This window comes from Salvelinus sp. IW2-2015, linkage group LG4q.1:29, assembly GCF_002910315.2.
Source record: "Salvelinus sp. IW2-2015 linkage group LG4q.1:29, ASM291031v2, whole genome shotgun sequence".
NCBI lineage: Eukaryota > Metazoa > Chordata > Actinopteri > Salmoniformes > Salmonidae > Salvelinus > Salvelinus sp. IW2-2015.
The window spans coordinates 7,271,772-7,415,950 of NC_036842.1; the positions used below are offsets into that span (position 1 = coordinate 7,271,772).

The window sequence follows — 144,179 nt, forward strand, 5'->3', positions numbered from 1 at the left end:
TCCTCAAAGTGGAGAGGCTGAATATCTTATTTGAATGTGTCTGGGTTGGACGTTGAGGTAGAGACAGTGTCCATCCACGTTTGTTAGTTTACCCCCACTGCCTCCACCCCACATGATCCATATTCCTTATATCTAAGCAGAGCCTTTTAATTCTATTAAGATATTTCTACAGGCGATGTGCCTAAGAAGAGCTCTTTTCTATACCGGTCTCAAGACAGCAAAAATAATATATATATATATATTTTTTTAATGTTGTGGCAGAGCATCGGGGACTACTTTTGAGATAGAAAATTCATCAGGGACCGACCGGTCATAATATCAGAACACAACTCCTACTTTACAGTGCGATACAAAAAGCTGACACGCAGTTTTACTATGACTTCTGTGGTGCATGGCCGAACTAATCAAGTTCGGTGCACTGGGAAACATTTTAAAGGCCTCCCTCTTGTCATCAAAGTGAACATTTTGCAGTTTTATTAGCCAATTTCCTGCAACTCTACACATTTTGCCTTTGGGCAGAGAGAAGATTCTGTAGTTTTAAATCTTAAAATTACAGTGCATTATGTTCAAAAGAAACATTTTGAGGAGTACAAGAAGAATTGAGTTGAAAAAAATGTATCATTGATGTTGTACAGTCCCTGTGAAATGCATTTGGCACATCCAAGGGCTAAGAACACACTGTGAATGATTAACATTACATTGTATTGCACTCCCTAAACTTTTCCCACAGATCCCTTGTCCAAAATTCATTTCATCTGTTGTAGCTAGCAATACTCATTACACTACAGAATTCAAACTCCTATATGAGCATAACAAGCCCAGTTAAATAGCACTCCAAGTCTGTGAAATGAACAAAAACAATTAAGGTCTGAAATGAAGGTGGATTTAATTTGATGGTGATTTGATTTAGATGATGATTAGGAGTGGGCCTTGTCATTTTAACTACCTTGTAGTTTTTCCATTTTCTTTTTGTGTTGTAACGCTTAATGTGAAATGGATAAGGAATACATCTGGTGATCGTTACTGTCCATTCTAGACAAGTAATGGACTAGAAATGAAGTTAGATTAGATATGACTTTGATTGCGACACTCTGTGTGCTTGACAAGCTTGTGTAAAAATGTATTTTTTTTTCRTCCATCATTAAAATAGTTTCACTTACTTTGATCTGATAACAATCTTAGATGCTTCTCTGGGTCCTAGGTCCTTATAGACGTGATGTGATCTGATAACTCACTATCTCTTTCTCTATAGGTATGGTTCCAGAACCGTCGGTCTAAGGAGAGGAGGATGAAGCAGCTGAGTGCTTTGGGGGCCCGGCGGCACGCCTTCTTCAGAGGGCCCCGGAGGATGAGGCCCCTGGGAGGACGACTGGAGGACCCAGACATACTGGGGCCTGGGGCCTATGGATACTACACAGGTAAGATACACTCACTGTTTGATTATATAGTGGTAAAATACACTCGCCGTCAATTGCCTTACGTCAGATAGCACGAGGACTCGGTTGAGGACTGTGCAATGCGTAGTAACGCCGTCACCTGTCGCTACGCACCGCTGACTGTTAAAGCTCACAAGTGATCTCTGGTGAAGATTTTAGTGACATGGTTTTCGTCAGGTCATTGCTCGCCTCTGTGCTGCCCAGCTCTGTCTAAACTGCAGGGAGACAAGGGTGTTGACTGCTCGTCAAGTGGCCTACTGGAACAACATAGACGATTCTGAAATATAGAAAAGTCAAATGTTGAAATCAAGACATAGAGCATTCCGGAATGGGCTGAAGTGAACAACCACAGAATTCTAAAAACAAAAAGCATTTGTCAGYTGATTATCCCAGTAGTACAAAGCTGAAGAGAGATGTTGCTGAGGAATCAGTCATACACTGGACCATAGCAGCCTCCATCCACAGTAATAAAAGGGAGCCTTGAAGGATAGAACGGGGAGGGAGGGAACGAGGGGAGAGGAGGACAAAACCTTAATCTCTTGCTTCTGGCTCCCTCCGTTCTCAGCATGCCTCTTCACACCCTTTTGTGCCTTGGTGGAGCCGGGGAGCCTGCTCTACTGTATTAGCAGGACTACTCCTTCCATCCTTCTGTTCCTCTACCACTGCTGCTGCTTAGAGAGGAGGCTGTGTGTGTGTGTGTGTGTGTGTGTGTGTGTGTGTGTGTGTGTGTGTGTGTGTGTGTGTGTGTGTGTGTGTGTGTCTATGCGTGTGCATGTGTACACATGTGTGTCTCTCTCTGCCCCTCCCCGTTCCTTCCCCCGGCCGCCCCAGGAGCAGGTTGATTCTCAAGGTCTGTCGTAGCTAGCAGGGTTCTGTTTGTGCGACTCAATAATTAGCTTGTTTATTGTTTTGGTTTTTTTTAGTTGAATTTTTTTTGGATTTCATTGCATTGAAAGTGGATTTATCCTTCCCCTCATTAGCACAATTTGTAACATAAGGTTGGCGCACTGCTGATTTAGTTATGTAGAGGGGAAACGTTTCTTTGTCAAGTTAGGAACAAAGCATGATGAAATGTTGATTGTCTGTCTGACTACATTTAGCTGATCTTGAAACAACGTGTGTGCTTCCCAGATTGTTGATTTGGGTTGGATTAGTAAGAATGGTTGTTTAACATCAAACCGTACACTAAACAAGACATTATTGAATTTGTGTTTGCTTAGTTATTTTTGCTCTTTCCCTCTGTAGTACTGAAATAAGAACCCGCTCACACTTAAAGCTAAAGTGTGTGGCGTATAACTGAAATGTAGACTCGAAAGTGTGATTTTCATTTCCTTTTTAAAAGTTTAGGCGCKTTGAACAATAAAATAAGAAAAACTCTTCAAATTAACGGATGAGTGTCAGGACTCAAAATTGTATAAATGTGGGACAAAAAAGGAGTTCCCGGGTGAATGTTAGAAATTTAGCTGTGTTTTGCTCTTTCACTTTTCAGCTATAACAGGGAACTAAACCATTCTCCTCCCCTCCTTGAAATGTTACTTAAGCTACTCAATACTGCAATTCTATWAAAAATCTTGAGTCTTTATGCAGGTCCGTTTTTTAAAAGTGTGTGAAATTCCATTTCAGTGATTTTGAATGTAGCTGTATAGATTGTTTTGTCTGTGTGCTGCACAATGAATTAGATGATTTGTTTTCTATTTGAATAATCGTATCTCCCCCCCACCCCCCCACAGAGTACCAGGGCGACTACTACGGAGGAGGGGGAAACTATGACTTCTTCCCCCACGGCCCTCCCTCCTCTCAGGCTCAGTCTCCAGCAGAATCCCCCTACATCCATGGAGGTGCCATGGAGGGCTCTGTGTCAGCCCACCACCCCTCTGATGACCAGAGGTTCACAGACATGATCTCCCATGCAGACACCCCCAGCCCCGAGCCCGGCCTGCCCAGCTCCCTGCAGCCCGTCCCTGGGGAGGTGTATGGAGGAGGGCCCAGCCCACCCTTCTCCCTGGCTAGTAACTCTAGCTACAGCGCCCCCATGTCCCACCCCGGACAGGAGATGGGAGAGACCACCGTCTGGTAGACTAGAGGGGGGGCGTCTGGATCTGGGATCAGGGTTTGGGGGGTGGGGTGGGTGTGAACTTCCCAGTCAATTCAGGAGATGAATTTGAAGACGTTATGAATGAGTTATTATGAATTGAAAAGTGCCGTTTATGTATTTGTTCATTGGGATTTTGAATCGACTCTGATCCTGAAGGACTGAGGATCCGGGAAGGTCGGCTTTGCTGGAAAAATATGAACTTTGTGGTACTATTCGCCGCCCCATTCAGCCCTGGATTGTAGTAGAAATACACCCCCACCCACCTCTGGGAACCATGAACTGGGATTGAAAAGAAAAAAAAACATGCTTAGGCGGTTCCTCTCGCCCCCGTATCTTCCCCTCTCACTCCGAGAAGCAGTGGAGGTATCCATTGCTGGAGACTAAGGACACTTGATATTGAAGAGAGAGATCCAGAAAGAATACAAGCCAAAAGGGACGTTTGATGTATTTTATTTTTTGGTTTCAGAACTGTCTTGGTTTTTCATTCTACTGTTTCTTAAAAGGCACAATGTTGTAGGCCTAACTGGTCAGTTCCTCTTCTGCGTAATGTTTGACTCGTTCTCCTATTGTAATATTGCTTCCAATACAATGCTCAAATACAGACAAATACAATTTTCTGTGTTTTAACTGTTGCTATGTACAACCTCCTTTGCTTTTAGCTTCACTGCCACTAAAATAGAGCAAAGCCGATATCGTCAGGGGATTCATTTGTGGCAGCCATGAAACATTCTGTTATTAGATAAAGAAATGCTCATTGACAACATTTATGGTGACCCTCCGGTAGACTCTGAGCCACTGTACTGCAGATCTAAAAGCCTCATAGTGATATACATTACTCCTTCTGGAATTCTACCCAATACACACGGCACATTTTCACCCACACATTCGTCATCATTTTGACCGTCAGTTCTAGTGATGTGTTCTCGATAGATGCTCTTGCTGTTCTCGTACATGGTTATTCAGAACACACACATACACAAGCCACTCATACATATACACACACAAACCTCTCTAAATCAAGGCCCCCTTTATATCCCTCACTCCCATCCAGGCACCCCTTGTCAGTCCCTCTCTCCTCCTCTACTTTTCCTGGCCTTCCCTTTGTTACTGTCCCTTTAAAAAAAAAAAGAAGCATGTTTTAATGGAAATTATTTTCAAAAGAACATTGATGCCATAATGGAGAATGTCCTTCAGCAGCTGAGGTCTCCTTCTTCAATAGGCAGAAAACAAAAGGAGGGGCCAGACAACATCTGTGACTTGCTACCGTGTCTGTCTGCTTGGCAGCCTGGCAACCATCGCCACCTAGTGGCCAGATAGGAACACAGTGTCTCCGCCAGCCGTCTGTGTGTGTGTGTATGTGTTTGTGTGTGTGGTAGAGAGAGAGAAGAGAAGAGAGAGGAGAGAGAGAGAGAGAGAGAGAGAAGAGAAGAGAGAGGAGAGAGAGAGAGAGAGAGAGAGAGAGGAGAGAGAGAGAGAGAGAGAGGAGAGAGAGAGAGAGAGAGAGAGAGAGAGAGAGAGAGAGAGAGAGAGAGAGAGAGAGAGAGAGAGAGAGAGAGAGAGAGAGAGAGAGAGAGAGAGAGAGAGAGAGAGTGAGAGAGATCCTTAGCACTTGGTTTCAGGACACATGCAGCCAAATGAAGGACAACAACTTTGCCAAAAATGACAAGTACACTATCTGGGCAAATACACACACCACACACACACACACCACACACACACACACACCACAAACACACACACAACACCCACACCACACACACACACACACACACACACACACCACACACACACACACACACACACACACACAGAGTAGAGATATCAACAAATGAAGTTATTTTCTAACTGTTTCTATACAGTAGGTGAGCCTAGTTGGCAATGCAAGGCTAAGTATGAGGAGGATAGATAATAATACAATGCCGTTATATTTCAGGAATACCTTTCACAACCTGTGTTTTAAAGATGAAATGCTAAAGGTTTGTATGCAGGGCCATGATGTTTACCACTTCAGCATCTACCTGAATACTGTGTTTCTGTCTAGGTCTCTCACTGAAGAACATGCCCTTGTAGGAGTAGGAGTTTTACCGCTGTAAAGACTTCACGGTCATACCACGCTATTCCAACATGGCCTTTGGTACAATCAGAGAAACACAGTCAAGGTCAGTTCATTCCATTCAGGCATGACAGTCAGATGTATTCGCCTGTTATTATTTCCTGAATTCAGCTCTGTACCCATCCAGCTATCTCTTGGCTTTGCAGAGGTACAGACCGCACCGTTACGGACTTCCAACAACGTAACGCATACCATCTGTTCCCTACGAGCTATMACTCCTATCCTGTTACTGAAGTCATATTTTAGTCGCCCTCTCCCTTTGGACTTTGTATGGGACGAAAACCAAGGAGGGAGTGTCTTGTTTCTGTGAGAGAGAGCGAGAGTGACAGCGTTGGGTTGGGGGGGTTTTGTGCCAATGTAAATACTACTGATAATAAAACACATCTTCTCTTGCACTATGTTCTCTCTTGCTTTATCAAACCTCTGTTTGATACAAGGAATGGAGTCGCCCAAGTATTACTCACTGACCCGAGGGGATTTGATTCTGTTTGGCCCATGGATTCTACCATTCCCATTGAAAGAATAGTAGCCCCACCTTTGCCCTATTACTAACACCTATCCAATCCTTTCGGATCCACACAACTGCATAGGGGGTAGGGGGTAGTTTGTGGACGGGGCCTGAGTCTTACCAGATTTATCATCAACCGAATTCTCTTCCACCTGCTCAGGGTACAATTTGTTCCTAAAGGTACAGGTCTAGTAGGATCGGTGTACCCTCCCCAAATCGTCACCTGATCTATTAGGGGGAAAACCACAAACCTGGCCTAAGTCAGCATCTAGAGGGTATTCCATCCCACTCTTAATGGGCTCCGATCTTATCCTCCTCCCCCTCCTTCCTCTCTTCCACATCTTTATCCCTTCCTCCGGCTTCATCCCTCTCTCCATGGGCCCAGGTGGACAGGGTGGCCCAGGTCTGCAGTAATTTTCCCCCTGACTGGTTTTAATGTAAGGGGTAATGTGAGAGGAGACAGGCTCCGCACACACACATATACACACACATATACACACACACACAACTCCCCCCTGTGGGAGTCTGGAGCAAGCCGCGATCTACACACACACACACGCCACAGCAGTGAACGTGGTCCTCACCCTCCGCTGGTACATTACCAGCATCCCTCCGTTCTCTTTATTTATTCCTCCTTCACTCCTGTTTACTCCCCTGAGCTTCTCCTCTCCTCCGCCCAGAACAGAGGCCTGTATCACTCCATCTCTCAGAAAGGGAGGGGGAGAGAGAGAGCTGAGGGGGGAGTGTGGGAGAGAGCAGAGGGGTGGGGTCGTGTGAGAGAACTAGAGAGGAGAGAGGGGGGATGGAGAGAAAAGAGATGGATAGAGGGCTGCATAGGAGCTAATAGGAAGCAGCTGATTATATAGGAGCACAAACACAAACAGTGCTGTATACACACACACACACACACACCACACACACACACACACACACACACACACACACACACACACACACACACACACAACACACACACACACACAGGGCGTAGAGGCTGACCGCTGCACAGAAACAAAACACCTCGATAACCTCACCTTTCTTTCACCCAAACATCAATTGTTTACATGAACAGACCACACACACACACACCCAAAGGCCCAATAACACAGTACTTCATTTGTAATGGATTTCCTTGCTCTGCTGTTTTGGGAGAGAGCAGAGGAGGTGGCCTGGTGGAACTGCTATAAATCACCTGCTTGTTCCCTTCCTCCACCCAACTTTCCCTCCCACCCCTCCCCCTCTTCAGCCCCCATCAACACGGCTACACTGGGGTTCCCTGTCCCTAACCCCTCTCTCCCATCATCATACACACACGCCGGTGGATGTACCCTTCTCTTACTCCCCTCTCTCATCTCTGCCGCCTGGAATGGGGAAATCCAATTACCCTATGAAGAGAGACACATCATTAATTACACACACAACTTATACACACACACACACACACACACACACACACACACACACACATACAATAAAAATGTGTCTCACTGAAACACAAATATGTGTAAACAAACAAACCAACACTACTTCCTCATACACAGACAACAAAATGTAGATTCAAAGTAACGGTCAGTGTAAAGTCTGATGGTGTATCTAGCACCATCGTTCTGAGACCTGTCCAACCCTTTCAGGAGACTGATCATGAAGTCACAAAGGTACAGAATGTTCAGATAGAAATATATTGTGTGGAATGATTGTCATGTAAAATAGGCAAATGTGTTGGCTACCGCATCTGCAATGTTCTGAACGTTTTATCTCATTGAATACTCCCTAGATCTACATAATATGCTTAGGGGGATAGGGGCTAGCTAGCGGTGCATTTGGGATGGGGTGTAAGCAGGGATGGACCGCAGCTGGTACTTTTCAGAATGGGCTAGTAGAAAATGTGTTTAGCTAAAGTTTGGCTTTGACAAAATCGCATGACACAGAATACCAGCCGGGCTAGTAGATATTGCGGTCTATGAGCCCGGCTGGCCACTGCCCAAAATCTTTACATTCCATCCCTGGGTGTAAGTGGGCTGGATGATTGGGCAGTGGCACGCCCCATGATTGTAGTGTGCCTTCAGTTCCCCCTGGAGGCCACAGAAAAAACAACAACTTAGAGACATCAGTAAATGCTTGAATCTCTCCCCGAGAGAGAGAAGGTAACACACTGGCTTCCATTGTCACACCACGCCAGCCRTCAAGGACAATAAGGTCATAAGGTCACCACGTATCTTACAGTCTTAACTCAATAACAGGCTGTGTTCTGCGGCATTGAACAGACACATGAAACAGACAATGTCGAACTGGCAAAGTCCTTTTTACAGTCAAATAGTCGATGAACAGTTTGCATACTGCCCCATTGAAAGGCTGGTTATGGCACACAACTCCATCACCTCAGACACCCTAGACCCATTACAATTTGCATACCGCCCCAACAGATCCATCTTAATTGCACTCCATACTGCCCTGACCCATTTAGATAAGAGGAAAACCAGCTCAGTCGTTCAACACCATTGTCCCCTCTGAGSTCATCACCGAGCTAGGGACCCTGGGACCGAACTCCTCCCTCTGCAACTGGATCCTGGACTTCCTGACGGGCCGATCCCAGGTGGTGAGGTTAGGCAACATCACCTCCGCCACGCTGACCTTGAACACGGGGGCCTCACAGAGGTGTGTACTTAGTCCACTCCTGTACTCCCTGTTCACCCGCGACTGCGTCGCCAACCACGACTCCAACACCRTCATCAAGTTTGCTGACGACACGACGGGGGTAGGCCTGATCACCGGCGACGATGAGCCAGCCTACAGGGAGGAGGTCAGTGACTTGGCAGTATGGTGCCAGGACAACAACCTCTCACTCAATGTCAGTAAGACCATGGAGCTGATCGTGGACTACAGGAAATGGTGGGGAGGGGGGCGAGCACGTCCCCCATTGACATCGACGAGGCAGAAGTGGAGCAGGTAGTAGATAGCTTCAAGTTCCTCTGTGTCCAAATCACCAAGGACTTCAAATGGTCCACACGCGYGACAGCGCCTCTTGGCCCTCCGGAGGTTGAAATGATTTGGCATGAGCCCTCAAATCATCAAAAAGTTTTACAGCTGCACCATTGAGAGCATCTTGACTGGCTGCATCACTGCTTGGTATGGCAACTGCACCGCCCTCGATCCCATGGTGCTACAGAGGGTGGTGCGGACAGTCCAGCACATCACTGGGGCCGAGCTCCTTGCCATCCAGGACCTCTATATCAGGCGGTGTGAAAGGAAAGCCTGGAAAATTGTAAAAGACTCCAGCCACCCAAGCCATTGACTGCGACCTCTGCGACCTCTGCTTTCCGCACTGTACCAGAGCTACAAGTCTGACACCTACAAGCTCCTGAACAGCATCTGTCCCCAAGCCATAAGAGCGCTAAATAGCTACACAAACTATCTGCATTATCACACACACACACACTCATACTGACTATACAAACATACCATATACGCTGCTGCTACTCTGTTTATCATATATCCTGATGCCTAGCCACCTGACCCCTGTACAGATCTACCCCCATCCCTCCAGTAAGCCTACACATTGTATATATGGTATTGGAACTGACCCTGTATATAGCTTACTTACTTACTTTCTCGTGTTCTTCTCATTTCTACTTCTCGTTTGTTTTTGTTAGACTTGACTTAAAGAATATAATTATAATTATAGTACTAGTGATATTGATTACTGTATTGCTGGGAAAGAGTAAGCAAGAAAGGCATTTCACTGTACTTGTGCACGTGACAAAAACTGTAGGGTGCTCTGCTCTGTCTCTTCACAGCTGAAGCATCACYGTAGACAGGACAAGGAATGAACTCACTCAAAGCCCACCACTCCAATGTACTTTACTCACGATCTCCTAGGAACACACATACTGTAATGAAACAGTATTATGTTCACACCRTATTGTGTTGATTTCAATATGGCGGACAGAGAAAATAACCCGCAACAGCTTGTAGAGCTCTCAAGTGTTACTGTGACAATATTTTGGAACAAGAGACTGCAGCCTAGGCTCCTTCACTCACTTTTTTCCTCTTTGGCATCAGGCAGAATAAACAGCAGACTACACTGAGTGTACAAAACATTTCGAACATCTTCCTAATATTTAGTTGCACCGCCTTTTTCTCTCAGAACAGCCTCAGTTCTTCAGGGGGATGGGACTCTACAAGGTGTCGAAAGCGTTCCACAGGGATGCAGGCCCATGTTGACTCCAATGCTTCCCACAGTTGTGTCAAGTTGGCTGGGTGTCCTTTGGGTGGTGGCCCATTCTTGATACACAGCGYGAAGCTGTTGAATGTGGAAAAMCCCTGCAGCGTTGCAGTTCATCCCRCACTCAAACCGGTGCGCCTGGCACCGACTACCCCTCCCCGTTCAAAGGCACTTCGCTCAAAGGCACATCTTGTCTTACCCATTCACCCTCTGAATGGCACACATACACAATCCATGTCTTAATTGTTACTTAAAAATCACTCTTTAACTGTTCTCCCAACCCTTCATCTACACTGATTGAAGTGGATTTAACAGGTGACATCAATAAGGGATCATAGCTTTCACCTGGATTCACCCGGTCAGTCTATGTCACGGAAAGAGCAGGTGTTCCTAATGTTTTGAACTCATAGTGTATATTGTGTTGGATTTCAACATGATGGACAAGAGAGAAAACCGAATTGGCTGTACTCTAGTAACTCTCTCCAAGCCAAAAGAATAGGAAACACACAAAGGACACAGTATTGTGTTGGATTTCAGCATGGTGGACATAAACAACCAACACACACACACAGCTTTTATGGACGTCCCAAAAGAGAGTGCAAACATTTCTGGTTTCACAAGTGCTGTGATGGTGAGCACTTCAGACCACTCCTTGTTGCTGTGTTCATGGTATAAAACAACTATTTCAATACTGTTAGTTGAAAATTATCTGTATTAAATTGGGTTATGTACCTGGAGAACATAATTCTATCAAATACATATCAATATTATACATTAATATTAGCAGATGACAGCCCTGGTTTATACCCTGTCTAAAGTACGAGCGCATGGTACTGTTCTAGGATCAGTTTCTGGTGACCCAAAACCTAAACTCAACCTTTATACTCTAACATATCCCAACTGACTCTGGACCAGTTCTAACAGGCAATTCTCCCAGCCTTTTGGCAGGTCGAAAATCAGCACTGGTGACCAAGAGGTAAGCATTAGTGGTCAAACGGATAGGAATCAGAATCTCAATACTGTGGTTTAAACAAGGTACCTCCTCTCCTCATTTGCACTGATGTGGAAGCATAGTAGAGGTGAAAGCCACATGGCGGACTAGGTACATACTTTCACTCTTATATTCATTCACCTTTATTCAACTGAGTAGGAGAGGAGATGAATTAGCCATCAATGCAGATGAAGGAAAGAAGACGAGTTGAGGAAGCATCTTAAGACTTGCCAGGTGGCCCCTCAGTCCTTAGTCTTGTATGGGTCTAGTTAGTGGTAGTTGGGGTGATCTGTGAGAAGGAACTGCTGCTTTCTGCCCCCTGGTGGCGCTGGGCTGGCGTGGCACCCTCTGGCTGGAACCCTCTCTGCTCTTCTCTCTGCCCGCTTTTCTACACACTGCACATACAGAGAAGGGTGAGAGGGATGGCAGGCAGTGTGTGTGTGTGTGTGTGTGTGTGTGTGTGTGTGTGTGTGTGTGTGTGTGTGTGTGTGTGTGTGTAGCTGTCATGCAAGACAAAAAGGCAGTGTTTGGGGCAGGATAAGAACATGCAGATGAGGGACCAATGAGACACTTATGAGAGCATGACTGACAGCAATGAAGATGGAACACAGTATTCAGTTCCCCTACAGGGTAAATCCCTTCCCCTCAACTAGGGCTGGGCGATATGACCTAAAACTCACATTTACATTTTTTATGGTGTAATTCACAATATACATCTCGATTTTTTGCCGTTTTCTTGAAATAAGCTTTGTTGCGCAATTAAAAGGTCTATACACTGCATTTCAAAAAGTCAGGAATAATCTAATGAATTCAGGGCTTATAAAATTATACCTAAGCTAAATATAAGCCTTCCACAACCTGAAGACCCACTAATAATTKACAAAAATATAAACGCAACATGCGACAATTTCAACGATTTTACTGAGTTACAGTTCATATAAAGAAATAAGTCAATTGAAATAAATTCATTAGGCCCTAATCTATGGATTTCACTTAACTGGGCAGGGGCGGAGCCATGGGTGGGCCTGGGAGGGCATAGTCCCACCCACTGGGGAGCCAGGCCCAGCCAATCAGAATTACTCCTCAGCATCTTGTCTTGTTGAATCAACTAGTAGAACTTTAGGTTGGGATTTTGCGTTGCAATGAGGACGCTGGCATTCAACGTTTGAATTTGACTGGCTTTGAGTAGAAATTACATTCCCCTCAGTTGTCTGTCTCTCCCTTTTCCTACCCTATCAGACAACGTTTTTGTAGCCTATACATCTTATGCATGCAGGCTTGTTGCAAGTTGGAACATTTTTCTGAAACACAACCTCTGTTTGGAGCTCCACCCATGCTAAATATTTCATATGGTGTCAATATAATCCATACTCGGCCCTTTTTCATTGTCTTCCTGAGAGGAACTTCCCCAGATTTCTTTTTAGAAGATCGTGAGAAGCCTAGGCTTCCGAGGCTGTAAAAACATTAACCCTCTTCTCTGTCTGTCCCTACCCGAGAGACATGTACTGTTATGGTAGAGGAAACAATAACCTATATACTCTGGCTGGACTACCAGTGAGAAAGCAGTATTGTTGAGGAAAGGGAAACCACAAACTCTCTTCTCTAGCTCCCTCAGCCCCTGATATTGGACATTGACAGACCTCTGGGTTCTGTGGAGGCTGAGGAGGCTGTGGTGGTGGTGTCGGGGTAGGAGGCTGTGGAGGAGTCTCCCATGGAGGTGTCAGCTGTCCTCTGGCCAGCACACACGGCCTTCAGGTTCTGGAACACAGCCAGTGGAGCCACGTTCATCTACAACAGGCCCACAATGATCCTATAGGAGAAGACAGGACAGGGATTAAACTAAGAGTACAGTGTACACTCAGGCAGAAAGACAGGGGATTGTGTTATCAGAGAAGAAGGAGAGGAGGGAGTGTCTGTGTGTCTCGGAGGGGTTTGGATAAAGCAACAACAAAAAAACGAATCACTGTCTTCATGGAGAATGACCTTCTAATTGCCAGTTCATCTTCTACTAAAAACGGGACCAACTGCAATATAACATCACAAACATATACTTCATAGCAAAAAGAAGACCAGCATGCACTTTAAGAAGGTATAATTATACCCTGAACAAAACATCAACACATAACACAACACATGTGAGCAGGCAGGACAATGGAGGAGATCGCTTCCACAAAACGTGTCTATTTCAAACYGCCCATACRTCCACTCGAGGAATGCCTTCTGGAATGTGTCGCCACATATCTTTCTACTCTAATAACATGCWAAACATACAGGGGTAGGGTACAATTTTTATATTAGGGACAAATATTAACCACTAATTAATTGAAATTATCATGTGATTAGTATATACACACTTACCCTGCCAAAGTGCTTTGTTCTTCCATCAAGCATTCCCACAAAGGCTTGAGGGCAGCTTCCTGGGGCCAACACCTTCATGTCTTCAAAGGACCTGAAGAGGTCCACTGTGAAGATGGTCTGGTGAGTCACGGTGGCTGGCCAGTAGCCACTCTTTACAAGTTCCTCCAGCCCAACTCTCCAATGTCTCAGACACCCGGAGCAGTTCAGAACAGGAACGGACAGGTTTTAGCACCCTGAGTCAGGAGTAATTACTAGRAAGTAATTCATTACTTTCCTTAAAAACATGTGAATAGAAGTAAAGTCCTTAAAAACCACATATTTACTTTTTATTCCAATCAGGATAGCACCACACATCTGCATCCTCCATGTTGCAATACTGACAATGGCCCATCACAGTACCTTCAGCAGAGCGCATGCTGTCCATCATCACCATTGCCACTTTTGTGCACACAAGGCCTGCCTCTCTGCCCAAGTCACTATTGTAGGTCCTGTAGGTCCTGCATCAGGTAGTCTTGTGGAGGTAAAAAAATTGAAATTAAATGACAGAATTCATGAAAGGAAATGTTATACAGCCAAGCTATTTTTAAGTTTGGCATGGAATTTGTTTCGCATTCTGTACCTGTATCTTGTGGGGATAGGTGCAGGAGCATGGCTACTGCAGRAGGATGGGTACAGGTAATGGAAACTATTAAATCAAATTGTGTGTTCTATATATAATGTAACCTAAAGGCATTAGTATAACTGTGTTTTTTGGGAGTAGAAACGAGAATCCACTATGACAGATATACATTGCATTCGGAAACAATTCAGACCCATTCCCTTTTTTCACATTTTTGATATGTTACCGCCTAATTTTAAAATGGATTAAATGCATTTTTCCCCTCAACAACCGACACACAATATCCCATAATGACAAAGCGAAAACAGGTTTTTCAACATTTTTGCAAATATATTAAAAATAAAAAACAGAAATACCTTATTTACATAAGTATTGCTATGAGACTCGAAATTGAGATCAGGTGCATCCTGTTTCCATTGATTATCGTTGAGATGTTTCTACAACTTGATTGGAGTCCACCTGTGGTAAATTCCATTCATTGGATCTATAAGTCTCTATAAGGCCCCACAGTTGACAGTGCATGTCAGACCAAAAACCAAGCCATGAGGTCGAAGGAATTGTCCGTGGAGCTCCGACACAGGATTGTGTCGGGGCATAGATCTGGGTAAGGATACAAAACATTTCTGCAGCATTGAAGGTCCCCAAGAACACAGTGGCCTCGTTCTTAAACTGAAGAAGTTTGGAACCACCAAGACTCTTCCTAAAGCTGGCCGCCCAGCCAAACTGAGCAATCGGGGGAGAAGGTCTTTGGTCAGGGAGGTGACCAAGAACCCGATGGTCATTCTGACAGAGCTCCAGAGTGGAAATGGGAGAACCTTCCAGAAGGACAACCATCTCTCCAGCACTCCTAATCAGGCCTTTATGGTAGAGTGGCCAGAAGGAAGCCACTCCTCAGCCCGCTTGGAGATTGCCAAAAGACACCTAAATGACTCAGACCATGAGAAACAAGATTCTCTGGTCTGATGAAACCAAGATTGAAGTCTTTGGCCTGAATGCCAAGCGTCATGGCTGAAAGAAACCTGGCACCATCTCTACAGTGAAGCATGGTGGTGGCAGCATCATGCTGTGGGGATGTTTTTCAGTGGCAGGGACTGGGAGACTAGTCAGGATCGAGGGAAACACGAGGGAAACATGAACGGAGAAAAGTACAGAAAGATCCTTGATGAAAACCTGCTCCAGAGCTCTCAGGACTTCAGACTGGGGTGAAGGTTCACCTTTCAACAGGATAATGACCATAAGCACAGAGCCAAGACAACGCAGGAGTGGATTTGGGACAAGTCTCTGAATGTCCTTGAGTGCCCCAGCCAGAGCCCCGGACTTGAACCCGATCTAATATTTCTGGAGAGACCTAACAATAGCTGTGCAGCGACGCTACCCATCCAACCTGACAGAGCTTGAGAGGATCTACAGAGAAGAACTGTAGAAACTCCCCAAATACAGGTGTGCCAAGCTTGTAGCATCATACCCAAGAAGACTCATAGCTGTAATTGCTGCCAATTGTGCTTCAACAAAGTACTTGAGTAAAGGGTCTGAATACTTATGTAAATGTGATATTTTTAATTTTCATAAATTTGTCATTATGGTATATTGTGTGTAGATTGATGAGGGGAAAAAACTATTGAATCAATTTTAGAAAACGGCTGTAATGTAACGTGGAAAAAGTCAAGGGGTTTGAATACATTCCGAATGCACTGTATGTCATAAAATGATGATCTACTGTAGGTCATTATATTAGATATGTCATTCAATTACATGTACATAACTATGTGGTTTTAATGTACATTCGCAGTGTTTTTTCTTAATTTCGGAGTAATATAACACTTTGAATCTATTGTCAATACATGCAGCCTAAGAGTTCATGCCTGCAAGACAGAGGCTTAGGTTACAGTCAATCGGTCTGAGGATTTGAACGTTTCATAGCACCACTTTGTATTTAATCCAACATTGAAATGAAAGCCAGTGAGACAGCTAAAACTGCATTTAGTACTAGTTAGACATGTCCTAACAAGGTAGTCATGCTGCCTGACAAGTTGAACGATGCTAGCCTTGATGAGACCCTTACTCTCTTGGGGTTGTWGTTTGTAGCGTGATTTCCGTAGGGCGACTTGGCTTCAAGCCTACCTCTGGTCAATACCCCCTCCTACCATTTGCTACTCTGATGTGCAGAAGTAGGATAGTGCATGGTGGTCAAAAGCATGTCCTGTTAAGGCGTGAGGGATTTGTGATAGAGAAGCACAGGTTGTGTTTTCTGAACCGAGGGAGTAGTGTAACGATCCTATCATTGATAAGTCTGTTAAGAAATCCCCCAAGGGAGATCTCACTCTGGACATCTCCCTTGGGGTACATTGTGGATGACTGATTTTCATTACTGTGGGGACTGCGTTATATTGTGCAAAAGCAAAAAGCAAAGCCTCCACAGTTAACACTCAAACGTTTTTGAGCCGCTTTAATTCATTAATCACAGGTGAGTAATGCTGATATTACTATTTATGAAGTGTACTTGAATATTCACATGTACACAATTGGTATACAAACAGCAAAAAGAGAATTACAGTTTAACATGTGCAGACACCAGCGTAGCTAGTTTATTTATGGCCTGTATGTGTCCCATAGAAATATGATTCATATTTCTATGGATCACATACAGGCAATAAATGAACTAACTACACCATCGAAGATCTAATTAAAATGCTAAATAGTTTCTTCTGTTTATTATATGTTATGTATTATATGCAGAGTAATTGCTTATTTTAAGTTGTGTGAGGTATCAACAGAACCACTGAGGTATACTAAGAACAAACACAACACGGTCAGTTACCGTACCCTGCAAATCATTATCTGAAGAAACTCAAAAAATACAATAACATTAACTGTAGTTTTTCCATTGAGCAAACAGAAACAGTTTTACATTTATTTTGGCATTGTCTACATGGAAAGAAATTGTGGCAAGATATTTATAGTTTTATAATTGTWAATATTCTAGATKACTTTTGTTTATTATGTGAGAATGTGCTGCTTGGTTTCCTTAACTATGATAAGCACAAGGAAAACATTTTACCTCTTAAATCTAATTATGCTAATGAAAATGTAATATTCATAAATGTAAATTCACTAACAAAAAAAACACTCCATGTTTTCTATAAGGAGTTTGAGCAGTACATTAAGACCATACTGCATTCTTCCAATAAGAAACATGTTAAAACAAGGCCTTTGTATAATCTGTCATTTGTTGTACCCCCTAGCATATGTTATGATTGTCTGTTTGTGTCAATTCCGGTACTACGGAATCATGGGAGATTAAGTTTCACAGTCCGTCACTCATGAAATGAAGTCATGAAATGAATAGCTCAATAATTCACAGAAAAAAAACATTTTCATGTGCTTCCACGACTGATATTGTGTTTTTACATAATAACAGCGAGCAGCTAGCTAAAAAGGYCCAWKGTYCACTGGCTCATGGCGGGAACCAAAAAGCATACATCCTCCACATCCTCCTGTGCGCGCGCACATCCCTGGGTCGCTCTTCTTTTCAGTTCGCTGCAGCTAGCGACTGGAACTAGCTGCAAAAAAAAAAAGCACTTAAACTGGACAGTTTTATCTCCATCTCTTCATTCAAAGACTCAATCATGGACACTCTTACTGACAGTTGTGGCTGCTTCACGTGATGTATTGCTGTCTCTAACTTCTTGCCTTTGTGCTGTTGTCTGTGCCCAATACTGTTTGTAACATGTTTTGTGATGCTGCCATATTGTTGTCATGTGGTGTTGCTACCATGCTGTGTTGTTGTCTTAGGTCTCTATGTAGTGTTGTGGTGTCTCTCTTGTCATGGTGTGTGTTTTGTCCTATATATATATACACACACAGTGGCGACTTCAGCATGTAAATCTTGGTGGGGCAAAATAAAAATAAAAAGGTGGGATGCATACCAGCAAAGCCACAACACAACACTAAACAATACATTAATTGTACTATAACACTGCTACACCTGGCTATCAGCAGAGCCTTGTCTGGCAGCAAAACAGTTAATTTACTGCCTTTTTAAAAAACATAGCTGATATGGCTGACTTGCTTAAACAAATGTGGTTTATACTGACAAGTGAGATGTACAAACTATGGCACAAGGGGACGACAAGAGGATAAGAGGCAATCCATCATTTCGATTAAGATATTAATGAGCGAGCTAGGATGGACGTAGTCAATATCATTATTTGTTCAGCACCTTTGAAATGTACAGCGACAGAATTCAAATCATGGGCTGTTCTTACAGTGTTATCCCTGTACACCAAGTCAGAACCATAGGATAAATAAAGGGGGCATATAAGCAGACAATGAAAGCTCTTACAATATTCAATGATTACATTTCTCAAAAACAGGTTAGAGCCTACATGTGCACCACCAAGTCAGAACAGTATGTGAAATTAAGAGGTGAATATAGACAAAATTATTAGGGTGCGGCACATGGGCTACTACATAACATGCATTTAGTATTACTTTCTTAGCTACAGTATACATATCTCCCTTGCATATTACATAATTTATATAGCAGCATACAAGACATGTTTGGACTCATAAACAATGTTGAATGTTTATAATTTTGAACTAGGAAAAGAGACCCTTAATCTTAGACTTGGGACCACACAGCCACTCCACTTAATCACATGCTAATGATTGACTTGCAATGCTTGCAGTTAGCCACTGATTCCTTCCAAACCACTCGTTGTTGAATTTGCGATTTCCAACTTGTTGTGTAATGTTTGTCTAATGGCCGATGTGCACCGATACGTTTTATCTATAATTTCTCTTTATTATTTCTCTTCATATGACAAGGATTAAAACATATTTGCCAGTAGATTATCGACTTGATTCATGATGATGACTGCTAGCTAAGATTTTGAAAGTATGATGTTGGTTGACATGATCAGTCCAATCAAAGCTACTGTAGACATAACATGATTTGACGTCATTTTATCTGTGGCCAATGACCTTGAGCCTTCTTTGATGGGCACTTCTAATGTAACTCTATGGCAGCACCCAAGGGGCTAGAATTTTAAAGCTCTACCTTTAGACTTGGCAGTGACGTAGTGTCCCCATGAGTGACAGAACACTGAGCCAATCACTGCACAATGCTCCGTATTTTCTGCTGGCTTGCCCCAACACCACAGAAAGAGCTAGGTTGAAACACCTGCATTTTGGAGCTGCCTTACTCAAGAAAACAAAAAGGAGACCATGTTTGGCTTTATTAACTCAATGATATGTCTTTTTTCTTCTTCATTGTTTGCAAACTGATATGTGACACATATTAATGGAAAAATAACATGCAAAACAGGCAAGCCCCCCCCTCACAATTTTTTTTAAAACGTTTTTTTATTTTTTAACCCCATCCCGCAGGAGGCCTTTTGGTAGGCGGTCATTGTAAATTAGAATTTGTTCTTAATTGACTTGCCTAGTTAAACTTAAAATTAAATAAAATACAAGATACTGTTGTCCAGAGCAAATAAATATCATGTCCTGTCTACAAGATAAACCAATATACATAACTGACTGAAATAAAATAAGAGTTTAGCGTTATGCGGCTGAAATACAGAAAATTCGCGATTATTTCTCATTTCCTAAAAATTACTTACCTCGCGTTCTCACCATACAATAGCTAGCTACATCCAAATAAACAGTTATGTTTATTTGTACTAATAACGCAAACTCAGGGCGCATCAAGTTTAAAGATATTAAGAAGTGGCGTGGCATCTGATGTTATGGTTGTGATTGCAATGCATCATGAGTTTGTGCTATTAGTACATAAAAACATAGTGCTTATTTGTACATATAGTACATAGTTAATGAGATACTTACCATTGTGCTTATTTGTACATATAGTACATAGTTAATGAGAGACTGGGTTGCGACAGTACAGGCAAAGACAGTAACAGCATGAAATTGTTGTACAGGCTTAAACTGTGAATTTAGTGTTGCAGAAAGAACGCAAGAGGGCGCTAAGTCCACAAACCGTGGAACTGACGGAAAAAGCTGACGGACTCTTCCATATCCATATTAGGGGTGATAGATCATCTCCAGTTTCATTATTGATTTTTAAAATGTAAATAACCAAACCTATTAGTTTTTTCTTATCGATACAAAACACCAAAGTTACATTTCATAATTACAACTTCTCAAATTCAGTTGGCGGTCTACAGATATTCCACACAGACATTTTCGGATTCACACTGACACCCTGGGAATGGTTTAGTCCTCGGATGGCGGTTGCTATGGGTGTGAACAAACCGGACAGCAGCAACRATGGACGTCTGTGTTCGGCACGGCAGAAGGGCCACAGGCAACACGGTGAAGGTTGGTTGAATACTTACACRTCTGAAGAAGAATATGAACAATGTTTGTGGGCGATAATACCGGTCGAATCCGGCGGTTTATTCAAACGGCCAGCAAGGGCGCTCAATTCTGCCTTGGCTTCGTATGCTTCTGCGGCCGGGGCGTCACTGCAGTGTCAAACGATCGGCCTGCAGTTTTTTGTGTCTGCGTAGACATGAAATCCACAAAACCCAGATGGTGATTCTGTCTGCAATTAAGAGCCCCGACCACAGCTTTTTGTAAACCATGCAATTGCATCCGTTACCTTCACCTGTCACTTGGATGCATATATTAGCATAGCTTTATGTTAAAATTAACTGTAACTGGCTTGATACTGCATAATTGATTCAGTTCTCGAACCAAAAACAAACTTTATTTGCCACATGCGCCGAATACAACAAGTGTAGACTTTACCGTTAATTGCTTACTTACAAGCCCTTAACCAACAGTGCAGTTCAAGAAGAAGAAGAAGGTAAAATGTGTTTTATATTGGATATTCGGTTCACGCTCCTCAATAACTATTAAACCAAGCCTGCCATGACTATGAAGATGGTATTTTCTGAATCGGGTGGATGGAGAAAAATCCAAACCTTTTTGTGTATTTCATAAGATTTCAATCTTCAATAGCTATTACCATTGATGTACAATGAACACAAATAAATGCAACATGCAACAATTTCTATGATTTTACTGAGTTACTTCATATAAGGAAATCAAATTCATTAGCGCCTAATCTATTGAYTTCACATGACCGGGACTACAGATGCAAAAAAATGTTTTGGAAAGTAGGGGTGTGGATCAGAAAAACAGTCAGTATCTGGTGTGACCACCATTTGTCTCATGTAGCTTGAGACATCTCCTTCGCATAGATATTGTAAATAAGAATTAGTTCTTAACTGACTTGCCTAGTTAAATAAATAAAAATAAGTGTTGATCAGGCTGATTGTGGCCTGTGGAACGTTATCCCACTCYTCTTCAATAGCTGTGCAAAGTTGCTGGATATTGGCGCGAACTGGAATACGCTGTCATACACGTCGATCCAGAGCATCCCAAACATGCTCAATGGGTGACATGTCTGGTGAGTCTGCAGGCCATGGAAGAACTGGGACATTTTCAGCTTCCAGGAATTGTTTACAGATCCTTGCGACATGGGCCATGCATTATCATGCTGAAACATGAGGGGATGGTTGATGAATGGCACAACAATGGGCCTCAGGATCTCGTCACGGTATCTGTGCATTCAAATTGCCATTGATAAATACATTTGTGTTCGTTGTCTGTAGCTTATGCCTGCCCATACCATAACCCCCCAAAGTTGACATCAGCAAACTGTTCGCCCACACGACGCCATACACGCTGTCTGCCATTTGCCCAGTACAGGTGAAACCAGGATTCATCCGTGAAGAGCACACTTCTCCAGCATGCCAGTGGCCATCGAAGGTGAGCATATGCCCACTGAAGTCGGTTACAACGCCGTACTGCAGTCAGGTCAATAGCCTGGTGAGGATGACGAGCACGCAGATGAGCTTCCGAGACAGTTTGTGCAGAAATTCTTCGGTTGTGCAAACCCACAGTTTCATCTGTCTGGGTGGCTGGTCGCAGACCATCCTGTAGGTGAAGAAGCTGAATGTGGAGATCCTGGGCTGGCGTGGTTACACGTGGTCTGCGGTTGTTAGGATGGTTGGGCATACTGCCAAATTCTCTAAAATGACATTGGAGGTGGCTTATGGTAGAGAAATTAACATTAAATTATCTGGCAACAGCTCTGGTGGACATTCCTGCAGTCATCATGCCAATTGCACACTCCCTAAAAACTTGAGACATCTGTGGCGTTGTTCAAGACAACACCACAGATGGCCTTTTATTGTCCCCAGCACAAGGTGCACCTGTCTAATGATCAATTTGTTTAATCAGCTTCTTGATATGCCACACCTTACAGGGGGATGGATTATCTTGGCAAAGGAGAAATGCTCACTAACAAATTTGTGCACAAAGTTTCAGAGAAATAAGCTTTTTGTGCGTATGACATTTCTGGGATCTTTTATTTCAGCACGGGACCAACCCTTTACATGTTGCGTTTTATATTTTTGTTCAGTGTCTATAAACCCTGGATTGCTGATGCTATGTCTTGGCATTTGAAAGGCTTTGAAGCCACTGGTCTACCATATTGGCACTCCCCAGTAGGAGCATGAATGTGTATAAATGCATTTCTAGAGCTTCCAAAATATTTTTTACAATGGTGGGGAAGTGCCAAGATGGAGTAATGGTGGCAGTGCCCCTTATCAGTCATCCAGTGTATATACAGTACCAGTCAAAAGTTTGGACACACCTACTCATTCAAGGGTTTTTCTTTATGTTTTACTATTTTCTACATTGTGGAATAATAGTGAAGACATCAAAACTATGAAATAACACATATGGATTAATGTAGTAACCAAAGAAATGTTAAACAAATCAAAATATATTTAATATTTTTGATTCTTCAAAATAGCCACCCTTTGCCTTAATGACAGCTTTGCACACTCTTGGCATTCTCTCAGCCAGTTTCATGTGGAATGCTTTTCAAACTGTCTTAGAGTTCCCACATATGCTGAGCACTTATTGGCTGCTTTTCCTTAACTCTGCGGTCCAACTCATCCAAAACTATCTCAATTGAGGTTGGGTGATTGTGGAGGCCGACCTCCCTGCATCATCTAATGCAGCACTCCACCACCCTCCTTGGTCAAATAGGCCTTACACAACCTGGAGCTGTGTGTTGGGTCATTGTCCTGTTGAAAAACAAGTCTCACTAAGCGCAAACCAGATGGGATGGCGTGTTTCTACAGAATGCTGTGGTAGCCATGCTGGTTAAGTGTGCCTTGAATTCTAAATATATCACTGACAGTGTCACCAGCAAAGCATCCCCACACCATCACACCAYCACCTCCATGCTTCATCCATTCACCTGCTCTGTGTCTCACATAGACAGCGGTTGAAACCAAAAATCTCAGATTTGGACTCATCAAACCAAAGGAAAGATTTCCACCGGTCTAATGTCCATTGCTCGTGTTTCTTGGCCCAAGCAAGTCTCTTCTTAATATTGGTGTCCTTTAGTAGTGGTTTCTTTCAAAATAAAAAAATACTTTTAACAAAGCACACCTGTTAATTGAAATGCATTCCAGGTGACTACCTCATGAAGCTGGTTGAGAGAATGCCAAGAGTGTGCAAAGCTGTCATCAAGGCAAAGGGTGGCTACTTTTGAAGAATCTCAAACAGAAAATATATTTTGATTTGTTCAACACTTTTTTTTGGTTACTACATGATTCCATATGTGTAATTTCATAGTTTTGATATCTTTACTATTTATAAAGAAAACCCCTTGAATTAGTAGCTGTCCAAACTTTTGACTGGTACTGTATAAATCATTGGCTCTCACACAAATTGTAACATGACTATGAAAATGACATTCTGAATCGGTGGAAGATGGTCAAAAATCCACTGGTTAAAAAACATAGGTTTTATTATTCTATTTTATTGCTTTCAATCTTCAATAGCTCTTACACAAAGCATGCCATGACAATTATAGAGGCAGGAGGTGGACATTAATGTTGTAACCTTTAACTGTAAACATTAACTCTGTAACCCATTAAGTCATTGAGCTGTATCTAAAGATATTTTCTTCACAGTTATTTACATATTTAATTGTATTAGAGATTGAGAGAACTACATACAGTTGAAGTCGGAAGTTTACATACACCTTAGCCAAATACATTTAAACTCAGTTTTTCACAATTCCTGACATTTAATCCTAATGTAAATTTCCTGTTTTAGGTCAGTTAGGATCACCACTTTATTTTAAGAATGTGAAATGGCCATTTGTGATGGCCACTCCAATACCTTGACTTTGTTATCCTTAAGCCATTTTGCCACAACTTTGGAAGTATGCTTGGGGTCATTGTCCATTTGGAAGACCCATTTGCGACTAAGCTTTAACTTCCTGACTGATGTCTTGAAATGTTGCTTCAATATATCCACATAATTTTCCTGCCTCATGGTGCCATCTATTTTGTGAAGTGCACCAGTCCATCCTGCAGCAAAGCACCCCCACAACATGATGCTGCCACCCCCATGCTTCACGGTTGGGATGGTGTTCTTCGGCTTGCAAGCCTCCCCCTTTTTCCTCCAAACATAACGATGGTCATCATGGCCAAAAGGTTATATTTTCGTTTCATCAGACCAGAGGACATTTCTCCAAAAAGTACAATCTTTGTCCCCATGTGCAGTTGCAAACCGTAGTCTGGCTTTTTTTCATAGTTGTTTTGGAGCAGTGGCGTCTTCCTTGCTGAGCGGCCTTTCAGGTTATTGTCGATATAGGATTCGTTTTACTGTGGATATAGATACTTTTGTACCTGTTTCCACCTGAATCTTCACAAGGCCCTTTGCTGTTGTTCTGGGATTGATTTGCACTTTTCGCACCAAAGTACGTTCATCTCCAGGAGACAGAACGCGTCTCCCTTCCTGAGCGGTATGACGGCTGTGTGGTCCCATGGTGTTTATACTTGCGTACTATTGTTTGTACAGATGAACGTGGTACCTTCAGGCATTTGGACATTTCTCCCAAGGATGAACCAGACTTGTGGAGGTCTACCATTTTTTTTCTGAGGTCTTGGCTGATTTCTTTTGATTTTCCCATGATATCAAGCAAAGCACAAAGTAGATGTCCTAACCGACTTGCCAAAACTATAGTTTGTTAACAAGAAATTTGTGGAGTGGTTGAAAAACGAGTTTTAAAGACTTCAACCTAAGTGTATGTAAACTTCCGACTTCAACTGTACATAGTTCTGTTGTATTGGATTGCGCTATTGACTGCAAGTTCTAGAATGCCTTTACAACAGGTAGTAGGAAGAGGGGAGAACGCACCAGTTATGTACAAGTGACAAGTGATTATCCTGACTTTCGTTAGCAACTTTCTTTTATTGTTTTTGTTGAATCTAAAGTTGTTAAATGTAACATGAACAAGTAGTATTACTAAAAGAAGCTTTCATTTCAAACCCGACGTCCCGAGTCATTACTTTGAAGATAGTTATTCTATAATTAAGGCATATTCCTAATCTCAGTCCATGGAGAAATAAATACATTTTGAGATGATATGCAATGAAAAGTGATCCATCGAAGTTTACTCAACCTGTGTGTGGGTGTCTGACTAAACCTGTCTTTGTGTTGTTGTTGTGGTTCCCAGGTGTTGGAGTGTGGGGTGTGTGAGGATGTCTTCTCTCTCCAAGGGGACAAGGTCCCCCGGCTGCTGCTCTGCGGTCACACAGTCTGCCATGACTGTCTGACCCGGCTGCCCCTGCATGGTAGAGCCGTCCGCTGCCCCTTTGACAGACAGGTCACTGAACTGGGTGAGTTCTGTAGGGTTTAGTTTCTATACAGGCCAAACATTCAACCTCCAGCTGCGTACCCCCTCTAGCACCAGGGTCAGTGCACTCTCAAATATTGTTTTTTTGCAATTGTAAGCCTGCCACACACACACTATACGATACATTTATTAAACATAAGAATGAGTGTGAGTTTTTGTCACAACCCGGCTCGTGGGAAGTGACAAAGAGCTCTTATAAGACCAGGGCAAAAATAATAATATAATAATAATCAATAATTTTGCTCTTTATTTAGCCATCTTACATATAAAACCTTATTTGTTCATTGAAAATTGTGAATAACTCACCACAGGTTAATGAGAAGGGTGTGCTAGAAAGGATGCACATAACTCTGCAATGGTGGGTTGTATTGGAGAGAGTCTGTCTTTAATCATTTTCCACACACAGTCTGTGCCTGTATTTAGTTTTCATGCTAGTGAGGGCAGAGAATCCACTCTCACATAGGTACGTGGTTGCAAAGGGCATCAGTGTCTTAACAGAGCGATTTGCCAAGGCAGGATACTCTGAGCGCAGCCCAATCCCGAAATCTGGCAGTAGCTTCTGATTTTAAATTACATTTTCACAGAATCGCTTGTTGCAATTTCGATGAGGCTCTCTTGTTCAGATATCGGTAAGTGGATTGGAGGCAGGGCATGAAAGGGATAACAAATCCAGTTGTTTGTGTTTTTCGTTTCTGGAAAGTACCTGCGTAATTGCGCAGCCAACTCACTCAGGTGCTTCGCTATATCACATTTGACATTGTCCGTAAGCTTGAGTTCAATTGCACACAAAAAAGTCATACAATGATGTAAAGATCTCTGTCAGCATTAACAAGGACAACACACAGAAGAGCTACAGCTTCTTAGTCATAGCCTAAATTTTGTCCCCCACATTGAATATAGTTACAGGGTCCCTGTAATCCTAGATTCAGATCATTCAGGCGAGAAAAAACATCACCCAGATAGGCCAATCMTGTGAGAAACTCGTCATCATGCAAGCGGTCAGACAAGTGAAAATTATGGTCAGTAAAGAACTTTAAGCTTGTCTCAATTTTTTTTWWATCTGTCAATACTTTGCCCATTGATAACCAGCGCACTTCTGTATGTTGTAAAAGCGTTACGTGGTCGCTGCCAATATCATTGCATAGTGCAGAAAATACAYGAGAGTTCAGGGGCCTTGCTTTAACAAAGTTAACCATTTTCACTGACGTGTCCAAAACGTCTTTCAAGCTGTCTGGCATTCCCTTGGCAGCAAGAGCCTCTCGGTGGATGCTGCAGTGTACCCAAGTGTCATCGGGAGAAACTGCTTGCACGCGAGTTACCACTTCACTATGTCTCCCTGTCATGGCTTTTGCGCCATCAGTACAGATACCACCATGAGCAGCAGCTACATTTGGCTACATACGGACCGTTAGTGGAATTCCCGTGTGAGAGATTTATGTTTAATGTGATTGGATGTTAATTATTTGACTAGGCTACATGTATTTGACATTGTTGTTATTTCACTGAACACTAGATTGTTTAATTTTATTTTTGGCAGTGAAACGAGGCTACTCAGGCGAGAGAAAAAACCTCACCCGAATGTATAGCCCCTTTGGAAAATATAAATGGACTGTTTGAAAATGTGAAGGGGGAAGAAAAAAAATATATATATACATACATACACACATACAGTTGAAGTCGGAAGTTTACATACATATAGGTTGGAGTCTTTAAACTTGTTTTTCAACCACTCCACAGATGTCTTGTTAACAAACTATAGTTTTGGCAAGTCTGTTAGGACATCAACTTTGTGCATGACACAAGTAATTTTTCCAACAATTGTTTACAGACAGATTATTTCACTTATAATTCACTGTATAAATCAGTGGGTTTGGCGTTTACATACACTAACTAATTCCAGAAAATTATGCATGGCTTTAGAAGCTTCTGATAGGTAAATTCGATCATTGAGGTATACCTGTGGATGTATTTCAAGGCTTACTTCAAACTCAGTGCCTCTTTGCTGAATCATGGGAAATCAAAAGGAATCAGCCAATGACTCAGAAAAACTATTGTAGCTCACAAGTCTGGTTCATCCTTGGGAGATTTCCAAACGCTGAAGGTACCAGTTCATCTGTACAAACAATAGTATGCAAGTATACAACACCATGGGACACAAGTCCGTCATATGCTCAGGAAGGGAGACGCGTTCTGTCTCCTAGAGATGAACTTACTTTGGTGTGAAAAGTGCAAATCAATCCCAGAACAAGCAAGGACTTGTAAAGATGCTGGAGGAAACAGGTACAAAAAGTATTATACCCACAGTAAACGAGTCCTATATCGACATAACCTGAAAGGCCGCTCAGCAAGGAAGAGGGACTTGTTCCAAAGCGCATAAAAAGCCAGACTACGGTTTACAACTGCACATGGGGAACAAAGATTGTACTTTTTGGAGAAATGTTTTGTTCTGATGAAAACAAAAATAGAACTGTTTGACCGTAATGACCATCATTATGTTTGGAGGACAAGGGGGAGGCTTGCAAGCCGGAAGAGCACCATCCCAAACCGGGAAGCATGGGGGTGGCAGCATCATGTTGTGGGGGTGTTTGCTGCAGGAGGGACTGGTGCACTTCACAAAATAGATGCATCATGAGGCAGGGAAATTATGTGGTATATTGAGAGCAACATCTCAAGACATCAGTCAGGAAGTTAAAGCTTAGTCGCAAATGGGTCTTCAAAGGACATTGACCTTCCAAAGTTGTGGCAAATGGCTTAAGGACAACAAAGTCAAGGTATTGGAGTGGCCATCACAAAGCCCTGACCTCAGTCCTATAGACAATATTTGTGGCGAACTGAAAAAGTGTGTTGTAGCAAGGAGGTTCCTACAAACCTGACTCAGTTACACCAGCTCTGTCAGGAGGAATGGGCCAACATTCACCCAACTTATTGTGTGAAGCTTGTGGAGCTACCGAAACGTTTGAACAAGTTAAACAATTTAAAGGCAATGCTACCAAATACTAATTGAGTGTATGTAAACTTCTGACCCACTGGGAATGTGATGAAAGAGTAAAAGCTTAAATAGATCATTCTCTCTACTATTTTCTGAATTTCCACATCTTAAAATAAAGTGGTGATCCTAACTGACCTAAGACAGGGAATTTTTACTAGGATGAAATGTCAGGAATTGTGAAAAGCTGAGTTTAAATGTATTTGGCTAAGGTGTATGTAAACTTCCGACTTCAACTGTATATATTTTTTAAAGTGAATCACATTTTTAACCCCCGACGGCGTTGCGCGTACCCCAGTTTGGGAATACCTGTGTTGGAGGATGTGAGCGAAGTGGAGCGTGTGTAATTTGGCTGTAATGGATCSATTCGGCCTTCTCTCCTGCTCCAATTTCACTCCGGTTCTGCTCAGCCACAAGCTCTGTCCAGCATTTTTCATTTCACCACTGTTCTTTTAATAAGGCCTATTCTGTTGTATTTATTTAGCCTCCCCCACCACTAATGCGCAGAGATGTTATGAGTCAACAAAGAAATAGGTCACACAGCCTGTGTAATTGATAGCAAGACAACTAATGAGCCCATGCAGCACATTTTGATTTCTATATAGGCTATTGTTAAACAAAAAGGGGAGTCTAAGCTACATTTTTTATTTTATGTGAGCGCTGATCAAAAAAAAAATTTGCAGAGCAGGGAAATGGACGTTGAACCACAGAGCGGTGCGCAAAGACCGCTCCAAGAGCGATGAGTGGGATTTCCAATGGCTCACATACTCTGGTCTGTGTGAAGGTGATGTGACATCCATCTCTCTCTCTCTCAGGGGACTCTGGCGTGTGGGGTCTGAAGAAGAACTTTGCCCTGCTGGAACTTCTGGAGAGGCTGCAGAATGGAGCGTCCAACCAGTTGGGCATGGCAGAGGAGTCCCTCAAAGGCATGGGAGAGGTAGGCAGTAGTTACCCCTGCCCTGGGTTCCCATCTTTCGTCTGCAATTATCTGAAAACACAGAGGATAGGTGAATGCAATATGGGACTTTGCTTTGATCTGCCTCGTTTTTTCATCATCCAGCCAAACATACATTTCATGTGTTGTCATTAAGTAAGTAACACTATCCTATGTTCTTCCCTTTCCTTCCAGAGTATAATCCGCTGTGACGAGGACGAGAGCCACACGGCATCTATGTACTGCACGGTGTGTGCCACCCACCTGTGTGCCAACTGCTCCCAGCTCACCCACTCCACCCGCACCCTGGCCAAGCACCGGCGGGTACCCCTGGCAGACAAGCCCCACGAGAAGACACTGTGCCCGCAGCACCAGGTCCACGCTATCGAGTTTGTCTGTCAGGAGGAGATCTGCCAGCCTGGGCCGCTCATGTGCTGCGTGTGCAAAGAGTACGGCAAGCACCAGGGACACAAGGTACTGGAAGGAGGATGAGTCAGCTTGGAGAATATCAGTATTGACTACTTACGTCAATCTCTCAAGCAACATTCCTAGCAACGAGACCCACTAGAGACATCAATATGTTTTTATTAGAACCCGACCGATATGGAATTTTTTGATCCGATACATTCCGATTTTAGTGGCAATATTCACAGATAACCAATAAAACCTTTTCTGTATTGATTGTGCTAAAAACAGCCCTACAAAGAACATTAATGTAAGCACCACATACAGTTTAAGAGCACCAGAAAGACTATATTTTTTAATAGAAGAACTGTGTTACTCTAGCGAATGGGAGGATAAACTGCAATGATTCCAGCAAACAAAATGCCTAGACTCTGAAGACTGAGCTTCCTCATGCTAGCCAGCTGGAACACAGCATTGGACACATTTAGAATGTATTGGTATTTTGTTGTCACTTGAAAGGAAAAACATCAATCACAAAATGTGGTGCTGGCACTCACCCTACATGTTGCCTCAGTAAACGGTCCTTGCAATCCGGGATCCTTGGGACATCCCTATGCCATTGAAGTTGACATTTTAAAATGGTTAAGGTTCAGGGTTACGGGATGGGTTAAGGTTAGTGTTTAGCCTAGGGATGTACCAAGGTTCCCAGATAGCACTAACCCTCAGTGAACTACATCAAGTACTCTCACACAGCTAGTTAGATGGGGGTGGCAAGTTGTTTGATCGGATTCAAGTCCGGGCTCTGGCTGGGCCACTGAAGGACATTCAGAGACTTGTTCCGAAGCCACTCCTGCGTTGCCTTGGCTGTGTGCTTATGGTCGTTGTCCTGTTGGAAGGTGAACCTTCGCTCCAGTCTGTGGTACTGAGCGTTCTGGAGCAGGTTCTCATCAAGGATCTCTCTGTACTTTGCTCCGTTCATCTTTCCCTCGATCCTGACTAGTGTCCCTGCCGCTGAACAACATCCCAACAGCATGATGCTGCCACCACCATTCTTCACCGTAGGGATGGTGTCAGGTTTCCTCCAGATGTGATGCTTGGCATTTTGGCCAAATAGTTCAATCCTGGTTTCATCAGACCAGAGAATCATCTTGTTTCTCATGGTCTGAGAGTCCTTTAGGTGCCTTTTGGCAAACTCCAAACAGGCTGTCATGTGCCTTTTACTGAGGAGTGGCTTCCGTCTGGCCACTCTACCATAAAGGCGTGATTGGTAGACTGCTGCAGAGATGTTTGTCCTTCTGGAAGGTTCTTCCATCTCCACAGAGGAACTCTGGAGCGCTGTCAGAGTGACCATCGGGTTCTTTGTCACCTCCCTGACCAAGGCCCTTCTCCCCCGATTGCTCAGTTTGGCCGGACGGCCAGCTCTAGGAAGAGTCTTGGTGGTTCCAAACTTCTTCCATTTAAGAATGATGAAGGCCATTGTGTCTCGGAACTCTACGGACAATTCCTTCAACCTCATTGCTTGGTTTCTGCTCTTACATGCACTGTCATCTTGTGGAACCTTATATAGACAGGYGTGTGCCTTTTCTAAATCATGTCCAATCAATTGAATTTACCACAGGTGGACTCCAAGTTGTAGAAACAGCTCAAGGATGAGAGGGAGACTCAACTCTGTAGCGGAGTAGTGTCGTTTCTTCTCCGGGCAGTTTTATTTATCGCCGGCATTTACCAGCTAACGGAAACACTGGTGCGTAGCCATGGGTGAACAGGGAGTAAAAGAGGGGGCTGAGCACTTACCCCTGTGGGGCTCCCGTGTTGAGGATCAGCGTGGCGGAGGTGTTGTTGCCTACCTTCACCAGATGGGGTCGGCCCGTCAGGAAGTCTAGGACCCAGTTGCACAGGAAGGGATTCAGACCCAGGGCCCTGAGCTTAGTGAAGAGCTTGGCGGGTACTATGGTGTTGAGGCTGTTCAACTGCTATGATTTGATTAATTTCTCCTTGCTGATTGCTTCCTTCCTGTAGCATGCGGTTCTGGAGGCAGAAGCCAATCAGATCCGTGCATCCATCCTGGACATGGCCCACTGTATCCGGACGTTCACAGAGGAGGTGTCGGAGTATTCCAGGAAGCTGGTTGGGATCGTACAGCAGATCGAGGGAGGAGAACAGACAGTGGAGGACGGCATCAGCATGGCACACACTGAACATGTAAGAACAGCTGGCAGTGGATGAGTTTTTGCATACTATACAACAGAAGAACTTTAGTTGTCAAAGAGGATAGCTAGGCATTTGAGCTATGATCAATGTAAAGCTGTTACTGTGTTTACCAATTAACAATGGCTACATTTAAAAGTCCTCGGAAACGTTGTTTCCTTCCAAAAAGTCATAAAATAGCTTATGGTTTATCCTAGTGTATATTTCCTCATTCTGTGTGTGTTCCTGATGGACTCAGTCGTCTGTGGGTGTTCCCCAGGTCCCAGGCACGGCAGAGAGCGCCCGGTCCTGCGTACGGGCCTACTTCGCCGACCTCCACGAGACGCTGTGCAGACAGGAGGAGATGGCGCTCAGCGTAGTGGACGCCCACGTCAGAGAGAGACTCATCTGGCTCCGGCAGCAGCAGGAGGACATGGCCATCCTGCTTTCCCAGGTCTCCACTGCCTGCCTGCACTGTGAGAAAACACTGCAGCAGGTAGGAGTCAAAATGGGGCCACCAATGGGGATAGCATCTAGAGCACACCGTAGGAACGCAATCTCTGCTTGCACCGGAAGGTGCCCGCCGTTTTCAATAAGCAGCTTTGCACCGCTATGTTCTTCCTGGGGTCTTCTGTATGCGTGTTCAATTGGACAGTCCCTCCTGGATTCTACGATAGCAAATGTTTTTTTCAAAATCAACAATGCCCTGCCCTGCATATTATCCGAGAGCTTGCAAATTTGGCTAATCACTGCACTATTTCAGTATAAAACAGTTAATTAATCTCAATATTATTGGACAAAACTAACTCATCCCCGCAGCACAAAAAGAGGGCTCGCATACTCAACCATTTACCGCATAATATGGTTCAATCAAGCCACATGTCAACCCACTTTCCCTCGTCAGTGCATTTGTGAAAAATTTGACAAAATCATTGCATATTGCCATATAAAATGTCTGAATTGTCGCAGCAAGATCAAGCATTTTTGCCCACAAGTATCACAAAACATCCCAGTAATCATGACTGATCTCTTTCCCGTCTCTCTCGGTAGGATGACTGCAGGGTGGTTCTGGCAAAGCAGGAGATCAACAGACTGTTGGAGACTCTGCAGAAACAGCAGCAGCAGTTCACTGAGCTGGCCGACCACATCCAGCTAGACGCTGGTATCCCCGTCACRTTCACTAAGGTACAGCACTCTGCTCTACTCTGTAGGATTTCAAGACTTGGCACACTCTCCATTGAAAGATAATTAGTTACCTCATTTAGACGACATGGTTTTCTCTGTTCCAGGACAACCGGGTCCACATCGGTCCAAAGATGGAGATCAGGGTGGTGACCCTGGGACTGGATAGTGCAGGGAAAACCACCATCCTCTTCAAGCTGAAACAGGACGAGTTTATGCAGCCCATCCCTACCATAGGTAAACCCACAACAGTCTTTGTCATGTAGGCACGTGTCAAATTATACATTTTTACATTACATTTACCTGAATTGTATTGACACTAGCCATTCCTTCTTGTCATCTCTAGGTTTTAATGTGGAGACAGTAGAGTATAAGAATCTCAAGTTCACCATCTGGGATGTTGGTGGGAAACATAAGCTACGACCTCTCTGGAAGCACTATTACCTGAACACACAAGGTACACTACAATCTCAAAAGTATGTGGACACCTGCTCGTTGAGCATTAATATGGAGTTGGTCCCCCCCTTTGCTGCTATAACAGCCTCCACTCTTCTGGATGTTGGAACATTGCTGCGGGGACTTGCTTCCATTCAGCCACAAGAGCATTTAGTGAGGTCGGGCTCTGATGTTGGGCGATTAGGCCTGGCTCGCAGTCGGCGTTCTAATTCATCCCAAAGGTGTTCGATGGGGTTTAGGTGCAGGCCAGTCAAGTTCTTCCACACCGACCTCGACAAACCATTTATGTATGGACCTTGCTTTGTGCATGGGGGCATTGTCATGCTGAAACAGGAAAGGGCCTTCCCCAAACTGTTGCACGAAAGTTGGAAGCACAGAATCGTCTAGAATGACATTGTATGCTGTAGCATTAAGATTTCCCTTCACTGGAACTAAGGGGCTTAGCCTGAACCATGAAAAACAGCCCCAGACCATTATTCCTCCTCCAAACTTTACAGTTGGCACTATGCATTGGGGCAGATGGCGTTCTCCTGGCATCCGCCGAAATCAGATTCGTCCGTCGGACTGCCAGATGGTGAAGCGTGAATGATCACTCTAGAGAACGCATTTCCACTGCTCCAGACTTCAATGGCGGCAAGCTTGGCATTGCGGATGGTGATCTTAGGCTTGTGTGCGGCTGCTCGGCCATGGAAACCCATTTCATGAAGCTACCGACGAACAGTTCTTGTCTGACGTTGACTGACTTGTTGGAAAGGTGGCATCCTATGACGGTGCCACGTTGAAAGTCACTGAGCTTATCAGTACGGGCCATTCTACTGCCATTGTTTTCCTATGGAGATTGCATGGCCGTGTGCTCGATTTTATACACGTCAGCAACTGGTGTGGCTGAAATAGCCGAATCCACTCATTTGAAAGTTTCCACATACTTTTGTATAAATAGTGTATCTGTCTATCCTCTTTCTTTCATAATACCTGCTTCCCTTACTGTATCAATAAATATGACAAATGTAAGATTTTGAAGAGAGAGAATTTGAAAATACAGTATGTTATACAACAACAAAAAATCTGTAAATTAGTTTTTTACTCATCCAGGAAACCTGCAAACAGGTTATGAATGAATAGGGCCCTGACTTTCTCAGTTTCTCTCTCCAGCGGTGGTGTTTGTGATTGACAGCTGTCACAGAGACAGGCTGATGGAGGCCCACAGTGAGCTGGCGAAACTGCTGACTGAGAAAGAGCTGAGAGACGCCCTGCTGCTCATCTTCGCCAACAAACAGGTACACACGCAGCCCCCTGGTCCAAGAAACAAGTATATACACACACACACACACAAAGATGATTTAAGTCATTGATTCCTCTATCCTCACCTGCAGGATGTCCCCGGGGCTGTGTCAGTGGAGGAGATGACGGAGCTTCTGAGCCTTCACAAACTGTGCTGTGGGAGGAGCTGGCACATCCAAGGCTGTGACGCCCGCAGCGGCACAGGGCTCCACGAGGGCCTGGACTGGCTGTCCCGACAGCTGGTGGCTGCAGGCGTACTGGACGTGGCCTAAACCTCCCCTGATGACTGACTTCTGTTACCCAGTCTCACCCATTATCCTCTTACCCTAAAACTACCCCATAAACCATTGATACCCGAGAGACCAGTTTCACCAAATACCTACCTAAACTTCTTACCTGATGCTTGACTTAAAGGAGAAACAATTTGTTTGAGATTAAGATATATATATATATATCTCAAACTTATTTCAAATGGACCCAGTCCTACCACAGTATCATCCCATAACCTGCACCCAGTTCCACTTCAGTCCTACCTCAAAATCCCATACCCTTCACCCTCATACTCAGGCCCTAGTCCTATCTTATACCCTACATCCCGGACCCCATAGCCTACATCTCTGTTCTACCTACCACACCCACTGTTCCCACCCCTAACCTGTGGATAAGCTTATAATCTAACCCATAGCCAGTGAAGCCATCATTAGTCTGAATGCTTTGTGCTCTGCTCTGTCTTGGCTAAAAGGTATGCTAATTAACCAGGCCAGGATATAGGGTTTCCGTCAAGCTTAACTAACTAGACTACACATTTCCATATCGCCTCAATGAAGATCGTATGAGGTKGTTMATTTCATGGCGAAACTCCATGTTGCAGATGTTTTTCCTTTGGCTAACCAGTGTGCAGTTTGATATACTAAACAAAGGTGAAATAATTGAGTACATAAGTCACTTAAGCCCTGACAAAGTGAAAAGTATCAGTCTTATACTGTATTAGCAAATGTCTAACCAATAACCTGTTCAGTCTTGCGCAAAATATGAATATAAGTTGGAACAGCACGTTGACAACTGTCTGGCATTTAACGTCTCCCTAAGGAGCTGCTGTATTCTCTAAAACTAAAGCAGGTATTCACACCCTATAAGACATTTACACACACAGGTCAATTAGTTTGGTCACAGGACTAAGTGTGTACATCCCGTGACTTTTCTACTCTTTAGGGCTTTACACACAAACGTTTTATTGAAACGAATGGTACAATATCCTGAATTTGGCTTTATGGCACTGCCTTCATGTCATGTCTTAACAGGAATTGATGGCAACCTATTATGGTCTAGAATGTATTTATTTGGGGGGTGGTGTCATCTTCGGTACCAATGCACTTGACTGATGTAATGCAGCATCTGGTCTGAAAATGACAAGCGGTTAAGGTTTGGGTTCAGCTATTATTCACTTTGGTTGAGAAGTGTCTGTTACATTAAATAATGCAGTTTACTGACATCTGTTTTGATCAATTTTGAGTTGATTGAAACAGACTTTGCTGAGATGTTGTATCTCTGGTGAAACATCTGCGCGATATTTTTGCCTCCTGTTTTGTGGAGTTKTTTTGTGAAGAATGCATTGGTGCATGTGGGTTGTGTTCAGGACGGTGCAACGTTGCACTTGTTGCAGATAAATGTTTAGAGCTGACATGATTCCTTCATTAATTGAGAGGATGATTTTCACACTTTATCTGCATGTTCCATAATGTTGTGCCCTACTGAATGTGACCCTGGCTTCATTTGAAACCAAATGAAAAATAATATCTGCTGTCGACTATAGGACTCCAGGTTTTGAGTTCTGTAATAACATTTATTMGATTTTCTGTTTTAGCACAGTCTGAATTTTTAGTAACATACTACATTACCCACCTGTAGTAACACCCTTTCAACGCCTCTTGTTGTATCGCAGAACCATCCTTTGGTTCGAATTAACTTTCCTTATTGCTATAGTGTTTACTACTTCTTGTATGTTTAAAAAAAGGCACATGTGAAGAAGCCTTTCCCTCTACTCTTAACAGATCTCTTGATTTGCGAAATCTTCCATTTCTGATGTGATTTTGAAACGTTTAGAAGCACAGTGCACATTTGTTACTCGGACTTGATGTTTTTTGTAAATGAWTCATAATGCGACGCTATTAAATAAAAACAAACTGATGAATGTCTGGATATGGTCTGACCCATCCAGAGAAGTTGTAGATAGAATATAGAATCATGTTAGATACTTATAGCTGAACGTTCTGTAATGTTCCCCTGAATGGTCCCAAATAAGACCCTGGTTTATTCATTTCACACATCCAAGAAAAGATGACACATGGAATGGGAGACAGCAAGATGCGTTCTTCAATAATCCAAGACTTTACTTTGTTAAAAAAAAAAAAAAAAAAAAGGGGATGTAATAATAGCACACAGACTGGTGAGATGGAAACCTGATTACTTGATGGTGATGTTAATGTCTTAAGGTTTGTCTGTTTTAGGGTTGACTTTGATGTTGGAGATCCTCTGAACTATCTCCATTCCCTTGGCACTCCTGCCAAACACTGCACTTGTTGTCCAACCAGGGTGAGAAAGATGAGTAGGGAGAGCCATTAACTTAGGTCTAGATTTATTTGAACATCTTTGTACATAATGCAGAAATATACATTGGTAAAAACAGACATAAGGTACATTCCTTCAACTGAACCCACTGGAACAGGCTGAGCTTCACCACACGGCTGTTATCTAGTTTCCCCAGGATATGCACACACCTGAACACACACAGGTGACAAATACATTTTGTTTCAGTCCAGCCTTAAAAACAACTGATTCAACTAATCAATTTATCATCAAGAGCTTGATAAGTTGACTTAGGGTTTTTAGTGCAGGGCTGGTACAAAAGCCTGCTCACTGTAGCTCTCCAGGGCTAACAACCACTGTGTTTAGAGGATATTACTGTGAAGCGCATTTTGACCATTCAAATGCTACCTGTTGGTCTCCACATTGATGACCTTGATGCCTAGCATGGTTCCGTAGAGGACGAAGTGACCTGTCAGGTCAAAGATGATGTTGGTGAGCCTAATGCCGTCCACCTTCTCCAGTTCCCTCTCTACCGCCATCCTCTGACCAAACTCCATGTCTGGTAGCTGGAATAGAGCTCCATCAGCACTGACAGAAATACACTCCATCACTCCTGTAACACGAAGGAGTGAATTCAAGCCCTGAATGATATTTCAGTCAGTCTAAAGGCCAGTGTGCGGTTGCATTAAGATGCATCATACAGATGTATCATTCGTACCCAGATGACTGCGGAAGTGTTTGACAAACTTTTTTCAGAACTTCACATGCCTGTGATGATGAAATCTGTCCTGGAAATTAAAACACTTGAGTATGAAGAGGCAGACTGAGCACCATTGTTGTGTGTGCATGTGTTTTTCTAACATGTATCATGGTCCCTTCTATCCGTCCAACTCTGACGTCACCCCATTGAAGTTAAAACAGTTAAAGAGTGACTGCCCCTAAAAATCAACTAAACCCTTTGAAAATGGCCTATGTGGCATCGATATGAGTCAAAATTGACTACAAAGTGTAAATAGGATAATTTTGGTCAAAAAGTCAGTCTCATCTAAAACGGAGTTTGAAGCCTCAGTGCACGCCCAACGAGTAAATGAAGGTTGGGTTTGGATTACTCCAAGTGTCAATACAGGATTAAGATTAAATCCTACTACACCAGCTCTGACGCTTGTCGGCTGTGGCAGGACTTGAAAACTATTACGGACTACAAAGGGAAACCCAGCTGCGAGCTGCCCAGTGACGCGAGCGAGCCTACCAGACGAGCTAAATGCCTTTTATGCTCGCTTTGAGGCAAGCAACACTGAAACATGCATGAGAGCACTAGCTGTTCTGGACGACTGTGTGATAACACTCTCGGTAGCCGATGTGAGCAAGACCTTTAAACAACATTCACAAAGCCACGGGGCCAGATGGATTACCAGGACGTGTACTCAAAGCATGCGCGGACCACCTGGCAAGTGTCTTCACTGACATTTTCAACTTCTCCCTGACCGAGTCTGTAATATCTACATGTTTCAAGCAGACCACAATAGTCCCTGTGCCCAAGGAAGAGGAGGTAGCCTGCCTAAATGATTACCGCCCCGAAGCACTCACGTAGGTAGCCATGAATTGCTTTGAAAGGCTCCCGGATACCATAGACCCACTCCAATTCGCATACCGTCCCAACAGATCCACAGATGACGCAATCTCAATCGCACTCCACACTGCCCTTTCCCACCTGGACAAAAGGAACAGCTATGTGAGAATGCGGTTCATTGTGTACAGCTCAGATTTCAACACCATAGTGCCCACAAAGCTCATCACTAAGCTAAGGACACTGGGACTAAACACCTCCCTCTACAACTGGACTTCCTGACGGGCCACCCCCAGGTGGTAAGGTTGGGCAACAACACGTCTGCTACGCTGATCCTCAACACTGGGGGCCCTCGGGGGGTGAGTGCTTAGTCCCCTCCWGTACTCCCTGTTCACCCACGACTGCATGGCCAAACACGACTCCAACACCATCATTAAGTTTGCTGACGACACAACAGTGGTAGGCCTGATCACAACAACGATGAGACAGCCTATAGGGAGGAGGTCAGAGACCTGGCAGTGTGGTGCCAGGACAACAAACTCTCCCTCAATGTCAGCAAGACAAAGGAGCTGATCGTGGTCTACAGGAAAAGGTGAGCCGAACAGGCCCCCATTATTAACATTGACGGGGCTGTAGTGGAGCGGGTCGAGAGTTTCAAGTTCCTTGGTGTCCACATCACCAACAAACTATCATGGTCCAAACACACCAAGACAGTCGTGAGGGGGGCAGAACAACACCTTTTCCCCCTCGGGAGACTGAAMAGATTTGTCATGGGTCCCCAGATCCTCAAATAGTTATACAGCTGCACCATCGAGGGCATCCTGACCGGTTGCATCTCCACCTGGTATGGTAAATGCTTGGCATCTGACCGTAAGGCACTACAGAGGGTAGTGCGTACAGCCCAGTACGTCACTGGGGCCAAGYTTCCTGYCATCCAGGACCTATATACTAGGCGGTGCCAGAGGAAAGACCAACATTTTTTCAAAAACTCCAGTCACCCAAGTCATAGACTGTTCTCTCTGCTACCGCACGGCAAGCGTTACCGGAGCGCCAAGTCTAGGACCAAAAGGCTCCTTAACAGCTTCTACCCAAAAGCCATAAGACTGCTAACCAAATGGCCACAGGATTATTTACATTTCATGGTAAAGTCTACACATGTTGTATTTGGGCGCATGTGACAAATAAAGTTTGATTTGATTTGAAAACATGCCCCCTTTTGCCAAGTTCCACATGCAAATCCACCCCTCCGCTTCCCTACATTGAATGGGGCGCCGTTGTTTCATCGCCACCAACCACTGCGTTCAAAGGATCACGGMCTTTTGAGACTGAAAATCCCTATACGGTTTGACCATGCAATGCATACTTCTAGAAGGATGCACAGCCAACAACTATGGTTTGTATGCCCTGCCGAAGGACCCCATCACGCGGAATAGGTTGTTGGAGTTCATTGGTCCCCATAGGTGGTGAGTATACCGGTAGCGAGATCATCATTGTCCCTAGCATAGCAACCAACTAGCTAGCGAGCTGCCAACTAGCTAGCGAGCTGCCAACTAGCTAGCGAGCTACCAACTACCTAGCGAGAGCGAGGCGAGTAACGGCGTCACCGGCCTCAATCTAATCCAATCTGGAGCCAGTCAGTTTACATCTGTAAAGCATATAATAAGCTTCCAAATAAGATCATACGTTATTTCTCAAACTATGTTTATAATTGAAAGATGACAGTCGTTGACCCTGTTTTTCTGTTTAACAAAGTATACAGTTGGGTGCCAGACTGATCCCCTTGGTCATGAACGGATGCCGGGACCTACCAGAAGGAGCAAAGGTGGGTATCATAACATGTCCAGCAATGTGATTGCAATGGTTTAGCCACCTCCAAAAATCATTTCATTCACTCGTTACTTGCTATTTTCACAACTTGTCAGGCAAGACCTCAGAATAAAAGTGTCATGCGACACAAGTACCCTTGTGACACCTCCTCTGTTGTTGCCAGTCTCCCTCGACTCATATGAAATGGACACGCCATCATGAGGCCTCTGATAATGACCCGAGTTATTGCCCTGATGACGCAGACGGCTTCATCAACAACAGGTAATGCGCGTTATGTGAAAATCACCCTGTCAAAGGCCCTTCCGGTCAACACCATCTCATAAGATTGCCTGCTGCAGTTGTTCGAGAGATGTTCGGTCTGCAGCCTAACATTGAGCAAAGGGGCCCTCATCCGCATCAATACTCACTGTGAGCATTCCTATGAATGGAACAGTCATCCACATGTTGGCAAGTATCCAGGCAGCAACCTTCATCCGTCAGCAACAACAGCTTTCACAGGCTCATCATTTTTACAAATACAGAAGGTAACCCACGTCATTACTTTGACACACTTGATAACCCAATTGTGAAACATAATTTATGTAAACTGACCTTATTTGTTGATTCATTTCCACTTCTTAGATGCAAATAACGTCATGGGTATAACCTATCCTGGTGGAACAAGCTTATCGCTGTGTTCACCATTATCTTTCACTTCACATTTGATGATATCTGAAGTGAAATAGAAAGGCGATCAGGTTGGTTTCACCAGGCTATTCATAACCACCATTGATAATGTAATCAGTGCTCTATGAGTGTATGTTGTGTGTGACCGACTAGTATCTTTGATGAGGGGCCAGGAGCTGATCTATGCTGCTATACCCATCAATAGGGCTCTGGCAAAGACCTTACCTCCAGCCTCACCTCTTGCTTGCTCACCAACGGTYGTCGATGGGGAGAACATAATTATATACGTTTAGTCTGACTTATTCAAACTTCAACAAAGTACCTGTTTGTGTCAGATATTACCTAATCCAATTGCCAATGGTATTAGAACTGTGACTGYGTTCACAGAAACATGTATGGAGCCAGCACATGGAGACTTGCAAGATGATGTGATGAAGTCCAGACTGACAGACGGCTTGATACTGATGTCKCTAAATGGAGAGAGACCTGCCATTCGGCATTAAACGTTTATTGTATCGTCTTTTTGTATAATTGAATTGAATGGTGTCAGTCAATATGGGGAGGGGGAAACCCTGTGTATTCTGCACCAGGATCACGGAACTCCTGTTGTATACCGAACACCACACAGGAAGGTATGACCACTCTGTCATGTTTACCACCAGACAAAATGCTGATAGGCACAGTATCTGTATCGGCTGAGAATGAAAGGTGCACATTGTTATATTAGCAGACCACCGCTTCTATGGTATTATGTAAAGGGTTGTTTATTCTACATGGACCCATTACTACTGTACATTTGAAAGTTAACAAAACATGCATTGTSATATTACTCTGTAGGCTACTGATCTATTCAAATCTTCTGACGGCATCTCAMTATTCATCTGCCTGTAGTTATTGAACKCAACCTGCAGGAGGTTTGTTTGTTGTGATTGAGTGGGGGGGAAACGGCTGCGTGCAAGACTGACAGRTGGGTGTGTCTTGGTGGTGGCAAGGAAACAACCGCATAAACCACACCCCCAAGCCAACTCACGTTTGGCTTCTGTCATGGCCGCTAGCATTTCTTGAGGAGCAACTCAAAAAACTAGGCCAAATGCCTCACAAGTCCTCAACTGGCAGCTTTATTAAATAGTACCCGCAAAACACCAGAGGTATTGTGTGTAGGATGGAGAGAGATACACTTCTGCACATCTTGCCTCCAAAAGCACGTGCTATTTCATGAATATCAGAAGATTGAAAACAAGTAAATTCCTCAATGTCTATGCATTTCTCAAACAGCAAAATGTATTTTCCCATCATATATTGAAAATAATAATCACTTTCACTTCAAAGAGCTCAGACACAGAAATGTAATAGGATTGTTTTATTACAGTTTTCTACTAAATGAATGACATCAAATCTGGAAGCATTTCCACCTTAATACCTTCCTAAAAATGGAAAATACAGAAATGACYTGCTTACTACATCTACCTATCCCATTCTGGTAACTTGAAAGATCAACACTATGAAAATAAAAAGTTCAGATGGTTCACTAATAAATTGTAAAATCTAGACGCTATCAATCTATATAATACCTTTAAAAACAAATTCCATCCAAACCTTTCAGTATTCACCAAAGTCAAACCAGTGACAGTAAATCTGGGTCCATTGTTTCATTTGTAGCAGAGGCTATATTGACCAGCCTTACAGATGGTCCTTGATTCTGTGACACACAAGGGCCAGATATACTCAGTGTCTGCACCTATTACTTTCCACAGGACATAAAACATAAAAGAAAATCAAATCAAAGTTGAAGAAAAAGGAATAATATCTTAAAGGTAAAGTGGATCTAAATACAATCGTATGTCTTTAGCTCGATTCCTCCGTAAAATGACGAGTAGCAAACACTTAAGTAAATCTGTCCCAAAACGTTCCATCTTCTCAATCAGTGTCAGAGGACCCGCTGGAGCTGTCAGACGAGGAAGGTTCACCCTTCTTCTTCTGCTTCTTCTTGTGACGTTCCTTCTTTTCTTTCTTTTCYTTTTTGCCTTTTTTCTTGTGRCTTTTGTGTTTCTTTCTCTTCTTGCTCTCCTCTTCGTCACTCGATGAATAAGACCTACGGAAGATTGCGCCATCCACAGTTATTAAACATACACTACGCATAATTATTTCTCATACATACTGGAGTGAAAAGCATGTGACCGTACCTCTTTCTTTCAGACTTTCTGTCTTTACTTTTCCTCCTCTTGTGTTTAACTTTCCTGGTGTCCTCCTGGGGACCTACAGCAATCAGGACAAATACACAAAACCATTCAGACAAAACACTTGAATAAAAGTGAGAGCAACACAGTTGATGGAAGCCAAGGATTGACAGACAACTAAGCAGGGACTCGGTCATATAACTTTGTTATAACATAGTAACACAGCAGAGCCTGTTATAACAGTGACCAGAGCAGTGCTAAGTAGTCTGTTATAAAATAACTATTGTCGGTTGTACTGTAGACCTTTTTTTTTGTGACCAAACCTTTATACATTTTTTTATTTTCTAGTTTGGGGGGGCCTAATGCACAATATACAAACTCATCTCATTTAAATGGTTAGCTCGCATCACAGAGCCAAAAAGTAACAAATGTAGTAAGTAAAGAGAAAAAGGGGGAAAAAACTATTGCCTCTACCCCCTTCCCCCAATCAACATGTCTCCCTCCAACCAACCACCTCCCGCTCCCGCTCCCGCTCCCCCACCCAGAAACCATGTTTTCCACCCCTTCCCACCCCCACAGAAAAATCCTTCCCATACCATCCCTTCCCCATGTGCCTAAAAGCAAAGAAAGATGAAAATAGGTACATATATACTGAGTAGACAAAACATTAAGAACACCTGCTCTTTCTATGACAGACTGACCAGGTGAATCCAGGTGAAAGCTATGATCCCTTATTGATGTCAATTGTTAAATCCACTTCAAATCACTTTAGATGAAAGGAAGGAGACAGGTTCAAGACTGATTTTTGAGCCTTGAGACAATTGAAACATGGATTGTGTGGGTGTGCCATCCAGAGGGTGAATGGACAAGACAAAAGATTTAAGTGTAGTAGGTGCCAGGCGCACCGGTTTGTGTCAAGAACTGACACACTGCTGGGTTTTTCATCCTCAACAGTTTCCCGTTAGTATCAAGAATGGTCCTCCACCCAAAGGACATCCAGCCAACTTGACACAACTGTGGGCAGCATTCGAGTCAACTTTACAGTTGTCACTATGCATTCAGGCAGGTAGCGTTCTCCTGGCATCCACCAAACCCAGATTTGTACGTCGGACTGCCAGATGGTGAAGCGTGACTCATCACTCCAGAGTCCAATGGCGGTGAGCTTTACACCCTCCCGCCGACGCTTGGCAGTGCGCATGGAGATCTTAGGCTTGTGTGCGCAAATGCTCGGCCATGGAAACCCATTTCATGAAGCTCCCGACAAACAGATATTGTGCCGAGGTTGCTTCCAGAGGCAGTTTGGAACTCGGTAGTGAGTGTTGCAACCAAGGACAGACGATTTGTATGCGTACGCGCTTCAGCACTCGGCAGTCCCGTTCTGTGAGCTTGTGGCCTACCACTTCGCAGCTGAGCCGTTGTTGCTCCTAGACGTTTCCACTTCACAATGACAGCACTTACAGTTAACCAGGGCAGCTCTATGGACAGTGCCACAATGAAAGTAACTGAGCCATTCTACTGCCAATGTTTGTCTATGGAGATTGCATGGCTGTGTGCTTGAAAGTATACACCTGTCAGCAACAGGTGTGGCTGAAATACAGAAGCCACTAAATTGAAGGGGTGCCCACATACTTTGTATATATAGTCTATCAGTGAAGAGGACCTCTTCCAGGGCAATAGGATACACTGTATTTCTCTCCATACTCAGCCAGGGGCTGGAAGAATCACATCTAAACCAATTTAGGATGGGATGAAATGCTAGTGCCTGGAAATACAATTTAAAGTTTGGTACGGATATTCCTACAACGTCTTTCCCTCTTTGTAAGTTTGATCATTTTATCCGGGATCACTTACCTTGCCATATACATTTCGAAACCGCACTATGGATTTTTTCACAATAGCCAGTAGTGGGAGACAAGGGAAGCACTGAACTCCAGAAATTCTGGAGTTATATATTCATTTTGACAATAAGAGTAAGCAACAACACATCTACAACACTGATCCTCAACACGGGGGCCCCTCAGGGGTGCGTGCTTAGTCCCCTCCTGTACTCTCTGTTCACCCACGACTGTGTGGCCAAGCACGACTCCAACACCATCATTAACTTTGCTGACGACACAACAGTGGTAGGCTTGATCACCGACAACGATGAGACAGCCTATAGGGAGGAGGTCAGAGACCTGGCAGTGTGGTGCCAGGACAACAACCTCTCCCTCAACGTGAGCAAGACAAAAAGAGCTGATCGTGGACTACAGGAAAGGAGGGCCGAACACGCCACCATTCACATCGACGGGGCTGTAGTGGAGCGGGTCGAGAGTTAAGTTCCTTGCTGTCCACGTCACCAACAAACTATCATGGTCCAAACACACCAAGCCAGTCGTGAAGAGGGCACGACAACACCTTTTCCCCCTCAGGAGACTGAAARGATTTGGCATGTGTCCCCAGATCCTCAAAAAGTTCTACAGCTGTACCATCGAGAGCATCCTGACCGGTTGCATCACTGTCCGGTATGGCAACTGCTCGGCATCTGACCGTAAGGCACTACAGAGGGTAGTGCGTACGGTCCAGTACACCACCCAAGTCATAGACTGTTCTCTCCGCTACCACACGGCAAGCGGTACCGGCGCTCCAAGTCTAGGACCAAAAAGCTCCTTAACAGCTTCTACCCCCAATGTCACGTTCTGACCTTAGTTCCTTTTTTATGTCTTTATTTTGGTTTGGTCAGGGCGTGAGTTGGGGTGGGCATTCTATGTTCTATATTCTATGTTTTGTTCTATGTGTTGTATTTCTGTGTTTGGCCTAGTATGGTTCCCAATCAGAGGCAGCTGTCAATCGTTGTCTCTGATTGAGAATCATACTTAGGTAGCCTGTTCCCACCTGTGTTTGTGGGTAGTTGTTTCCTGTTTTTGTGTTTGTTTCACCATTCAGGACTGTTTCGATTTTTGTTGTCATTCACTTTGTTATTTTTGTATTTTTCCCGTGTTCAGTTAATAWATTWAACATGGACACTTACCACGCTGTATTTTGGTCCTCCTCTCCTTCTCCCGACGACTTTCGTTACACCCAAGCCATAAAACTGATGAACCATTAATCAAATGGCCACCCGGACTATTTACATTGACACCCCTCCCCCCCGTTGTTTTGTACACTGCTGCTACTCACTGTTTATTATCCATGCATAGTCACTTTACCCTTACCTACATGTACAAATGACCTCGACTAACCTGTACCCCCGCACATTGACCCYCTGTATATAGCATCGTTATTTCGTGTTACTTTTCATAKAATTTTTTACTTTAGTTTATTTAGTAAATATTTTTTAACTGCATTGTTGGATAAGGGCTTGTAAGTAAACATTTCACTGTAAGGTCTACTACACCTGTTGTATTCGGCGCATGTGACAAATACAAATTTGATTTGAGATATTCTGCGGGTTAAAGAAACCGGGATGTTAGTCCATCTACCGAGGTCGGAATGAATTGATTTGAGCTTTCTGTTAAAGTTTCTGGCAMTGGTTTTATCTAAGGAAGGAAATATATCTAAAACCAAATATTTAAAATGGGAAACGATAGTGATTCCATAAGTAGAGATGGCGTCCTCCATCGGGGTCTTGAGAGGCAGTAAGGCAGATTTGGTTAGATGTATTTTACTTGAGATGGAGCTGAATTTGTTTATGTTCTTCAAAGTGTTTGGGAGGGATTTGAAATACACTGTCGAGATAAAGTCGGCTCATAATGAGATGACGTGATCCGTAGAATTTAGAGATATTGGTGTAATTTCTTTAGAWTGTCGAATTGCCTGGGCCAGGGGCTCCATAGACAAAAATAGCAGAGGTGAGATGGGATCACGTTGCCTGCAACTTCTAGTTATACTGAATAGAACAAAGCATGTATTGCTTGTTATTACTATGGCTGAGGGATTGTCATTTAGTATTTTAGTCATATTAATGAAATTCGAGCCAAGTCACAAAGATATGACCATTCTAGTCTATCAAAATCTTTTTCTGCATCGAGAGATAAACCAAAGCTCTTTGGGCTGTTCTATGATGAAGCTTGTAAGATATGTAATAGACGACAGATGTTAACCTTAGGATAATATTTGGTCCGGATGTACCAATTTGGGTAAGGTGCAAGACAGGACGAGAGAATTTTGGAAAAAAGTTTCATATCTATGTTTAGCAAATGAGAAGACTGGGTGTCTTACCTTTTATATATATATATATATATATATATATATATATATAAATAAAAGGGAAATTAGTGCTGTTCTTACATTCCTTACAAATGAATCTTTGTAAACGACTGTGTTAATCATTTCAAGCAACAGTGGACCTAATTGGTTCCAACATTTTTAATAGAGCTCAGGAGGAATACCATCCCAACCAGGTGATGTGCCTTTATTGATGTTATCTAATGCCCTTTTAAGTTCATGGAAAGAGATTTGGGCTCCCAGCAAGCCCGGCTTCCTCAACTGAGAGAAGATGAGTTCTTAGATCCTTTAAACGGGAATCAATCTGGCTTGCTGTGGATTTACAAATCAGGTGTACAATTCTTTATAGAAACGGGAGATTCTTTAGTTGATTAATTTGGCTTCGGATAGTAATTCACCTGATTCAGATTCAATCGTTGCAATATCCAGTAAATGATCATTACTGCAAAGCTTTTTAGCCAGTAGATGACTGGGTTAATTACCATGGATGTAATGGTTGAGTCYAACTCGATGGATGGCAAATTCAGATAAACGCAGTTGTATTGTTTTTAATAACGCCTTTGATGGCGTCCCATAAAATGTGAGGATCCTCGACTGAATTTTTGTTAATAATTACGAATTCATTCAGTTCAGTTTCAAATTGGTCACAGAAAATTTGGATTTTGTAGTTAGGAAATATTAAAGCGCCATCTTGTGGCTCTTGTAGGAGAATCTGGAATTTGTATCTGGCAGTAGTAAGCATGACGATTAGATACGCTCATATGTCAAATTTCTATTTTCTTGAATAAAGAAAATAAAAGCGTAGGCACGTCATAGTACTAAATCAATTCGGGAGAATGTTTTGTGCCTGTTTGAATAGAAAGTGCACTCTTTTGCTTTAGGGTTATGAGCTCGCCAGGCATCAATGAGGTAGTAATCAGAGAGTACATGATGAGCCTTGGTTGCTTGTGGATTGTAGTTGGTCTCATTAGATTTGTTCCATATGTCCAGAATGGCATTCATGTCTGTACCAATAACCAGTTGGAATTCAGTTCATTCTAACAACATGCTGAGCAGAGATTCCAAAATGTAAAAAAAGTTTTGACCTTTTGAGTCTTTTCCATCCCGACCCAGCTTGTCATTAGACAGATCCTCCTGCTCGTCCTCTGTACTCTCTTCGCTGCTTGTACTGCTTACGTCTAGGACAATGTCTTTCCGGGGGTCCACACGCACAAAGTTACGGCACTCGAACGTCAGGTGGCCCGCTGATAAAATGACCAGAGTACAAAAGTGAGTGAAGAAGGAAAGTACTTTAGAATGAAAGTGTATCTAGCACAGAATGATTATGGCACACTCAGGGGTCAGGGGACAACAACAAACATTCTGGAACTGTATTCACAAGGCTTGAATATGTAGAGTTAGACTAGAGACATAATAAAAGCAATAAAGATGACTTACGGTAACCACATTTCTTGCACCCAGCTCTGATGTTGTCCTTATTGGGACCTGCAAATGAAGTGAAAAATGAAATCATTGTGAAATGGGACAATTTATTGCTTTGTTGAAGTCTCGCAAAAACGTAGGCCTGTATATTCTGATTCCTTCTTATACTGAACATAAATATAAACGCATTATGCAAAAAATGTATAAGACTTTACTGAGTTACAGTTCATATAAGGAAATCAGTCAATTGAAAAAAGTGTATTAGGCACTTATCTTTGGATTTCACATGACTGTTGGTCATAGATACCTTAAAAAAAGGCTAGGGGCATGGATCAGAAAACCAGTCAGTATCTGGTCTGACCACCATTGTCCTCATGCAGCGCAACACATCTCCTTCGCATAGTGTTGATTGTGGCCTGTGGAATGTTGTCCCACTTTTCAATGGCTGTGCGACGTTTCTGGATATTGGCGGGAACTGAAACACTCTGTCGTACACGTCAATCCAGAGCATCCCACACATGCTCAATGGGTGACATGTCTGAGTATGCACAGGCCATGGTAGAACTGCTTCCAGGAATTGTGTACAGATCCATGCTACGTGGGGCCGTGTATTATCATGCTGAAACATGAAGTGATGGCGGCGGATGAATGACAMGACAATGGGCCTCAGGATCTCGTCAAAGTATCTCTGTGCATTCAAATTGCCATCGATAAAATGCTAATTGTGTTGTTTGTCCATAGCTTATGCCTGCCCATACCATAACCTCACCATGGAGCACTCTGTTCACAACGTTGACATTAGCAAACCGCTCACCCACACAATGCCATTTACAGGGTCTGCGGTTGTGAGGCTGGTTGGACAGACTACAAATGTATCTAAAACGGTGTCTTATGGTAGAGAAATGAACAATTCTCCGGCAACAGCTTTAGTGTGGGCATTCCTGCAGTCAGCATGCCAACTGCGAGCTCCCTCTAAACTTGAGACATCTGTGGCGTTGTGTGACAAAACTGCACATTTTAGAGTGCCCTTTACTATCCCCAAAGGTSCACCTATGTAATGATCATACTGTTCAATCTGCTTATGTATTATACCACACCTGTCAGATTGATGGATGACCTTGGCAAAGGAGAAATGCTCACTAACAGTGATGTAAACAAATTTGTGCACACAATTTGAGAGAAATAACCTTTTTGTACGTACAGAACATTTCTGGGATATTTTATATCAGCTCATGGAACACGGGACCAACACTTTACATGTTGCGTTTATATTTTTGTTCAGTGTATATGATTCACATTGAGATAACATAACACAGCTGTTATCAGACGAATGGAGAGACTAAAATGCCATACACAGAATATTATCAAAATAACACTAGCTAGCTATTTAAAACAATGAACACAATCATACCAGCCAATCGGATCATAGTTGCTAGGCTAGCTAACTAGCAGTCCATAAGTTCTGCCAAAAAGGCAACTATAAGATAGTTATAGCTAGCTACCTCCAATTTCCATTAAAATATTAATACCGAGGAGTCTTATGTTAGATCAAACATACCTGGTGCAGCCATTATCACACTTTATTGCAAAAAAACAACAACCTTGTTGCGTTGATAAATTTCGAACCACTTCCCTGTGGGTCCTCTACAAAACAGGTCCGGTAGGAAACATAAAATGGTTAGTGGTAAGTATCATCTTTGGTAAAAATAATTATAATAATTAAACACATTTGGAGCTGATTTGACTGACTACTTGAGAAATAATTCGCTCATACTAATATTTCTGACTCTCTTATTTTTTCAGAAAACTTTCATAATTAAAGTTCTCTCGATATAAATTCGTCAGCCTCCCTTTAGCTAGCTAGCTAAATCAAAATAACACTAGCTAGCTAGCTACTGTTCTGTATAACGTTTTAGGGGGGCGGGAGAGGGTTGATCGCAATGTAACACACGGACCAAACCACACATTTTAGGGGTGTATATGGAAATGATAATCCATCAATGTTTTAACAGATGTATATTTACGACATATTTTCATACACATATTTAATAAGTTCATTGATATTTGACATATCACCCTTCAAACAAATATTAGGGAAACTGCTTCCACGCATCGACTTGGTAAATGCCGCTCACACCCCATTGCCTCGAGGTAAACAACGCATTCATGGTTTAACAACATGGCGGTTCAGTGAGCTGTGCGTGCGACACATATAGATATTAATCTCTAATTTGCAGTCTTTGCGAAGTACTTAGTGCTGCATTTTCGGGAAAATATATTTTTTTATACTGCTGAAAAGATAGATAACAGATTTTCGGTGTCGAGTTGTCCGTTAACGTCACCGACAAAATGAGCAACATTTACATTCAAGAGCCTCCAACAAACGGAAAGGTGAGCGCGAGCTTGCATGTCAGGGGTCCTGTAATTAGTTCCTCTGAAGATCACAGTCTGCACGAAGTACAGTAAGCTGGCTAGCTAACGTTCTGCCAAGCAGGCATGTGGCCTTGGTATAAAGTGATATGATATTCTACCTTCTCAGGTTCTGATCAAGACCTCAGCTGGTGACATCGATATTGAGCTGTGGTCCAAAGAGGCACCCAAGGCCGCCAGAAACTTTGTCCAGTTATGCATGGAAGGTAAGGATTGAGTGCCTGATTTATATCTACTAGCAGGTTAAAATGCTAGGTCACTCAACAATACTGATGTACTTATAATGTATACTCAAAATCTTGGTTAACCCAGATCTAAAATCTTGCGGAATTCTGTCCGATTTTGTTTAGTCTGTCCTCAAGAGATTAGTATACTCACCATTTCACATTGCACACCAGCTTATTGTAAATGTGTACTGTTCTCTTCCACAGGYTACTATGATGGAACACCATTCCATAGAGTGGTGCCAGAGTTCATTGTCCAAGGAGGAGATCCCACAGGATCCGGGACGGGGGGAGAGTCCGTCTATGGACGCCCATTCAAGGTTAACTTTCACTGTCTCCATCACCTTATTATCTCGCATCATGGTCACCCAGAAAACGTATAGGCTAGTTATAAACTCAACTTTTCTACATGAAACCTTTGTCAGCTCACCCATTACTATGGTTTCAGACTTCCACTAACAATGAGACAGTGGGGCTGATTCTTGTTTTGCTGTTGGTTCTGTCCCCCGTTCCCAGGATGAGTTCCACTCCAGACTGCGTTTCAATAGACGTGGTCTGGTTGCCATGGCCAACGCAGGGCCCCATGACAACGGCAGCCAGTTCTTCTTCACCCTGGGTCGGGCAGATGAGCTCAACAACAAACACACCATCTTTGGAAAGGTAAAACGCCAAAAGAAGATCAATGCATCTTTATGTTTGGAAAGCTTTTAGTATGCCGCATTTGTCCTGTAAGTTCATCTTCCTTTCMCCAATGCAGGTGACAGGTGACACAGTGTACAACATGCTCAGGTTATCCGAAGTGGAATGTGATCAGGAGGAAAGACCTTTAAATCCACACAAGATACGAACCACTGAGGTATGTATGTCTTGTTATGGGTTTACATCACACAATAATATTTTATCACTTTGACCATTCATTTGTTTTACATGTTTTTCCAATTCTGTACACTCTGTTACTTAAAGTTTTTTTTAATGTCTCCCTGCAGGTGTTACATTCTCCCTTTGATGACATCATTCCACGTGAAAGAAAAAAATCCAAAAAGGATGAAGACAAAAAAGAGGGAAAGAAATCTCAGTCCAAAGCAACAAAGTAAGTGTTTAATTGACTATTATACACACTTTCTCTGCTCCTCAATCTGTTGCTGACTCGAAAGCGTGGTACTGTATTTATGAACAGTCGGACTCTGGACCTATTTATTTTGTCAGGAACTTCAGTCTGTTGTCATTTGGAGAGGAAGCCGAGGAGGAAGAGGAAATGGTAACTCAAGTCAGCCAGGTAATTAGAACATGAGCAGTCTCATTGTTATTCTGCGCTTCAAATCAAACTCGCCATCTTTATGCCATCAGTGTCAATCAGATACATTACACACATTGTTTCTTTTCATCCAGACACTGAAGGGGAAAAGCAAAAGCAGTCATGACCTGCTGAAGGATGATCCGCTGCTGAGCTCTGTCCCAGCGGTCAACAAGTAAACACTAAGATACCGTAGAGACACCATGCTCTGCTGCCTCAACTTATCCTGTTTGGAGAATGAATGAATATATTATTCATGTTTTTCTGAATCTATTTGTCTTGTGTTTGAAGGAAAAAAGCCAAAGGTGGAGCTGGAGAAGCAGCAGAGGTATGCTCTTATTCCTTCATGTGGTCTGTTCAATCAACACACCATGCACCACATTAATAATGCACTCCGTTCCACTTGTTGGGAAGCACCTTTTCTCTTGAGTGTTCTTCATGCCTTCTCTCCTCTCTCTCTCATCTCTCTCTTGTATTCAGGGTGAGGATGATGAGGCTGCGGAGGGGGATGCGAATGGTGACGAAGAGGAGTATGACTCTGACGAGAGGCAGGAAATGAGGGAGAGGATCTCTAAGAAGCTGAAGAAGATGAAGGAGGATGAGAAGAAGAGTACCGAGCCCAGCGAGGAGGACAGAGGAAAGAGGGCCAACCGCAGGTAGATTACACTAAAATGACATTCCATACGGCCACTTTTGCACCTTTTTATTTGGGGAATGTTGTTTCATCTAATAGCGTTGTTTACGTTAATTGTTCGTCAGTGTTCTGAGTTTAGGCCCCTTTTTGTCTTTACCACAACATCTCTGATTAGAAATCTGACTTGGTGTCCAACAGGTGGCGGTAGYGTACAAGAGAAAGTGATGTCAAATCAGTGGTACAGTAGTTGTAATTCTTTAGACTCTGCCATGGGGAGGCGATGTAGCACTGCATGGACAAGGGAGCTCAGTCTGTCTATGCACTGGATATACTACTGCTTTAAAAGCCCCAACTCAATGTCCAGCTAGTTGACAGGTTGGTTCAGTTCACAAGGAAATCCGTGATAAAAGAGACAGAGCTTTTCGTTCAATCTGTTCTGATAGGTTTTCAAAGTTATCTTGTGATAACCGTGATGATGCAGTATGACTGAACATACCAAAGGACCTCGTCGTAGCGATAGAGCAGTGTGATTCAGCGGCTTTGAAGTAATGGCCATTAATCCTATGGACTGGCTATATCGTAGGCTACATACCAACACTGAAAACTCAACAATGACTCCTTACTCCTCGCTCACTACTGTAGCTAAGTACAGTGTTAACAAGTGACAAGATAATTACAATGGCAAACGCCATCTCTGATTAAACACTGATTGTTGTAAAATACATTTTTATGGCAATTACTTTTGGTGACCATGAATGAATGAATGAATCAGAGGGTCGGAGGTACTTATGCCTAGGTGATTCCTCATGAAAATATAACAAAAAATATCATGATTCTTTACATTTTCAAGAAATGTAATCCATAGAAGAGTCCTTTGGAGGAAGGATTGTTGACATATATTTGACATTTGTATCTATAGCATAATTGTGGAAAAATGTATTGAAGCTGGTATATTTGTGACATGTTGGCATTACTCAGGCCTCCTTTTAAAGCTGCAATATGTAACATAGAAATGTGTGTTATAGATCTGCCATTCTCGTTGAAAACAGGTCTAAGAAGCAGTGAATCTGTTTTATGTGTGCTATTTCTATGCTTCCCATTCTTAAGTTTAAGTTTTATGTCTTTTACCTACGGTTTTGAACACCAGCTGAAAGTACAATATTGTTGGTTATGGAAATGATATTTCACAGCTTTTTAGATGGTACAATGATTATCTACATTATACTTGCTTGTTTTGTCACAAAAATAAAATTAAGCGAACTGTTAGAATTTTTACAACCAGGAAATGGCATAGTGATTTCTGCAAAGTGCATCTTTTACGATTCCATAATGTTTTGTCTGCAGGTGCTACAAAGCAAACATTGGTGTCATATGAAGCTTTACCTCTTGCTCTGTAATATGCGTAGCATTTTCATTTCAATAACAATTTTCTTACATGTATTAATTCATATTGAGAAATATTCACATGCATATTGAACATATACCATGAGCAATTTAGACATGCCATTAGAGATTTTGAGAAAAAATGCAATATATTGTTGAACATAAAAGACTCTATTGGCATATCGAAGTTCCAGTGAGGGATCTCTGCTAGTTTTAAAGATGTGGCCCATTTTTATACAGAGAAATTGGCATAGTAGGAAATGTAACCAATCCCAGCCCTCCTTTTTTACTTGTGTCATAGCACATCCTGTATCACCAGCAGAGGATGATCATTTTGACATTCACGCAGTTGTTAATGCTTACATATTGGATCGTAACTCTAAAAGTAGAAGAGATCCMACTGTGGAATGTTGATATGCCCGTGGAGTATATTATGTTCAACAATGTATATAAAAAATAAAATAAAAATAATCCCAAATCTAAGATTTGGTGTTTTCGATTCATATTTGTTTTTCAATATTCATAAATGCATGTAAGAAAATTGTTATTGAWGTCTAAATGCTACTCCTATTACAGTAAAGCTTCATATGACACCAATGTTTGCTTTGTAGCACCTACAGATTGAACATTTACATTTAAGTCATTTAGCAGACGCTCTTATCCAGAGCGACTTACAAATTGGACATCATGGAATGTTTAAAGGAGGCCTGGGTAAGGGCAACATGTCACAAAACTTCAATTCATTCTTTCTCAATTAGGCTTTAAGATACAAATGCCAAATATGTCAACATTCCTTCCTCCAAAGGACCATTCTATGAATTACATTTTGTGAAAATCCCCCAAATCATGGTATTTTTTGTTGTTCTAGTCTCATGAGGAATCACCATGCTAGGGTGTTGATGAGGACTAGTGACACCCTCTCAACCAAGCAGAACCCCCTCACTGCTAACACACACTCGCCCCGGGCCACTGGCCCCACATCAATGAACTCAGCCTGTCCACTGCAGCCAGGTCCCGCTAGGTGGAAGAGAAATGCTGTCACCCGCACCACATGCCTTACTCCACTGTAGGAGAGGCAAACATCAGTCTGCCAACACTGTGAGAGAGAGCAAGCAAACAGGGCTGAAAGAGAGTCAGACAGACAGACCGAGCCGGGCAGAGAAAACGGCTGTGACAGTTTTTGTAACATCAAGGTTGTTGTCCAAAATCAGTTACTGGTGTAGGAAACATAGTGTTTTTAAAAGCATGTGACATGTTTGTCTCAATGCCACTGCTGATTACCACACAGAACCAGCCTTATCATAAACTGTTATCTAGCATTGTGTTGTGTTACCTCTCAATTACCCAATGGGATAAGGACTCGGCCCCGGCCCAGCTGTGTGTGTGTGTGTGTGTGTGTGTGTGTGTGTGTGTGTGTGTATGTGTGTGCGTGTGCGTGTGTGCATGTGACTGACAGGTAGGCCGATGCAGACAGACTGTAGTATATTAAACACAAGCGTAGATTGTTTGGCTGTAGGCCTGTACCCCAGCACCGTGGTTTGTGTTGGCACTGAGTCAAAGAGAAGGCTGGTAGGTAGAGTACAGTGTTGGGCCGGGACAAAGGGGGCATTGTTGAAGAATCTCTCCTCTCTGTCTCTCTCTCTCTCTTTCTTTCCTCCTTTCTCTCTGAGATATTGTTTCAGACCACAAGAGTGTATTTTTATTGTTTGGCCCGCTGAGTAATTCTTTTATGCTCAACTGCAGGGGATAAAACTGAAGGATGGTCGTGGGTGCTATCCAGCAGGCCTCAGGTGGAGACGTTAAAAGTCAAGTTTGAGACGACCGCGAAAATTAGGAATCTCACGGAAAAATATTTTTCACATCTACACAAAACTTCTTTACCATATTGCCAGGCAATTGTTTCCCGTTGTTRCCAAACGACCAGACAACATTCCATTTTCCTCAGCATCAAGTGACGTAATCAGTCTGAGGTGTTTTCAGGAGAGATCTAAAATCATAATGTATATTTACTATGACAGGWTGGGAATTGAAGAGGGAACTGTAATTTGGTCCCGTCCATTAAAGGAGAGGGTAATAAACCTGGAAATCTCTAGAAATACTCAGACTCTTTGGTGCGGACAGTTTTTACAACACCGGTATATACTTACCACATCATTATCCATTATTGTATATCAACCCCATGATACAGCTATATATAGCTATATATCAATCCCTCTCACCTCCACAGCATTCACCAGAGAGAGATCTGAGCTCAACACCTCGTCACCATTCCTATTGATTAAATCCGGTCTCTATATGAAGTGCCTGGGGCCTCTTTGCGGGAGTTCATAAAAAATAAAAATAAAATATATATATATATATTGAAGTGAGTCCCAAAAGCAGTGCATGTGGTAGCCGACTAGCCGCCACTTTTGTTAAACCCGACGGGGCATGACTGGGGAAGCAAAACGCTTCCATATGGCTCTGGGACACAGCCTTAGTTGACTGGCTCTGCCAACAAGACCCTGGCTCTCTCTTGCRCTCTTTCTTTCTCTTCTCTTTCTCTCAAGCGTGCACTCTCTCTGCCTTTCTCTCTCTCTCTATTTACACTGAGTCTACCAAAAATTAGGAACACCTTCCTAATATTGAGTTGCACCCCCCCATTTTGTCCTCAGAATAGCCTCATTTCGTCAGGGYATGGACTCTACAAGGTATCGAAAGCGTTCCACAGGGATGCTGGCCCATGTTGACTCCAATGCTTCCCACAGTTGTGTCAAGTTGGCTGGATGTCCTTTGTGTGGTGGACCATTCTTGATACACACRGGGAACTGTTGGGCGGGAAAAACCCAGCAGCGTTGTTGCAGTTCTTGACACAAACCGGTGCGCCTGGCACCTACTCAAAGGCACTTAAATCTTTTGTCTTGCCCATTCACCCTCTGAATGGCACATATACACAATCCATGTTTTAAAGAAGGCTTAAAAATCCTTCTTTAACAAGCCTCCTCCCCTTCATCTGTACTGATTGAATTGGATTTAACAAGTGACATCTATAAGGAATCATAGCTTTCACCTGGATTCAGCTTTTCAGTCTGTCATGGAAAGAGCAGATGCTCTTCATCTTTTGTATACTCAGTGTATATCTCTATCTATCTCTCCCCGTCTTTCCCCTCTTCTCACTACCTGGTCGTTCTTGAGAGATTAGCCCTGAATTCAACCCTGAATCAGGAAGAAACGACTCATGTCAGGCCCAACGTTTAACTTGTTTCTATGTACTCTGTTACTAGAGAATAACCATGACCAGTCTTTTTCCAATCTTAATCATGTTTTAACTGAGAAATATCTTTGTTTGGGCCTTTTTAAGGTCTAGGCCTGTCAGCCAGTCCAGGGGGTGGTCTGTCTCAGTGTGTGTGAAGAAAAGTCTGTAATGACTGTTGATCTTTAACAGATTGAGATGTGGCCTTTTCCTGACTGACTAGGTGACTGAAGACCTGGTCACCACGACGACCCAGTACCTCTCCTGGAGGAGGGTTGGCCAGACCGTTGTTGTTTCACTAGACGTTCCTTCAGCAGACAATGGAACTCGCAATTAACTGGGACAACAGACACCAATTATCTAAGCCCAAGTGGCCTTACCCTGGACACCAAACGCACACACACACACAAGTGACACGGTGTGGCTAATTGGCTACACCTGTTTGTTGTGATTGGTCGTAACCCAGGGGTCTCTCAGAGAAAGGTAATGGGAATCAGGAAGCACTGGACTCTAGTGGAGAACCGCTGTAGATAATCCAGTTCCTGGCAGCAAGGTCCTGTGTGTTTTGGAACTGCCAGGTCTACACATCTCTGCTGGCCCGACCTTGCATGTCTATCCAGCACGGAGCACTCTCTCTGACTCTCTGTCTTTCTCTCGCTCTCTTCTCTTGCTTTCTCTGTCTTTCTCTCTCTGTCTCTCTCTTCCTTCTTTCTCCATCTGTCTGTCTGTCTCTCTCTCGGGAAACAGATCTGTGTGTTTAGGACTCTTTATGTGTTTGATGGGCTGAATGGAATGAGGAACCTGTGGGGAATTTAGCCTACTTGGTAGCAGAGGGATCCACATTGCTTCTTTCCTTCTCTGCACAGTCATGCAGATTCTTGTCTGTGCTGCTGCTGGTGCTGTGGTCAGATTCCTCCTCACCGTCCTGCTTGGCTTTGAACCAAGCCGAAGCTCGAATCCACTATATGGTGCTTGCCTACGGAGCAGCAAGGGGAACTGCCCCTCCCTACCTTCAGGCTATGCTCAAACCATACTCCCCAACCCGAGCACTCCGTTCTGCCACCTCTTGGCCGGCCAACCCCTACTGGGGGGTCAGCTCCCGCTCAGGCCAGTCAAAGCTTTTCTCTGTCCTGGGACCCCAATGGTGGATAGAGCTTTCCCCTGACACTAGGACAGCAGAGTCCCTGCCCGTGTTAAGGAGGTGTCTGAAGCCTTAACTTTTCAAAGATTTTTTATTTTTTAAGACATATTATGTACTTACTATGATATGTGGTTGTCCCACCTAGCTATCTGAAGATTAATGCACTAACTGTAAGTCGCTCTGGATAAGAGTGTCTGCCGAACAAGAGTGTCTGCCGAACAAGAGTGTCTGCCGAACAAGAGTGTCTGCCGAACAAGAGTGTCTGCCGAACAAGAGTGTCTGCCGAACAAGCGTGTCTGCTGAATAACTCAAATGTAAAGGTTTAGATATTGTTGTAATCCTACTGTCTGTCATCCCAATCTCTATGGTATACCAGAGGCCTGGTTTTGACTGCTGCTCCGAGGGATTGGAATCCCTCCCTTTCTCTGTCTGTCTGAGCTGAGGGTTCCTCTTGGGAGCTGGCGGGGTTAAAGAGAGAGAGCGAGCGGCTGACTGGGCCGTAGCCAGTCACTTTGTGTGCTTTCTTTATGAAAAGTAAATCATCCACAGCACCCTGGGTTTCGCTTATTTGAATTGTCCGAATGAGCGACAATCGCTGGCAGCCCCTGAGAGGCCGAAAGCCGCCTGGCCCAGCAGAGAGGAATGACGAAAACCTGTTCCTACTTCAATCTGCTCAGAAAAGAGGAGAGGGAGGACGTTTAATGTAGATAGGCTAGTCCTAGACATGCGTCTCTCTCTCTCTCTTCTCTGTCTCTCTCTCTCTTTCCCCTCCTTCTCCTTCGTGTTGTGGGATGACAGTCCCAGTCCTTCCCTGCTGGCAGGTGGGGAGGTGCTGCTGAATGGCTGGCATTGTGCTCCGGTTGGGAAGGAGGGTTGAAGGAGGTGGAGTGGAGTGGAGGGGATGGATGGATGTCTCTTGACTCCCCCATCCCCCCCCCCGGCTGATAGATCTGAAGGAGGGAGGGAGTCAGAGAGAGAGAGGGCACACTCTGGCATCTCGTCAAAGCCTGGTCTCATTAACACAGAGTGTGTGAGAGAGAGGCTGGGATGGTCCTGCTAACAGAAGGCCACTGTATTCACTACTGTGTTATTTTTCATCTGGCTAAATGAATACCCACGGAGACCTCCCCTTGGGCTGGTTGAAACTAGTGCTCACCTTGTGGTGTTTCTGTTATTTTTAACTGTACGGCTCTGCTCTGGCTCATTCTCATTTGTTAGCAGGTCTGTTTTGGAGGCCTTTTGTGACAGCTTGCCACTTCTTGAAATCTGATTTTGCGTATTTACTCCGGCTATATACGCTTTTATATATATAACCTATATGCAGGCAACAGGACCGTAGCCAGGGTCTGAGTTTCAGTGAGGTCCGATGGGAGCCTCACATTGGTAGCGTTATCACGTTGGTTGCTGTATCTTCAGCCACCTCGGTCCATCTACAAACACATAGCCTGTTAGCTATACGATTAGCCGCTTCACATTAACTCAGCACTGTGATTTTAAAAACGATCATTTAATACGTACAGAGGGATCTGTCAGCAGGAAAAGTATTTTATTAACCCCCTAAGGTCGAAGTCCGCGCCCCAGTGGAAATCTAATTGGCATAATAAAAGAAATCCCCGTAAAAATGTTGTTTTGCTTTGCATGCGTGTCATAGGCGGATGCGGTGGACTGTCTCACTTCCGGCATCTACGGTGGAAGGTGACAGAGCTAGAGCGGTGTTTGTCAGACCATGAGACATCCCGAAAATCGGTCTTCTCACAAAATCGTCTGTAGCGTCCGAACGGTTTGGCCTGCACACTATTATGACTCTATGGAAAGATGAGATTCTCACGAAGACGATGGTGTTCTCCGTTCTGCTCTTCGACCCCCACAAGCGTCTTGGGACTTGTCTGAAGTCTGTACAGCCGATCTGCCAACTTCTGTCTGTTAGCGTCCCAACAGTTTGGGCTACACACTAATATGACCCCTCTGTGGAAAGGTGAGACACTCACGTGCACGTACATCTCTAGGCCTCACAAGACTCCTCTGAAGGTCCCCCGGTACCAGTGGGAAAAAATGAATGGAAGTATAATGTTTACAGTATGGAGACTGTTTCGTGCCAAAAATAAGGGGTTAAATAAATGTAAAATCAGTCAGATATAGGACAGACACTTTACAACAAACTTCTTTTTGAAAAAAAAGAATTTGGGGGGGGGGGACTATCTGTTGTTCCATGAAGTGAATCTGTTATTCAATGCATTTGAATGGGCTAATAGCAGTAACGCCAAAAATAAATGTTCATCAAATAATTTTTTCATTAACAAAAGGTATACTTCAAGGGGTGTTAATTCAAAATCAAGGAGCAAAATTATCCTTGGTATGACCTTCTTAAAACAATTCCATATAGTTTCGTAGAACCCTCCCCACGCTTAGACAGGGCTTAGACTCTAATTTAACAAAAGGTAAACAAATACGTTTGCTTTGCATGACTTTTGTTGTTGTTGCAGTTTAACTAAGTTCCTGCATTTCTACACATTTTGTCATGGATTAGGGAGTAATTTTTGCTATTTTAAAAATGGATTTACTGCAATTCTACACATTCTGCCATGACTTAGGGCATGTTAATATGATATCTGAGTGAGCGTGACAAACAAAATCAATGGGGGCCCCTTGGAGGTTAGAGCCCCTGGGCACGTGCGTTGACTGCCCGGTCGGTAATTCGGCCATGATTACAAGTTTAGATAGCTGGCTAGACTAATTTAACAATCTAAAAAAATCTTAACTGACATGGGCTAATTGAGTGACTGTCAGTGAATGACAAATAGCTGCTGATGCACAACCATGTTTCTAAATTGCACCTTGTGTATTCTACTATTCTAACTTTTTGGGGGGGGTCCTCATATGTAGCWACGGCCCTGATAAAAGTTACCGCCAAAATAAAGCAAGCACCGACATAGTGTCTGGATCTCTATTGGAGGGATGTGACACCATTCTTCCACGAGAAATTCCATCATTTGGTGGTTTGTTGATGGTGGTGAAAAAACGCTGTCTCAGGCACCGCCCCATAGGTGTTAAACTAGGTTGAGATCTGGTGACGGAGACACACAGGCAGCTCATTTCTGACCTTTTTTCCCACATCAGATCTTTTTCACGTCAAATCTTTTTCAGAGCTGATCTGATTGGTCAAAAGACCATTAGTGATAAAAAGATCAGAATTGGACTGCCTGTGTAAACACACACACCAGTTAGCCTGGCGGGTAGGCGCATTGGGCCAGTAACCCAAAGGTAGCTGGATCGAATCCCAGAGCTGACAAGGTAAAAAATCTTTTGTTCTGCCCCTGAGCAAGGCAGTTAACCCCAAGTTAAGTCCCTGGGCGCCGATGAGGTGGATGCCGATGAAGTCAGAGGGGTTTGGTTAAATGTGGAAGACACATTCAGTGGTGTCCCCCTTTACCTTACCCTTTAAACCCCCTATGCTCCTTTGAGACCTCTGAGATCTCTTATTCTAGCTGTGTGGAAGCACCTGCTTTCAATATACTTTGTGTTCGCTCAAGTGTTTCCTTTATTTTGGCAGTTGCGTTTATGAGGCTATAGTATAGGCTAAGAAGTTTTACATTTATTTCTACTTCTCATAAAATAATATAGAATTAATTTCAAGTTTTATTACACTCACATAGCAGTCAATACAAACTGAAATCCATGAGTGTTAACCACAAATTTGAAGAAAAGAAGTCTCCAACGATCTTAACTCAAAGTGACTCATTAATCAAAGGACAGAAGTACGGGTGACCTCTTTTACCGATACGTTCTTGACTTAGGTACTGTCAGTTGGTTTTGGCTACGGGTGTTCCTTCCTTGTTTCAGTCAGGGGAACGTTAAGGAGGCTGACAGCGAATTCGGTGCATAGCTGTGTCCTTCTTCCGTGAAGCCGTGTTAGGGACAGGGTCAGTATTGCCTCTTTGTAACTGGAGTATCCTCTGGGCACTTTTATCTTATGACTCTCAATGCAGGTGGCTGTCACATGAGAACAAATTCTTATTTTCAATTACGGCCTAGGAACAGTGGGTTAACTGCCTTGTTCAGGGGCAGAACGACAGATTTTTACCTTGTCAGCTCGGGGATTCAATCTTGCAACCTTTTGGATACTAGTCCGACACTCTAACAACTAGGCTACCTGCCGCACCATGAACACTTTTATTTTAACTTAATATAATACATAAATATAAAATATACCCTGACTGCTTACTCTGAACGCTAGAGAAGTGACACAATTTCAGGCACCTCATTGATTACATGCAACGCAGGACAAGCTAGTTAAACTAGTAATATCATCAACCATGTGTAGTTAACTAGTGATTRTGTTATTTTTTTTATAAGATACGTTTAATGCTAGCTAGCAACTTACCKTGGCTCCTTGCTGCCTGCACTCGCGCAACAGGTGGTCAGCCTGCCACGCAGTCTCCTGGTGGATTGCAATATAATCGGCGTCCAATAATGCAGATTACCGATTGTTATGAAAATTTGAAATCGGCCCTAATTAAATCGGCCATTCCGATTAATCGGTCGACCTCTAATGGTTATATTAGGTAAGAGCAATGGTGCAGCACTGATAAAAATKATATTATTTTATAATGAATGCGCTTTCTCCCGCGTTGGATAGCGGTCGCTGTTCGCGATTCTGAAACGCATCAGTACGCTATTGAATCGGTGCCTTTTCCTAGACCATGTTGCAATGTGCATAATAGCGAAGTTAACCAGCATATTGGTGTTGAGAACAATGCGGCGGAGGCAGCGGCAGAATGAAGAGAGGAGAAAACAGCCCTTGCCTTAATTGTCTAAGAAAAGTAAGGAGAGAGGAAACCCCAACTTAATTAGGTCTATAATCAACAGCMTAACTGTTAAATGTGCCTTTCTTTATAAATCATCAATGTAAATCTACAGAACTAAGACAGATCCTGCTTCTGTTGCCTGTTTGAGTGTTTGTTTAATAGCCTACTGATTCCGTGAGCACCAAGCCTCACGCAACCACAGCACAACATGTCGGATAAACAATTTCACAAATTCAGCTGTTTTTAATCTTTGCTATACTGTAATAAAGGCTTTAATCTTTTGTTTGTTAGCACAGCCGCTCTGGTATTATTTGTAATTTATTAGTGTTATTTAGCCTGTTCCAAATTGTCATGTCATATATATATATATATATATATATATATATATATATATATATATAATAAAAACCCTCCTTTTTCTTGATCTCCTTCATATTGTTATGATCATCGTTATAATAATAAGAAATGTCATTATCATTAGTAGGCTTTGAGTAGCAGCCTTATATAACCACCATCGAGCTGTAGGTCTAAGAGAACATCCTGTTTAGTCTTAATACTGTGACTTACTTAAGCCTATAGTATATTTCAATAGTTATATAGGCTACTGTATCAATCGTTCATTTGTTCATGTCATCATCACACACCGTAGGAGACATTCAGGCATTGAAATGCAATCCAGCATTTTAGTTTAAAAAATAAATTAACTAAGCAAACCTTGAATAATTAGCGTAAATAATAGGCTAAATAAACCGCTCCATTTCGGATGTTTCATTCACAAATATATAAGGCTTTACAAAAAAAAACATTACAACAGACTTTCTGGTAAGCTTATGATTTATTTTGTTTACATTGTTCCAAACGGTCAGAAAAATTATATTGAAATCAAACAGCACCTGTTTGGCACACACAATATGCACGCAGGGCTTGCTCCTTACCTTATTTTTCTTGATCTCCATTATTTTCCCTTTACCTCCTGAGAAGCCAGTAAACATTCCCCCATTTCAAGTTCATTTGTCACGTCTGCTGCATCCATTTTGCTGTCATGTRTTCAGAGTTTGTTTGTTTGTTTGTTTTGGGGCAGCAGGTAGCCTAGTGGTAAGGAGCAAGCATTGGGCCAGTAACTGAAAGGTTGCTGGATCGAATCCCCGAGCTGACAAGGTAAAAATATGTCATTCTGCCCCTGAACAAGGCAGTTAACCCACTAGTCTCCGGTAGGACGTCATTGTAAATAAGAATTTGTTCGTAACTGACTTGCGTAGTTAAATAAAAAAAATATAAACATTGTTATAACCAATTTATTGATGTGATTATGCTATAGGTCAGGCCCTATTGGTCACGTGCATGTGATGCATACATGTGTCACGTAAAGAGCAATGGTTGAGGGAATAGGGAATGTTTTTCCTAAACAAATGAGGGATTTCGGTAACAGAACTTTTCAGTCAGAAATGGCTGTAATTATCTTCCAGCAACACGGACAGCGCTATAAACACTGATGTTCTGTGGTGGTCACTGCAGCAGGGAGGAGAGCGAGACAACGGGTGATAATCACACAGTCTGAGCCCGGCACAATCAAATAAATTGCGGTCGGACTACCTCTAGTCATTTTGTGTCTTAATTATTTAATCGAACAGTGTGCTTAAAGCATCAGACAACCTCAGTGCATATAGTGCATAACTGCCTTAACAAGGCAGTTAACCCACTGTTCTTAGGCCGCCATTGTAAATAAGAATTTGTTCTTAACTGACTTGCCCAGTTAAATAAAATAAAAAGTTGATTTGATTAAAACACATAGGATGTGTCTATATATATTTTTTTAAATACACATTTTAAAATTGTGACCAWTCGATTGGTTGAAAGAACAGGCGACTGTTGGTCAAACAATTTTTTTTTTTGGCGGGAACACGCCCTACAATACTGTCATCCCTACAGACAGGCGGATGGGGGCAGAGTAGTTAGTTTACCTGTTTGCTGCTGACAGAAGCAATATAATCTCCAGTGTCAGTGTATCAGTGTGTTGCAGTGTTGGAGGGCTTTGTGTGGAATGTGCTGAGCCCCCAGGAGTGAATGAACAGGTGTTGCTGGCTGGCTCTCTTCCCTCCTCGTTCCCGTCCTCTCTGGCCCCTCTCCTTTATTGGCACGGGGGTCTGCCCGCGGCACCATTGTTTGGCAGTTGCCTTGGAGATGTATCTCTTGTTTTGCAAATTGCAGCGTGTCAAGGCAAGCAGAAAATGATCACTCAGTCAGAAGTGTGTGTCCCCCTCCCTCCCAGTAGAATATATAGCCTATGGTCTGTCTTCATTTCAAACTCCATAGATCTCTGTGCTGATAAATCTGAGCTTGTGTAGTTACCGTATCAACAGCTAGCAGGCCCAGAGTTGTTTTGCCCAGTTAAGCTGACGGCTATCAAGGTGTACAAAACAAAGCAAATTTGAAAGGTTAACATGGTCAGCAAACATTATACTGTTTGTTCGTCTCCTCCATCTTGAGCTAATGTGATCTGACCTTACCCACTGCCTTAGCTACACATGTTTACATACAGTACTTTACCTTACCTAACTCCTCAGCTTTGACCTTACCTTACTTAACTCCTCATGTCGTAGTCCACTCAGCCCTGCTCCCCAAGACGAGCTCTGAGACACCGGGAGACACAGAGAGATGGATGTGAGACTGAGACGGGACACTGGGCAGGCGACAAAGGCCTCCGGCAGAGTTCCAGGATGTCTTCGGTCTACCACCTCAGCTCTGACAGTGTCTCTGCTGGATAGAGAGGGGAAACATACCAACAACCCCATGCCTAGCTGTGTCTGAGGCTCACAGACCTCAAATACCTCCTATACCTGTGCCCCAAGAGAGGGAAAACATACCAGCGCCATGTCTGGCTGGCTGTGTGTCTGAGGCTCACAYACCTAAGCCCCTAAAGAGGAGAAATAACATTGAACGAACCAACACCATGTCTAGCTGTGTCTGGTTCACGCATACTGTACCTTATAGGCCTCCTATACCTGAGCCCCTACTTAGAGACAGCAGGGAGCCCGACATGGAAGAGACACAGCGGGATCTAGTCGACCACAATAATACATTTTACAAGGTCAACATATCAGACGTCGCTAAGCTTGATGCTAGTTTGTTGCTCCCCCGAGAGCTTCTAAGGAGCAATGGAGGGGTGAAGGAGAGCTGGGGAAGTACAGAATGAGGAATAGAAGGTGGGGAGAAGGAGAGAGAGAGAGTAAAAAAAGGTGTTCAGAGAAACAAAGGCAGCCATTGTTTGGAGAGATGCTTCCTGGACGTGTTTCTGAGCTGGGGCCCAGCCAGGCTGAAGCTTACCTGTGTTACCTACCCGTGTTACCTGTGCTCTGCAAAAGGACCCAAACAGAGCTGTCAGGCTTTGTATAAATACTATTATCTCCCAACATCAGATAACTGGTCTGTACTTAGCAGCCTCTGTCTCAGTCAGTCATGTTAAAGGGAACAGTATGAGGAGGATTGTTGGCACGGGGAGCAGACTTCCTCTCTAGCCTCTCCTTTCCTCTCCCTCTCCTAGCTGGGCGTTGGGCAGCCAGCCAGCAGAGACCTCAGCTCACACCCAGGATTTCTGGACCTGGGTCCGGACCTGGGTCTGGACATGCCTTGGCCTCAATGGCCTGACTTTATCACTGTTCCAGGTCGCCTCATTCAGGGTCAGAAAGACCGGACAATCACACTTGAACATTTGCAGTGTATGAATGTGCATTCGGGCTCAGCACAGTAATTGAGGCGTACTTTATTTATAGATCCACTACTTACCGCTGGTTATGTCTTGAAGTCTGTTCCTCTCTGTCTGAGGTCTGAGTATTTTGGGCTACTGTATTATTGGTAAGTGTCATTTCAGGTTTATAGCCTCCCATGAAATTGAAACATATTTGAGTCCATCTGAAGGTAACACCCCTTGGTGTTGTATTACTGTAATTGTAGTCTATATAAATACATGTAGGAAGCAAGTTATGATAAAGGAAGCGACTCAAATAAATTATTATTTTGCGAAGGGTATGAATATAGCCAGCCAGCCACAGTTTTTACAAACCAACCGAGGACATGCCTTTTTAACTGGGAACAAATTGGAGGCAATTTGGTGCCAGTTTCCCCAGTCTCAAGCACTTCATCGAGTTCATTTGGTCCACGGCCGCAGTAGGGATCACTAACTTGTTACTCAGAGAGAGATGGACTTTTCTCTGCAGGGGTTTTATGGGGCTGTGTTGTACCCACTCAACCACAACATCCCTTCTAGTGGTGCCAGAACCCTGGCCTGCCTGGAAGGCCGYGTGAACACTCTTCATAATAAGGCGCCACTCGATTTATTGGAGCTCGTTTTTAGTGTACATATTTCAACCCTCAAACTGTATAGAAGCGCTGCCTATGATCATTGTGTGTTTTCTTTTTTTTACTGTTCATTTTACGACGGCTCAGTGCTCTCGCACACACTCCACATGCTAATTGTATTGTGAGAAGCTTGAAGTAGGTAACTTGGAACAATAGGTGTTTGTTTGTCAAGACCCAGAACAGTGGACTGCTGTAGAAAGTTCTGGATAAATAAATTAGAATTTAAGCTATAACTTTTGACCACGTCACTGAAAAGTCAAATGCACCTGGGTTCCCGATCGCAGTAGTGTTTGCTCTCTTCAGTCAGTCTGATTTGCTGTAGAGCCATCTGTAGATGACTTTTGTTTTTTCGGTACATTTTGATGCTGTCACCTGTGGTTTACCTGAATGTTAACTCCTCTGTTCCCTTTACAGCGACGAGCTTCGTCAAGAGGCTCGCCAGTTGAAGAAGGACCTACTGGCCATCAAAAAGAGGAGAGAAGACATCGCCAATCCTCCAAAGAAGGAGGAAGAAGGCGAGGGTATGTCACTACATCAATTACTGTTTTAAATACCTTGTAGGTACCACTTTATAAATGGTTTGTTAAATGGTTTATGAAAGGATTTTATACAAACTTTATAGACTGTTAAAAAAAACGACTTACTTACTCACCCTTTATACTCTTTATATGTGAAGTGTTACCCAAAGTAATTTTCTCTCTGTGATCTAACACAGAGGATATCAACAATCTCCATGAGGTACAGTATTTCTTCTCTGGGCCACATTCTCCTCTAATGGCTATGTATGTAGCCAGACAGTCCTCTTGTCTCTGACAATTAAGGCGGACATCAACGTCTAGTTTATTCTACCCAAGGCTCTGCTTTTTTTGTGCGAAGAATTGCGTAAATTGCTTGAGCAACAAATTACTGAGTTGCCTACCCCGTTGGTTGAAAACCAAAGCCCTTGCCGTAGGTTGGTCTTCAGCTTTGCTTAAAGTGACAAGGCAACTAAGTGTTTTTTTTTTTCCTTCGTTACCACACAGTCCTGCAGCCTCCCATAATACCGCCGGTCTCCCGAGTGTTTGTCGGTACACCCGCCGATAAAGAAACATATATTTTTGGACAATCATGAAAACCACGTTGGCTCAGATTTAAGTACGACTGAGAAGCTCAAAACGTTGTTTTGCAACAAAACCAATGGTCCATGTGGTCTTGTGGTGGCATAAATGCCAAATGAACAGGGGGGTCACCGCAAGGCGCTTTTAAGTTCATGAGATGTTGAGATGCTCTCATCATCTCCTAGACACTGTTTGTCTTTTTTTCCCAACACTGCCTCTTACTCAGTGCTTACCACATGGTGGATACTAAACTCAGAACCCACTATTAGGTCTCAACTGAGACTGGATCCCAGCTAGAAACGTTTCTGTGTAGGCCTACTTGGCAGGTCACAGGGAGACACAAAAGCTTCAGTTCAGGTAAGTCACAACAGGTAGGTCAGTGTAGATGTGGTTATCCAGCCGGATGCTGTAACCGGGGTTAACCAGGAGGCATTTATGTGTGTCTCTGGCTGGGCAGCAGCCTCTTTGAACRTTCCTCTCATTACATAAATGTGTTGGACGTGAGGCTTCATTCAGTAGGATGGAATGTGTAGAAGAGAAGTCACGGGCCAGTGGACTCTGCAGGGGGCCAGATGTCTGCTTAAACACTGAATCCTGTGACTCAGCTGAGGGAGAGGAATGCACTGTTGCGTGGTGTGGTGGGTTAGATACTGAAGGAGGTGGTTTTTATCTCCTTCTCATCATTCTGGATCGATGGTGACTTTGGGTTTAAAGCGGTGAAACAGCTACTGCTTCACATTTTGGCTGCACCCTACAGAGGTTGAAACCTAAATGAATTTCCAATAGTTTAGTTCTGAACCGAACCATATATATACTGATCCGACCAGCAAAATAAGGTTCTGAACCGGTTCGAACCCCCCCACCCCACCCCATAGAGGCTTGCTATGGAGCAGGCAAGCTATAGCTCAGTGAGTTGTTTACATACGTGATGGAAAGACAAGTGTAGGACGTGATATACAACTTACATTTTGCAGGTGTTGAGAGGGTGGAGGAGGAGGCTTGGCTTGAAGTGCTGGGAATCTTGTTATGCCATGCATTATCTGAATTAGGCCCACAGAGCTATACCTACGGAGGAGCGGCTTCTATGGAACTTTGAATGTCTTTGAACTTGAGAGTCGGCTAACGTTGGACCAGAGCTAGCTAGCAAGCTAGCTAACAAGCTTGTGTGTGCACAGCGGCACCAGAATCAATAACACGTGAAATGTGATAGCTATAGTATCCCTAACTAGCATTGAAAAAGTTAACCCTTTCTTCTCTAATTTAAAAATCTCTCCCTATATTCTGAATCAAACTTGTAACATTAGTAGGCTACAGCTGCGCTTCAGAGGGGGAGGGGCAGGTAGCCTACACACACACACACACACACAAACACACACACACACGCACACACACAGGCAAAGATGTTCAGCTGGCAGGCAGATACTGGATGAAGTTTCTGATTGACAGAGGCAGGACTTTGCATAGGTGCTTTGTTGCATTTTTTTGTTGTTGTGGAACTGGAAAAAATACCCGGAGCATAAAATAATGTCATTAACCGGATCCCATGCTTTCAAAAATAACGGTTATTTTCTAGAACGGTATAGATCACTTTCGTTCCCTGTTCTGGTTCTGTTCCTTGAAAAGTTATTATTTTCCGTTTTTTTTTAACCGGTTCCGACCCCTGGCCCTATATGGTTTACTGACCTCTTTTGAACACCAGAGCCCTATTTGGTCTGATCAAAACTAGTGCACTATATATAGGGCGTAGGTTGCCATTTCGGATACAGATTTTGTTTTCACTTTAACTTTGCTGTTACTAAAAAAACTAAATCACTGTGACCCAGTAAAGGTCAGTAAGTCTTGTTTTATTAATAAATTCTACTCTCTCTAAAGCTGCCTGGTCAGGCAGGTTTCTGTCCTACTTTCTCTAAGGATTAGTGTGGGCTCAGGAAAACCTTTTGACCTTCAAACAGCTTTGAATAGGGAGGCTGTTGTACGTCACTGTCCTCACATTGAATGCCTCGATGGGGCCAAAAATCTGACCCCCCACAGCCTGACCTCTGAGCAGCGGTCTATTCCAAAGAAGCTCAGATGCAGCTGTGGTAGGTTTGACTGTAGTCTCTAGGGAAAGGGAATTTAGTGGGTAAACTTGCTGACTTTGTGGTTCTGTATCATCATTACCTCACCGGTCTGCTATTAAGACAAAGAGACATCACTTCCAAAACATACGTACATGGACGTGCACTTCAATACACTCAACATTCCTCACATTCATGTGGCAAATAAAATGGGTATTGTTCTTTTACGCTTTCAATAGAGAGAGGACATTTGGACAGGACCATTAGACCCATAGACGTTTTGAATTTCTGTTAGCAGAAGACTGGTGTTTGCAAAGCCGTTTGCCCTCCAAAATGTTTTCTAAGCACTTTTGATTAATTAAAGTGTGACCGAACGGTTTGCGAAAGAAAAAAAATGTAAAATCTAGATTGTTTTCTTAGCTTGCYAAACACACTATTGATAAATACACACAAGAAGACTGAAGTGCTCTAGATTCCTCTTTGTCCTATTTTTTATGAGAATGAAATTGCAGAGGATGGAATTCTGATCCTGCTTGTGCACATGTTGTGCTTGGACGGAGTGCTCCCCATCTGTGTCCCAAATGGCAYCCTATACAGTGCACTACTTTTGCCAGAGCCCACAGGGCTCTGGCCAAAAGTAGTGCACTATGTAGGGAATAGGGTGCCATTGGGACGCACACCCTCTGCTACTTGGCCAAGACAGGTCATGGACCGTTTGGAGGAGGCATGTTCACCATGTACTCGGCAATCTCCAACGAAATACCAGGAAAAAACAAGAAAGGGGAGCTCCATCATATCTATCTGGGACGGTTAGGGTAATGTTAGTAGCAGACGAGAGCCTGAAGTTTAATCACTGAGTTTGTAATTGTCAGAATATAATAAAAATGTAAATTTTTCTGATCTGAAATGCCTTGCCTATTTCTAGCTGTAAGATTCCCATTTTAATCGGTTTTAACTTATCGCTGTCATTTATAATGGRAAATATTGTATATTAAATTAATGTTTACACAAAGTATTTGAAATTAGCTAAAAACCTATTGCCATGTATGGCATTTTCCTAAATTAGTTATTGTCCTAAATTAGGTATTGTTCTAAGTATGAGTGGAAGCTATTTTGACAGGCTACTGATCTGATCCCAGGCACTAATCCTGCAAACAATAATGAGTCGTTAGGACATCAAGAAATTGTCAACAAAAGTTGTCGGGACGTTGTGTCATGGTTCCCTGGAGGTTTTGTCTAGTTCCCGGTTGGTCCCGGGGACGTCCCAGAGTATGTTCTTGGGACGTTGTGTCATGGTCCGCTGAAGATTTTGTCTAGTTCCCGGTTGGTCCCGGGGACGTCCCAGAGTATGTTCTTGGGACGTTGTGTCATGGTCCGCTGAAGATTTTGCATAGTTCCCAGTTGGTCCCGGGAACTAACACTCCAAAGGTGCTTTTAACATAGTGTTTTCAACTTACATATTTGACTCTCTTTGACATTCATGATTACATTGTATATGTTTATTCATACAGTAATTATTATTTAACATTTCCTCACATGGGATTTAAACTCACGTCTTGGTTCACGGGATTCTGATCTTCCTGCTATGCCACCACGTCTGTATCAATGACTGATTTCACCTGTAGGGCTTTTCCTACACTTTGTACTTCAAAGTAAATCTCAGCTCTGTTAAAAATGCACTGAAGAAAAACGATTATATTTATCATAGTGATTCAGGAGAAACATTAAAACTGAATAATATTTCCCCCCACCAACATTAGACAACTATACAGAAAACCCTCAAATTGCTGAAATAAGTAAATTAAATCAATGAGAGAATAGTCGTAAATAACTGATAACAAGAGTGCCATCTGCACTGCTATTGTAATTAAGTGCTGTGATGGATTATAATTAATGAATGTGTAGGGGACTGCTGAATTATTGTAATTTTTTTGAATCTATATATTTTATTTATTTTTAACCCATTYTTCTCCCCAATTTTGTGGTATCCAATTGGTAGTTGCAGTCCTGTCCCATCACTGCGACTCCCGTACGGACTCGGGAAAGGCAAATGTCGAGAGCCGTGCGTCCTCCCAAACACAACCCAGCCAAGCCACACTGCTTCTTGACACAACGCCCGCTTAACCYGGAAGCCAGCCGCACCAATGTGTTGGAGGAAACACTGTACACTTGGCGACCGTGTCAGCTTGCATTGCGCCCGGCCCGCCACAGGAGTCCATGTGCGCGATGGGACAGGAACATCCCTGCCGGCCAAACCCTCCCCTAACCCGGATGACGCTGGGCCAATTGTGCGCCGCCCCATGGTTCTCCCGGTCGCGGCCGGCTGCGACAGCCTGGACCCAAACCAGGATCTCTAGTGACACAGCTAGCACTGCGATGCAGTGCCTTAGACAACTGCGCCACTCGGGAGACTGGGAAATTATACCGACTTTGTGGCACAACAGAAAGATCAGCATACCCCAAATCAAGAAGCAAATCCAACTTGGGGTCATATTGAAAAGACCGTACTAAGTGTTTATGTCAAATGTAATCATATTGTCATTGATTAAATATCTTTAAATATCGTTTTAGCTGAACAGCATATCACTTACCTTAAAAACACCATACCATTTCATTACTTTACTTATAATGGTTTGGGACACCTGGGATCATCATGTGACAAAAACCTCCAGGGACAATGACACAAYGTACCAAGAATGTCCTAAAAGCATCCTTGGGCACGTCCCCGGGACAAACAGGGAAGTAGACAAAACCATCAGGGGACCATGACACAAATTCCCAAGAACGTTCGCGGGACCTTCAGGGGACCATGACACAACGTCCTAAAAACGTCCCAAGGACAAACCGGGAATTATGAAAAGGTTCCCCAGAAAATGTTCCCTAAGGACTAGTAAAAGGAAAGTCTTGAGAACGTCCTAAAAAGTTCCTGACATGGTCCTCAGTGATGTCCTGGTTACTTACAGGGAACTAGACAAAGGTCCACMAGAGAACGTTCCCCATGGGACCATCATGCAATGTTCTCAGAACGTCAGTGGGATAACGTCGCACCGAAACCCTTAAGGGACCTAATGGGAACGTCGCCGGATGTMCTCAGGACGTCCCCTGTTTGCTGGGAACTGATTTCATMATTTGGTTTCTTGCAGCAGGCCTTGAATCTGGTCCCCCTGGACTTCCTATGTCCACACAGGCTATASACATCTTTGTGCTCAGTCCCAGAAGCAAACATATTCCTCCTCCATGCRCTAACAACAGCAGCATCCACTACCCACTAACTAGGCATGCGGCAACTTAATCAGGGGAAAAAGCCAATTGTCACCTCAACTCACTCAGTAGAGCGCTAAAAGAGACATTTGAGTTACCTTTTGAGTTATTATTTTCGACAGACATCGCTTCCATTTTCAAGACATAAATTATAGCATGTTCTTCTAGTCTGGTTTTCTCTTTCTTGGCATAAGTGTTGGTTCTGAGAGCCAAAAATAAGAAAGACAGGCTGAAAACACTGTCCATTTTATACCCACCCTCAATGATGTGGCAACATTCTTTCTACCACTCCAAGTTATTTATACAGGTTATGCCTGTGTGCACAGCGTGTTTTATTTCAATGGCGCCTTGTCAGTCAAATTGTTGATGTGGARGAAACAAAGACTGATCTTTGAAACGTCAATTGACTTATGATTATATGTTGCAGTTAGGTTTATTTTTTTTCTCCAAAATATCAGTTCACGTTTCTGACAAAGGCAGTTCAGTTCGACATTTTATGAATCGTGTGGCTTCATTCGAGAATTTTTTAATATTTAGCAATGGGATTCAATTTGGCTGTTGAGTCAAGGATTGTGTTGTAATTTCTTTTGGCCTTTTGAAGAATACATTCAAATGGAGATTTACACATTTATTTGTCAACGTTATTAAGCCAAATTATGTCAGAGGACATAGCTAATCGTTGAGCAAAAAGAAACTGAGAGAAACCTTCATTTCCAAATTTCTGTTTGGAAGGAAATTTAAGGTTCAACGACGATATAGTGGTGGTGTTGGGTTTCCCAGTTGTGACCTCTTTGGGMGGCAATATGTAGGAAACTCAGATCCACATCACTCAGTTCACAGCTGGAGTCTGCATTATTTTATTGTTGTGACGGCAATGACTATGATGGATAGAAAGCGGGAGGAGTAGGCGGCCTCACAACACACATTTTCTGAACTATTTCTGATGAGTGTGCTGATCGATGAGAAACAGGGTTTCTTTTGACACGGCTTTGACTGCCCCAGGCCTTTGAAAGCGATTCGTCTTGAACAAGCGTTGATTGGTTAAAGAGGAAAAGAGAAATGGAGGAGCTTCCGCCCCTAAAGAAGAGGAGTCTGTCATTCACAACAACCCCCCCCCCGTTAACACATCAGGCCTGTGATTTGTAGCTCTCTCTGGCCGAGGTGATAGCTAGGGGGAAGAATGTAGTTAGAATGGCCATCAAACTCAAAGATAGTAGTTAGTGACAACAGCTGGAGAGGGCGACGTGTGTTCCTTGTGTTAGTGCCCAAGGGAATCATYATTCAGCATCCTGCAAGTCCCGGGCTGCTGCGAGGGGGCAGAGCGCAAGGGGTGAAYGGGAAAGATGGAAAGGGATCACTTCTTGCTATCGTAAATCAAAGGGAAAGATTTGCACCTCGAGCAGCAGAGCAGACTTCCATGTTGACTCTGGGGAAGAGGCCTGGACTGTGGAGAGTGAGAGAGTGTGGCCCCAGTCTTTGCTAGGGGATTCCGATGATTGCTACAAATTTGGAGTATTTGTGGCCTAAATACCTTGTGAAATGAGTAATTGCATGGTTTTCTGGACTTATAATGATAGCCATCCAACCCCAAATACCCTGTGGGGCTTAAGCTTTTTGTTACTCAATTAGGTTTATAAAGTGAACTGACAGCATAAAAAAAGCCTTTTCACTCTAAACAGACAACATTATTACAGAATAATACTAAAGGCTAGTAGAGAACTATAGGTACCAGTGGACAGGATTCAGCCGCCACAGGGCTGTCCGGCAAGAACAAGTCAGAAGTCTTCAGAACAGGTTTATTGCAGATATTGGTTTACCACACCAGGTTGAGTACTGACTTCTCACAGAGTAGTGAGAGTGTATAAAAGTGGTTCTACGCAGGAATCGAAAGAAATGACAGATACAGGGCATCTCCGGAATAGCAGTATAGGCAAGATATAATGGAGGTGACCTTGGGCGAATCAATGTAGTCGGAGATGAATTCCACAAAGCCTGTCCTCTGCTCAACTCCTTTGGTGGAGTTCATCAAACTTCCTTCACCATGGAGTTGAGTTTGGTCAGCTAGACATAATGCACATACTGCATAATGTTGTATGAGTGCTAGGGAATAGCTTATACCAGGTAGGATACAGTGATAACTTAATGCCTGTGCATTGCTATAAACACTAKAATGACCAGAAAGTAATACCACAATTATAGGACTAGACACAATTCAGCATACAGGTCGAATGAATGTACACAACAGAGAATGACTGCTGATAAGCAACAATGTAATGAGAAAGAAAGTAGCTGGACTAGCAACTGAAATGTGATTGCAATTTTAACTGGGATCTGCGCATGCGCACAAGACCACGAMCTAGATGGAATAGTAACTGGCCACAAGGAAAGCTACAGGCTAAAAAGGGCTACATGTCCATAAACATGACTATGAGCATATACAGACCAGAGGAGGCTGGTRGGAGGAGCTATAGGAGGAAGGGCTCAGTGTAATCAATGGAACGTAGTCAAATGTGTTTGATGGGTTTGGTACCATTCCATTGATTCCATTCCAGCCATTACAATGAGCCCATCCTCCTATAGCTCCTCCCACCAGCCTCTACTAATACAGACAATATGAACAGAATAATATGTGTGAGCTCCACCAGACTAGCATTACTAACTAACATCTTGGCTGAACTGACTAGCAGTAGCATGACTCACATTAAAATGTATGACTCGTTACAAACATGGTAAATATCTGAACTGCCTTAGCAACACCCAACTAAGTATGCAATGACATGTCAAATAAAATAAGATTTTATTCGTCACATGCGCCGAATACAACAGGTGTRGACCTTACAGTGAAATGTTATACGGATAAGAATAAGAAGTAAAGAGTTAAAAAAGCGAGACTATATACAGGGGGTACCAGTACAGGTCAATGTGCAGGGGCACCGGTTAGTTGAGGTAATATGTACATGTGGGTAGAGTTATTAAAGTGACTATGCATAGATGATAACAACAGAGAGTAGCAGCAGTGTAAAAGAGGGGGAGSRRKRSMAATASWMWKRGTMKSSRTWKSMWTWKGWRTWSRKGWKYMKKAKKSYWWWRGGGTAGAAGCTGTTTAGAAKCCTCTTGGACCTAGACTTGGCACTCCGGTAACACTTGCCGTGCGGTAGAAGAGAGAGCAGTCTATGACTAGGGTGGCTGGAGTCTTTGACAATTTTTTGAGTCTTCTTCTGATGTTTCAGTGTTATTTGCCTCAAAGCGAGCATAGAAGTAGTTTAGCTCGTCTGGTAGGCTCGTGTCAATGGGCAGATCTCTGCTGTGCTTCCCTTTTGTAGTCTGTAATGGTTTGCAAGCCCTGCCACATCCGGCGAACATCAGAGCCGGTGTAGTACGATTCGATCTTAGTCCTGTATTGACGGTTTGCCTGTTTGATGGTTCGTCAGAGGGCATAGCGGGATTTCTTATAATCTTCCGAGTTAGAGTCCCGCTCCTTGAAAGCGGCAGCTCTAGCCTTTTAGCTCAGTGCGGATATTGCCTGTAATCCATGGCTTCTGGTTGGGATACGTGCGTACGGTCACTGTGGGGACGACGTCATCAATGCACTTATTGATGAAGCCAATGACTGATGTGGTGTACTCCTCAATGCYATCGGCGGAATCCCGGAACGTATTCCAGTCTGTKYTAGCAAAACAGTCCTGTARCTTAGCATCTGCTTCCTCTGACCACTTTTGTATTGATCTAGTCACTGGTGCTTCCTGCTTTAATTTTTTAGCTTGTAAGCAGGAATCAGGAGGATAGAATTATGGTCAGATTTGCCAAATGGAGGGCGAGGGAGAGCTTTGTATGCGTCTGTGTGTGTGGAGAGTAAAGGTGCTCCGGAGTTTATTATTATTTTTAMATYTTCTCCTTTGGTTGCACWTTTAACATGCTGATAGAAATTTGGTAAAACGGATTTAAGTTTCCCTGCATTAAAGTCCCCGGCTACTAGGRGCGCCGCCTCTGGGTGAGTTTTCTTGTTTKCTTATGGCGAAATACAGCTCATTCAATGCTGTCTTAGTGCCAGCCTCTGACTGTGGTGGTATGTAAACAGCTTATCATGAGMTGCACTACCTCAGGCGRGCGATAGCTCGAGACTTCCTTTGATATCGTGCACCAGCTGTTATTTMCAAAAATACATAGTCAGCCGCCMCTTGTCTTACCAGACGCCGCTATTCTATCCTGCCGATACAGCGTATAACCTCTTTGGGCTAGGGGGCAGTATTTTGACGTCCGGATGAAAAGCGTGCCCAAAGTAAACTGCCTGTTACTCAGGCCCAGAAGCTAGGATATGCATATAATTGGTAGATTTGGATAGAAAACACTCTAACGTTTCTAAAACTGTTAAATAATGTCTGTCAGTATAAACAGAACTGATATGGCTAGCGAAACCTCGAGGACAAACCATCCCCCCAAAGAAATTTCAGCCTACCACTGTTTCCAATGGCTGTCATGTTTACTATGAGGCAAAATCCTCCCAGATTGCCGTTCCTAGGGCTTCCACTAGATGTCAACAGTCTTTAGAAAGGGTTTCAGGCTTGTTTTTGGAAAATTTGCTAGAATTTGTAATTTTCTAAGTGGCTCTCATTTTGGCTGTAGTGTTTTTATGCCGCGTTGATGAGAGTGCGTTCTTTGTTGTTTATCTCCGGTAAAGACAATAACGATTCTCAGTCTTACATTTTATCGTTTATTTACGTGTAGGGTACCTGAGATTGATTATAAACGCTGGTTCACTTGTTTGTAGAAGTTTATTGGTAACGTTTGGGATTAATTTTGTATGCATTTTGAAAGAGGAAACCGGTGGATTATTGAATGAATTGCGCCAGCTAAACTGAGTTTTTGGGGATATAAAGAAGGACTTTATCGAACAAAATAACCATTTGTGATGTAGCTGGGACCTTTTGGAGTGCCACAGAAGAAGATCTTCAAAGGTAAGGCATTTATTAAATCGCGTATTTCTGACTTTTGTGGCGCACCTGCCTGGTTGGGGGGGGGGGAAATCATGCTTTTGTATGCGGGCGGCTGTCCTCAGATAATCGCATGGTGTGCTTTCGTCGTAAAGCCTTTTTGAAATCTGACACAGAGGCTGGATTTTCAAGAAGTTAAGCTTTATTTTGTTGTATGACATGTAATTTCATGAACGTTAAATATTTATATTTCTGTAATTTGAATTTCGCGCTCTGCAATTCACAGGATGTTGTCGAGGATGGGTCGCTAGTGGAACACCTGCGCCAGAAAGGATAAACAGCCAGCTGTATGTTGATAGTGTCGTCGTTCAGCACGACTCCATGAAGCTTAAGATATTACAGTTTTGAATGTTCCCGTTGGTAATTAACCTCTCGGGGTAGGTGGGACGCCATCGTCCCACCTGGCCAATAGCCAGGGAAAATACAGAGCGCCATATTCAAATAAAATGATATAAAAATCTAACTTTCATTAAATCACAATGTAAGATACCAAATTAAAGCTACACTCGTTGTGAATCCAGCCAACATGTCAGATTTCAAAAAGGCTTTTCGGCGAAAGCATAAGATGCTATTATCTGATGATAGCACAACAGTAAACAAGAGAGAGTAGCATTATTTCAACACTGCAGGCACGACACAAAACGCAGAAATAAAAATATAATTCATACTTAACTTTGACGAAATTCTTTTTTGGCACTCCAATATGTCCCATAACATCACAAATGGTCCTTTTGTTCGATTAATTCCGTCGATATATATCCAAAATGTCAATTTATTTGGCGCGTTTCATCTCCAGAAAACACAGCTTCCACTTGCGCAACGTCACACTAAAATATATCAAAGGTTACATGTAACTTTACAAAACATTTCAACTACTTTGTAATACACACGTTAGGTATTTTTTAAACGTTAATAATCGATCAATTTGAAGACGGGATATCTGTGTTCAATACAAAAAGAAAACAAACTGACGCAATTTTTTTGGTAATGTGCCTCTCTCAAACAATTTACTTCAAGTGACCCTCCTTTACGATGGCGTACTTCTTCATTACACAAAGGAATAACCTCAACCAATTTCCAAAGACTGGTGACATCCAGTGGAAGCGGTAGGAACTGCAAAACAAGTCCCTTAGACTCGGTGTCCCAATGAAATTCATTGAAAATTATATTTTTATTTCTGCGTTTTGGTGTCGTGCCTGAAGTGTTGAGAATATGCTACTCTCTCTGTTGTTTACTGTTGTGCTATCATCACGATAATAGCAATCTTATGCTTTCGCGAAAAGCCTTTTTGGACCTGTCACTCCAAAAGCTCTTATTCGGCCTAGGACTATGTCCGTCCTAGCTCTCTCATTAATGTCTTATTCGAAATTACGGATTGCCTTCTTATCCGCTTGTCGTCCTCTTATGCCATAGTTTGTGGTTTCTACTGACAATTGAGATGTACATTTGTTTAAGCAAATCAGCCATATCAGCTATGTTYTTTTTAAAGGCAGTAAATGAAGCTRAATTAACYGTTTCGCTGCCAGACAAGACTGCGCTGATGGGCAGGTGTAGCAGTGGTAAGGTGTTGGAACTGCTGTTGGGACAGCTTTATGTAGGCCCTAACAGTTTGTGGCCACTGTTTGTCACCGTTATATAGCGCAATTAATTTATTGTTTAGTGTTGTGTWGTGGCTTTGCTGGCATGCATCCCACATGTTGTTTGTTTTGCCCCACCAAGATTTACATGCTAAAATCCCACTGGCCATACACACTAGAGGTCGACCGATTATGATTTTTCAACGCCGATACCGATTATTGGAGGACCAAAAAAGCTGATACCGATTAATCGGCCGATTTATTATTATTTTTTAAACTTAAAAAAAAAAACGTTTTTATTTATTTGTAATAGTGACAATTACAACAATACTGAATGAACACTTATTTGAACTTAATATAATACATCAATAAAATCTATTTAGCCTCAAATAAATAATGAAACATGTTCAATTTGGTTTAAATAATGCAAAAACAAAGTGTTGGAGAAGAAAGTGCAATATGTGCCATGTAAGAAAGCTAACGTTTAAGTTCCTTGCTCWGAACATGAGAACATATGAAAGCTGGTGGTTCCTTTTAACATGAGTTTTCGATATTCCCAGGTAAGAAGTTTTAGGTTGTAGTTATTATAGGAATTAAAGGACTATTTATCTCTATACGATTGGTATTTCATATACCTTTGACTATTGGATGTTCTTATAGGGACTTTAGTATTGCCAGTGTAACAGTATAGCTTCCATCCCTCTCCTCGCCGCTACCTGGGCTCGAACCAGGAACACATYGACAACAGCCACCCTCAAAGCAGCGTTACCCATGCAGAGCTAGGGGAACAACTACTCCAAGTCTCAGAGCGAGTGACGTTTGAAATGCTATTAGCGCGCACCCCGCTAACTAGCTAGCCATTTCACATCGGTTACACCAGCCTAATCTCGGGAGTTGAACAGCGCAATGCTTGAAGCATTGCGAAGAGCTGCTGGCAAAACGCACGAAAGTGATGTTTGAATGAATGCTTACGAGCCTGCTGGTRCCTACCATCGCTCAGTCAGACTGCTCTATCAAATCATAGACTTAATTATAACATAATAAAACACAGAAATAGGAGCCTTAGGTCATTAATATGGTCGAATCCGGAAACTATCATTTCGAAAACAAATGTTTATTCTTTCAGTGAAATACGGAACCGTTCCGTATTTTATAAAACGGATGGCATCCCTAAGTCTAAATATTGCTGTTACATTGCACAACCTTCAATGTTATGTCATAATTACGTAAAATTCTGGCAAATTAGTTCGCAATGAGCCAGGCGGCCCAAACTGTTGCATATACCCTGACTCTGCGTGCAATGAACGCAAGAGAAGTGRCACAATTTCACCTGGTTAATATTGCCTGCTAACCTGGATTTCTTTTAGCTAAATATGCAAGTTTAAAAATATATACTTCTGTGTATTGATTTTAAGAAAGGCATTGATGTTTATGGTTAGGTACACGTTGAAGCAACGACAGTCCTTTTTCGCGAATGCGCACCGCATCGATTATATGCAACGCAGGACACGCTAGATAAACTAGTAATATCATCAACCATGTGTAGTTATAACTAGTGATTATGATTGATTGATAGATTTTTTTTTATAAGATAAGTTTAATGCTAGCTAGCAAACTACCTTGGCTTCTTACTGCATTCGCGTAACAGGCGGGCTCCTCGTGAGGCGGGTGGTTAGAGCGTTGGACTTGTTAACCGTAAGGTTGCAAGATTGAATCCCTGAGCTGACAAGGTAAAAATATGTCGTTCTGCCCCTGAACAAGGCAGTTAACCCACCGTTCCTAGGCCGTCATTGAAAATAAGAATGTGTTCTTAACTGACTTGCCTAGTTAAATAAAGGTGTAAAAAAATCGGCGTCCAAAATTACCGATTTCCRATTGTTATGAAAACTTGAAATCGGCCCTAATTAATCGCCCATTCCGATTAATCGGTCGACCTCTAATACACACCAAGTAGTGAAAGGTGAAGTACAGTTACAGTATCATGATTTCAAGATGCGCTAAATAGGCCTCATACTTGTGTAATACGTGCTGAATACCATTTCTCCCCTCTGGATGATCAAGTCGCAAACATACCAGCCTCTCTCAGACAATGGCCCAGTGTTCCAGCCAGCAGCGTTCGTACAGTACTATGGCAGCTCTTAATAGATGACAGGCCCAGACGCAGGAGGTATGTCCGTGACGCGTTAYGTTGTTTGTTTTGTCCCCTCTGTGTGTCCCGTCTTGTCGGGGCCTGGGGACATTACCCACGAGTCAGAGTTACCATAACTCCAGAAGCCAGGTGACTGAGGCTGCCTGCCTGCCATCTCAGTCTGTGACATCAGAGGGCTGTTGTGGAAGTAAGTGTGCAGATGAACTAGGTAGGGATGCTTTTATTTGCTCACCCATCTACACACAATACCCAATCATGACAAGGTGAAAACCTGTTTTTAGACATTTTTGCAAATTTCTTGAAAATGAAATGAAACGGAAATATCTCATTATTCACACCCCTGAGTCAATACTTTGTGGAAGCACCTTTGGCAGAGCCCTGCTTATGCTTGCCTTGCACTTCACCTCCCCAGTCAGTCACGTAAGTCAGCAAAGCTTTCAAATTATTTCATGTCGGGAACGGTTCATTTCCACAAATATGTCAAAGCAAAGACATGAACCATTGGAAGAACAAATTAATGATATGTACCCATTTGAATATTGAAGAATTTAACTTATAGTACCCAATTGTCATATTTATTTAATGACACCAATATAAAAAAATGACTCAGAAAAGGGAAAGTGACCCAGTAAAATACTACTTGAGTAAAAGTCTAAARGTATTTGGTTTTAAATATACTTAAGTATCAAAAGGAAAATGTAATCGCTAAAATGTACTGAAGTATCAAAAGTAAAAGTATAAATCATTTCAAATTCCTTATATTCCGCAAACCAGCCGGCACAATTGTCTTTTTTATTTGATTTACAATGAAGCATTTGTGTTTAGTGAGTCTGCCAGATCAGATGCAGGAGTGATGACCAGGGATGTGCTATTGAGAAGTAGTGCTTGAATTGGGTGTCAGGGAAAATGTATGGAGAAAAAGTAGATCATTTTCTTTAGGAATGTAGTGAAATAAAAGTAAAAGTTGTCAAATATATAAATAGTAAAGTACAGATACCCCCMAAAATGACTTAAGTAGTACACCACTGCTAAAGATAGTACTTAAGTACTTTACATCACTGCTAATAAATTCCTCATGAGCTTAGTTTAACTGTCGTACCCCATCAGAACCCCACATGTTTTTGTTTTATTCCAATGGTTGTCAATAAAGTAAATGTAAGCATACTATATAGCCTTAAAACATTGTTAAAAATATCATTTTGATATCATGGATGATCAGTCCTTGCATCCATAGCTTTGTATATGAATTTGAGAGTGGTTACATTTCTTCAGTCCCATCCCTCAGCTTATTGTTTCAACTGCAGATTGCCCACTTTAGCTTATAGAATTGCTTGGAGATTCTCCTTCACTCCCAAGGGCTGCATGTGGATTTTGACCTAGTATGGAAACAGTGTTGGAACGCTTTGATCCATGATCTACAGTCAGGTCCAAAATTATTGGCACCCTTGATAAAGATGAGCAAAAAAGATTGTATAAAATAAATAATACTAAGCTATATTGTATGCTTCAAAAAAATTGAAAATTATAATATTTTATACTAATACAATTGCTCAGAGAAATAGATGTGTTTTTAATAGGGGGGGTTATTGACACCCCTATTTTCAATACCTAACCTTGCGACGATAACGGCACTGAGCCTTTTCAAAATGTTTCATGAGATTGGAGAACACATTGGGAGGGATCTTAGACCATTCCTCCATTCATAATCTTTCCATATCCTTGATATCCTTTGTCTGCGCTTATGGACTGCCCTCTTCAATTCCAACCACAAGTTTTCAATAGTGTTCAAGTCCGCAGACTGAGATTATCGCGACTCAGGAGATGACCCATATGTAGACATGGGAGGCGGATAGTACAGTCCTCAGATGATTTATTAGAAACACAGGGCAGGCAGAGGTTCGTGATCAGGTCAGTCAGGCAGGTACAGGATGGCAGGCAGGGTCAGGGCAGGTAGAAAGGTCAGAACCGGGAAAAACTAGGAAATAACTAGAGAAACAGGAAGGCGGGAAAGAACGCTGGTAAGACCTGACAAGATAAGGCGAACAGACAAACAGAGAACACAGGTATAAAAACACAGGGTCAGATGTTGATAATTGGATTGTTTGAGTCCTGATGCTATCACCTCTTAGCATCCGACTGCTCTTATGCCTCATTTAGCTCGATTAGATGGCACCACCTCTTCACTTGACGTCAATGGGTGCAATAATATTAACAACCAGGGTTTTTCTATTCTTTTTTTGGGCGACACCTGTAGGGGGGGTGGAGACACCTGTAGGGGGGGTGGAGACCAAGCACAAAGACAGGTGAAACAGATCAGGGTGTGATTTTGAGATCAATTAACCATTTCTTTAGGAATTGTGATATGTGCTTGGGGTTATTGCTAGAAGATCCACTTGCGGCCAAGTTTCAGCCTCCAGGCAAAGGCAACCGTGTTTTGGGCTAAAATGTGCTGTTACTGGTTAAAGCTCATGATGCCGTTGACCTTAACAAGGGCCTCAGGACATTAAAGATATACCACCATATTGTACAGTATGTATGGGGTTCATTTCTGCTTATGCATGCTTATTTCAACCCCAAACCCACCACTGGTGTGCGTGGCCAAAGAACTCACTCATCCAGCAAATGTAAATGCCTGGAGTTTGCTAAAAGGCATTGGCACTTGGACTGGAAACGGTGATATGGTCATATGACATTAAATTAGTGCTCTTTGGTCACCACACTAGTGGTGGGTTTGGTGTCAAAATAAGGATGTAAATGTAAAATATGGTGGTGGATTAAGGGCACTACATTCTACAGTGTTTTGATGTTGTATTCTGTATCCTCACTTGGCAAATTACTAAGGTTAATTTCAGTGTACAGATAACGAATTAAAGTATTAAGTAGACCTACTACTGTGCCTTTGTAAGTATTGTTGTGCTTGAATAATACAAGGTATATCCACTTATTTGAGGCAAAAATGTAGAGCCACTTGGTTTTCTCATTTAAACCCTCCTTGCCCAGAGGTATACTTTCCCTGAGCAGTCTCCATCCAGTCTCAAGGCTGAATTTGAAGAATTCAGCCGGTTTTCCCCCGTTTTTTTTTCATTGGGAACATTTACACTATGTTGGATGTGGCTGGYTCTGACGCAGAGCAGAAAGAGAGGGGTCTCATGGCAGAAGAAAGGGGTTTCCTTGTTAAACTCGGAGCCCATCAGTCATCCTGCTGGATCTGTTAGCCATGCAGTAGTGGATCTTTCCCTCAAATCAGATCAATTGAGTTTGTGTTTGTCACTGTGACCCGATGACGGGTCCCTCTCTCTGAGCTATCTCTTACTAATGACGACGCAGAGCTTCAGATGGTTTTTACATGTTGGATGTTTTTTCCTCTGCATTGTGTCTGATAGTGTTTTTTGCTATTGTCACTGCTTAATGTGATACATTAACTAGGCTAACTGTAAATGAACTGCTAAATAACTAACTGTATTAACTTCCTGTAGAAGACAAAAAGACAGACAGACAGCGGGGCAATGCCTTAGTATATCAAAGTTTGCTAACCGACTATTAACTAACAATTAACTGACTGTTAACTAACTAGTACCTTACTGTGTCCCTATAGAAGAGAAGAAGCCAGGCAGCGAAGCGGTGGCGGAGTACCTGGAGGGCAAGCAGAAATATGAAGACATGAGGAAACAGAAACTGAAGAAGGGATCCAGCAGAGAAGCACAGGTAACAGAGGAGTCATTATTCCAAACTGTGTCAGCTGTCATTTACTCTCTACACATATTACATTTTAGTTATTTAGCAGACGCTCTTATCCAGAGCGACTTTCAGTAGTTAGTGCGTACATTTTCATACTGGTCCTCATTGAGGTCAGTTGGAGCTCTGGGATTATAAGTGTAAGTATAAGTGTTGATGACATTAATGATGACGTCTTTCAGTCAAACGCATATAAATGACCAGCAGTGCATTTTTTTCTTGATACAACGGGGTTGAGGTGAAAGTCTAAGACTTAGATGAGCGTTAGATCTTAAGATTTTGTTTTGTTAGTGACCCAGATCTCCCAGTGACCGTTAAGCTGATTGTCTTGTAGACAATGGCGCTGCTGGACCAATTCAAGTCCAAGCTGTCTTCAGCCATCACTGAGACCTCCGAGGCCCCTGAGGAGGCCCCAGAGGAGCTGGCAGAGGACGACGACAAAGGATGGTACGTTATGGTTAGCGTTCTGGCGGTCATGATATTTTGTCAGCCGGTGATTGTCATGCAAATGACTGCCGGTCTCAAGGTAATTGACCGTTAATTAACATAAAATATCCCAGACATTTAGCATCTCCGGGCTTCCACACACAGCCTACAAGCCAATGATGTGAACCTTTGGAACATTTACATTTGAAAAAGTTCAATAAATCCATTTAATATAGCCAACACCATCACAATAAAACCATTATTTATTTTAGGCAGGTCTAAAGAAACATGATTTGAAGAAAATGTACCCTATTTCAGAAGAACAGAATAGCATATTCTGAGTCGTCCTTATGTTAGACCCTGCTCTGGCTATGCCATATGGCTGTGGGCTACACTAGTTAATTTAGCAGGCAATATTTGCTTATAATTCCTGTGGCATTATTTTATATTATTTTATGGTAAGAAGAATACAATTGAACATAGCTGAATAAATTAAGGATATTTTTCCCAAACGATTTACGAGGAAGTTCGCACAAGCGACTATTCTCTGTTGAGCGTTTAACAAAGAAACAGTTCCTCCTATATGCATAATTTAGAGTTATTTATGCAACTTTAGTTACGATACAAACTCTCTTTAAGGGTTCATCTGAGCGTTCGGTCCTAACAACATCAGTCAAGCACCCAAGCTAACTGGCTAACGTTAGTGTACTTCCAGACACAAATGAGAGAACARCTCACTGACSATTTTACTCGCCCTAGCAGAGCTGGWTAGGCTGTTTTCATATTATCCAGAGCTTGCAACAATTTACGTTTTTTTTTTTTGTCAACGTTTACTGACACCGGCCATATTTAACAGGTGTTGAGAGTTYGTAAATTTCGTCAGTTATTCTGCGCTCTCRGACGAGAGTGCTCTGAAATCGGAGTAGATAGCCAGAGCGAATTTACTAGCTACGTCTATCAACAGTTGTCGCAGTGACATTCTATTGAAATGGTTACTTGCAAACAGCTAGCTAGGTAAACAATGAACCATAATAGCTAGCTAGGTAAACAATGAACCATAATTCTAACTCATGACGTTACTACCCTGCATTAATCTGCAGGTAGCTAACCAACCAGGTTCAATGTTAGCTAGTTAACATTAGGCTATAACTAGCAAAGCAAATGGCTCTGAGATACGAATAATAAGATCATACACGTAACGTTAGCTAGCGAGCCAGCCAACTAATGTTAGCTGGCTAGCTAACAGTACACTTTACACTTTAACTTGAAATGAAAATTACTTTCTGCCAAATTAGAAACGTGTAATATCTGAAAATGTAGCTAGCAGTGACATTCTATTGAAATTAATACTTGCATAGTGGAGTCTTTTGATAAGACATGTAGCTAGCTAAACAATGAACCATAATCCCAAATCATGATAATGGAGAGCAACACTTATGCAGTTCTACTACACAATATATATATWTTTTTTTWAAGCAGGATTACCTACATATACTGACCAGCTCAAATAGACAGAAGAGTGCTATATGGCAGACCAATCCGAACTCATGTCTCGRCATGTCCAGCCATTCAKTATCTCAGCCAATCATAGCTAGCGGGAAGGTTGCTTACTTTTTCTRTGGCTAAACCAACTAGGCTCATAATTTAACAATTGTATTCGTATTTACATATGGCATACAAGTTTGTTATTAAGGCACATGAAAGTTCACATGTTCCAGAAGGCATTTCTGCCCAAAAAAACACATTTTGAAGAAGAAAAAAGTTTTAGTTCAAATGTGTTCCTGTGAAGTAGTGACCCGCGACATACGCCTAGTTTCCTGAAACTAGTCACAAATATCTACATAAATATGACAGATCTTSCTTCTTTTGCCTGTTTTGTTTGTTTAATATACAACAGCAATATGTTGGATAAAGCAATTTTACAGATTCGGCTATTTTTWGATTYTGTTATGCTGYAATAAAGGCTTTACAAAGGTTTTTCGTTAGAACAGACTGSTATTACTTACAATTTAWTTCGTGTTTACACTGTTCMYAACAGGCAGAAAAATAATACTGTAATCTAACAGCACCTGTTTGTCACACATAATATGCACGYAGGTCTCGCTACTATTTTTAACACAGTGTGACCATCGGGCTCTTTCTTGAGTCATTTTTGTGTCTCCATTATTTAATCAAACYGTGTGCTTAAAGCAYCAAACAAGCTCAGTGCATATGTAGTTGATTTTATTCAAACACACATGGTCTGTCAGGATGACTCTCGGTCAACCAAGATTWYTTTTWAGTCGGGAACAGCCTTACTTGCAATAAGTCCTAAGCAAAGTGTCCCACTGGGCACAGAAGTCAGTTCAACATCTAGTTTTGATTTACATTTGGATGAGTTGTCAACTAACGTGAATTCAACTTGAAATCAACAAAAAATGTCACCGTGTCATTGGATTTAGGTTAAAAGTTGGGGATGAAAAGACGGAAATGCCCTTACGTCGAGGACTTTTTGCAGATCCAACCAGTTTTCCACGTTGATTCAACATCATGACATTGATGGAATAGGGTGCCATTCAGGACGAGCCCTACTGTTGTTACCAGTTCTAGTGGGCCAGCCCCCCCCTCCCCCCCCTATCCTGTAACAGATATGTTATGTCTGTTAATGGCCAGTCATAACACAGGCCTGAGGAGCTGCTCCTTAACGACTTGACACACTGTTGAACTTTATACAGTGGATCAACACACTCTGACGGCTCTAGATTATATACAGTGCATTCGGAAAGTATTCAGACCCCTTGACTTTTTGGCTGGGGTCTTTGACAATTTTTAGGGCCTTCCTCTGACACCGCCTGGTGTAGAGGTCCTGGATGGCAGGAAGCTTAGCCCCAGTGATGTACTGGGCTCTACGCACTACGTACGCACTACGTACACACTATAAAATAAAAACTATCACATTTACATAAGTATTCAGACCCTTTACTCAGTACTATGTTGAAGCACCTTTGGCAGCGATTACAACCTTGAGTCTTCTTGGGTATGACGCTACAAGGTTGGCTCACCTGTATTTGGTGAGTTTCTCCCATTCTTCTCTGCAGATCCTCTCAAGCTCTGTCAGGTTGGATGGGGAGCGTTGCTGTACAGCTATTTTCAGGTCTCTCCAAAGATGTTCGATTGGGTTCAATGTCAGGCTCTGGCTGGGCCACTCAAGGATTCAGAGACTTGTCCCGCTGCCACAACCATGCTTCACTGTAGATAGAGATGGTGCCAGGTTTCCTCCAGACGTGACATTCAGGCCAAAGAGTTCAATCTTGGTTTCATTAAACCAGAGAATCTTGTTTCTCTTGGTCTGAGAGACTTTAGGTGCCTTTTGGCGAACTCCAAGCGGGCTGTCATGTGCCTTTTACTCAGGAGTGGCTTCTGTCTGGCCACTCTACCATAAAGGCCTGATTGGTGCAGTGCTGCAGAAATGGTTGTCCTTCTGGAAGGTTCTCCCATCTCCACAGAGGAACTCTAGAGCTCTGTCAGACTGACCATCGGTTTCTTGGTCACCCCCCAGACCAAGGCCCTTCTCCCCCGATTGTTCAGTTTGGCCCGGCGACCAGCTCTAGGAACAGTCTTGGTGGTTCCAAACTTCTTTCATTTAGAATGATGGAGGCCACTGTGTTCTTGGGGACCTTCAGAGCTGCAGAAATGTTTTGGTACCCTTCCCCATATCTGTGCCTTGTCACAATCCTGTCTCGGAGCTCTTTGACAATTCCTTTGATAGACAGGTGTGTGCCTTTCCAAATCATGTCCAATCAATGGAATTTACCACAGGTGAACTACAATCGAGTTGTAGAAACATCTCAAGGATGATCAATGGAAACAGGATGCACCTGATCTCAATTTTGAGTCTCATAGCAAAGACTCTGAATACTTATGCAAATAAGGCATTTCTGTTTTTTATTTTGTTTCTACATTTGCAAACATTTCTGAACCTATTTTCGCTTTGTCATTATGGGGTATTGTGTGTAGATTGATGAGGGAAAAAATGTGTATAATCAATTGAACAAAGTCAAGGGGTCTGAATACTTCCCGAACGCACTGTAGATGTAGCTATGGCCTGGGTGCCAGCCTTAGGTTTTAGTTTCTGTACTCTCAGAGAAACACAGACTGCCAGCCAGGTGAAAAGATTGCTCTAACATGGGCATGTTGATTTCTCTCTACTTTGACATACTTTGTTTTGTCTTAGTAGGCTTGGCTCATTGTGTGTGTGTGTGTGTGTGTGTGTGTGTGTGTGTGTGTGTGTGTGTGTGTGTGGTGTGTGTGTGTTGTGTGTGTGTGTGTGTGTGTGTGTGTGTGTGTGTGTGGTGTGTGGTGTGGCCGCGGCGGCGGATGGACGCGTTGCGACTACCTGTGTGTGTCTTCATGAGTACAGATGTGTGTGTTGTAAAGGCCGTTCCCGACCCCACAGCTCTACAGTAATAGTGGATGCCACTTTCTCTACCATCTAGGCCTTATACCAGGAATGAAGGGTTTGTCTGTGTCCCTAATCTGTGTTTTACACAAGACAACATTGAGTTGCCACTGTGTAAGAAACTAGCACATTAGGAAGTATAGGGATGTTTCTCTAAGGTTTTAGTGTGTGCAGGCTGAAGCTATAGAATGTGATGTACACTACAGTTAGGAGGACACTGTTCAGTACTGTAGTCTGTTGGCTCGCACCGCTCCTTCTGTCAGACAAATCAGATGCATATGGAATTCCATTTTTTTCTCCCCCGGCCGGTCACATTTATGGTCTATTTCGGTTCTATTTTTCAATTTGATTACCTCCTCAAGATGGATTGTGTTTTGACGTTTCTCCTCTCTGCTGCTGATGTGTTTTCAACGTCCTGCTGTGTCCTGACCAGAACAGAGAGCCTCACCGCAGTACTGACGACTCACTGAGAGCGAGACGCAGAGACACAGAGGGAGAGGGAGGGAGGGCTCCAGCCTACAGGAAACAAGCTAGCTAACACATTGCCCTGTGGAGCGGCTCCTGCTGGGAGTTAAAACACGGCCGTGTGTCTGTGTATTGGCACCTGACGCCGTGCCAATACTTCAGATATACCAGTTTATTGAAGGCAATGAAGACAGCAGTGTGTGTGTGTTTGCAGAGCCTGGTCTCTCTGCCGTTTCCCTCAGTGGGCAGACAGAGCCACAGTCAGGAAATCAGCTTTTACATCGTGTTTTCCTCTCCCATTCTGATTTTCACCAACAGACCTCTGAGTCTCTCTCTCAGACCTCAATATATAGAGAGCGAGAGAGAGTCAGAGGGCTGAAATGAATCCCATGTGTTTGAACTTCGAGGAAAGTGTCTGTGTGAGAGATTTAGAATAACAAAACCTGTAGTTGCTATTAGTCTCAGCCAGCCAGGCCCCCAGCTCAGTCTCACTGTTTGGCCCCCGCCAGCCAGCTAGGTATGAGACAGGAGGAGGCGGAGGGAAGACAGGGGCACAGTAGCCTAGCAGTCCCAGGCTGTGTCCCAAAAGGCACCCCGGGTCCCAAATGGTGCCCAGGGCTCTGGTAAGAAGTAGTGCACTATATAGGGAATAGGGTGTCATTTGGGCTGCAGACCTAATCTAGAACAACACCCGCCAGCCACGCACTAGCGTAGGATGTCTGTGCCACTCTGCGAGCTCTGGTACAGGAACTATTGGGTTACTACAGGTCAGACTCCCCAAGTCAAGTCTGGGCCAGGGGACTGTAAACTATTCTGTCTGGGTCTACAAACGTTATACTTTCTAGATCGCTCTGCTAACACACACACACACACACACACACACACACACACACACACACACACACACACACTCTCTCTCACTCCAAGAAGCCAGCCATAGAGCCTCTGTCGCCCCACCCCTACCCCTCCCTCTTTCCTCCCTCTTTTCAGAAAGCGAAAGAAAAACAAATAGAGGAAAGGCTTCTGAGTTCTGAGGCTTCTGGGTAGAGAGTGGGTTTGATAAGCAGACTGGAGCGCTGAATGGTGGGAGCCCAGAGCCTGGCACACATACACATATACAGTGCCTTCAGAAAGTATTCACACCACTTGACTTTTTCCACATTTTGTTGTTACAAAGTGGAATAAATATGTATTTTATTGTCACTTCTATTCACTCTGTCATTTAGGTTAGTACTGTGGAGTAACTACAGTGTTGTTGATCCATCCTCAGTTTTTTCCTATAACAGCCATTAAACTGTAACTGTTTTTAAGTCACCGTTGGCTTCATGGTGAAATCCCTGAGTGGTTTCCTTCCTCTCCGGCAACTGAGTTAGGAAAAACACCTGTATCTTTGTAGTGACTGGGTGTATTGATTCACCATTCAAAGTGTAATTAATAACTTCACCATGCTCAAAGGGATATTTAATGTCTGCTTTTTTTTTTGAGGCATTGAGGCATTGGAAAACCTCCATGGTCTTTGGCGTTGCATCTGTGTTTGAAACTCACTGCTCAACTGAAGGACCTTACAGATACTTGTATGTGTGGGGTACAGAGATAGGGTAGTCTTTCAAAAATCTTGTTACTATTTTTGCACACAGAGTGTGTCTATGCAATTTATTATGTGACTTCTTAAGCACATTTTTACTCCTGAACTTATTTAGGCTTGCCATAACAAAGGTGTTGAATACTTATTGACTCAAGACATTTGAGMTTTTCATTTTTTATTATTTTGCAAACATTTAGAAAAACATCATTCCACTTTGACACTATGGGGTGTTGTGTGTAGATTGACACAATCTCAATTTAATCCGTTTTAAATTCAGGCTGTAACACAACAAAATGTGGAAAAAGTCAAGGGGTGTGAATACTTTCTGAAGGCACTGTGTGTATACATATACACACACACATACACACACTGTTCTGTAGTCTGGGCAATGAGGCTGTGTTCCTGTCATCACTGAGGCTGCTAGACAAATTATGGTAGCGGTCCGCCTCGCACTGCAGGACTCCTCAGTCTGCCAGAGTAGAGCCACCATGACATCCTGGATGAGCTGTCACTACTGCTGCCCAGTTCACATGAACACAGGAGGGGGGACTGCAGAGCACACACACATGCTTTACCTATGTACCCAGGCAGACTAAAAGGCAGACAAACACATAAGGCTGCACGATTCTCCCTTCCTCTTTCTTAAGGCTGCTTCCCAATCCCACGCACTTCAAGCCTCGCCCCCATGTCACTCTCCTTGTGCTCGGGAATTCACTCTGCCTCCATTGACCAAACCACAGCGTGCAGTCTACAGATTTTTCCAAACAAGAACTGCAGTAGGCAGCGTTCCACTTTGCTTCTTAACATAAATCAACATTTCTATATTTGACTATTCGCTTGTGTAACTTGCTCTCTGCAACACGCTACTTAGTTGGTCTTAGCAAGCTACAAATGTGTCCGTATCTCACTGGATTTAGCTAGCCAGCTAGCTAGCTAACAATTAGCATTAGGAGCTGAAACACATTTTTGCYAGCTAAGTCCAGTGAGATACGGCAAATCTTGCTAGCAAACTTTTACTCTAATACAGGCCGGAACCCGTGGTGCAACAGCTTGTTTCTTAATCAGAGAGGACAAGGCGAAGAATGTTCTAACATCTTTGTCTGAACGTACATATATATTTAAATCTAATTAGGGTCGCCTGGGAAACACTGACCAACACTTTGGTTCCTACTCTGTCACAACCATCTCCTCCCATATTTTTCTTCATTCGTTTTCATGCCAACCTAAACTGCATTCCAAGTGTCCACAGTATTCCAACCATGAAATTAGAATGATCATTCCATTTCTATGATTCCAACAGTTTTCCCAAGTGTTTTGATCTATATATGCAAGTAAAATTGCAGTATTTGGTACAAAAATTGCAATTAGATATGTTGCCCGTATTGTGCAGCCCTACACATACAAACACATACACTGAGTGTATAAAACATTATGAACACCTGCTCTTTCCATGACATAGACTGACCAGGTGAAAGCTATGATGTCACTTGTTAAATCCACTTCAATCTGTGTAGATGAAAGGGAGGAGACAGGCCAAAGAAGGATTTTTAAGCCTTGAGACAATTGAGACATTGATTGTGTGGGTGTGCCATTCAGAGGGTGAATGGGMAAGACAAAATAATCAAGTGCCTTTGAATGGGTATGGTAGTAGGTACCCGGCACACCGGTTTGCATCAAGCACTGCAACGCTGCTGGGTTTTTAACGCTCAACGGTTCCCCGTGTGTATTAGGAATGCTCCGCCACCCAAAGGACATCCAGCCTACTTGACACAACTGTGGAAAGCATTGGAGTCAACATGGGCCAACATCCCTGTGGAACGCTTTYGACACCTTGTACAGTTCATACCCCGAGGAATTGAGGCTGTCTTGAGGGCAAAAGGGAGGGGGGGTTGCAACTCAATATTAGGAAGGTGTTCTTAATGTTTTGTACACTCAGTGTATATATAATATGCCATTTAGCAGATGTTTTTATGCTCTACCAACTGAGCTACCAAGGACCGCTATATACACATGCTTCACCGAAACACATGGGCAGACACACACACATAGACACACACAGACAAGCCATCTGACAAAAAGACACTCATACTGTACACTTAGCTTCGCATACAGACTCAAGTGCACACTCAGACACACGCCATCCAACACACACATACAAGGAGGACACACATTTCAATGTGATCTTAGTGGCTGATTTAAAGGGGATCTGTCCCTAGGACCATACAGCAGAACTCGTATGGCAATAGGTTGGCTTATATTCTATTACTATAGAACGTTCATTATGTAAGTAATACCCCAGCTTGTCTGTTTTTCCATTGTCYGATTCGGACGGGATTCGTTTTTATGAAATTGCCCCCCGTAAATCTTTTTTTTCTTCTTTTTATATACTGTTATGATGGAAGACTGGAGGCTGTTCTAGGCATGAACGGTGCAAAACGGCTGCCAGCTAAACTGGTTGAAATATGCAGGAATCGCTCCGCCATTTCCTGGTTGCTAAATTTCTAATAGTTTGCCTAATGTCAGTTTATATGACAAAACAAGCAATGTGTAGAGATTTATTGTACCATCTAAACCGCTATGAAATACACTATATATACAAAAGTATGTCGACACCCCTTCAAATTAGTGGATTTGGCTATTTCAGCCACACCCGTTGCTGACAGGTGTATAAAATTGAGCACACAGCCATGCAATCGCCATAGACAAACATGGACAGTAGAATGGCCTTGCTGAAGAGCTCAGTGACTTTTAACCTGGCACCGTCATAGGATGCCACCTTTCCAACAAGTCAGTTTGTCAAATTYYTKCCCTGCTASAGCTGYCCCAGTCAACTRTAAGTGCTGTTATTTTGAGGTGGCAACGTCTAGGAGCAACAACAGCTCAGCCGTGAAGTGGTAGGCCAGACAAGCTCACAGAATGGGATCGCCGAGTGCTGAAGCGCATAGCGCGTAAAATTCATCTGTCCTCGGTTGCAAAACTCACTACCGAGTTCCAAACTGCCACTGGAAGCATTGTCAGCACAAGAAGTGTTCATCGGGAGCTTCATGAAATGGGTTTCCATGGCCGACCAGCCGCACRCAAGCCTAAGATCATCATGTGCAATRCCAAGYGTCGGCTGGAGTGGTGTAAAGCTTGCCGCCATTGGACTCTGGAGCAGTGGAAACGTGTTCTCTGGAGTGATGAATCACGCTTCACCATCTGGCAGTCCGACAAACAAATCTGGGTTTGGCGGATGCCAGGAGAACGCTACCTGCCCCAATGCATAGTTCCAACTGTAAAGTTTGGAGGAGGAGGAGTAATGGTCTGGGGCTGTTTTTCATGGTTCAGGCTAAGCCCCTTAGTTCCAGTGAAKGGAAATCATAACGCTACAGCATACAATGRCATTCTAGACGATTCTGTGCTTCCAACTTTGTGGCAACTGTTTAGGGAAGGCCCTTTCCTGTTTCAGCATGACAATACCCCTGTGCACAAAGCAAGGTCCATACAGAAATATTTTGTTGAGATCGGTGTGGAAGAACTTGACTGGCCTGCACAGAGCCCTGACCTCAACCCCATTGAACAGGGGGCCTAATCGCCGAACATCAGTGCCCTACCTCACTAATGCTCTTGTGGCTGAATGGAAGCAAGTCCCTGCAGCAATGTTCCAACATCTAGTGAACAGCCTTCCCAGAAGAGTGGAGGCTGTTATAGCAGCAAAGGGGGGACCAACTCCATATTAATGCCCTTGATTTTGGAATGAGATGTTTGACAAGCAGKTGTCCACATACTTTTGACCATGTAGTGTATTTAAACTTGTCTAGGAATAGCCTAATATTGGCTTTCAGTTAGGAGAAAGTATAAATAGTATCAATAAGAACCATGAACTGTATGCAGACATTTAGTTAACTGATGTATTCGGCAATTTATCAATTCATTGGCGCACTATCATTTACTTAATCTTTTAAAAAAGACAAATAGTCACTGGGAACGTTGATATATGACAAAACAGAACTCATCTGTAGGCTATGTGCATAGGACTTTGTTTGCATAACACTTTGTAGCACTTTGTACATAGCTCTTTGCATCAATTTGTTCTCATGTTCTTGCCCAAACTGGGTGCAGCACTGTAAAACTCTGTAATATCCCTCAAAACACAGGGATGACGATTTACACTAGATAAATATTATCAAAGGACCTGGGAGTTTGTAAAAAAAAAAAAAAAAAACGGTAGGTTTTTGAGGCTGGAATAATAACCTTCCCGCCAAGTAAAAATGATAGATATGGCAGATTCGGACAAGATAGGGCTTTAACTAACTACCTGTAATAGTAGTACATCACTGTAATAGCGCAAACAGTCAAAGAGATTTGGGCCTGAAGCTCTTCGTCTGGTTTGGCTTTGTCTCCGTCTCTCGGCTTCTGTGAATTGGTGATAGCATCTTCCCTTTTATCTTGTTTTTAATTCCCCGGGGGTTGCAGCTCCGTGACCCCTGGTAACGCATGGCCTTTATCAGAACCCTCCAAACAGGTGTGGTGTGTCAAGACACTGTCAGAGCGTTATGCATGTCGCGCAAATCCCTCTGCGCCGGGCAGATGTGTCTGCATGATGGACACCGGTGACCTGCCTCACCCCTCTTGTCCTCTCTCTCCGCTCTGCTGTCTCCCCGGGAATTCCTGCTCTCACTGTATCTATATACTGGGAGTTTGATCGATAACTGTTACACTGACACGCTTGGCCTATTAGGTAACGTGTCAGGGGTTTTTCGTCAAAGTGTTGATAGAGGCTGAATCATGAAGACAGTTGCCTTTTCAAACCGAACAATCTCTTCAGATTCCGCCGTTCTCCCTTTTTTCTCTGTTTTGCGGAGGTGCTGCTTGCTGCAAGTCCRCAAAGGACAAAAGAACAGCCAAGGATGCTTCCACATGCATATCAGTCRTCTTCCTTCTCTTATTCCTATTCCTCCTCATCACGTACCTCCTCCTCATCTTCCGCTCCATCCTCTTCCTGCTCCTCCCTAAGAGAACGGAACATTTCAACCCTGTATTTTGTACCATGTTTTTATTCTTACACTAATGTGATAAGGGCACGTGTTGCTGTGTTGTAGCCTGTTCCTTTACCATCAATACAATGCCATCACTCACCACCATGGCATCTTGATACCATAAATGCCTGTTGTGACAGAACACCGGCTTCAAAGGGAATGTGATTTYATTTGAATTGATGGAGAGGAACAGATGGAGAGTTCCATATCACTAGATGTGATTTACTGAGTTGACATCACAGTGCTGTATTTGCTGTTCTTTGAACCTCCGCTTTCTCTGATTTTAGGATGGCCCATGTTCTCCAGTTTGACGAGCAAACCAGGAAAGTCAAGGATGCCAACATGCAGGACGAAGACACGTTTGAGATCTCCGATCCACGAAACCCCGTCAACAAACGGCGGAGAGAGGAGAGCAAGAAGATCATGAAGGAGAAGAAGTCCAAGAGGTGAGGGGTCAGGGATTAGGCATGGAGATTAACCCCAGCCATGTGACTGACCAGGCCTCTCCTCTCTTCCTCTCTAACCTACCACTTCAAAAACAACTGCCTCTCCTGAGTGAACTTTGAACCTTGGAATGCCACGAACAACCAAAACAAAGCTATTTCTGAGAAGCTGTTGGAATCCATTCACATCTGAACTAAGGGAACGGCTAACACAGGGCTAATGTGACTTCAGCCCATCAGGGTTATCCCTCATAAAAGGGAAACGCACATGACCTGACAGCTATAGCTAATCTAAAACTATCCGTCATCAAGACATAGTATCATTTTGAACTGCACCGTGAACCCACATATCCCAAGAATAGCTTCATTTTCTGTCATACAGTACTGTATGTTGTGATTGCGGGAGTATTGGAAAGTAAAGGTGAAAAAGGGTTGTGAAATGTTGAGAAATGCCCAGGTATCCAGGTAAAGTAGGGTGATGGATGATGGTCCAAGTCATTGATGTCAACATGTCTGATGACCAATGTTGTGAACATGTACTGATAATAAATGACCTTTGTCATAAGACATAAATTCCTTTTGATGTGTGCAGCTGTGTTTGTATTCCTCTCTGCGTTTGCCCTATTAAGAACTCGTCAACCATTGGCTTGGGCAGGTGAGCGCAACATGGAGGATACACACTGGGATGTCCAATTGTTTACTGTCCGTGGAGACGGGGAGAGGAACCCAACTTCGACTATTTACATTTGACATTTGACTCATTTAGCAGATGTTCTAATCMRGAGCGATTTACAGTTAGCGCATTCATCTTAAGGTAGCTAGGTGAGACAACCACACATCAAAGTTATAGTAAGCAACAGAAAGGTCCTTTAGTAAAGCAGCTATCAGCAAAGTCAGCACTGGTAAGCAAAGACAAGTGTGACTGTTCATGCAAGAAGGGCAACTACTGAGATGGAGAGGAAACCAGCACGCCACCGTATGCTTTTGAGATTAAGGAAAGAAGATTATGAGAGGAAGTTACTTTAAACTACTGAGAGAGATCCACCCAGAATGTGTTGTGAAAACCTTGACTATGGTGAGGAATGAGCAGTAAGCAGAAAGGGAGRAGAGACAATGGAACACAGTAGCTGCTGCAGTAGTTTCCCCTTTACATTGATCTACGGTCAGTTTAGCGTTGTTCCCCTATAGTTAACATCAGTATCTGGAGAGGGTAAGCTGATCCTGTATCTGTGCCCAAAGCCAACTTTTCCTCATATCTGATATAACAGCAGCTGAGTAGACAGAGCCAGCCAGTGTGACTTCACATGACTGGAATCATAAAAACAGCTCTCCAGCAGAAGTTGTGAAAACTGGTATTAAAGCTCGATTAAGTCCCTGACTCTGTCTTTATTTAAGCACCATAGTTGTATTCCAAATGGCATCCTTTTCCTCATATAGTGCATTACTTGTGACCAGGGCCAATATGGTTCTGGTAAAAAGTAGTGCACTGTATAGGGTGAAATTTGGGATGCACATTGAGTCAGTCTGTAGGGCTTCCTCTCCTCTCTGTTCCAGCCCTGTCAGTTAAAACAGTCAGGCAGGATATGATCTGCCTTCAMCCAGCCATTTCACAGTCATTTCACCAGATTGACGCAAGGAACACATAGCTGTGGTGAAATCGAACTAGTGACAATCGAACCTCCTTGCCTCTCTTTTTATGTATCGTTCCTTTCATACTCCATCAACTGAGAGTCATAGGCTCTGGTAAAATAGGGTGGTTCTGGTCATATGTCATAGCGTACTATATGGGGACTGCAATAGGGTGGTTCTGGTCAAAAGTAGTGCACTACACAACGATTAGGGTGGCATTTGAGACTAGACTAGCCTATCTGCTTTAATGTAGTGGTTTTGTTAGGGTAAATGATGTAGATTTGCCATGTGTGTGACCAGGAGCAGAGTTTGGCCGGCAAGCCGCCTTTTACTGCTCTTCTGGGTTCATGCTTAACTTCTCATATGGAACAGGAAGGAGAGTTAATGTTCCACTATGAGCCTGGTCGCCGAGCCACGGCCTGGCCCGAGTCTGAGCTGCTGCTAATGTAAAACAGGTGAGAGGCACCATGCTTCAGTTAGACTACCTACTGGAGCCATGCCAGTGGCTGGCCAATGGTGGGTCACAACCAGTGGTGTAAAGTACTTAAGTAAAAATACTTTAAAACTACATAAGTAGTTTTTGGGGGTTTCTGTACTTTACTATTTATATTTTTGACTACCTTTACTTCACTACATTCCTAAAGAAAATGATGTACTTTTTACTCCATACGTTTTCCTTGACACCTAAAAGTACTCGTTACGTTTTGAATGCTTAGCGGGACAGGAAAATTGTCCAATTCACACACTAATCAAGAGAACATCCCTGGTCATGGTCATCCCTACTGCCTCTTATCTGGTGGACTCACGAAAACACAAATGCTTAGTTTGTAAATTATGTCTGAGTGTTGTAGCATGCCCCTGGCTATCTGTAAATTAAAACAAATATATATATAATTGTGACATCTGGTTTGCCTAATATAAAGAATTTGAACTGATTTATACTTTTACTTTTGAGACTTAAGTATATTTTAGCAATTGCATTTACTTTTGATACTTCAGTATATTAAAAACCAAATACTTTTAGACTTTCACTGAAGTTGTATTTTACTGGGTGACTCACTTTTACATGAGTCATTTTCTATGAAGGTATCTTTACATTTACTTAAGTATGACAATTGGGTACTTTTTCACCACTTGTCACAACCGATTCCTTACAACATAAATGGGTAGTTTTGCCAGTCAACTTTGGCTTGTGCGTGGCTGATATCAATATTGTCTCTTGGCTAGAAATAATTTCTGTTTACAAAAGCTCTCGCAATATTGTGCAGAACAAAAAAACAAATAGACATGATACAGTCAAGAAGTTAAATATAAGGAGCTAGCTACTGTATTAGCTTGACCGAATTATCAGCTGAGAATACAAAAACAGCTTAAGCGTAAATCTTAGTCCCCAGACGATGAGACGCGATTGTCTGCCGTCCCATTGTGACACACAATAGATACTGGCTCTGAGACCGCCATCCGCAGGGTACGCAAAGCCCGAACGCACACCTCACCACAATTCCCAACCAACGCGGCTCCGGTACGCGTCCTCTATTCATTTGAATGGGTCGACAGTTGAAGAGATTGCTTGAGTTGCACTGAGTATTCGAAAGTATGAAATCCAACCGTCCTATATTCTAGAACATTGCTGTGCATACGTGTACCGGTTTTGGACTATGATTAAACCCTTTAGCCTTAACATGGAGACATCCTAGTGGCGGTTGGAGAGGGTACAAAGGACAAGACAATGCCACTCCTCTCTCCAGTCCAGCAACACCAGCAAAATACTTGACATTCCCTGTCATGACCTTGCCGTGGCTAGCTCTGGGCAGGAAATAGCGCTCATGGTTGCTGCTGTCTGTCTGAACGTCCATCCATCTGTCACGTGACTGCTGGGGATGAGATTTGAGGTAATAACGTTATCATGCTCCACCACCGCCACCACTATCTTCTCTGCCCTTGTGGACGGCCTGACGGAGGTTACAAATAGCAGACGAATCCTTCTGCTCACCTAAAAACACAGTATGTGTGTGTTTGTGTGTGTCTGAGCTACATCAGGTTGGCTGGGGAGGATGGCTACTTTTACTATATTCTTTTTTTTGGGGGGGGGGGTCGGATAACATTACAGTTTACCTTGGGCTCTACAGGGCTTTGATGCTGCTTCCCTCAACCCTTCAGATGAGTTTTCCTGCCCATTTCCTACTGCATATAATGTAAATAACTTGTAACACACACACTCCTGCTCCATGGGTTTTACTGCACATTTAGCATTCCAGTGACCTGTGACCCCCCTCCTCCTCCCAATACACACACACCCTTTCCAGTGACTTTGTAAAGGTATTTTAGTTTGACCTTGCTTCTGATCTACCCTCACCCCCACCCATTTGACATGATATGAAATACAGCCTTCCTCCTCGTGTGCTCTTACCCCTGTATGGCCGGGAAGGTGTGGAGCAGCATGGGAGGACCAGGATGTGGAGTGGGCCACGTGTCTGACCTCTAACCCCTAGCCATGAGTCCTCACAGCCTGGTCAAGTCCCCTGTGTGAGAGGGAGCAACGTGGCTGTATGGGGCAGGAGCTGTGTGTGTGCCTGTGTCACTGCGGAATTAGAAGGGATGGATAGTGCACCTAACCTAATCGCCCCTTTGCGACTGTGTCCTTCTCTTCTGCCCTATAGCAGGGTTTCCAAAACTCGGTCCTGGGGCTCCCCCTGTGTGCACGTTTAGTTTTTTGCCCTAGCACTACACAGCTGATTCAAATCATCAAACCTTGATGATTAGTTGGCTCTTTGAATCAGCTGTGTAGTGCTAGGGCAAAAACCAAGAGGTGCACCCGGGGGGGGGCAGTACGGAGTTTGGGAAACCCTGCTATAGGGCATCGGAACAGGGTCACCAGAGCATGTCCATAAGAAGGGAGCCCATTTGTGTTGATATTAGGGTTATTCATGAGTTGGAGAGAGTGAGCTCAAAGAGGAGAGAGCGAGATCTGAGGGGAAATGCCACTGTAGGTCTCTGTAGCCTATTATAAAGCAGTATGACCTTGGTGCAACATCCAGCACTATTATTTCAATAGCCTGAATTAAACTGTGAGTGCATTAGCTGAATCTGAGCCATGTGTACTGTGCTTTTACTACCTCTGTCTGTCTTTCTAGGTCTCTGTGACCCTCTCTGTCACAGTGCCCTGTTCCTTACTACCTGAGCTGTGTTGCTGACAGTCTATCTACTCATCTGAGTCTTCGTATTCTAATGGCCTCATGGTGAAAAAAAATGAGGGGGTAGTTAAAGTCAAACAGAGGTAGACAGGGCCCCTGTTCGTTAATAGGGTTAACCTGTATAAATGTCCTCGTGTCACATATGATATTTCACTGCCACTTTCTGAGATTTATTTTTCAGCAGCAGGTTTTTCCTCTCTTCCCCTCCTTCGTCTTCTCCTCTCTGTAATGCAGATGTGATTCTTCAAATCACCTTTGATTTGTCACATCCGCTGAATGCAACGGGTGTAGACTTTACCGTGAAATGCTTGCTTACCAGCCCTTCCCGACAATGCAGAGTTTAAAAATAAAATAGTAACACAAKAAATAAAATAAAATAAAATACACAAGAATGGAGCTACAGTATATAGAGGGAGTACCAGTACCAGATCAATGTGCAGAGGTACGAGGTATTTGAGGTAGATACACTACATGGCCAAAAGTATGTGGAGTATGCTCGTCGAACATCTCATTCCAAAATCATGGGCATTAATATGGAGTTGGTCCCCCCTTTGCTACTATAACAGCCTACACGTTTCTGSAAAGTCTTTCCGCTAGAGGTTGGAACGTTGCTGCGGGGACTTGCTTCCATTCAGCCACAAGAGCATTAGTGAGGTCGGGCAATGATGTTGSGCGATTAGGCCAGGTTTGCAGTCGCAACGGGTGTAGCTGAATTAGCTGAATCCACTCATTTCAAGGTGTGTCCACATACTTTTGTATATATAGTGTCGGCGGGGCATTTTGGTGGTGCATTTACCATACTAAGCGGTGATGCAGCCAGTCAAGATGCTCTCGATGGTGCAGCTGTAGAACTTTTTGAGGATCCGAGGGCCCRTGCCAAATCTTTTCAGCCTCCTCAGGGGGAAGAGGCTGTGATGTGCCATCTTCACAACTGTGCGGGTGTGTGTGGACYATGTTAAGTCCTTAGAGATGTGGGCGCCAAGGAACTTGAAGCTCTCGACCCGCTCCACAACAGCCCCGTTGATGTGGATGGCGTTCTCTCCCCTCTTTCTCCTGTAGTCCACGATCAGCTCCTTGGTCTTACTGATGTTGAGGGAGAGGTTGTTGTCCTGGCACAACACTGCTAAGTCTCTGTMGACTAATTCATCGTCATCGGTGATCTGGCTTACCACCGTTGTGTAGTCAGCAAACTTGATAATGGTGTTGGAGTCGTGCGTGGCCACACAGTCGTGGGTGAACAGGRAGTACAGGAGAGGACTAAGCACACACCCCTGAGGRKCCCCCATGTTGAATGTTAGCGTGAAGGAGGTGTAGTTGCCTACCCTCACCACTTGGGGCCGTCCTGTCAGGAAGTCCAGGATCCAGTTGCAGAGGGGAGGGGTTCAGTCCCAGTGTCCCTAGCTTGGTGATGAGCTTGGAGGGGACTATGGTGTTGAACGCTGAGCTGTAGTCTATGAACAACATTCTCACATAGTTACTTCCCCTCTTGTCCAGGWGGGAGTGGGCAGTGTGAAATGCAATTGAGACTCATGGCTGGGTTTCCCATTGTAATGGGTTATCGTCTGCAAACCCTGCCACATACGACGATCATCGGAGCCAGTGTAATAGGATTCCACCTTTGATCCTATATTGTCCCTTTTCATGTTTGATTTCTTGTCAGAGGTCGTAGCGGGCTTTCTTGTATGCGTCCATGTCCCATTCCTTGTAAGTGGTTGCTCTAGCCTTTAGCCCAGTGCGACATTGCCTGTAATCCAWGGTTTTTGGTTTGGATACGTTCTTATAGTCACTGTGGGGACTACGTCGTGTATGCACGTTTTTTGATGAAACCCGTGACTGTAAACCCCTCAATGCTATCGGAGGAATCCCAGAAAAAAAAAGATCCCAGGCTGTACTAGCAAAACAGTCTTGTAGCTTCGTGTCTGCGTCATCCGACCACTTCTGTATTGAGTGCATCATTTGTACTTCCTTTTTGAGCTTTTGTTTGTAAACAGGAAGCAAGGSAATGAAGTCATGGTCAGATTTGCCGAAGGGAGGACGAAGGGAGGGCCATGTATGCATTTCTGTGGGTAGAATTAAAGTGGTGTAGAGTTTTAGCGCCCCTAGTGGCGCAGAGGCGTGTTGGTAGAAGTGAGGTGGAACGRTTTTAAGTCTCCCCGCGTTAAGATCTCCGCCTACCAGAAACGCTGCCTCTGGGTGAGCGGTTTCTTGTTTGTTTATGGCTCCATAAACTTTGTTGAGTGCCAGAGTGGTGKCGGCTTGTGGAGGGATGTAGACAGTGGTGATATTTACGGATGAGAACTCTCTTGGTAGATTAAAGGGTCTGCAGCTTACCATGAGGTRCTCTATATCAGGKGAGCAAAAGCTSGAGATGTCCTTCACTTGAAGCAGCACACCAGTTGTTATTTATTTAAAAACACACTCCACCTCCTTTCGACTTCCCCGAAGCCACCGTCCGATCCTGCCGCTGCATGGAGAATCCACCAGAGTACTACGTGCACAGCGCCATCGTCCAACCACGTTTCAGTAAGACATATAATATKGCAGCTTTTCAAGTCTCTCTGATAGGAGAATGTTGAACGAATCTCATCCGTCTTGTTCTCAAGTGACTGGACATTTGCCATTTTCTCTTCGCCTCAATTTCACCAGGACTCCACCTCATCTCCCATGTCTACGCTTGCAGCGTTTTGGTAGCGCACGGAACAAGGAATAGGGTCCGGTATGAACAGTGGAACAGCTAAGTCGGAGTTGAAGTCGTATTTGAAGTCGAAATCGAGATTAGTAACTGTCGATCTGATGTCCAGAAGTGCTTGGCGGTCGTATGTGAAAATAGTATGAACTTCCTTTACTAAAGACAAACACAATCAAAGTCTCTATATAGCAGAGTTGAGTTCTTGCATTACAGTGGAGCCAAGGGAGCGTGTGCCGCTGGTAAAACTCTCTGGATGATGAAGTATTAGAAAGCAGTCACTGGCTTCTTCCACACGCCTGACTGGGCTACTGAGACCTGGGGTTTGTTGCTCCTGTGCTGCTTGTCCTTCCTCATCTTATAGGGCAAAAACTACCGCCTATTATTTTGATAGGGCACTACTATTGACCAGAGCTCACTATTTCTAGTAGTGCACATCATTTGGACCACATCCCCTATTGTAAATGCACTACTTTTGAGCAGAGCCCTTAAAGGGGCAATCCGTAGTTGAAACAATAACAAAGCAGTCCCACTGCCTCTTTTCTGGTTAAAACCTGAGGGATGAGCCTGGAGAAATATAACCACTGACCATCCAAGGACTGACCATCCAAGATATCAACATCATTTTTGAGCATGTTTTGAAGCTATAGTGTTTGTTTACATGTACAATGTTTACAAACATTGGGAGTAAAACAATCTTCTATTTGGGGTTCTGATGGGGTACGACAGTTGAACTAAGCGCATGAGGCATTTGTATGCTATATTCGTCAAGAATCAATGGGTAAATACTGTATAATTCATTTGTTAAATCCAAGAATGTATTGTATCAACTTCAGATTGCCCCTATAAGGCGTATTTGACTACATGCACTATGAGGGGGATAGGGCTCAGTGGGTGTCATTTGACCTGAGACTCAGACACCTTGTTAAAGAAGTGCCACTGGAGGGGCATATGTCAGGAGAGATGCCAACCTGGGGAATGTGATATAGCATACGTTCCTCCTTCGAAAGGGGGGTACTGGAGCAATAACAAAAAACACAGAGCTTCATTCCCCCTGCAAGGCCTTTCCAGACACTGGATCCAAGAGAGGCCAGGCTGCCTGCACACGAAAACCCCCACAACCAGAGGTATTGGACGAGACTGATCAGGAATGAAGACTATTTCCCCGAAATCTTAAAGCATAGAAAGGAACCAGTCAAAACAATAAATTAAGCCCAAGACTACAACCAAGACCAAGGTTAAACTCTAAAAAGGAAACCTCAGAAATATTCTACCTCAGACTGAATGAGCATTTTGCATTAAATTACACACTGGACGGTTGTTATCTAACCCACCCATTGGAGACTGTAAAAATATTTCCATTTAAGGTACTGCATGAATTTATTCCATAAATCCAGGAGACGATTCTTGGAAAGGGGAATTTATATTTGAAATGACTATATTGGTGCTGTATTGTGAGGATGGTGTTGAACTCTGAAGGAAGTCTGTAGAAATGAGACCTGGCTGTTGGAATCTGAGTATGACTCTGGTCCCCAATGGAAAAGGCCAAGTCGGGAACCCACAAAGGATGACTCCTTCTTGTTCTGGGCTCCTTACAACGGCTGAACAGTTGATCAATTMATTGTATCATTGCACCGGTTCACACTATTGTGACCTTTAACAACAACAATCACCGTTGAGGACATTGTGTAACATAGGCCTAAATACTGCATTGAACATTTGATTGAATGAGATTGTGGATTTGGTGTGTTTGTACTGTGTGGGTGGTGGCGCCAGTAGACCTGTAATGCCTTACTGACTGACGGTCTGAATGAAGATCTCTCTCCACCCATGACTACTGCCTCAGGACTCAGAGAAAACCGTTCACCTGTAAAACCGTCTGTCCCCGTCATGATTTTTTATTTTTTTACTGACATTGGCCTTCTCTTTAACCTTTCAGACCACCAACCACGCTAATAATCAAGCATCTCTAAATACAGTATTGTGTTTCTCAACTTTCTCCTCTACTGTATCAGTGACTGTCCTGTTTATTGATGCTTGAACAGACCCTTTCATTGGAACAAATATAGATGACATGCCGGTACTGTAGGCTACACTCCCATCTTCACCTTTCCCTTAGCAGGACATCACCACCTTGTGACCCAACAAGATGGCTCTTCTCTCTAAAATGCTAATCGTTTGGGATTTCCATGAATGCAGGAAATGTCTGAAATGGAGATGTCCATACGTTAGTGTTGTGTCATCGGCGCATCGCTATGAGGGCCTATCACTCTCCACTTTGCCAGCCAGGTGTCTTTGACCTTTCAGGTCCAAAACATTGCTACAGCAGTGTGCTGTTATTTATTTTTCTCTCTAAAATGCAAATCGTTTTGTTTTTAGTAGGAAAAGCAGGGGTCTGGAATGGAGATGTCCATTCCATGTTAGTGTTGTGTCATGGGCCTATCACTCTGAAGTCCTTTCACTCTCACAAGAGCCAGCTGAAATGGTCCAGTCCAAACATTGCTAAAGGATATTTATGTTCTTTCTATGCACACCGGCCAGGGTCTCGCTATCTCTCTCACAGTCTCCCAGTGACTGGTCCCCGTCCAGATTAGAATCTAAGGTACGTAACCCTCGCAGACCTGGGCTGTCCTGTGCGGTGGACCAAGTCAGGTTATAAAAGATATTGATGTTCAGGAAGCGAGTGGATGCCTACGTGCTATTGGCTGTGACTGAACGCGCACCTTCATAAGTGTGTGGCAGTGGTATTTTGGTCATGTTCATTCAGGTAGGTACTTCAAAGGAAAGGCTCTCTGTCTTCTCCCTCTTTCTTTTTCCATCTCTCTCCATCTCTCTCTTTTTTTAAATCTTATGCATATTTATTGGTATTTTGCATAGTACCAAATGGTGTCAATGTCTGTAGTCCTGCTGTGATATGAATACATTTGTGAACCTCGAGACCTAATGTCCTTTCAAGACACCACCAAACATCCTGCCACAGTCTTTGTCTCCACATCTAACGGAAGCAACAATCAGTAGGAGTCCAACAGGAGCAGACAATATCAACAAAGATGAGTTTGCCAGGTAGAGAAAGTACCTGCCAATGCACAATGCCTTCCAGCTCCTGTGTATTTCATTTCCTTATTTACACCCACATGATAGCAGCAGGTCCATTCCCATATCCACCCCTGGAATAGTTAGGAGATAGTGTCATACAACCTCAGAGATGGTGAGAGACACTGATACTTCACCTCAGAAGACACATCTTTGAGGAATTATTTTAGGAATTTACCTTTTTGTACAGCATGACTGAAATGTACATAAGACTATTAGGGCTTAGTGAAGAGAAAACATAAAATAAACAGCAACAGGTACTTGGTTATCATTTTTTGCATGATAGTACTTTAAAAAAACGGGAAATATTACGAGAATAAAGTGGCAATATTTCGGAAATAAATTCTCAATTTAATTTCGAGAATAAGTGTCAAACTGTTGAAAATAAAGTCATAGTTATATCTCAAGATTAATGTAGAGGATTTGGTTAAGTGCATGTCTTCCTGGCTCCCTGTTGCTGGCGCACGCCACCGTTGAAATGCCTGAGTTAAATGACCTGATGAAACTAAACTTTAGAATTGGCTTTAGTAAGAAGGAAATCCTTGCTCTTTTAACACATAATAACCATGTTATTATAAGTATTGGGACCTGGAATAGGTTGTGCCGCAGATTATTTTCAGAAAGAGGAACTGTGGTTGCATGCATAGGTCGAGACGGGCTGGTTAGGTGTGTTTGCAGGTGTGTGTGTGTGGGCGGTAAAAAGTAGGGGGAAAAAACCAAATGGACATCAATCTAAGGATCTAATACGTTCCTTCAAACAGGTGTCACTGCACACTCACGCTTATCAATCTAATGATCTAATACGTTCCTTCAAACAGGCGTCACTGCGCACTCACACTTATCAATCTAATGATCTAATACATTCGTTCAAACAGGCGTCACTGCGCACTCACTTATCAATCTAATGATCTAATAACTCGCACGCGCACACACACACACCAAGTTTCCCCTTGGCAATGTCAGACTACAGGCATATACTCTTCTAATTGCCATGGTGTGTTATGAGCACAAACAGAAAACCTTCTTGGCACTGTCACTGAATGTGAAGAAAACTAGGGTCCCCTTTCGCTGCAACCTGGTCTCAGAGCATTTCGTAGGCTGGTCAGTCTGCCCGCCAAATTCGCTACAACGGTATGCTGCGTAGCCCAGGCAAACACCTTGCAAAAAAATGTGTGTATAATGGCAACTATTAACAATCTTATCCATGGTGCTTTACTAACAGTAGTGTTTCCCCCTTATGACAACTATCCTCCTAAAGACTATAGCCTAGTAGGCTACATGAACAAATTATCTTGGGATCCTGGAGACCGGGGGCTATGTGTGTGTCCCATGTCAAGCTGCTCTCCAAATTTTAGAATGGGCTACAACAGCCTATAGCGTCCCCTCCAGCCACCCAGCCTTAGCCTGTATGGATGTGGGTGCTCAGTGATTGATGACGTTGGCTTTATACACTCACCAGTGCAGTATGGCGACAAGGCCCGCACTCAGTTCCCCTTCCACATCACACGGCAGGGCACTAATATCTTAGGTCTAGACCTGTTCACCAGCCTGGGGTTCTCTCTGTTGGACAACAGTGGCTCAACAATCCTGCACGTCGCCTCCCCATGGCAAGAGCAATGGCCCACCCTCTTCAACGTTGTAGGTGCCCTGACAGCATTCACACATAATCCCCTCCTCGACCTTACGGTGACTCCAGTCGTTCAACCTCTATAACGTATTCCACTGACTTTACGTGAGGAGGTCACTAAGGATCTAGAGAAGCAGCTGGAGGATGGATTCATCGAGCCGGTGGATGCCTTTCCATGGGTGTCCAACTTGGTCATCGCTAAAAAGAAGTCTGGAGAGCTGCGGGTCTGCTTGGATCTGAGAGCGGCCAACAAGGCCATCATACCTGATCGGTACCCGCTGCCGACCATGGAGGAACTGACCACTCACTTCTACGGGTCGACGGTCTTCACAACGCTGGACTTTCGCAAGTTCTCCTACGCCCAGAGAGGGAGTTCCCCCTACACCTCAGTTCGGCCCCCAGCTGTTTCCAGAAGATAATGTCCACCATCCTTGCCGGGGTCTCTGGAGTGGCTCTCTACTTGGACGACATCGTCATCCATGGCCCCTACACTGCCGTCCATGGTGAACATCTGCAAGCAGCCTTTGCAGCGCTCAGCCAATATAACCTTCCACTCAACACTGAGAAGTGCCTGTTCTCAGTGCCAGAGATTGACTTTGTCAGGTTGCGCGTGTCAGCCCTAGGGCTCTCACCGCTGCAGTCAAGCGTGGAAGCCATCCATCATGTCCCAGAACCGACATCTGCTACACAACTTGCCTCATTTCTGCGAATGACGGGTTATTACATGCGCTTCCTGCCCCAGTACTTGGGCATCACTTCCCCTAAGCTTCAGCTGTTGAAGGAGGTGTACTGGGTCTGGACACCCGACTGTGCACAGGCTGTCCACTCTCTCAAATAACTGCTGACCACTTCACCTGTCCTGGCCCACTTTAAACTCACCTGGTCACCTATGACACGTCAGCCACAGCAGTGGGAGCGGTCCTCTCTCAGCTTCAGGACGGTGTTGCATCTTGCGCATTGAGCCCCACTGAACAGAAGTACTCAGTTAGAGAGAGGGAGGCACTAACATGCGTCTGGGCCTGCGAGCGGTGGCACATTTACCTCTACGCACCGACCACCAGGCCCTCATGGCCTTGATATCTACCTCCGAGTCGGGTCACAAGCCCCTCCGCCTGTACCGCTGGTCAGACGGCCTCCAGCAGTATAACTTTAAGAGTGCAGTTGACGCTGGGCAGGGACAATGTGGTAGCCAACCTCCTTTCGCGCTCAGTTCCCCCAGACTCCACCTGTACTCAGGTTGACTCTGAGGAGGACCTCATCCAGCTCCCACACTCACCTCTCCCAGACACAGTGTCGCTCAAGATCTGACCCAAGAATCAGCCAACGACCCCATCTTCACGACCTTGCGGGAATACATCGCCAATCGCTGACCGGCACAGCTCCCGTCGGAACTCCAACCGTATGTCAGGTTTGGAACATGAGCTGTCATGCTGGAATGAAACATGTCAGGCTCGCGGAAACTGCACCGTCATACCAAGCAGCCTCAGCGGACGAGTGTTGGCCATGGCTCATGAGGGCAACCTTGGCATTGGGAAGCAGAAGCAGAGAGGCTAGTACGTGACTGTGCTCCATGCCTTGTCAGTGGAAAGACCTCCGTCACCACTGCAGCCACTGGCCTGGCCCTCCCGTCCATGGGAACATATCCAACTGGACATCTGCGGTGAACTCTACAATGTGCCACATCACAAACGCTTCTTGGTGGTTGCGTATGACCTACATTCAAAATGGCCAGAGGTCACACCCATGGGTTCTGTCATATCAGGGGCCATCATAAACTCCCTGGATATGCTCTTTTTCTCGCTGGGGACTGCCTGCAACTCTGACCACGAACAATGGCTCTCAGCTGGTCTCAGCCGACTTCAGCTCTTACATCCAATGCAAGGGGATCAAGCAGTGGGGGTAGAGAGGTTCAATCAAACCCTGAAAAATTGACCTAGAGGCTCCTACACTGAGTCCTTGTCGCAAACTCTGCTGCACTACAGAGCTGCTCACCACTCCACCACTGGAGTCTCTCCTGTCAAGCTGATGTTAGCACGTGAACTAGAGCTGCCCCTACACAGACTCCGTCCCTCTATTGGCAACCCGACAGCCTCGACAGTCAAAGCAGCAGTGCAAAGCCAACAGCGTAAAAGTGAGGATGCATAGTGAGGATGCATAGATTTACCCAAAACAGGGTCATTGTCTCCTATGAGGCTACTTCATCGGAAGCGTAGTCTACATAAAACACCATGCCATGATGCATAACTGTCTAAGTTAACCTTTCGTTTCGACATGTAGGCTGCTGGTCTAGCTGTAACTATCTAAAATATACTACGCATGGTGTTGACATACACAAGAGATTGAGGATAACATTGTAGCAACTCCATGTCTCTTCACAGTCTGGCAACGCACCATGGCCGTTAGAATGGTTATCGCTTTGGGGATACCGTGTTTGTGTGTTTGTGTGACGCCTGCTTGAACAAGTGTATTAGACCCCCTGACCCCCCCCCCCCCCACACACACACACACACACACACACACACATATTAGCATACACACACAACCCAGCTGTCTACCTACAGTGTGTATGTAACCACATGAACTTGGATGAAATACCTCATCCAAGACTAGTATGGTCCCTCCTGAAAATATTATGTGGCACAACCTCTTCCAGGTCCTAATAGGCCTACTTACAATAATATGGTTATTATGTGCTAAAATAGAAAGGATTTCCTTGTTAGACAATTCTAAAGTATCGTTTCACCAGGTCATCTGACTGCAGGTACTTTTCATCGGTGGTGGCACAGCAACAGGGAGCCAGGGAGACATGCAGTTAACCAAATCTCCTACTTTAATCTTGAAATATAACTGCCACTTGACTTTATTCTCAAAATTACATTTTGAGTTTGTTCTCAAAATGTTCCCACTTTTTTAAAAGTACTATCATGCAAAAAATAAAACAATCCAAGTACCATAACCCTTTGCCATTTTTTTCTTCTTCACTTGGCCTAATATTCTTCCATAGAACTGGTTTTCCCAGCAGCACTTCTTGCAAATTACTTCATGGATTTGACCACTCTAAAATACATGAAAATGTCATGTCGGCATAAATGATTCGGGAGACAGGTGCAGGAATGCGTAATATTTTTTTTTATTATGCCCAAATTACGGCGTAACGTGTAAAGGCACGGGGACGAAGACCAAACAAACACGTAACAACATTTACATTTAAGTCATTTAGCAGACGCTCTTATCCAGAGCGACTTACAAATTGGAAAGTTCATACATATTCATCCTGGTCCCCCCGTGGGGAATGAACCCACAACCCTGGCGTTGCAAGCGCCATGCTCTACCAACTGAGCCACACGGGACCACAACACACAGGGTAGAAACCCAAAACAAAAGAGAGAGGAGTACCTCGAATAAATAACATGCGTACAATGATTAACACACGGGACGAGACCCGTAATCATCTGTGCAATCCACAATGGCACGGAAGCCAAAACACACAGCACATGTACTCACACGCACGAACAGACATAGTAACAATAATGGACAGCCCAATGGAATCCAAAGGGCACACTGATACAAGTACTAATCAGTGGGAATAGGTGTGTGTAATGAAAGCGCAACCACACCGGCCTCGAGGATGATCACAGGAACGTAGTGCGGGTCGATCAGGACCCGATGCAGCTGCCGAAGTTGCGTCGTCGTCGGACGGACCAGTTGCCGCTGCCAAAGTTTGTGGACCGGTTGTGTACCTCGAATAAATAACACATGCGCACAATGATGAACACACAGGACGAGACCCGTAATCATCTGCGCAATCCACAATGGCACGAAATCCAAAACACAAAGCACAGGTACTCACACGAACCAACGGACATAGTAACAATAATCGACAAGACCATGGAAACCAAAGGGCAAATATACAATTCTAATCAGTGGGAATAGGGGACAGGTGTGCGTAATGAAAGTTCCGGAGGGATCCGTGACACTAATAAATCCACACTCCCAAACAGAATGTATATATCATAATTACAATGAAACAGAATTAACCAGAGAGACCTGGAGGACAGGTGTTATCACTAACACACAGTACCGAGGGTAACAGTCCACATGTACCCCATAAAATGTAGTGTTACTCCTCCAGTGCTATGTTTGAATCACTTAATCAGTTGATTACAATTATATGGCCTCATTCACTTTGTCTAAGTGACAGTATTAGCCAGAGTCATATATGGAGGCTATATTTGGCTCTTTTATTAGCCAATAGCATCAGCCTCATTCAAAGGACACGGTTAAAGGAGATGGAAGTACTAAAAGGAGCCTCCAAAGTACGAAAACTTGCCTAGGACTCACTGCCTATGTATGGTGTCACTGCAGTGCTTATTCTATGATGTCATTTTGTTTTATCTATGCAGTCTCATCAAAACCATTTGAGACTCCCAGGATGGAAGAAAATACTACATTCTTCACTAAGCTGCAGCTTGGACTAGACACAGATCAAGTGCAGCATAACAGTGAAGCAGAACTGCAATCAAGAGCACTAAAGCAGGGAGTGCCGTACACCCTACCGTACAGTACACGAAGCCCCATCATCATCATTCATCCCCATTAGGGTGCTGTCTGTCATTAGCTGTGTAGAGGAGGAGGACTGCCTGTATAACTCATCTCTGATGGGGATAAAGATGTGATGGCCACTTGGCCAGGGAAAAAACGTCCCTTTACTACTGTGGGAACTCGGAGTCCTTACTGCTGGCTTTAGCACACACACACGCACGCACGCACGCACGCACGCACGCACGCACGCACGCACGCACGCACGCACGCACGCACGCACGCACGCCACGCACGCACGCACGCAGCACGCACGCACACACACAACACACACACACACACACACACACACACACACACACACACACACCACACAACACACACACACACACACACACACACACACACACACACACACACACACACACACACACACACAACACACACACACACACACACACACACACACCTCATCTTCCCCCGGGGCTGCTCAAACACTCTCTCTTGGCACAACTCCATGGGGCTAAGTGATTGGCTATCGAATCGCTGTGGGCCTAATCTACTTACCTGGCTGCCTCTGCATGGCGACAGGACAGGGGGACACGATGGAACTGGAAGCCTCTGGAAGCCTCTGAAGGTGAACTGCTGTACGGACAGCTAGGGCAGAGGAAATAGGGCAATCACTGAGAGACGAAAACTCAGTTTGGGGTCGAAACGTTGTCCTATTAAACACTTTGGGAACATTATACCAGTGTGCGGATTCACTTTCTGTTCTACAGCGGAGACACACAAAGATGTTTCTGTTCAGCAGTATTCCGCATCACTTTAATACTATACTGTAGTATCATTATATAATAGAGTGAGAAAGCACTTATCAGATGTTTTCCATCCTTTGTTATTGCTGTGCTTTTAGATTCACCCACAGGTGTTGACCCTAACAGGTATACACTGAGTGTACAAAACAATAGGAACATAAGACAATTGAGACAATCCATGTCTCAATTGTCTCAAGGCTGAAAAATCCTTCTTCTCCCCTTCATCTACACTGATTGAAGTGGATTTAACAGGTGACATCAATAAGGGATCATAACTTTCACCTGGATTCACCTGGTCAGTCAGTCTGTGATGGAAAGAGCAGATGTTCCTAATGTTTTGTTCACTCAGTGTAGTATGCTTACTTACTTTCTCGTGTTCTTCTTATTTTTTTATTGTTTTGTTCTACCATCTGTTATTTTTAGTATTAGATTGTTATTGACTGCTGTGTTGTTGGGGTACTTGTGCATCTGACATTAAAACTTGAAACTTGACATTGCCTGCAATACACTTCATGGCTGAGAATATAGAATATAACTTACAGGACTGTCCTTGCGTGTGGGGTGAGAGGGACGAGGTGGACAGATGTTCCCCCCAACAGCCCCACATCCCATCCTTTGCTGTTCTGTACAATAACTCAGTCTAGCTAACCCCAGGAGAGACCAGGCCAGGCTTGGGCAACAGCAGATTACCTACCCGAACCAGATACATTCCTGCCGGACTTAATACACTCACTCAGACACACTCAGACACACGCACAAACTGTCTCCGGTCTCCAACACCTTTTGGAGCTGTTTAGCTTAAATAGAATCATGTCCAAAGCACTTCAGACTCTCATCGGCGACACCAGGAGTATCACAGCTACAGTTGAAGTCGGAAGTTTACATACACTTAGGTTGGAGTCATTAAAACTCGTTTTTCAACCACTCCACAAATTTCTTGTTAACAAACTATAGTTTTGGCAAGTCGGTTAGGACATCTACTTTGTGCATGACACAAGTCATTTTTCCAACAATTGTTTACAGACAGATTATTTCACTTATAATTCACTGTATCACAATTCCAGTGGGTCAGAAGTTTACATACACTAAGTTGCATGTGCCTTTAAACAGCTTGGAAAATTCCAGAAATTATGTCATGGCTTTAGAAGCTTCTGATAGGCTAATTGACATCATTTGACTCAATTGGAGTGTACCTGTGGATGTATTTCAAGGCGCTACCTTCAAACTCAGTGCCTCTGCTGACATCATGGGAAAATCAAAAGGAATCAGCCAAGACCTCAGAAAAAAATATTGTAGACCTCCACAAGTCCTAGTTCATCCTTGGGAGCAATTTCCAAAAGCCTGAAGGTACCACGTTCATCTGTACAAACAATAGTACGCAAGTTTAAACAACCATGGGACCACGCAGCCATCATACCGCTCAGGAAGGAGACGTGTTCTGTCTCCTAGAGATGAACGTACTTTGGTGCGAAAAGTGCAAATCAATCCCAGAACAACAGCAAAGGACCTTGTGAAGATGATGGAGGAAACGGGTACAAAAGTATCTATATTCACACTAAAACGAGTCCTATATCGACATAAACCTGAAAGGGCCGCTCAGCAAGGAAGAAGCCACTGCTCCAAACCGCCATAAAAAAGCCAGACTAAACGGTTTGCAACTGCACATGGGGACAAAGATCGTACTTTTTGGAGAAAATTGTCCTCTGGTCTGATGAAACAAAAATAGAACTGTTTGGCCATAATGACCATCGTTATGTTTGGAGGAAAAAGGGGGAGGCTTGCAAGCCGAAGAACACCATCCCAACCGTGAAGTATGGGGGTGGCAGCATCATGTTGTTGGTGCTTTGCTGCAGGAGGGACTGGTGCACTTCACAAAATAGATGGCATCATTGAGGCAGGAAAATTATGTGGATATATTGAAGCAACATCTCAAGACATTCAGTCAGGAAGTTAAAGCTTGGTCACAAATGGGTCTTCCAAATGGACAATGACCCCAAGCATACTTCCAAAGTTGTGGCAAAATGGCTTAAGGACAACGAAGACAAGGTATTGGAGTGGCCATCACAAAGCCCTGACTTCAATCCTATAGAAAATTTGTGGGCAGAACTGAAAAAGCTTGTGCGAGCAAGGAGGCCTACAAACCTGACTCAGTTACACCAGCACTGTCAGAAGGAATGGGCCAAAATTCACCCAACTTAAACGTTTGACCCAAGTTAAACAATTGAAAGGCAATGCTACCAAATACTAATTGAGTGTATGTAAACCCTCTGACCCACTGGGAATGTGCTGAAATAAATAATTCTCTCTAATATCATTCTGACATTTCACATTCTTAAAATAAAGTGGTGATCCTAATGACCTAAAACTGGGAATTTCTACAAGGATTAAATGTCAGGAATTGTGAAAAACGGAGTTTAAATGTATTTGGCTAAGGTGTATGCAAACGTCTGACTTCAACTGTGGCTTTGATTGCAGCCAGACAGGGGGAAGGCGGTGGGGTTCTTGCTATTCTCTCTTCTCTGAGAAGAGCTGCCGTTGGTCGTCTTGTTAATCCTCACACAATCTCTAGTAGAGAAGAAAACCACTAACGCCCAGCAGCGACGACGACGGCTGTCTAGATCCGGCTTCGGAATCCAGGCCCCTGTTCTTTGCCGTAATCACCTTGTCCTAAGGCAGACAGCAGCCCTGGCCTTTTGGCTGGCGGAAGGCTGCCTGTCGCTAACCTGTTATCTGTCCCCGGGCATCGCCACGGCATCTCCACGACATGTCACAGGGGCTTTGGCTCCCTGCCAGGCTAGGATCTGTGTTTCTGTCAGGGAAGGGTCTGGCACTAGGATTTGTGTTTCCCAGGTCCAGAGGTGAGGAGGATTAGAACCAGCCACTGGTCTTGATCCAAACACTGCCAGGAGAGGCAGCTTAAAAGTCACAAATACCTTCTTGGAGGCTTTGATGAAGATGCACTTGTAGGCGTGCTAGCAATGTGTGTGAGGAGGGGTGTGAGAGTGCGTGTGTGTGTCTAAATGCCCCGAGAGTGTTTTTACTAATGAGGGGAATGGCTTTTCTCACTGTCTGTAACTGTGTGTCCATGTACAGAGTAGAGCGTGGATGAGGATGGAGTCTACGGAGCACCTCTTCGTCAGCAGCCGCTACAGATCTCCCACAGACCCCTGTCACCTCAGACAGCTAACGTACTGGGAACCCACTTCAGCACGTTCATTCTCACACACATGGAATATGCCACAGGGACTAATAGTATAGCCTTGACAACAGGCGTAGAGAGAGAGAGAGAGAGAGAGAGAGAGAGAGAGAGAGAGAGAGAGAGAGAGAACGTTCTGAAGCATTTACGTAGGCATTATACAGGGTTTGTGAAGGAGTCTTTGAGTGTCATAAAATATGCTTTTGTTTCAAGTGTTTCTGTTGTATCAGGTAAGACTACCGCTGTGCACAGGCTACTGAGTCCAGGAGAGGAACTTGGCAGGAGTGAGATAGGCATCTGGTGAGGTGTGTGTGAGAGACGAACCAGGTGCTATCTTGTCCTGCAGATGAATGAAAACGGTCATTGTTGATTTATGTTACATCACCCACGTGCCGCTGGATAAACAGTTAAACGATACTATGCTGGGGCAGCACCCCCACCGGACACAGACGTCAATTCAACTTCTATTCCACATTGGTTCAACGTAATTGAATTGAAATGACGTGGAAACGACGTCGACTCAACCAGTGAGTGCCCAATGGGACATAACGTTTTAAGGATCACCAACAAGTCAATCTTGTCATGGATCTATGTAGAGAATGTCTGTTCCCCTGATGACGCATTCTATGCAGTTTACTGCTTCTGGAAAATCACAAAAAAAATTCAACGGTGGATCCCTTTCATACAAGCACAGTCCTTTAGTAAACAAACCCAATATGGAGCTGGGCTTGGCCCTACCCCTCTAACATATTGCACCACCAGAACTGTACTGTACATACAATCGTATTTCAGCTTCGTAGAAGCCGTATATGGTGTTTGTAGTGATATGGTGATATGAGGAATGTCATTGTTTCTGTCTGTGGACCTCGGCTCTCCTCTCTGTTGTGGCTGCTGACAACCCAGGCATGTAAACAGCCGAACCGGGGTCGCTGGCGTGCATCACGTGTCAGTTGGGAGAGCAGCTGTTGAATCCCTCAGCCTGAACCGTCTCACCTTTTTCCTCTTTCTGAGAATCGTCTCTCGTCCTCCTCATCCCTCTCTCTCTCCTCTGTTCCTCTTCCTCGTTTCCCTTTCTTTCCTCTTTCTCTCCTCCTCAAGGGTAATGTAATCACAGACCCCTGCAGTTGGCCAGCAGGACAGAAGCCTAGCCAGACACGCACATAGGTATTTTAAACTGGGACACGCACGCTAGACATAACAGCCCGTCTTTCTTTCTGTCTGTGTAGCAGGAGGCTGTGGATTATCATGAGAAACAGGTGTTAATGAGCCAAGCGGGGTAGATGGGGTTTATTTAGACTTCATTACCAAGGAGTCCTAGAGAAAGCCTCAGCAGGTCCCAGTGGGGATGAAGGTACTAGTAGCCAGATCATACAGACTGGAGTTCCACCCCGACAGTTCCATAGTAACCAAAGGTGACCTGTATGGAAATCACACATGTATCACTATGAAGTAAGGGTGTCTAGGATTGGGTAGCTTAGCTCTGCATGCTGTAGCCTATACTGCAGTGAATAGATGCACTTGTTAGTCGCTATTAACCGGGGATTCAGTGTTCTGGTGTCCTGCTATCAGGTGTTAGAGCCTCAGGTTCCCAGTACTTGGTGAATGGACTGACCAGTATCAAATTGCATTTGGTGGCCAAAGCTTTTAACAGCCGGAGATGAAATAACATACTGCTTGAATCAGGGGTGTTACTACTGGGCCAGAACAAAAAATGTCAAACTCAGTCCACTTAAGCACCTTCAGAATGAAAATCTGTCCACACGATATTTTAGAGCGTCGGAAGAGTCGTGGAACGTCCTTAGAAGATCTCAGATCTTGAAACACAGACACAAGCGGTTTGTTCACACACTTCAGGGAAAAACAGAAGCCATCTAACGCAGAGTCTCTTCAGAAGCTGCTCTTTTTATTGTCGTAATGAATCTACGTTAAATCAGTTTGGTGAAGGGGCCCTATTTCACTGCATTTATTTCTCACAAGACTAACGTTATGTTCGCATGCAGTGAAGCAAATGTATGACAAGTGGCACATGGCAATAAATTAGCATTTCATTTACAATGTAAAAAAAAATATTAGTAACAGTGTACCAACATTAATACTGAATATAAAATATACGCAACTAATCAAATAATGCTTGTTCTTTTTCATGTCTCTCTTGCCCTTGAAGGTACGTGGTAAAGCAATGTGACATTCATAACGTCCAAGTTCACAGCTACGAGTACCAGTTGGATTGAGCATCTTCTAGAGTGCCTCTGTCAGTCAGTCTGTCTCTCTGTCTGTCTGTCTGTAGGCTCCGTGTCCCAATGCCAATAAACTGTTACTTCAAGCCTCAGGATTTGACATAGAAACAGCTCTGGAAGAAGCCCCAGCATGTTGAGTTCAATACAGGTCCAATGCTTTCGTTTTCATCGTCCACTAATGTCCAAACGTCCTGGTTCAACGTTTCATCGCCAAAGATCACGGTCCTAACGTCCTTAGTGACACTGGAGGTGGCTACCAGAAAGTAGCAGCAGCATGATTGTAGCAGTCCCCACGTGGTCCGTTTATGACTCCTAAATTGTCTTCCCCAATGGTATGGGGGTTCCGTTAAGTCCTACTGGTTAATCCTCCGCAGCATGGCTCCATATGGGTCTGAGGCTGTCTGGAACTGTGGGTCAGTTCCACACACAGGTGGTGGTCCCTTTTCACAAACCCCGAACCAACGCCAGCAGCAATGTCACTTGGGTAAGGTTTATATTGGAAGAATGTTTGACACCACTAGGAATAATACAGGATACAACTGGCTGGAATTCCATGTATAGGGGTCAGGGATCAGGGGTGAGGGGTGGCGGTGTTGTGTTTGGGTGTGCGAGGTTACTACACGATACTACACCATCAATGAAAGTTCCCAGTGTGAGGTAAGAAGAGATCATTTGAAACAAACAACAACATTGCCAGCATTAACAAACATAGATACTGTCTTAGTGTTCATATTACTCAGAACAGATCCAGCCTATAGAGTGAATGCACCCGTTTCTATAGCACCACGGGCCGGGTAGAGGCCAGGTAGAGGCCAGGGAGAAGAGCCAGGGAGAAGAGCCTGGGAGAAGAGCCTGGGAGAAGAGCCTGGGAGAAGAGCCTGGGGGAAGAGCCTGGGAGAAGAGCCTGGGAGAAGAGCCTGGGAGAAGAGCCAGGGAGAAGAGCCTGGGGGAAGAGCCTGGGAGAAGAGCCAGGGAGAAGAGCCAGGGAGAAGAGCCTGGGGGAGGACAGGGTGAAGCCAGGAAAGGCCTCCCACTTGAAGAGGAAGAAGAAACGAGGAGGCGGCAACGGAAACAAACAGTATTCCACCGGAATAAAAAAAAAAGAATAAAAAAAAGCACCACTGTGTTGCATAATATTCTGTTATTTGCTTTTTGTACTCTCTTTGAAGAATGGAGGTGGGGAGCAAAGAGGAGGGGGGGGTGACAGTATCTGGAGGTAGTCTGTCTGAGGCAGACCGGATCTGCGTGGTCTGGCAACACGTCGTGGTCTGCTGGGAGGGACGTGTGTGTGCGAGTGTGTGTGTGCGAGTACTGGCCCTTCACTTAACTCCAGTCACAGTGCTGAAGAGGCCGTGCGTTCTTCCCACGCTGATGAAACCCCGGCACTACACATACACTGTTATAGAGCTGATACAGAGGTCCTCCGGCTTTGATTACAGCATAGTTCACGAATAGTAACTATCTCCAATGCATTTTGATGAGGCTATTTGGAGGTGGAGTATAACCACTACATGATAATAACTACATGATAATAACGATAATGGTAACAACAATAAGGTACTTCAAAGCCAGTTCAGTACTTACTTCAATGACAAACGGTGCGGTTTGCAATATTAGGGACTTTTCACAAATCCATTATTTTGCATCAACAATGGGCCTCCTTCTTAAAGGTTCTGGCACAACGTGAGTGTTGTTTGAGACGAAGGCACCCCTCCTTTCGAGAACAGAAAAGAAGAGACGCAGACATACAACAGAAGAATGATCTGACCGTAGCACCCCCTGACCTTGTGTTCAGCTCCTCTGATAACACGGAAGTAGCAATAACTCCAGACAAAGCACCTCGTTTTCTGGTTCCAGCACAGAACATGTTTAGAAACATGCACTCTGTCATCTCATCGCCCCCCAGGACTCCATTGACAACACGTGGCATAGTCACAGACAAGACGTCACCACGGGCGATGACGTCTTGAACGGGAGTTCATTACAGTACTGGTGGGTTTGGTGATGTGGGAGTGTCTAGGTGTAATTGATGGGATATTCACGCACGCTAGTGCACCGGAGCAACAGTCTGTCTGTCTATCCGTATAGCACCATTACGACACCCACCTCCATTTCTAAGCTACACTCCTTCCTCCTCTCCTTTCCTCTCCTTCCAGTGGCTACTCCCTACATCCCTGCGGTGCTTCTGCTCTATGTGTGATGTGTCCAGCACGTTGGATTCAAACAACAACAACAACGAACAACGACAACAATCAGACGACAATGAAATAATAAAAAATAATATTAATTATTATTATTATAATAAAAATAACATCAGTAACAGTAGTCCTCTAAGGTTCCCACTTCACAGAAGTGACAGCAATAAACGTCTGTGTCAGCTTGTCCGCTGAGCAGTGGTTAGGTTTCCACGGTGATGATGGGGTGTGGGGGGGAGGAGTGTGAGGGGGTAGCAGGTGTAACAAACGGGCGAAATCCCTCTTTTCTTCTCTCGTCCCAGTGTCTCCTAATCCTCGTTCCTCCTCCTCTTCTACTGGTCTTGCGTTTCTTTCACTCTTCCCGTTGTCTGTCTCTCTCGTTCCCCTCCAGCTCCTTCTCTTCCTCTCTGTCTTCCTCCCGTTCTCTCTCTCAGTGGGTCAGCGTCCTTGGCACGTCTTGCAGCACATCTGTCTGAAGTACGCACGGCCACAGAACTTGAACTTCAGCACCAGTGGGCAATATGCCACTTTGTTTACGTCTTTGCATTCTGGAGAGAAAAATACAAAAGTTAAATAGAAGATAAAGGAAAGAAGAAGATCAAGAGGAGAGGAAAGACAATGAACCACATGTGTGTGGCTGTCTGTGTGTGTGTGTGTGTGTGTGTGTGTGTCTGTCTGTGTGTGTGTGTGTCTGTGTGTGTGTGTGTGTGTGTGTGTATGTGTCTGTGTGTGTGTGTATGTCTGTGTATGTGTATGTGTGTGTGTGCATGTGTGTGTGTATGTGTGTGTATGTGTGTCTGTGTGTGTGCTGTCTGTGTGTGTGTGTGTGTGTGTGTGTGTGTGTGTGTGTGTTTGTGTGGTGTGTGTGTTGGTATGTGTGTGTGTGCATGTGTGTGTGTATGTGTGTGTATGTGTGTCTGTGTGTGTATGTGTGTGTGTGTCTGTGTGTGTGTGTGTTATGTGTGTTGTGTGTGTCTGTGTGTGTGTGTCTGTGTGTATGTGTGTATGTGTGTGTGTGTCTGTGTGTATGTGCGTGTAGTGTGTGTGTGTGGTGTGTGTGTGTGTGTGTGTGTGTGTGTGTGTGTGTGTGTGTGTGTGTGTGTGTGGTGTGTGTGTGTGTGTGTGTGTGTGTGTGTCTGTGTGTATGTGTCTGTGTGTGTGTGTCTGTGTGTGTGTGTGTGCATCGCACTCGATTCAAATGAATTAAATGCATTCCAGACCAGTGTTTCTAACCTCCAGCAGGTGCACCGGCACCGGTCCCAGAGATAATTGTCTGACACCTATTTAGTCAGGTCTTAGCTGTTAGATTTAATATAAGCGGTCCTCCGAGCCTGTCCCTGGTACAAATAAGGTCGAGAAACACTGTGGACTATTCCAAGTTTCTCTTGTCTCTTACAACAACCGGCCCTAAAAAATCTCCCCTCCGTGTTGCTGTGTAGTGGTACGTTCCAGCTGATGGATGGCCTGCTGTAAGGCTCCCACCTTTCTCTCACTATCTCTCCCTCCCTCTCTATGTGTGCTATATGATTAAGTAAAGAGGATAAACCATACCAAAGGAACGTCTAGAACTATCTCACTTCACATGAGCACTTTCCTGTTAATCACGTTGGCCCCGTCTTCTGAAAAGGACTATTATTCGGGCTTTCTAAGCTCTTACTCTTACCGCTATGTGCAAGATCAGCTTCTTTCTCTTCTTTCTTACTTCGTATGTATCAATCCACGTCGGTCTCGTTGAGGTAAAACGTATTTTGTAAAAGAGACCTGGCTCGTATGCTCCTTCACAGATGAATAATCATAAGCAACCATTACCGTCTGTCTTGAGTGTGGGCTTGTAGTAGTAGTCCGAGGCTAGGCCAGATGAATCTCTCTCTCAACCCTTCACAATGTAATAACACCCCCACCCCCCACCACAACCACCACCACAGACACAGTTTGGCAGAACCTCTAAATGTCTTATCAGGCTGTGGCCTGGGAGGGAGACATGCTCTCACTGCTGTCCGTCTCTCTGTCTGTCTGTACGGGACAATTAGCCTGAAGCTAATCCAATTAGCCGTTAGCTCTCTCCACACACCTTGTCCTGCTCAGCGTTTCCATTCATCCCCATCGGCGTGTTGCCTGGGCCTGTCCCTAGGCATCCTAACACACATCCATCATAGCAGGCAAAGGAGGATAGAGAGTACAGGCTGCTCTGACCCGCAGCCAGCTCCACCTCAATGGGGAGATGAATGTGGTGTGTTCCGTGAGAGTTGTGTCACCCCACCGTGTTTAGGTCACACGGCTTGATTGGTGGGTGAGGGCTCTGTGTGGATGTGTGAGTTTGTGTGTGTGTGTTCTGTACTCACCGTCACCGTTGGCGATGGGCATGGCGTCACACTTGCTCTCACACTGCTGCATGGCAGTGGGTCTGAGGCCCTCGGTACAGTCACTGGAGGGCTGGCCCGTGTAGGAGAGACACTGCACCGTCCGCATCTGCTGGCCCAGCCCACACTGCGCTGAGCACTGTGGCGAAACACACACACACACACACATTATTAATCACACTGCACCAAACACTGAACCACATTATTAACCACATACTGCGGTCAAAAGACACAGAGTTATTAACCCTCAACACAGCCACACTGTTAAAACTCACACCCATGTGTTATAACCTATAGTAATTGAGTCATATACACAGTCAAACAGCACTTTCCTGCTGTCTGGCAGTGTAATGTTGATGGCGTTTAATAATAATGGGGCGCCAGGTAGCCTAACGGTTAGAGCGTTGGGCCAGTAACCAAAAGGTTACCTCTATGGGCCAAGCTTAGCTTAGCCTAGTCTGAGTGTGCAGATTCTCACTGCCCCCTGTGTTGCCTTCTCGGCAGACACTCAGGGAGTCTGACTAATCACTACGGACACAGTAGCTCATCCTATTAAGTCACCGTTAAGAGAACGATGAGAGAGAGAGAGAGAGTTGAAAAGCCAAGGTAAGTAGAATGGCCTTCCTGAACTGTTTAAGTGACTGAGTCTGACCACACACAAACATACAGTACATGCACGTGCATAGAAATAGAATGAACGTGCATAGAAATATGCTGTTGGCTGGGCTCCCTGCCTGTGCCATTAAACCCCTACAACTCATCCAGAACGCCGCAGCCCGTCTGGTGTTCAACCTTCCCAAGTTCTCTCACGTCACCCCGCTCCTCCGCTCTCTCCACTGGCTTCCAGTTGAAGCTCGCATCCGCTACAAGACCATGGTGCTTGCCTACGGAGCTGTGAGGGGAACGGCACCTCCGTACCTTCAGGCTCTGATCAGGCCCTACACCCAAACAAGGGCACTGCGTTCATCCACCTCTGGCCTGCTCGCCTCCCTACCTCTGAGGAAGTACAGTTCCCGCTCAGCCCAGTCAAAACTGTTCGCTGCTCTGGCACCCCAATGGTGGAACAAACTCCCTCACGACGCCAGGTCAGCGGAGTCAATCACCACCTTCCGGAGACACCTGAAACCCCACCTCTTTAAGGAATACCTAGGATAGGATAAAGTAATCCTTCTAACCCCCCCTCCCCCTTAAATGAGTTAGATGCACTATTGTAAAGTGGTTGTTCCACTGGATATCATAAGGTGAATGCACCAATTTGTAAGTCGCTCTGGATAAGAGCGTCTGCTAAATGACTTAAATGTAAATGTAAATAGAATGAACGTGCATAGAAATAGAATGAACGTGCATAGAAATAGAATGAACGTGCATAGAAATAGAATGAACGTGCAGAGAAATAGAATGAACGTGCAGAGAAATAGAATGAACGTGCAGAGAAATAGAATGAACGTGCATAGAAATAGAATGAACGTGCATAGAAATAGAATGAACATGCATAGAAATAGAATGAACATTCTACATGCACAGACGATTAAGGGAGGAATGTGATACAGTAGTAATTATTTAATGGGCATCAGTCAGACTGCAGTCAGCTTGTTTACATTAGAACAGAGAGATGGTAGCGACCAGCTATAGTTGCATCAGCTGGAAACATCTAGTTAACTACTGTACATCAGCCAGGGTTATCAGTCCAACATAACAGTTCTCCTGTCAATGTTATTATCTGTACCGTAGTAGTTCTCTGGGGCGGCAGGTAGCCTAGTGGTTAGAGCGTTGGGCCAGTAACCGAAAGGTTGCTGGATCGAATCCCCGAGCTGACAAGGTAAAAATCTGCCGATCTACCCCTGAGCAAAGCAGGTAAACCACTGTTCCCTTGGCGCCGAAGACGTGGATGTCGATTATGGTAGCTCTCGGTTGGGTTAAATGCAGAAGACACCATTCAGTTGTACAACTGACTAGGTATCCCCCTTTCTTACTTGTCTGTAACGAGAGAATTTCTCTGGTCAGGTTCTGTAGTAGAAGGCTTCTGGATACCTGGATGTTATTTAGGGGCCTAACCAGGTTGTGGTGGACTTTGTTGTGGTATTAAAGGAACTGTGGGGGGTTAGAGGTTAGAGGTCATGGTTCCAGGTTCTCATAACAACAACACCCGGTGCTGCCACTTCAATCAGCCCTTCAAACAACAGGGTTGTTGGGTCTAATATATACCAGTAACACCACAGCTTTAAGTTTGTTTAGACCAAGGACTTTCTCACACACTCTCTCTCTCTCTCTCTATCTCTTTCTTTCTCTCTCCCATTGGCCCATTCCTCTCTCCCTCCTCTCATTCCCTCTCCCTCCCCCTCTATAATTACACCTTTCACCCTCTCCTCTCCTCCTGTCTCTCACCCCTGTCTCTCCTCTCCCTGAGCCATAGAAAGGGCAGCTTGTTGTGAAGGTCGTGCTTCACTCCCCGGTTTCGCTGCCGGAGGCCAAAAGGTCACTGGCCTGTCTCTCCTCTCCCTGAGCCATAGAAAGGGCAGCTTGTTGTGAAGGTCGTGCTTCACTCCCCGGTTTCGCTGCCGGAGGCCAAAAGGTCACTGGTTCAAATCCCACTTAAGACCCTCCATTGACGTGGGCCATCTGTCAGGGCTGGCCTGGGCCCTAATAAAGGCCGTCTAATTGGGAGGAGATGACATGCAGGCTGGGATGTGAGGCTCCACAGAGCCTGATCTGAAGGGAGGGTAAGCCTGGTGGCCCGGTGGGCACAGGGGCCAGACACGTGTTGATGGGATGGTTGAGATCTGACTGGGGCCGCAGCACACAATCACACACACACACAGGCCCGCACGCAATACACAGGCAGACAGACAGGTTGGACAGGCACATGTGATCAGCTCTCTAGGGACCCCAGTTTATGATCAAACCATAAATTCTGTTGGCTGTTCACCAAAACAGGGGATTTGGTGTCTGTTCTTCTTAGAATAGCTTAGTTTACCTGCCTTTGGTACAAACATGTTGACATCTTCATCTCAAGACATATTGAAGCAATGAAAAGTGAAAGGAAGCAATGATTTCTGAAGGGGGAACCAATCTTACCTGTCCCCATTCCCCTGGGATCCATCTAGGTGGCGGACAGCGTCCCAGACTACAGCGGATCCTGACGGGGGGCTTATTGTGGGAGGGACAGTGGGCGGGGGGGAAGGTCTTGGTCAGGTCGTTGCTCTTACACAGCACAATGCGGTGCTTGAACCCAGGGCCACATTTGGGCGTACACTGGGAGCAAAAGGAAGAAGAGAAAAGCTCAATAAAACGATTCACCTTTGACTTTTTTCTACATTAAACATTTGTAGTTCCCTATTACAACTACTGCTGTCACGCAAAGTGATCCCAGTGGACAAAACTGGTTAAAATGACCAGTTTTTCCCGCTGGGATGTAAAAAGAGGCGGTCCTTCTCTTACCTCTGACCAATCCAGAGTGACCCACCGAGGGGGGCAGGACTGGTTGTTGCAGGCCTCTCGTTCTATTGGTCGGTGCGTCAGACAGTGGCTGTCCTCCAGGGTCTACCTCATCAGCAGGCCCATCTTTCCTGCATGCCAGACACCTCCGAGGTCCGATCCCGCGTCACACGTCTTCCAACAGTACGAGCCAGTCCGAGCTAAACGCACACATACAACACGAATCGAGACAACTAGAGACCAACGACTATAACCATAACTGGGAATGGAACGACATGGAACGTCACTTAAGAGGAGCGTCCCATTGACCATAATGTATCAGATCTGTCTTCAATATGGCCCCCAGTATTAGCAGTATCAGAAATTGATAATATGCTTCAATTGTATTCTGGAGGAAATATTTTCTGTGCAGATGCAAGACTAATTCCTTTAAGGGCAACATTTTTTCTAAACTACACACATGTTGTTCAGAACACAGCACACACACACAGCACGACACTGGGAGACGTTACATTCCTGATCCCAGTTCAACGGTCATTCCACAGGAATGTAAGAGAATTAACATTGTACTCCGCGATCTGGGTCGCTATCCACCCCCCCCCGCCCCATGATGCTGGGTATATCTAAAACATCATGTACACGTCATGTTGATCCAGTACTCTCCTACTGTGGACACCTATGTTTGCATTTCCTATTGAAAAATTGTAGCAGTTGCACTTAGATATACTGCAATGGGCAACAAGGGCTGTCTGAGAACGAGAGAAGAAAAGGTAACTAAAAGCTGAATACCATAGATAGTGGTTTTTCCTAGTCAACCTGGCCCTTAATGGTGAGCTGATGATTCAAATATTAGTTTCTTGGAATTGAGTGAAGCCCAGGAACGGGTCATACTCAGTTCATTACGATGCCCATGCTACCGTAACGATTATCATCCTACCAACCAAATATACAACATCACTGTTGGAGACGGCTTCAGCCCATAGGCCAAAAGTATTAAATCTTTTTTCCAATTGAACATTGAGACATTGATTGAACTTGTTGACTGCCGTTCCCTCAGCATTGCAGAGAGGCTAAGCGTTTTTGGCCACCAACACAAGCATCACAAGCAGCACACCACCAAACACACACACAGCACACACACACACACCAACACCACAACACCAACCACAACACACAGCAACACCAAACACAAAACACAACACAGCTGCCGCGCACACACACACCAGCCACACACACACACACAACACAGCCACCACACCGCAACAACACACACACTCTCTAAGGATGCGTGCGTGCACTCACCACTCACTGACACAGAGACGGACACACACGCTCGTGCGTATATTATCCCTCGATGGTTCATAGCGCAAGCTAGCCAATACAATTAAACGCAGGTGGTCATTTTCAGCATTTTCATTCTTGGGCATAAAACAAGCTTCGAAAAGAGTTAACATATGAAGTTATAAATCATTGCCGTTTTATTTTAGCATTTTCTTCAAAACACATTTTACAGCTAAGGGACTCCTTGAAGGCAAATTAATATGGCAAGTCATTATCGTTTTTTTACGAAATAGTCTTAACCGGAGCTTATGATAGACCTAAATGCTTGTGTAGTCTTCTGAACCCACTTCACCCACTATCGACTATTGGTTGGTCTCTGGTTGTCAGTCATTGAAAGGTTGTATGTAATAAGTGGTCCAACACCAGTATTAGTATTTCCTGTGAGCCAGGTTAGCATACAGTACACCCATCCAGCATAGTTTAGCAGGATATCTTTCTTTTCCAAGATGGACATTAGGTTAATAGAGTCTGAGGGTCTTACCTGGGGAGCAGGTACTGTACGTGACCACTGTATTGTATTGTATTGCAATGCATTGTATTTTATTGCATTGCATTGTATTGCATTGTGTTGTATTGTATTACATTGTATGGTATTGTATTACATTGTATTGTATTGCATTGTATTGTATTGTATTGTATTACATTGCATTGTATTGTATTATATTATATTACATTGCATTGTAATATATTGTATTGTGTTGTATTATATTGTATTGTATTACATTGTATGCTATTGTATTGCATTGCATTGCATTGTATTGTATTGTAATGTTTTGTATTGCATTGTGTTGTATTGTATTACATGGTATGGTAGTGTATTGCATTGTATTGTATTGCATTGTATTGCAATGTATTGTATGGTATTACATTGTATGGTATTGTATTGTATTACATTGTATGGTATTGTATTGTATTACATTGTATGGTATTGTATTGTATTACATTGTATTGCATTGTATTGCATTGTAATGTATTGTATTGCATTGTATGGTATTGTATTGAATTGTATTGTATGGCATTGTATTGAATTGTATTGTATTGTATTGTATGGCATTGTATTGCATGGCATTGTATCACATTGTATTGTATGTGATGCTGGTTGAGAGTGACTGGTAGACTTACATACTCTGGGGGGGGCAGATACTGTACATGACCACTGTATAGTATTGAATTGAACCATATTGTCCTGTATTGTAGATGAAAGTCTTACTGTACGTACTCCGGGGGGCACGGTTCAGTGTTGCAGGACCTCTGGTTCTCCGGAGGTTTGTTGTCTGGGTCACAGTAGCTGTTCTGCACCACCGAGTTATCATCCAGACGCTTACACAGCACTTCCTGCTTCTGAGAACCTAACAGAGAAGAGGGAACACACACACAACACCCAGTTATTGTCCAGCCTCTTCCTGTATGATGCATCACTTCCTGGGAACCCTGACTTGAGAAGGGGAGCAAAAACACACACGACACCGATTTCCCTGATGAACTTTTAATTCCTGAAAATGTTTTAAAAAACAGTACCGAAATCACCTTCTTATTCTCCTGCACATGAACCAGAGTGCAGCAGGCAGCTCCATACGATGCAGTGTGTCTGTGTTTGGGTGGAGACGTAAGGGATGGTTTCAGTCTGTGGTAAACCCAGATGTGTAAATGCCTGGTGCCTTACAGGATATGTTGGTAAAAATCACTTTTACGGAGCAGCTCTTTACTTTGGCTGCTGGCGCAGAGTCTGAGGGCTACCGTATCGCTGTCACCCAACTCTCTGTGTGTGTGTGTGTGTGTGTGTGTGTGTGTGTGTGTGTGTGTGTGTGTGTGTGTGTGTGTGTGTGTGTGTGTGTGTGTGTGTGTGTGTGTGTGCGTGTATGGGGTCTCATGGACATATCCTAGGACCTACACCATACTAATCTTGCCCACCAACCGGCTCTTGCTCTGTCAAGACGTCTGGTTTCCAAGCGCCTCAGAACGGGACTTGACTGGAAGTCTGTGGCAGGAGCGGACGAAACAACCGCCGATTTTAATTGGCTGATCTCTCCGTCCATCATCACCACCTAGCAGAACCCTTAGAACCTCCCCTTTGGATTTCGAAGTGCGAGCAGCACACTGACCAAGGAGGTGAGTTGGGGAAATCGGTGGTCCCGGTGACAGACCATTTATTTTGATTGTCCCATCTAATACAGCTGTAGCAGGCTCTCTTCCGCCTCGATTTTAACCCACGCCCCTTTCAAGTCCTCACTTTGTTGCACAGTGTTTCCAGGCTCTATATGCAATATCAATTGAGCCTGGGGACGCGGTGAACGCCATACTGGTCTGACTGGTGCAAGGAGATATGCACGTGTGCGTACGGTGACAGAGAGAGAGTGTGAGTGCGTGCCAGCCTGCTTTCCTTTGTATAGTGGCATTTGTATAGTGGTATACACACCCATAGTACAGCTGATTTATGGGTTGGTGTTAAAGCATCATGCTTGGAGAGGGTAGTGAAGTTGCCTGGATGCCAGAAGATGTTTTGAAAAGGTTGTATTAGCACTGAGATGCATGAAATGAAATGTTACGATTAGTAGCGTCAGCTAAATTCAACGGCTATATGATTTAAGGCCCACATCCAAAACGTAAGGATCTGTTATATTGATTTTGATATGTTGTAGTGTTGCTTGGTAGAAGTCGCAGAAGCCAGAATGTCATATATATTACAATGCTAAGGTACAAACATCTATATGATATGATATCTGTAGCTCTTTGCATAGATCTCCTTTCCCAAGAACTCTATTTTGGGTCTTTTTCAGTTCTGTGTATATGTGTTTTTTGTTAGAATATTGCAGGCATTTAGTGGCCATACTCGACAGCTGGAGAGGAACAGTATTTATTTCTTCATAAAAGCCCATTGCTTTTGGGGGTAAAATGAGTTGGTTTAGTCATTCTTGAGGCAGTGGTGGACATTTCGCTGTGGTTTCAGAGAGAGGAGGTTTCAGTGTGCAGTAGGACAAGGGTTTTGGACCGGCAGACCGTAGTATCTCTGGCAAGCCAGATCGTATGCTAGCTAGCCCTGGTTAACCCGAAGATATGCAAAGCAGCTCATTCATAGAAATTACACCATATTCATGTGCCTGGTTTAAATATGGAAAACACATATTAAGTTTTACTTAAAAGCTGAAATGACATTTAGAAAGCAATAAAGTTATGATCCTACAAACCCATGTGAAATTATCATACTGGGTTACCCCACAGTATTCTCCAGTATTTCCATAAGTATTGGTTGGTCCGGACTGGAAAGACACACAAGACACAATGTATCTCAAAGCTACTGTTATTGAAAAGAAAACAATAAAAATGTTGACAGTGTGTAACCATATTCCATTACCAGATAGCTAGAACAGCACTTTTAAAAAGCCATAGATCTCTGACACCTAAACTCATGCTCCCCACAGTCTCCATATTTACAGTATTGTGTTCCACAGGGCACAATGTTGAACATAGCCATAACGTTTTGCAACAGAAACCAAAAATGTGCTTCTTTATTGGACAGGGAGCATTGGATAACTTCAAGTAACCAGTTTCAAAATGGTTTCTCTTGTTTGGTGCCTAATGAACAGGACCAGGTCAAAGCCATATATGGGCATGTGGTTGTTGCAGTGCATACCTCCAGCACAGGTGGCGGAGCAGTCGGACCAGGCCAGATGGTGCCAGGAGAAGCCCACCTCATTGTCCCCACTTCCTGTTCTCTGGATGGGAACGTTGAACTTATAACGGATCCCCAGGTTCTGCTCCTGGAGAAGAACCTGGAAGTGAGAGGAAGACATTGTTTGATTATACACATTTGCAGCGTTGGCTTCAGTTCCATATTCATTCATTTTAAGTGCAGGTCCTGAATTTAAATAAACCGAAATTAAACAACTGAAATGGAATTGACCCAAACCTTTATCGTATTTAGCGTTGTGTTTTTTTCGTGCTTTTTTTTGTGTTTTTTGTTAAATGTCTGCTCAGCGCACATGCCCACACCGTCCTATATATGTAATGTATACAATAACTATGTATTAATACTATGATCCTCCCATTCTATGGAATGTCCACTGGCCTCATATGTCATGTCAGCTAATATGTTTTACTAGACGGAACAGATAAGTATAGAAAATTCCAACTTATCACGTGGAATGTGCAAGGTCTACATGATGGGGAGGGAAAAGCATTTGGTTCTCAAACACTTAAAGAGAATGTCAGCAGACGTGGTTACATTGAAAAATAGGATAAATGTAACATTTAAAGAGGAGCTGGGTTGGAGAGTCATATGCTGCCACCAACTGTAGTAACAGCAGAGGTGTAGGCATCCTGATAAATAAGAATACACAATTTCCCCTTATATCCCAGCACATGGACTAAGAAGGCTTTTTTCTAATGTTTAATTGTACCTTACATGGTGAAAAATACACATTGATTTCAATGTATTGTGCATTCGGAAAGTATTCAGACCCCTTGACTTCTTCCACACTTTGTTACGTTACAGCCTTATTCTGAAATGGATTAAATGTTTTTTTCCCCGCATCAATCTACATGCAAAACCCCATAATGACAAAGTGAAAAAAAAATTTTTTTTGCAAATGTATAAAAAATAAACAACTGAAATATCACATTTACATAAGTATTCAGACCCTTTACTCTTTGTTGAAGCACCTTTGGCAGCGATTACAGCCTCGAGTCTTCTTGGGTATGACGCTACAAACTTGGCACACCTTTATTTGGGGAGTTTCTCCTATTCTTCTCTGCAGATCCTCTCAAGCTCTGTCAGGTTGGATGGGGAACGTTGCTGCACAGCTATTTTCAGGCCCCTCCAGAGATGTTCGATCGGGTTCAAGTCCGGGCTTTGGCTGGGCCAATCAAAGGCATTCAGAGACTTGTCCCGAAGCCACTCCTGCGTTGTCTTGGCTGTGTGCTTAGGGTTGTTGTCCTGTTGGAAGGTGAACCTTCACCCCAGTCTGAGGTCCTGAGAGCTCTGGAGCAGGTTTTCATCAAGGATCTTTCTGTACTTTGCTCCGTTCATCTTTTCCTCGATCCTGACTAGTCTCCCAGTCCCTGCTGCTGAAAAACATCCCCACAGCATGATGCTGCCACCAACATGTTTCACCAGGTTTCCTCCAGATGTGACGCTTGGCATTCAGGCCAAATAGTTCAATCTTGGTTTCATCAGACCTGAGAATCTTGTTTCTCATGGACTGAGAGTCTTTAGGTGCCTTTTGGCAAACTCCAAGCAGGAGTGGCTTCCGTCTGGCCACTCTACCATAAAGGCCTGATTTGTGGAGCGCTGCAGAGATGGTTGTCCTTCAGGAAGGTTCTCCCATCTCCACAGAGAAACTCAAGAGTTCTGTCAGAGTGACCATCAGGTTCTTGGTCACCTCCCTGACCATGGCCCTTCTCCCCTGATTGCTCAGTTTGGCTGGGAGGCCAGCTCTAGGAAGAGTCTTGGTGGTTCCAAACTTCTTCCATTTAAGAATGATGGAGTCCACTGTGTTCTTTGGGGACCTTCAATGCTGCAGAAATGTTTTGGTAGCCTTCCCCATATCTGTGCCTCGACACAATCCTGTCTCGGAGCTCTACGGACAATTCCTTCGACCTCATGGGTTGGTTTTTGCTCTGACATGTACTGTCAACTGTGGGACCTTATATAGACAGGTGTGTGCCTTTCCAAATCATGTCCAATCAATTTAATTTACCACAGGTGGACTCCAATCAAGTTGTAAAAACATCTCAAGGATGATCAATGGAAACAGGATGCACCTGAGCTCAATTTAGAGTCTCATAGCAAAGGGTCTGAATACTTATGTAAATAAGGTATTTCAGTTTTTATTCTTCATAAATTAGCAAAAATGTCTAAAAACCTGTTTTCGCTTTGTCATTATGGGGTATTGTGTTTCGATTGATGAGAAAAAAAGTTTAATCTAATCATTTTTAGAATAAGGCTGTAACGTTACAAAATGTGGAAAAAGGGAAGGGGTCTGAATAGTTTCCGAAGGCACTTCCCACCAGGGGAAAGTCTGGTGTTTTTAGCTATATTAGATAAAGAAACCATTATTTTAGCAGGTGACCTAAATTACACATTCAAACAGATGTGGTAATAAAAAAGGCACATTTAGGCTGAAAATAGTGCTCTCTGTAAATGATTTACAGGACACCTAGAGAGTATTATTCCTAACTACAAAATACTATTTCTTTCTTTCTCAAAGTAAGAAATGCTATTCAAGAACTGACAATTTTTTTCTATTTACTGGATTTAAAAATGAATGATATAGTGATATCAGATCATTCTCCAGTATCATGAAATACACTTAGCGACAGAATTTGGAGAATGAACACATCTTCTGCACCTGAAATTTATTAAAAACCTTTACCATTATAAATGTTGACTTACAGTGCCTTCAGAAAGTATTCACACCACTTGACAGCCCATTTTGTTGGGTTACAAGGTAGGATTAAAATGGATTTAATTATAATTTTTGTCAACGATCTACACAAAATACTGTGTAACTTTTAACATTTGTAAAAATAAATATATGAAAAATTAAACACTAATATATCTTGATTACATAAGTATTTAACCCCCTGAGTCAATACATGTTAGAATAACCTTAGGCAGCAATTACAGCTGTGAGTCTTTCTGAGTAAATCTTTAAGAATTTTGCACACCTAGACTGTACAATATTTGCACATTATACATTTTTTTATACTTCAAGCTCTATCAAGTTTGTTGTTGATCATTGCTAGACAGACGATTTGAAGTGTTGTCATAGATTTTCAAGGCGATTTAAGTCACAAATGTAACTAGGCCACTCAGGAACATTCAATGTCATTTTGGTAAGCAACTCCAGTGTAGATTTGGCCTTGTGTTTTAGGTTATTGTCCTGCTGAAAGTTGAATTTGTCTCCCAGTGTCTATTGGAAAGCAGACTGAACCAGGTTTTCCTCTAGGATTTTGACTGTGCTTAGCTCGTTTCCATTTCTTTTATCCTAAAAAACTCCCTAGTTCGTGTCGATGACAAGCATACCCATAACATGATGCAGCCACAACCATGCTCAGCGATGTGTTGTGTTGGATTTGCCCAAACATAATGCTTTGTATTCAGGGCATAAATTTCCTTTCTTTGCCACATTTTTTGTACTGTTACTTTAATGCAACTTTTTGCAAACAGGATGCATGTTTTGGCTTCCTTCTGTTCAAGTTTCCTTCTTTTCACTGTCATTTAGGTTAGTAATGTGGAGAAACTACAATGTTGTTGATCCATCCTCAATTTTCTCCTATCACAGCCATTTAACTTTGTAACTGTTTTAAAGTCACCATTGGCCTCATGGTGAAATCCCTGAGTGGTTTCCTTCTTCTCCGGCAACTGAGTTAGGAAGGATGCCTGTATCTTTGTAGTGACTGGGTGTATTGATACACCATCAAAACTGTAATTAATAACTTCAACACGCTCAAAGGGATATTCAAGTCAAGGGGTGTGAACATTTTCTGAAGCCACTGTAGAGGACAGAGAAAAACCAACCCCCGATATAATTTGTGATGCATTTCAGGTGTACATTAGGGGGATGATAATCTCATACTTGGCAAAAATTAGATCTGATTTAGAGCTAACGTAGGCTAATGCGATTAGCATGAGGTTGGTTGTAAGTAACAAGAACATTTCCCAGGACATAGACATATCTGATATTGTCAGAAAGCTTCAATTCTTGTTAATGTAACTGCACTGTCCAATTTACAGTAGCTATTACAGTGAAATAATACCATGCTATTGTTTAAGGAGAGTGCACAGTTTTGAACATGAAAAGTTATTAATAAACAAATTAGGCACATTTGGGCAGTCTTGACACAACATTTTGAACAGAAATGCAATGGTTCATTGGATCAGTCTAAAATGTTGCACATACAGTGCTGCCATCTAGTGATCAAAATCTAAATTGCAGCTGGGCTGGAATAATACATTATGGCCTTTCTCTTGCATTTCAAAGATGATGGTATTATCTTTTACCAGATCTACTGTGTTATATTCTCCTACATTCCTTTCACATTTCCACAAACTTTCCTAAAAACCCAGCCTTATGGAATAATCCTTGGATAGCTTTTCAGAATTCACCAATAAATTGGTCCACATGGAAAACTAAAGGCACAGAATCTGTAAATGACTTGGTAACAGGAAATACATTTATTTCCATGATAAAATTAAAAAGTAATTTTGGACTGACCAATATAGATCGTTTCAAATACATGCAATTTAAAAATTACATATCACAAAATGTATATTTGAATCTTTTGGACCTCAGAGCAACCTTGAGCAAATCTGATTTGAGTCGGAAAAGAATGCTCATATGATCGGGAAAATATACAAAACCTTGCAGAGAGCATACCCAACTGACAATCTCTTAGAAAAAAATATAAACTTTAAAATAACTTAAATAACTTTAAAATAATAACAACAATAACAAATTGTTGGCGCAAGATGGAGGGACGGTTGGAGATAACTAAATAATGTACGCTTAATCCAATATACATAATGTATAGAATGTATTACACAAGAGACAAAATGCACATTCTACAGCACAACGGCAGAGTCATGTCTTAAGTGTAAAACTACAATGAGCAAAAATATAAACGCAACATGTAAAGTGTGCCCATGTCTCATGATCTGAAATTACACAGATGCACCTTGTGCTGGGGACAATAAAAGTCCACTCTAAAATATGTAGTTTTTTCAGACAACACAATGCCACAGATGTCTCAAGTTTTAGGGGAATCTTGCAATTGGCATGCTGACTGCAGGAATGTCCAACAGAGCTGTTGCCAGAGAATTTAATGTTAATTTCTCTACCATAAGCTGCCTGCAACATCATTTTATAGAATTTGGCAGTATGTCCAACCGGCCTCACAACCGCAGTCCACGTGTATGGCGTCATGTGGGCGAGCGGTTTGCTGATGTCACTGTAGTGAACAGAGTGCCCCATGGTGGTGGTGGGGTTATGGTATGGGGCAAGCATAAGCTACGGACAACGAACACAACTGCATTTTGTCAATGGCAAATTGAACGCACAGAGATAACGTGACGAGATCCTGAGGCCCATTGTTGTGCCATTCCTCCGCCGCCATCACCTCATGTTTCAGCATGATAACGCACTGCCCCATGTCACAAGGATCTATACACAATTCCTGGAAAATTTCCCAGTTCTTCCATGGCCTACATACTCACCAGACACGTACGACAGTGTGTTGCAGTTCCCGCCAATATCCAGCAACTTCACACAGCCATTGAAGAGGAGTGGGACAACATTCCACAGGCCACAATCAACAGCCTGATCAACTCTATACGAAAGAGATGTGTCGCGCTGCATGAGGCAAATGGTGGTCACACCAGATACTGACTGGTTTTCTGATGCACGCCCCCACTTTTATTTTTTTAAGGTATCTGTGACCAACAGATGCATATCTGTATTCCCAGTCATGTGAAATCCATAGATCAGGGCCTAATGTTGCGTTTATATTTTTGTTCAGTATAATAATGACTCAATAATCCATGCTTAGTGGGAACGCTATAAACTGGCTGCCAGAAGTATTACAATGTAAACGTGCTTTTAATGCGTCTGCCTGCATATTTCAAGACAGGGCATATGGGGGCGTAGTGAGATACCCGATGGGTTGGACGAGTCTCTTCTCATCACTCATCTTGAAAAAACGTGTTCTGAAAACGTGGAAATCAGTCAGTCTGCCGTCATTAACACAATGTAAAAATCTAAATGATTTATTATTGAAATGTAGAATAAGTCCCCAGTAAAACTGTACAGTACTGCAGCGGAGACTCGAATCATCCAATGAGCACTGGGTTTATGCAAGCGTATTTGGTGCAGTATTTGATGCAAGGGAACATAGGAATGATGCAGTTTTCAGTTGCCACAACGGAATGGCCTGTGGTGGGATAGACAGCTCTGTTTATTCCTAACCCTAACCGGGTTAACCCCAGCCCTATTCCAGTAGTGCTGTGGGGTCTGGTATTTCCAATATTCATGTCCAGGCAAAAGCCACTGCGGTCCTGAGGGCCATTGAGTGGGACGGCTTAAAGAAACACAAACACACACACACACACACACACAGACATCCAGGCATTACACCCACTTACACCCGTGCACATACACACACAGGCTTTCACAAGCCAGAACACGCTCGCAAACATAAACACACACCCTCACCAAAACACATGTCCATTTGCATTTGAATTGAGCCAGAAATGGCTTTTTCAATATCTACATTGCTGTGTATACTGTATTAAACCCCAAACCAGCACTGTCTTACTGGCCTGAAGGTCAGCTAAGGCTTGCTGGGAGCAGCTGTTGTGCTTCATGTCAATTCAAACTGGTAACATCTGAAGGTTGTCTTTGTGAAATTCACTTTTTCGTGGAATCTCTCCATCCCCCAAATTGACTAAGGACACCCGGTGCGCTGAAAGATGCCTGAAAAAGCCCTTTTTGTGTTTGATCCTCTTTCTGTGTCAAAGACAAACCCCTCCCCCATTGTTTACTCAACACACAACAAAACAGTCAAATGTGGTTACCATGACGACCAGGTTGTCCGTGGTGGCCCCCAGGGCCTCTAGCGACTCAGGTTCGTCAAGTGGTCTCTTGTAGTGGAACGCTGTCCCTGCGATGTCAAACTTCCTGGGCCAGTCGATGGTCCACGCTCCGTTGATGAAGTAGTCATCTCCCTCTGACTTCAATGCTACAGAAAGGCACCGATAGAAGAAGGTGTCTAGTTGGATTTGTACCCACAGCACCGTGTTATAGCCCACTGAGATAAAGCCTAGGTAGGAGGAACGCGCTGGCGTCGCTAAGACACATTGTCAGCTCTCAGGCAGGGTTGAGTGTAGTTCACTGAACCCCCTACAGCTAAAATAGCAGCCTGTTAAAACGCTGACAAGAGTGGTGAGCCAAAGACTACCCAGGAACGGTAGCCAAGACAACAGGTGGTGGCAGTGTTTTGGTGTGATGTCATCACCATCATTCATCATCAACACCGTCGTCCTCTCCTGATGTCATTGGCAACTTTCTTTTCCTCAACAGACACTGTGCAGCACTCAGGGCGAGCACACACACA

At 43.6% G+C, this 144,179-nt stretch overlaps 5 protein-coding genes across 7 annotated transcripts in view; 3 read left to right on the forward strand and 2 right to left on the reverse strand.

Annotated features, from left to right (window-relative positions):
* Positions 1-4,163, forward strand: part of lhx5 (LIM homeobox 5) — a 17,093-nt gene extending 12,930 nt beyond the window's left edge. Inside the window, exons 4-5 of the mRNA XM_023983510.3 lie at positions 1,253-1,418; positions 3,167-4,163. Coding sequence (XP_023839278.1) covers positions 1,253-1,418; positions 3,167-3,513 — 513 coding nt within the window. The 3' untranslated portion in view covers positions 3,514-4,163. The remainder of the gene's footprint in view (positions 1-1,252; positions 1,419-3,166) is intronic.
* Positions 4,164-20,437: 16,274 nt separating this feature from the next.
* Positions 20,438-37,726, forward strand: LOC111961334 (E3 ubiquitin-protein ligase TRIM23). 3 transcript variants are annotated; one of them, XM_070440864.1, is made up of 12 exons: positions 20,438-20,684; positions 22,078-22,142; positions 25,921-26,083; positions 29,902-30,023; positions 30,216-30,494; positions 32,445-32,627; positions 32,872-33,108; positions 33,663-33,797; positions 33,902-34,031; positions 34,141-34,251; positions 35,403-35,527; positions 35,624-37,726. In XM_070440864.1, exons 1-12 carry the CDS (start codon positions 20,591-20,593, stop codon positions 35,801-35,803), a joined length of 1,824 nt encoding a protein of 607 aa, XP_070296965.1. In that variant the 5' UTR covers positions 20,438-20,590; the 3' UTR covers positions 35,804-37,726. The 3 variants fall into 3 exon arrangements, with proteins under 3 accessions (XP_070296965.1, XP_070296969.1, XP_070296974.1); XM_070440868.1 differs by having other exon boundaries at positions 20,444-20,684; positions 32,893-33,108; XM_070440873.1 differs by having other exon boundaries at positions 20,570-20,684; positions 22,083-22,142.
* A 5,796-nt stretch (positions 37,727-43,522) lies between these two features.
* Positions 43,523-51,893, reverse strand: srek1ip1 (SREK1-interacting protein 1). The gene is made up of 5 exons (XM_023983514.3): positions 51,541-51,893; positions 49,998-50,045; positions 49,646-49,804; positions 44,361-44,433; positions 43,523-44,269 (listed from the first exon to the last, which is right to left on the reverse strand). Exons 1-5 carry the CDS (start codon positions 51,551-51,553, stop codon positions 44,095-44,097), a joined length of 468 nt encoding a protein of 155 aa, XP_023839282.1. The 5' UTR covers positions 51,554-51,893; the 3' UTR covers positions 43,523-44,094.
* Positions 51,894-52,131: 238 nt separating this feature from the next.
* Positions 52,132-101,300, forward strand: LOC111961335 (spliceosome-associated protein CWC27 homolog). Its single transcript, XM_023983513.2, has 14 exons — positions 52,132-52,373; positions 52,522-52,618; positions 52,844-52,956; positions 53,153-53,296; positions 53,394-53,492; positions 53,623-53,726; positions 53,843-53,912; positions 54,026-54,105; positions 54,222-54,258; positions 54,411-54,586; positions 69,896-70,002; positions 88,209-88,318; positions 88,683-88,795; positions 100,568-101,300. Exons 1-14 carry the CDS (start codon positions 52,332-52,334, stop codon positions 100,728-100,730), a joined length of 1,455 nt encoding a protein of 484 aa, XP_023839281.1. The 5' UTR covers positions 52,132-52,331; the 3' UTR covers positions 100,731-101,300.
* A 22,084-nt stretch (positions 101,301-123,384) lies between these two features.
* The window catches only part of LOC111962822 (A disintegrin and metalloproteinase with thrombospondin motifs 6), a 100,200-nt gene continuing 79,405 nt past the window's right edge, over positions 123,385-144,179 (reverse strand). The window contains 8 exon segments of the mRNA XM_070443253.1: positions 123,385-126,482; positions 128,277-128,433; positions 131,370-131,546; positions 131,733-131,918; positions 131,920-131,929; positions 134,281-134,419; positions 136,702-136,840; positions 143,641-143,804. Of these exon segments, the coding sequence (XP_070299354.1) occupies positions 126,373-126,482; positions 128,277-128,433; positions 131,370-131,546; positions 131,733-131,918; positions 131,920-131,929; positions 134,281-134,419; positions 136,702-136,840; positions 143,641-143,804 (1,082 nt within the window). The 3' untranslated portion in view covers positions 123,385-126,372.